Source organism: Narcine bancroftii, chromosome 4 (assembly GCF_036971445.1).
Source record: "Narcine bancroftii isolate sNarBan1 chromosome 4, sNarBan1.hap1, whole genome shotgun sequence".
Taxonomy (NCBI): Eukaryota; Metazoa; Chordata; class Chondrichthyes; order Torpediniformes; family Narcinidae; genus Narcine; species Narcine bancroftii.
The window spans coordinates 272155859-272277754 of record NC_091472.1 but is presented as its reverse complement, the minus strand read 5'-3'; the positions used below and the strand labels follow the sequence as shown (position 1 = coordinate 272277754).

Genomic DNA, 121896 nt, shown 5'->3' with positions numbered 1-121896 from the left:
CACACACACATTTGTGCATAGTGGAGTTAAGTGTAGAGTTAAGTAAGAAGTGTTAATTAAAAATAAAAAAAAATATTGTTTTGAAAATACCATTGATGCTGGTTTAGTTCATAACAATAGAAGTTATTCAGATTTGATGCTTGTGATCAGTGATGTGAAGCAGGGATAGATGGTGGGTCTACTATTGTTGTCATCTATTTTAACTGTCTGGGTGACAATGCAGTTATCAGTGTGGTTAATAAGTTCGTAGGTGATACCACATTTGGTTATATTGTGGATAGTAGAAAAGGTCATCTTGCATTGTAATATTATCTAGATCAACTGGAAAAGTGGGTCAAAGAAAGAGAGAAGAGATAAGTGTGAGGCATTGTATTTTGGTAAGTTAAATTAGGTCAGGACCAATATGAAAATTTTATGGCCTGGGAGAAGGCTGGAGAACAGGGAGACCAAGGGATGTTGGTCCATCAATACCAATCAATAGAAAGGATGGTGAAGTAGACATTTGGCAATATTAGAGAACTGAATACAGGAGTTGTGATGCATGTTACAACTATACAAGTGAAAACATGTTTAAAGTAGTTCTGGTCACTCATCTATTGGAAAGAAATCATTAAGCTGCAAATGATGCACAAGATGTTACTGGAACTGGTGGTCTTGAGTTATCAGGGAAGGCTGAATAGGCTGGGGATTTTCTTCCTTGAGCATAGAAGGCTGATGAGCGACTTTATAGCAGTGTTTAAAATTATGAGGGCCATAGATAAGTTAAATAATTACAGTCTTTTTTTTTTCATCTCTAAAACCAGAGATTTATGGTGAGATTTAAAGTGGACCTGAGGAGCAACTTTTCACACAGATGGTAGTAGGTCTCTGAAACAAGTTGCTAGAGGCAGTGATGAAGATAGTTTGAATTACAATGGTTAAAGGACATTCGGGCAGTTACATGGATAGAAAGGTTAAGATGGATATGGATCAAATAGAGGAAAGTTGGACTCACTCAGGTAGACAACTTCATTGGCGTGGACAATTTGGGCTGAAGAGCCCATTTCCATGTTGTAAAACTCTATGATTTCTGTGAAATAGCTGGTGGCATTGGTATTTCCCATGCATCTCCTGCATTTCAGATTCAATTTTATTTTCAGAGTTCAGACATGAAATCACATACAACACTAAGATTGTTTTTTTCAGTTGGCTACCACTTAATGGTAGTGGAAAAAAATAACTGTATACAGTTACCAAATAAAGAACTGTAAACAGATAACAAATGTAAACAAACTGTCTGTACAATACAGAGAGATTAAAATAAAACAATGAAGTGCACAAGTAAGAATCCCTGATTGAGTATGTAGTTGAGGAGTCTGATGGTGGAGGGGTAGCAGCTGTTCCTGAACCTGGTGGTGTGAGTCTTGTGGCACCTAGACCTCTTTCCTGATGGCAGCACTGAGAACAGAGAATGTGCTGGGTTGTCTGGATCCTTGATGATTGCTGCTGCTCTCTGACAGCAGCATTCCCTGTAGATGTACTCAACAGTGCTTATAATACTTGGGCTGTTCCAACTAACCTTTAGGCTTTTCGGCCAAGAATGTTGGTGCCTCCATACCAGATTGTGATGCAGACAGTCAGCACACTTTCCACCATACATCTTTATAAATTTGCCAGGGTTTTTGGTGTCATACCAAAGCTTTGCAAACTCCTGAAGAAGTAGAGGAAATTAAATGCTTTCTTCGCAATGACATTAGTGCATTGGGTCCAGGAAAGAACCTCAGAGATAATGACTCCACCTCTGATCCCACAATGATCACTGGATTGTCTGCCTCTGGTTTTCCTTTCTTGAAGTAAAAAAAAAATAAGCTCCTTCATTTTAGTGAAATTGAGTGCAAGGTTGTTGAAGCAAAGTTGTCAATCTCCCTCCTGTTTCCTAACTCATCACCCTTCTTTGCACAACTCACTACCATGGTAGTGTCAGCAGATATGTAGATGGTATTATTGTCGTACCAAGCCACTCAGTCGTAGGTGTAAAGTGAGTACAGCTGGGGTGAAGATTTGTTAATCCAGTACTGATGGTGATTGAGGAGGAGATGTTCTTACCAATCCTCACTGATTATTGTCTGAGGTGAGGAAATCCATTAGGGTGTTGAGTCCCAAGTCTTAGAGTTTGCTGATCAGTTTTGAGGGGTTGATAGTGTTAAATGCCAATCTATAGTTGATAAAGAGCACCCTGATGAAAGCATCTTTAATGTCCAGTGAGATGGCATCTGCCATAGACCTGTTGCTACAATAGGCAAACTGGAATGTATCCATGCCACCGCACAGACAGGAGCTGACATAATTCCTCATCAGCCTTCTAAAACACTTCATCACTGTTGATGTAAGTGCTACTGGTCGATAGTCATTAAGGCAGATTACTACACTCTTCTTGGGTACTGGTATAATTAATGCCTATTTGAAACAGGTGGTACCACACCATGCTGGAGAGAGTGAAGATATCCATAAATACATTGATAAGTTAGTCAGCACAGATTTTCAATACTTGGCCAGGTTCTCCATCCGGGCCCGATGCTTTTCTCAGATTTAACTCTCCTGAGGACACCATGTCAGACAGGATGGGATCATCAGGGGATGTGGGGATGTGGAGGGGTGGTTCTTTGATGTTACTGTCATCAAATTGGGCATAGAAGACATTGAATTCTCTGGGAGTGAAGCTTTGCCATCTGCTACTTCACTGGATTTGGTTTTGTAGCAGATTATGACCTTTAGGCCCTGCCACCGCTATCCCGTGTCCCTTGTGGTTTCCATTTTAATCCGGAATCTCCAATTCGGCAGGGAGATAGCTTTTTGCAGGTCACAACTGCTCCTTCTGTATTGATCTGGATCTCTGGACTTATTTGTTAATCTGCGTAGTTGTGTGAAGAAAGAATATTAAGCCAGTGGGTTCACAGAGAGACAAATCTGGACTCCAGGGTTTGTAATCACACATAACTTTTATTAAGACACAAAAATTTATAAAAGAGAATGGGAAATGTTAAATTGTGTGCAATTACTAATTCACACAGGCAATGCAGACATTTGTACCCTATAAGCAGAGGTTCTATACACCTTCCCGGATCCCTGATCATCGGGAGGCAGCTCTAGTACACACTATACGCAGAGGTGTACACACACTCCTGGACCCATGATCATCGAAAGGCATAGCTCTACTGCAACTATTTATCTAAAGCAATTTGATCTATAACAATACTATGGCTCAGCTTCAGTGCAGTGCACATATTACCTGCAAGCCTTCCAAGCGATATCCACAATAGTGACCTGGCATGGAGTGGTATCCAATGCTCGAACCAGGAGGCAGAGAGAGCGAAATGTGCTCTGTGCTGGTGCTAAATACAGTGCTAATTTGTGTGTCTAGTCAATAGTGACAATGAATGATTTGAATTAGCCAGTGGCAAGAAGTGCACTGGAGTCCAATTTTGACTGATAGGTGATATGATTTCTGAATAAATTTCAGATGGGGAGGGCACGTGACCACCCGCAAATCACACATTCCAGACAGGCAGGGAGGCCACATTTCCTCCACACACAGCAGTAGTATAGATGCTTGATTTGAAAAAATAACGTTGAAGAAATCTTGATCAGTTGGTGCAGTGCATGGTGCGGATCATACAAAATGCAGCCACGGTTTCTTCATTCATGAAATAATGAATGTTTACTGTGGTGGATGATAGCTCAAGCAAGTTGATTCTCTTGGATATTGTTGATTGTGGTTCGAACTGCAGTCACCCAGGCACAAGAACATTTCACCATACTTGCATAGTGGAAAGTGTTTGAATAATTGGGAAATAAATCATTTGCCACTCTGCCCCTAATCTACTCTTGTAGATTCAATTGTTGTGCAGTAATTAAATTATCATTTCCACTCTTCACAAATTGTCACCCTGGATTCATCCATCTGCAGTGTTAGTAGTTGGTAGCATTTGAAAAAATATAATTTAAATAAATGATCATAACTGTCAATGTCAGCAGAATAGAACAAAACATTTAGATTACAATCAGAGTGAAAACAAACTTGAACAGGGACTAAAACATTTGGTAGGCTTCAGAGAGAAAAAAATGTGGCAATCTGATTTTTGTTCAGATTTGAGTCGAATCAAATAATCTACTCATCATATATTGTGCTCATTTGCACAATTTTTCGTACATGCACAGTCTTTTGGTGAATATGAACCGAAGATTATGTTTCTTTAAGACATATCTGTGAAAGTTTATTGTTTTAGTATTTTATATTCAATGCCATTTGTCTTTCTTAATGTGAGTGGAAAATGGTTTAGATAGAAATATAGTGTAGATGCAACAGATGTAGCAGCAAACTCAGTAATACATAGGCAATTTTGAAAGGATATGTGAAACAGTACTGGTAAAAATCCTGATGTAGTCTTAAAAAGGTCCACTTAGTTGGCATCTGACAAAGCGTAGAATCCTGAAGATAACTCAGAAGTTCACTTATATTTCCACTTTCCTCAGCAGAGTTTAAGCTGGTTACATTTCTGACAAAGTGATGTAAACAGTGGGGCTCACTTAACTTTTCTAATAAGTCCTGCCTATTTTTTATTCTATTTGAAGTGTGATTTACTTTATTCACTATTTACTAATCTAAAATGACCAAAGTCATTAAATGTTCTCTAAAATTTTTACAGCCCTACAGCAGATATAGCTGTAGCTCAGTTTTAGAAGTAAAACGATTTTCAGCAAATAAAAACTTTTAAAAAAATCTTCTAGAAACAGCAGGGTCCTTCCTCGGGCCAATGGCCTATCACATAATTTATTTTGACTTCAATAAAATTTATTATACTGGGTCACACTGTCCCATTAAGTTAGTGGTGTGGTACTCCCTCCTGAATCTTATTTTTTTTCATAGAAACATTACAAATTAAAGTATAAAGAATAACAGACCTATGTCTTTCTTGCCTTATGATTCCATCATGAAACTCTGGATAATGAATCAATTCATTCAAGTGAAATTTTGACGAGGCAATATTTCATGTATCAGGGATCTAGAAATGCATTATGCTCTTCTTGAAAGATAAATCTATGCCCATCTTTCTTGAAACTCCATATTTGGTCCTCTTCAATCAGATTTTCAGTCCAGTCTCGACACAAACAGATATTTAAGATATATACTACTTCCCCTGGTGCACTTTATATCCTCATACTTCCCAAATGTCTGCTCTATTTTGTAGCTTGCAAACCTTCTAAATAATGTTTCCCTACTATCCTAAAAGAGCTAGACTACACTTAGCTGGCTCAGCTCTGCCCATACAGTCATGGTCAGATGATCGCCCATGCTGTTTTCACTGCTCACCCTTGTACTACTTCCACTGAATTAGTCAATGATCTGTCTTCGATGTCATTTTTTTTTCAAAGTAAACGCTTTGGACCCCGCAAGACACTCAGTCAAGAGCATCAAGGGAATGCCGTAAGGCAGGGGCTGGGACAGGCGGTAGCTCGCCTCGCGGCGGTCCGCCAGCCCGATCCCGAGATCCAACTACGAGCTTTTTAACTGCAGCAGCTTTAATATACGCTATTGGAGCTGGAATTACCGCGGCTGCTGGCACCAGACTTGCCCTCCAATGGATCCTCCGTAAAGGATTTAAAGTGTACCCATTCCAATTACAGGGCCTCGAAAGAGTCCTGTATTGTTATTTTTCGTCACTACCTCCCCGAGTCGGGAGTGGGTAAGTTTCGCGCCTGCTGCCTTCCTTGGATGTGGTAGCTGTTTCTCAGGCTCCCTCTCCGGAATCGAACCCTGATCCCCGTTACCCGTGGTAACCATGGTGGACACGAGCCGTACCATCGACAGTTGATAGGGCAGACACCTGAATGTGCTGTCGCTATCTCAGGGATGAACGATCGACCCTGTGTTATCTAGAGTCACCAAAGCTGCCGAGCGGGCCCACATTGGTTTTGGTCTGATAAATGCACGCATCACCACCGGTTGGGCTCAGCGCTCGTATGCATGTATTAGCTCTAGAATTGCCACAGTTATCCACTTAACAGCGAGCGATCAAAGGAACCATAACTGATTTAATGAGCCATTCGCAGTTTCACTGTACCGTCTGTGTGTACTTACACATGCATGGCTTAATCTTTGAGACAAGCATATGCTACTGGCAGGATCAACCAGGGTATCCTCTATTCATTATTACTCTTACTGTAATTTCACACCTGAATCAGATTTCTCCCTCTCTATTTTGCCATCTCTCTCTAGTCCTTCACTCTGTATTTGTTGAGATTTGTTTTCCAACAGCCTGGTTGCAACCTCTTCTTGCTGCTACCTTGGGGAAGAAGGTACAGAAGCCGGAAGACCAGCACCTCCAGGTTCAAGATCAGCTTCTTTCCAATGGTCATCAGGCTCTTGAACCTCTCCCTACTACCCAAATGATGAACTAGCACCACAAAATGTCTGTCTGCATTATTGTAATGTTGCTTATTTTTGCTTAAACTATGGACTATGAATATTTATTATCTATGGATCTTTTGTATTTAAAATCTTTTTCCATAGAAGAATTTAATGTAAATTATAGTAGTTGTTTTTTTCTACAAAGTACCTATTTGGCTGCAACAAGTAAGAATTTCCGTACAATCTATTATGTGTATGACAATAAATTCATTATCATTACAGTGTTCCCCCATTATAATGTGATCGTTTGAGTCCATAAAATCTCATTGCAAAAAAAGCAGGGTGGTGCTAAATTGGGGTTTCAATACATTGTTGTTTTTACAGTTGAAATTAAAATGCAAATTAATTTTTAGTAAACCAGAAATAACAATTTCTCTGGCATGAAACAAATAAAGTGTACGATGCTGAATGTTCACAACTTAACGCTGCTCAGCACCATGTTTAAAAGCGTTTTGAAGTAATAAGAACTACATTCGTGGAGAGATCACTTGCAACTCTGCCCTGTAGTTGGTCAGAGTAAAAAGTAGCAGATGATCCCAACTCCTGCTTGGGAGCTCGTTCCTGCTTGGAGTCCAAGGTCCCCGCTCCATCCTGGAAGCCCAAGGCCCTCCTTTCTGTGGGGAGCCCAACATCCCCACTCCTGCCAGGAGTCCAACATCCCCGCTCCTCCTGGGATCACTTACTTGCTTAATTTACTCCTGTATAATAATAGATTTTAGTATCCGTGGGGGGGTGGGGGGGGGTGGGAGTGTTTCAATGATTCATCGTGTTATATCCAAAAGTAAAATCAGGATTTCACTGTACCTCATTATTATTACCATCCTTCATGGATTGGGAAAACTCAATCTTCATTCAACAGTCCCATTGAGAACTGCTAACTGACTGCAGTGCATTGGTCAATTTGTTTCTGATTTTCTCATCTGAGCATTACAATGAGTAAGTCATAAATGTGAGCAAATCATGGGATGCTGGTGTATCAGATCTCCCACTTCATTGTTAGATTTGGCACTAAGGGCAGGTCTCAAATTAAGATGAAGGGCTGGATGGATTCATATACAGGGATGGTTGTTGAATGTAATGCTGAACTTTTGATTTGAAAGACATGGGCAGGTAAGTAATATGGTGCTTGCGTTTTACATAATTTAAAGTTTTTCTATTATTTAAAATGATCTTATGAATTAATAATCTAAATCCATTTGAACAGAATCTTCAGCTATGTTTACAAGCTGTTCAGAGATCTTGGATAGGAGAAAAAGGCTCTCAGAGTAGATGAAGGATGAAACCTCCAGATCCATTTCCTGAAGCAAAGTTGCTATTTGTGAATCCATGTTCCACTCTGATTGTCAGCTTTGGCAACCAGGCCTCAAATCGTATTGGTCCAAGAAAGTTAACTGCAGCTGTGTGGAAAGAAGACAAAACAAAGATGATGGATGAAATTGATCATAAACTTGACCAATGTTTTTGCCATTGCAATAAGTATCACTCCTTTACCCTGGATTCCATCCCTTGCCCTGATCACTCTAATACTGTTTTCACTTCAACTGTCCAATTTAGACCACATCTAACCCTCAATCTCTTCATCACAAAGGTTGCTTCCTTCCACCTCGCTAATATTTTCACTCACTTTTCTTGCTTTTCACACATTTTCCAATGCTAAAAACATTAATTAAATGCAAGTTACTCTTGCATGGACTACAGCTGGCTTGAAAGATATGCAAGGAACCCAACTAACAAAGTATTACAATTGACATGAACTTTTTAAATTTGAACAATACTTAAATGAAAAAAGCGCCCACACACATGTACAAGTCAAGTCAAGTTTATTATCATTTGATTGTACAAGTATAACCCAATGAAACAGCCATATCTGGTCCTCGCTCCAAAACATGCAGACACACAACCAGACATAGCACGCATACAGACAAATAATATATATGCAGGACAAGTATAACATCTATACAAATAAATAAATATTGTTTTGTACAAGTGAGAGTCTTGGATGTTTAGTGTCAGCATTCTGACACTGTTCCGCAGCCTGGTGTTGCTGACTCCGATACAGTCAGGGAGCTTCTGAAAGATGCTGTGTGCAGGGTGGAAGGGGTCCTCAATAATTTTGTGTGCTCTCTTCAGACAACAATTCTGGTAGATCACGTCGATGGTGGGGAAGGGAGATTCCAGTGATCCTCTTTGCCGCTCTTAATGTATTGACCTCTGATCAATTTCTCTGCAGCAACCATACCAGACTGCGATGCAGCCCGTAACTACAGCATCACTCACATGCACACATATTTAAATTAAAAAAGTATCATAAATTTGATATCGATAGTGAAAGAGGCTGGAAGAAGCAACGAAGTCTGACACACAGCTGAATTAACATCAGTAGAGATGCTTTTATTAGTCCAGAATGTTTCAAAGGTCATGTTGATTTAACTTTATCCATTAATTGAGCCCCTTCACAATCTCTGGCTCATTAACTCCCCTCAGCCAATTTCATCAGTGCTGTAAAAATAAAGTATTAATCTGATTCTTCTGAACCATAGGTTTTAGTTTCAAGCCCCATTTCAGAGAATTGAACACAAAATGCTTGTTTGACATTCAGCACAGTACTGAGGGAGTGCTACCTTTTAACAACATTTCCTTTCACATTTGATTCTAAACATTGGTCTCATTTGAACTCCAAAGCAAATGTAAAACAAAAAATTATGCTGGCAGAAATTTGAAAAAGAATAGCATGTTGGATGCTGATGTTCTGATCAATATTTATCCCTTATTAAACAACCTTAAGAAAGATTATTCAATCATTATCATATTGGTGTCTGTCAAAACATGCTGAATAAAAATAAGCTGTTGCATTTTTCCACATTGTAATTGTGAATGTCTAAGAAATATAGCTCATGAAACATTTTGAAGCTTGTTGAGATTTTGAAAATAATGCTATTTTTTTTCTCTCAGTTAACACTTGTGTTCTTCCTTGGCCAAATTCCTTTCCGCCATGCCCCAGCACCCCAGCGATTGTAAGCATTCTAGTAGGATTGCATCTGAAATAGCTTCTGAATCAAGTGCATATGTTCCGTTCCTGTACTAAGTTGTAGATTGACTCCTGGCAAATTCTTGCCAACTAGATGTTTTTTTCAGGAATACACCATTGAAGTGGGGTTTTCGTTGATGTATGAAGACTTGGGAATCACATTGCAATGGCAGTAATATTAATCACAAGCTTTTAATTGTATGATTTGTATTTCAATAATTTGAGTCTACTTATATGATATGGATAAGCACAATTTATTTTTTAAAATTTAATTTAGACATACATCACAGTAACAAGCCTTTTTGGGCCACGAGCCTGTGCCACCCAATTGACCTACACCCCAGGTACATTTTGAATGGTGGGAGGAAACCGAACACCTGGAGGAAACCCATGCAGAGAGGAGGAGAACATATAAACTCCTTATGGACAGCAATGGATTTGAACCCCAGTCACTGAGACCGTAACAGCATTGCTCCAACTGCTGTGCTAACCAGGCTGCTCCACTAATCTAACCATGACATTAAGTTGACTGTCAGTAATTATAACCAATATAAACTGAAGCCTGGTGACAACAGAGTAATTTGAGTTCTACATCTTCTATCTTTAGATCATAACTCAAAGTTAAGAAAACACCTTTCATATCCAAAGAAATTTCATTTCCAGTCTTCTCTTTAAAGTTAATATCATTTTAACATCTGATCATAATCATTGAGTTGCTAAAACTGGTATAAAATGTTGTGGGTATTCTCACCTCTGTATTACCCCTGGGATGGATATTTTTGATGATCTGAGCAAAGCTATTTTGGTTGCAATATTTTTCTGAGGAAGATCATAAAAATGCAGCCTTCAGCCAAGACTGATGACTTTGCTGAAATCTTCTTCATGCAGGAGTTGCACCATGTGCAAGAGTCATGACTGTTAAAACAGTCTCTTTGCACAAGAATTGTGATGTAAAGTCAAAAGTAGTAGTACTGTGTGATAGTACAGATCTATCACCAATGTATATAGTGTATATAGTTACAGTATCTAGACTGTGCTTATAGCGATTGGCTGAGAGCTTAGCCACGCCTACTGTCTGGGCCTTAAAGGGTTGTGTCCCTAGCCAGGTCGGATCATTCCGGACTGGTTGGCCACCTGTGAAGAGCTCCTGTCTTTTGCTAATAAAAGCCTTGGTTTGGATCAACAAGTCTTTGATTATTCCGACGAGCTCTACATACTGATATACCCCAACAGGAGAATCTTATAAGTGTTCTGACTCTTTGCGGTTATAAACTTAAATGATCAAGAAATACATTTAGGAACAAAACAAATAGATGTGGGTGTATATCATATGTCCTTTTGAGTCTGTTTTACAGTTCAATAAGGTCATCACTGATACTGAGACTCGTGCCTGTTTGGCCCAGTTGCATTTTCCTTCATTCTCTAATGTCCATTATCTATCAATCTTAGCCATGAGTGTGCACAATGACTACACATCCAAAGCTCTTTGAGTTAGAGAATTTCAAAGATTAGTAGAATGGAGAAAGGTTATTTAATGCTTGTGCTAAATTCCAAGTCCTTATGCCCTTAGATTTTAGAGTCATGGAATTTTAAAGGATGGATATAGGCTCTTTGGCCTGACTTGTACACGCTGACCAGTTTATTCAGTATATTTATCCTGTGTGCTTGTATTGGGCTCATATCCATCCAAATCTCTCCTATCCATGCACCATCTAAATGTATTTTGAACATTACAATTATAACCACTTCCTCTGGTAGCTCCATAGCCAAGAAAGCACAGCAGCACCTCTGTTTCCTGTGAAGGCTGAGGAAAGTTCATCTCCCACCCTCCATCCTCACACATTCTACAGAGGAATATATTGCAAGCATCCTGCGCAACTGCATCACTGCCTGGTTTGGAAGCTATGTCACCTTGGACCGCAAGGCCCTGCAGAGGATAGTGAAGTCAGTCGAAAAAATCATTGGGAGCTCTCTTCCTACCATGAAGAACATTTATAATACTTAATTCAGGTGAAAGGCAATAAGCATTGTGAAGGAATCCACACATCCCTCATTTAAACTGTTTTCCCTTCTGCCATCTGGTAGGAGGTATTGTAGCACTCAGGTCCTTATGTTTAAATTGGGCAACAGTTTTATATTTCTCCCAAGCCATTAGGCTCCTGAATTCCCAAAACATATGTGGATAGTGTACTGTGGACTTTTATTGGATACATCTTAATATTTTAATGTGTTTGACTTCTATTCTAACTTATATTTATGTAAATATGCTCCATGGTCCTAGGGAAACATTATTTTGTCTTTACCTTGTGAGCATGACATGAACAATAAATAAAGGTGACTTGACTTGACTATATTCACTGCCCAGTGTGAAAAAGGTGCTTCTTAGTTCCCTTTTAAATCTTTCCCCTCACACCTTAAATTTATGCTCTGTCATTTTAGATTTCCCTCCCCTGAAGAGAGCAAACTATAACTATTTACCTTCTCTTGGACGTCATGATATTATAAATTTCTATGAAGTCCCAAACTCAGCCTCTGTGTTCCAGGGATCAGAGCCCTAGCCTATCCATCTTATCCTTATAATTCAAGACCACTAATCCTGGTGATCTAAATCCATTCAGCACCATTTCCAGCTTAATGATATATTTATCATTGCTAGATGACCAGAATTGTGAAAAATGCTCCATGTTCCTGCTTCTTCATCTTGGGAAACAATCTCTCAGTATCTAATTCGTCTATCCCACCCAGAAACATCTATGCAGAAATGAGGAAGGGCATGGAGAGGAGTACAGGCTAACAGGTAAGACATCATAAGTGGAAATGGGTGGGAAGGTAGAAGAGAATAAAGCTAAAAAGTGATGGCGAAAGGGGTAGCTCTCTGAATGCCAATGGAAGGGAAGGGCGTGGGGAGCTGGAGGAAAGAAGATCAAGGGATAGAGAGAGAGACTTAACATAAACCAGAGAAGTTAATGTTAATACGTCTGGTTGGAGAATGCACAGATAGGGTATGAGCTGTTGTTTCTTCATTTTGCCAGCAGACTTGGTTTTCCAATCCAGGAGGCCATGGATGGACATGTCAGTGTGGGAATGGTATATGGAATTGAAATGGTTGACCACTGGGATCTCCCTGTTAGTGCACTGACAGTGCAAAGGAGCTCAACAAAACAATCTCCCAGTCAGTATCCAGTCTCTCTGATGTACAAGAGACAACAGCGGGAGCACTGAATGAATATGCACAAATGAAATGTGCTTCCAATGGAAGGACTGCTTGGGTTTCTGAATGGTGGAGAGGGAGGAGGTATGGGTGCAAGTGTAATATTTCTTGTGGTCACAGAGGTAGGTATCAAGAGGGTGATTAGTAGGAAATGATGCATGGACAAGGGAGTGCTAGAGAGAGAGAGAGAGAGAGGTCTCTGTGGAAAGCAGAGTGGAAAGGAGAGGGGAAGATGTGTATGGAGGTGGGATCACATTGTATATGGTGGAAATTGCAGAGCATAATATGTTGGATGCAGAGATTAGTGGGGTGATAGGTTATGACAAGGGGAACCTGCCTTCACTGCATCTTTGGGAAGAGGGGGCCAGGGCAGATAAGTGGGGAAAAGAGGAGATGCTGGAAAGGCCTGAGTGGATGGCAGTACAATGGGTGCCTTTACTCCGCCCATGCCCCTTCCTCTCTTCTCTTCTCCTTGCTCCTTTATATTTAGGTGTCTGCCTCCTTTAATAAAAAATAAAATTTTAGACATTCAGCATGGTTACAGGCTATTTTGGCCCACAAGTCTGTGGCACCCAATTCTGCTCATTCCTTGATGAAGGCTTCAGGCCCGAAATATTGGCTATCCTTTACCCCGAATTCTATGTGACCTGCTGAGTTTCTTCTGCACTTTTGTGTATTGTAGTTGGTTGGCAGCATATGCAGACTTTCCTGTTTATTACCTCAGTGAGATTGTCCCTCATTGTTCTAAACTCCAATGAGTGTCCACCAGAGTTATCAGACTCTCCTCAGGTTGCCATTTCCTCTTTTCACTATAATCATCTATTCTTTTTTTAGTGTGCAAGAGGAAAGATCTGTTTAAATGTTAAAATCTATAAAAGATTAAATAAAGTTGATTTCAATAAAATAATTTTATTTTGTAAATGTTTTGAAATGCAATCCAACTCTAATTCTCCAAGTTCTCAAAATATTGCCAGTTTTTTTTTTCTTTTTGCTTTGCAGCTGAGTTTGTTAATGTTAGATTTTCTACCATTTTGATGAATGATGAACTTAGACAAGGTTAAAAAAAATAAATCATTGAATAAAAAGCTAGCAGAATCAAATATCTCCAACTTGTGGCGAGAAGCAATCTTCTTTGGCTTGGCTTCGCGGACGAAGATTTATGGAGGGGGTAAGCAATAGTTATTGAAGAACAACAATGACAATTTGCATTCATATAGCACCTTTAACACGACAAAAACACCCCTCAAAGGCTTACAGGAGTGATATGAAACGAAACTTCACACCAGGTCACACAAGGAGATGCTCAGGCTGAAGACCCTGGTAGAAGCAATGAAATAAAAGGATGATTTAAGGTGAAAAGGGAAGCAGAATGGTTTGATAGTGATTTACAAAGCTCTGGTTATTCGTGGAGTGATTTAAAACAGTGATGATCAAGTGACCAGAATTATCGATGCACAGACACCTTGGAGTGTTGTATGGATGGAAGAAATTATAGAGATAAGTATAGGTGAGATATGTTAAATGTTTCATCCACTCTATTATTGCTGAGGTTATTCCTCATACAGTCAGTGGCCTTCTAGAGATAATAAGCAAACATCTTGCAATAAATATTGCAAATGCTACATAACTTGATGAGACAGCAGTGATTTTTCTTTCACTTTCTCCCAATATGAAAAGCCTGATATTGATCATCACCTTTCTCCTGATACTCCATCGAACAGGGAAATTAAAGGCTTTGTGCTGATACACTGACCTGCTACATAGTTTTAAAAACAGGCTAACATTTGTGTTTCATTTTCTTGCAATGTTATGAAGATTGTGATAAGCTCAAGATATCTGAACATCACTTTTAAGTTTGAATGCTGGTAGTTTTAATATCCAATTTATGAAGGTTTTAAAGAAAAAAGGCTAATGGATAGATGGGAGTGATTACAAGCCAGTTATCTAATCAAGAAGTTTGTATGGCATAAATCAAGTGATACTAGAGCACTTTCTAACTGTCATTGGAACTCCAGGATTGGATTACAGCCCCAAAATGCATTTCCTGATGTCTGTTACTATTTTAAAAATAAACTTTTCTATATACCTATGTTTTATATAAAATGTTCCTGCTATCTTATTCCATCTTTGATGTTCAACAAATGTAGGAAAAAAAATTGGTCTCCATCCATTTTTGCGGCTGATCTATCTTACCATTTTTGTAAGGGTGCTACTTAGATGTGTGCCATCTGACATTTTTTTATTCCATTAATGTTGCAGGAGTGATAGCTGATCAGCATTTAGATTTGCTTTAAGTAGAGGGAGGTCTCTGCATTCAAGGTAAATGCATTATATTCCTTAACATTGGAATTCAATATTTCCATCTTAAATTGGGAGCTCTGAGGTAGCAAATTGAATTTGTTTCTATGTGGCATCTGAAGCCTAATATAACTCATAAGAAATCAGAGCAGGAGTAGGCCATCTGGTCTGATAAGGCTCCTTTGCCATTTGATAAGATGTGGCCATGGAATAAGCTCCACTTACCTGTTTCCCCCCCACCCCCATACCCTTAATTTCCCCTACTATGAAAAAAAAAGATGTAGCTGTGACTTAAATATACATACTGAGATAGCCTCTATTGCTTCCTTGGGCAATGAATTCCACAGATTCACTACACTTCTCATCTCTGTCCTAAATCTACTTCCCCAAATCTTGAAGCTATGTTCCCGAGTTCCCACCAGCAGTGGAAATATCTTCCCTGCCTCTATCATAGCTGACTGTTTCATAATATTATCTGTTTCTATCAGATCCCTTCTCATTCTTCCAAATTTCAGCAAGTATAGACCCAGGTGAATCATTCTCTCCTCAAGTTAACTTCTTCAATCCAGAATCAACCTGGTGAACCTCATCAGCACCACCTCCAAACCCAGTATATCCTTTCTCAGTTAAACGGACCAGAGCAGCACACAGTACTCTGGGTGCAGCCTCAACAGTAACCTGTACAGTTGCAACAGAAACTCCCTGCACTTGAATTCAATCCCTGCAGCAACATTCAATTTTTCTTCTTGATTTCCTATTGCACTTGCAAACAAACCTCTGTGGTTCACGCAGAAGCACTCCCAAGTTCCTCTATACCAGTGATTCTCAACCTTTTCCTTTCTACTCATATTTCCTTTCTTTGGCTTGGCTTCGCGGATGAAGATTTATGGAGCGGTATGTCCACATCTGCTGTAGGCTCGTTGGTGACTGATAAGTCCGATGCGGGACAGGCAGGCACGGTTGCAGCGGTTGCAAGGGAAAATTGGTTGGTTGGGGTTGGGTGTTGAGTTTTTCCTCCTTTGTCATATAACACTTTAAGTAATCCCTATGCCATCAGTGCTCTGTGATTAGTAAGGGATTGCTTAAAGTGGTATGTGGGCGGGAAGGGAAGGTTGAGAATCACTGTTCTAGACCCAATTGTTACTGAAATATTTTGCTTGAGAAAAATTGTTATTGGCCCATTTCCTTTGGAGTTATGAAACCATGCATATAATGAGTCAATTAGGCACGATTAAAACAGTGGTTTTGAAACTTTTTCTTTCCACCCATATACCACCTTAAGCAATCCCACAGAGCACCTATGGCATAAGGAATACTTAAAATGGTATGTGATTGGAAAGTAAAGGATTGAGAACCACTACTCTATACAATCATCAGCTGACAAAAAATACACCAAGAACCAACCTATACTTTCAATGGAAAGAGTATACCAAATTGATTGTGAATGGTAATTTTGTTGTGTGAGATGTGGCTACCATTACTAGGCTTAAACTCCCCAGAGTTCAGCTGAATAAGAAGGATTGAAATACGCAAAACTCTTCAGGGACTTCACAGGATAGATGCATGGGATGATATTTCCCTTGTTTGGAGTGTTTTAAACCAAAGGTCACAATCTCAGAAAAAAAAATATCATTCATTCAGGAATGAGATGAGATTCAATTTTTTTTTCACATCAAGATAACAAATCTCGGAATTGGAGATTGTTTTATTCTTGTCTGAAGCATCTTTCTTTATATTAATCTATGTTCTAAATGAATCACCATTACACATTATAGCTAATGCAAGGAGATCTCTTAAGCTTAACAAAATAATTGGTGCAAGCAAAATTATGCCAACCATTTTCTCCAATAACCTATACAAAGAAACGATTTAACTTCAAGAGGCAGAGTGGATTTTTTAATGTTTACTCAGAAATGGAAGACAGCATCTAGAAGTAATTGACAATGAGTTTACAAAACAATATCTTCTCTTTGAATGTCAAGAAATGTTTACATTTTTAAGACTCAAGAAATAATTCCTTGGTTACATTTTTAATTCTCCAGGTATTTTTAGGGAGTATTGTTAAAGTAGCATTTTTTGCTTATGGATACAGTTCAGAGCAAGGTTTTCTGATCTGCAATGCTGACTGCATTCATAGAATGAGAAGCATTGAGTGTTTAAGATAGAGAGGAAGCCATTCTTTTTTTTTAGACATAAAGCACAGTAACAGGCCATTTGGGCCCATGAATCTGTGCCGCCCAATTTACACCCAATTAACCTACAGCCCCGGTACATTTTGAAGAGTGGGAGGAAACTGGAGTCCATGGGGAATACCCAGGCAGAAAAGGGAAGAACGTACATACTCCTCCTTACAGACAGCAGGGGATTTGACCCACAGTACCAATCGCTGGTGTTGTAAAGGGATTGCACTAACTTGCCAACCCAGCTGATCTCATCTACACTATGAACTCAGCTCTTCTTCCAACATCTATTCTCCTGCAAGTCTCAGTCTTTTGTGAACTTTTTTTTAAATTTAATGAGGTTTTCTGCCTCTGTCAGTCTTTTAGGAAGTAGATTCAAAAACTGCTAAATGGCTGTCCACTCACAAAAGTCCCCTGGCAATCATTTATCCTTTGCTTTTACCACATACAAATTTTACCAGAGGGTGGGAACTTGGTGCCCACTGAAGCAGTGGAGGCAACCTCAGTAAATGTATTTAAGAAAAGGTTGGATATACATAATAAGGGAATTAGGGATATGGGGAAAAGACTGATAGGTGGACATGAGCCTATCATCCGATCAGCCATGATCACATTGAATGTTGGATCAGGCTCGACAAGCTGGATGGACTACTGCTCTTATTTCTTATGTACTTATGTAGGCAATTTTAGATTCAATTTAACACTCTTTCATGAACCCAATGGACTTATACTTCTTTTTACTTGTCTCCCATCCAGGAGACCTTGTCAAAAGCATAACAATAATCTCCTTACTTTTCTTTCTGAAGGAACCACTGAGACTAAATAGCAGTATTGGCTACCACAAATAAATAAATAAAACATATGAACCAATCTGATACAAACTGAAAAAAAGTGATTATAATTGCAAGTAGTCAAGTCCAATTATGGAATGATATTGAAAATACAAATTTAGACTAAAAATTATAATGTTTCATATTGTCATTCAAGATGTACGAAGGTCATTCAGTTAATAATTTGACTTTAAAATTAGAAATGTGTGCATTAAATTGGCTGGGTTAGGTGGTGTCAATTACTGCCAGCCTCAACTAATGAAGCCTTGTTCCATAAAGAATCCTGCCTTGAAATTAAAGGGTTACATTGTCCTTTATAGAACACTGATTTAAGTGTGACCAAATGAAAGATAAAAAGCTAGAAGGTTTTCAAGTCTGTAATCATCCTGGTACTTCACAAAGCCATTTGTAACATAAAAATGACCCCCTTTCAAATGGAGTTCATTGCTAACATGCCAGGATAGCACTCAGGTTATTTTTTCCCCTTCTGTGTTGGGGGCAGCTTTGCATCAGAAGAATTCTTGGCAATTAATGCGCTACCTCTTGGGCTAATTAAATTAGAAAGGATAAAAAAAATACAGAGCTGCTTTTGTGGTGGACACAATGTTGTGCTTCATGCGTCTTGCTCAGGGAGGAATTTATGCCATTTAGCCCCAGCTCCACAGTTGCCTCTAGCAGAGCTCTGGACTCTCTTAACACAGTCAAGTTCCTAATTTGCTTCAATGAGAAAGAATTATTAACTGATGATAAGAAAGGAGCATTCAGAGCTCCAGGCTTAGTGTGTGAAAGAATGAACTAACTGGCACCTGAAGCGCATGCAATTTTTATTAATTCCTGCCTAAAACAACGCATTCAGGAGTAAAATTGCTGTGCAAATGACAAAAGAAATTATGTTTTAAATTCTTCAGCTATGTAAATGCTACTGCTTAATTTCTGCCCTAACTGAATCACAAGACTAAAAGGAATTGGGAAAAGAATACCATAGAATTAAATAAATAGGAATGTGCAAAAGCTAGGTCATCAAATCTGAAAATATGATTTATCTACTATAAATAGGTCATAATGGAATTTCAAAATTATTATTGTAAATAGCATAGAAATAAGAAAGATAGGTTATTTCTCCACGTTTGAAATTCTGAAGATCTATGTTAGGAAGAGATTTCAATTTTCACTCACGCACAATAATGCAATACATATTTGGAGATGCTTCAATTAAACTTTACATTTACTAAGGTCCAAAAGGACATGTACATAAAGTAAGTATGGCCAGCCAGAACATAAATCATATCCTGTAGAATTCTGGAACGTCATGAGCATACATTGCTCAAATTAAAGGATTTAATGGTAATCTTATTGAATTTACTGCCAGATTTGACCTTGGGAACCACAATATATTTTATAAAATTTAACCACATTCTGTCAAATATGTTTTTTGTTAAATGTTTTCAGATTTTTGCCTAGATTGCAATTGTGGACTTAATAATTAAGTGAGTTGCAGTATTAAGATTTATGAATTGGCAGCTTGAAATATATAGAAATCCGAATCCAAGCATGATACTCATTTGGTTCCAAAGATTCCTATCAAATTAATCTTGCATTTGTCAAGATTTAACGGTATGACTTTTAGTTAACAATGTTAACTCTGCCTATTATAACCCTTTAAGGTTTTATATTATTGCCAAAGCCTACATTTCAGATATTATTCATACTGATGAATACACTACCAGGATCTGAAGAGCTTAGCTAAAATATTAAAAAAAAACCTCATAAAAACTAATGCCATTAAGTTCTTTCAATCATGACGCTGTATAGAATGTCAAAAATATTTTTTTGCCATCCAGGCCTAATCAGACCATAGAGGACTACTGGCATAAAATAAGCTGCCAAGGAATTCGGTGGGTCAAGCAGCAACAGTTAGGGAAAAAGGAATTGTCAATGTTTCGGGTTGAAACCCTCCGTCAAGACTGATCTTGCAGAAGGGAGATAGACAATATAATGAGGAGAGTATAAAAGGAGTGAAACAGGGTCAAAAAATTGATTTGGGACCCAGGGAGCGATGAAGGATGATAGACAATTGGAGGATATGGAGCAGAATTGGGAGACCGAGGCAGATGATGGGTAGGTGAGAGAGCAAGGGAGAGGAAATCTAGGGTGCAGCAAGATATGAGCCAGGAGAAGGTGGAGGTGTGGGTAACAGATGGAATGTAATGAATGGGAACATGGGCCACTAGTGCTGGAATATGATACGTAAAGAAAGTATTAGGAGAGAAATGGGATCAAATGGAATAAGAGGTGGGAGAAGATCCAAGTGGGTGAACGATGTGAGTAGAGCTGGATAGACAGGATGGAGAGGAAACCACATGCCATTTTCTACCTGGGCAGTCTTCAGCCTAATGTTATGGTTAGAACATTGAATTTTACTATTCAGTGTTCTTCTGTGTTCCCTTCTCTTCTGATCCATTTCCAGTCATTTCATTCTCCTTTTCACTCAATTGTTTACTATCTCCCAGGCCCCCTACTTTCCATCCTGGATAGCTTTTATTCGCACTTACCACTCTCCAACTTCTGCCTCCACTTTGGATTTCCCCTAGCTTGTTTGGGTTATCAGTTGGAAGACTGCACCATGTTCAAGGACTCAATGGTGAATGAATGTGTCACATTTGTTATGAACTCCATCAGAAAATGCTACTGCAGCAACAGGGTAACAGCAGATGCCATCCCATTGGCTCTACACAAAACCCTAGAACACCTGGTCTGCAAAGTTGTGTACTTTAGGATGCCCTTTATCAACTATAGTTTGGCATTCAACATCATCATTCCCTCAGTAAACTCCAAGAGCTGGGCCTCAATACCCCACTCTATAATTGGATCCTGTATTTTGTCACCTCCAGAACACAATCAGTGAGAATTTGTAAGAACAAATCCTCCACAATCTTCATTGGTACCAAAGGGCTGCATAGTGAGACCACTGCTTTACACTTATGACTGTGTGCAACAACACCATCTACCAGTGTACTGACAATCCCATATTAGTGTGTATAAAAAGAGGTGAAGTGTCAGTATACAGGAGGGAAATTGAAAACTTGGCTGTATGGTGCATAGACAGTAATAATATGCTCAATGTCACCAAGACCAAGGAGACATTTGTAGAATTCAGAAAGGGAGGATTAGAGATGTACAATCCAGTGACCTTGGGGGATCAGAGGTGGAGAAAAAGAGCAAATTTAAATTCCTGGGAGTTAATATCTCGGATCACCTTTCCAGGACCCAACATACTAATGTCCTCAAGAAGAAAGAATGTCAATGCCTTTACTTCCTCAGGAGTTTGCCAAGGATCAGTATTACATCAGAAACCTTGGTAAACATCTACAGATGTGTAGTAGAATGTGTGCTGACTGGCTGCATCATGGCCTGGTATGGGGGGCACCAATAACTGTGAGTGGAAATCCCTGCAAAAGTTAATGGACACAGCCCAGATCGTCACAGGAAGAACTCTCCCCACCATCAAGATAATCAACATGAAACTCTGTTGTTGGAGAGCAGCAGCAATCATCAAGAATCTATGCCACCCAGTTTTCACTGCTGTTATCAGAAATGAGGTATAGATGTGTCAAGACTCATATCAACAGGTTCAGGAGGACTTGCTACCCCTCCAGCATCAGACTCTTAAACAACAAATTCAATCAGAGACTTATTTAAGGATTCTTACTTTGCACATGAATTATTACTGGACATTTTTTTTTCTCAAATCAAGTCAAGTTTATTGTCATGTGATTGTACAAGTACAATCTGAGAAAAAAAGCTTTCTCTGTTCCTCAGTGCAAACCATGCAGACATGCAACCAAACATAACACACATACAGACAAATAATACATAAGCAGGGAAAGTATTTGATCTATAAAAATAAACAAATAAATATTGTTTTGTACAAATGAGAGTTTTGGATGGTTCATGTGATCAGTTTGGTCATTCAGCATTCAAACTGCCCATAGGAAGAACCTGCTCCTCAGCCTACTCCTCTATCTCTTCCGCGATAGGAGCAACTGAAATATGCTGTGTTCAGGATGTAAGGGCTCCTCAATGATTTTGCGAACCCACTCCAGACAATGGTCCTGGTAGATCACATCAATAGGGGAGAGGGAGACTCCAGTGATCCTCTCTGCTGCACTTATGGTCCTGCGGATTGACCTCCATTCCATCTACTGCAGCAATCATACCACTCTGTGTTCAGCCAGGAAGGACACTCTTATAAAGCGCCTGTAGAAAGTTGAAATCATAGCAGCCTTCTGTTTTGCATAGTTTGTTTACATTTCTTTCTTAGTTTGCAATAAGTATTAATTCTGCCTAACCCGCAGGATAAAGAATCTCAGGGTTGTATGTAATGTCATGTATATACTCTGATAGTAAATCTGAAATCTGAGCAGATCAACTCCTGCCTTAGGACGGACCTGGTCCCACTTTAATTCATCCGCTGTCACAACAGGTCAACAAGAGATCAATGGATGTTTTCTCTCTGGTCCTTCACTCTATATTAGATTATCTGGACCACAAGATCACCTACATCAGACTGTTTTTCATGGACTACAGTTTCACACCATCACACCAGCAAAACTATGAATTAAATTCAAGGATATGGGACTCTATCCCTTTGGAAAATGATCTTCAGCTTCTTCAACAGTAATCTCACATTTCACATCGATTTTGGCATACAATTGCTTTTAACATGAGGAAAGTTTCTGTTATCATTGAATAGTTCACAAATTATAGACATGGTTTTAAATTTAAAAAAAATTAAATTTAAATATAATTTTTAATTTAAATTTCTCACAAACACAAAAAGTCAATTTATAAAAATTTAAAACGAATGGAGGTTTAGCCTTGCCAAACTTTAGGTTTTATTATTGGGCAGTCAATATACAAAACCTTACATTCTGGTAATACTATATTAACTATAAGGACTGTCAAATACGGGTGTCTTTGGAATCTAATTCTGTTACAAAATTTTCTGTAATTTCTCTTCTTGCATCTTCACTTCCTATATCTTTAAATAAATTCACTAATAATCTGGTGGTTAAATGTACATTGAGGATATGGATACAATTTTGAAAACATTTTAGTTTAATGAGATTTTCTCTTTCTAGATCTACTTTTTCTAGTTTTTTTATATCTTTCAATGATTGATGTAACTTTTAAAGAATGGTATAGATTGGACATTAAATGTTTTAAAGATTCATTTGTTGAGGGGAGCCTTGCTTCTTTTGAACAACTTTCAGTTAAATATAGTCAAAAAATACTCTTTTTTTTGTTATCTACAGATTAGAGATTTTAAAAAATGATCTCAATTATATACATTTCCTTAGAGGACTGATAAGTATTTAATTGATGTAATTTTTAATTCATAGCCTTTCTATAATAGTTCAATATCTAACATTTATGATATGTTGTTGGGAATAAGAGAGGCTTCCTCAGATAAAATTAAAAAAGCCTGGGAACAGGACCTACAGCTTTTAATTCCTGAGGAAAGTTAGAATGTGATTTTCAAATTGGTTAAAACATCCTCTTTATGTTTCCACCACTCTCTCCTACAATTAAAATTTATCTATAGGGCTCACATGTCCAAAATAAAACTAGCATGTTTTAATGCAGATTTATCTCCTCGTTATGATAAATGGAACAATGAAGATACGTCATTAATTCATATGTTATAGACATGCCAGAGTCTTGAGAAATATTGGAACAAAGTATTTCAAACTTTCTCTGCACTTTTTGATGTTAATTTTAAGACTAATCCCCTAACTGCATAATTTGGTATTGTTGGAGAGAGTGACATAATGTAAACGACATCTGAGCTACACGTATTAGCTTTTATTTCTCTTATGGTCAGGTGGGCGGTGTTGCTCAGATGGAAAAGTGTTACCCTGCCTAATCATGCTCAATGGCTGTGTGATGTCATGTTTAAACTTAGAGAACATTAGATGCTCAATTTATGATTTGAATGCAAAATTTAAAACACTGTGGGAACCATTTTTGAATTACTTTTATAATCTTTGATTTGTTATGAAAGTAGAAATGTTAATTAATGAGGTAATTTATCATTCTGTCTTTCTTTTCTTTTTTTTTGGCCAAACAGCTTCTTTCTTGGTGGTGGGTTTAGATTTTCCTTTTTCATAATAAAATAATAAAATATCAATACAGTATAATCTGTTTGATTAAAATGTAGGGTACCTTGGATGAAATTATATGATTTAAGTGTAATTTATCTTTTTAACATTTAACATATATCCGTATATACTCTGTATTTTTAGATGTGAAATTTCAATGTTAATAAAAATATTGAAAAATAACTTTTATTTTAAAAAATTTAGATATGCAGCAAATTTAGGACATTTGGCGCCCAATTTACACCCAATTAACCTACACCCTTGGTACTTTTCGAATGGTGGGAGGAAACTAGACCCCCCTGGGGAAATCCACGCAGACATGTGGAGAACTTATGAACTCCTTATAGACAGTGCGGGCTTCAAACCCAGTCCCGATCACTGGTGCTGTTAAGGCTCTTCATTTTTAAAAATGAATTATAGTTTTCATTCATTATGGATATAACTGAACTTATTGCATATATGATTTCAGATGTAAACTAAAAGAACTCAATGCCAAAATAACTGAACTGGATAACTGAAGTAGGATGGGGTCACAACAGGGAGTTGCAGCAACAAAAAAAAAATGCAGGGTTATTACGGACATAGAGAATATTGCTTTATAACATAAAAACATGAGGAAAAAATAGGACATTTGACCTCCTTGATTTTACTCTGCCATTCATTAAGATCTTGGCTGATCTTTTATCTCAACACCACTTCCCTTCCCTACCACTATTCCCTTGATTTCCAGAACACACAGAAATGTCTTGATCTCAACTTTGAATGTAATATAGAAAAGTCCAAGAACAAGAGCTGGAGTAGGCCAATTAACCTCTTGAGTTTGTTCTATCATTCAGTAAGATCCTGGTTGATTCAGTGTCATTCTCAATGTCACTTTATTATCCCCTCCTCATATCCGTTTTTGTTCAGCTGTATTGTAATGTTATGATCATGCAGGACCCATGTTCATGAACTGGTGAAGATTGACTGGAGAGATTAAAATGGGGATTAACCTTACAGATTTTGTAAATTACTACTCTTGTCATCAGCAAGGGTAGAGGAAGTAAGAACTCACTTAATCTGAGTACTTCAAGATGGAACTAATAAAGATTTGGCGATAATTTTTAAAAAAGATGTACAATGCCTAAAGAAAGGAACTTCTTCCATTACTAGGAAGCAAGAAAAAGAAAACAACACCAATGTATTTTTTAACCCTGTTAATCAAAAAGCCTTCATAGAGGAACATTTACAATCCCACAATGGAAAATCGACCAACCTTTTCTTGTCAACAAGTAGAGTTTTGTGGTTGGAAAAAAATTCAAGGCAACATACTCAGAGCTGTGGTTTCATCTCAGCAACTCTCAAGAAGAAGGGTACTTTCAATTTGGTAAGAACCACCAGTACTTCATTTTGTCCAACTATCTGATCGTATGTATGTCTATTTAATGGTGTCCAAGCACAGAGTGACATGTGCATAATTTTCTTTGTGATTTATCCAGATTTGAAACAAACATATAATTTGTAATTCAACATTTTGGATGTGAGTGCCACATTGCTACTAACAGAGCTAGACGTGATAATTGTCGAAAAGTCAGTACATTTTTGAACTGTGAAACATATGAATAAAAGAGAAAAATGGAAAATGGAGAGCAGGACAGGATCTTGGGCAACTAAGAGAATATTTTTTAATCATGAGAAATAAACAATACAACTCAAATAACATGTAAATGTTTGCTTTACATTACTTTAATTGACACACCTCACATCAATCACTCACTCCGTCAGATTATTTTAGTTTCAGAGAAATGACTTCAGTTTTAGCTGATATATTTATATAATAATGCATCCTGAGGGGACGGTATTAACCTCTTGTAGCCTCAAATGTACATCAACTTGTTGCATATTAGTTTATTTTATCCTCCTGAAAGCATATCGGATGAGGTGAGGATTGATAGAAGTCGGTAAGCTGCTGTATCTTCATGAAATGGATATATAAAACAAAAGCTGTGGTCATTTTGATGAATTGCACTCTTTGCTTTCGATTACTTGTAACAAAATAATGAACATGGTGTGTTTATCCATGATAGGCCTGTGGGGTTTGTCAGATTGTCCGAGAGTTTGCGTTTTTGTTAATATTGTCAGCTCTTTTTGCTCCTGGTGAAATTATTGCTGGTTGTCATTCTGCTAATCCATGGCTTGTTGTGAAAGACAGTGATCATAGCAGAGTAGTTTGCCAATATCTCTCTTGACTCTGTGTGTTAGACATTGGCATATTCAGCAACACAGCCTAATGAATAGCTGTGGTGTCGCACCAGAAGAAATTTTATGGGTAACCAACAGAATGAATATTGAAAACAGAATACAATATGATGTGCTGTCAATTTAGGCAATTCACTGCCAACAGGGGTTGGATTTCTAGTGAAAAGTTCCCAAGCATTCTGGAACTATAGACACAATTAGAAGCTATGGCTTTAAGGTAGCTGTGGTACAACTAATTACGCATACATTTTATGCTTCAGGATAGTCGAGTAAAGAGCATTTTGAAATTAGAGAGCCTGATAGCATGGAAAAGACTTTCAGCATGAAGGAAGCAAAATTAGGAACATACCAGGTAATTTGGCAAAGAGTTAACCAGCCTCAATTCAAGAACAAAAATATAATTTATTTTTCAATGAAAAGTTTGAATATAGGAATAAGGATACCTTACTACAGTTGTACAGAGCCTTGGTGAGACCCCACCTGGAGTATTGTGTGCAGATTTGGTCGCCTTATCTGAGGAAGGATGTTCTTGCAATGGAGGGAGTGCAGAGGCGATTCACCAGGCTGATACCTGGAATGGCAGGAATAACTTGTGAGGAAAGATTGCGCATATTGGGATTGTACTCGCTGGAGTTTAGAAGATTGAGAGGGGATCTCATAGAGACCTATAAAATTCTGGCAGGACTGGACAGAATGGATGCGGAAGGGATGTTTTCGATGGTGGAGGAGTCCAAAACCCGGGGCCATGGTTCGAGGATAATAGGCAAACCATTTAGAACCGAGATGAGGAGGAATTTCTTTGCCCAGAGGGTGGTGAATCTGTGGAATTCGTTGCCACAGAGAGCAGTAGAGGCAGGTTCATTGAATATATTTAAGAGGGAATCAGATATATTTCTTCAGTATAAGGGAATTAGGGGTTACGGAGAGAAGGCGGGGACGGGGTACTGAAATTTAAGATCAGCCATGATCTCGTTGAATGGCGGAGCAGGCACGAAGGGCCGAATGACCTACTCCTGCTCTTCTAGGTTTCTATGTTTCGAATGACAAATACAGTGGCACAGTTAGTATAGCGGTTAGCACCACGCTGTTACAGCGCCAGACACCGGGGTTCAAAGCCTGCGCTGTTTGTAAGGAATTTATATGTTCTCCCTGTGTCTGCTTGGATTTCCTTCTGGGTGCTCATGTTTCTTCCCACCCTTCAAAAACATATAGGGGTTCGAGGTCAATTGGGGGTAATTGGAGGGCATGGGCTCATAGGAAGGAAGGGCCTGTTATCGTGCTGTATGTCTAAATTAAAAAGAATGAAGAAACTTCCACTAACTCCCATCACTTTTTGACTGAGTGCACCAAATGTCCTCCTTCTGTGCAATAACAATTCAAATTCCAGGATTTTAAACTAAATTTTGGCTGCATGACCCCTTTAAAAACATCATAAATATATGGCCCTGGATTTATGGCTTTAAGGATTATCAAGACTATATTGATGGTAGCATTCATCCATTTAAAATAAAAGTTGAGAATTGAAAATGAATTTGATATAAGAACATAAGGCAATCATTACCTCAAAGTATGTATTTTTTTATTTTAAAATTTAGAAATATAGCATGATAACAGGCCATTTTGACCCACGAGTCCATGTTGCCCTATTACACTCAAATGTCCTTAAACCCCTGGTACATTTTTGAAGGGTGAGAGGAAACCCACAGCACCTGGAGGAAACCCATGCGAATATGCGGAGAACGTACAAAGTCCTTACATACTGTGCAGGATTCAAACCCAGTCCTGATCGCCGGTGCTTTAATAGTATTGTGCTAACCGCTATGCTAACCATGTCCCCATACTCTGTACTCAGCTGCCGACAAAGCCTCACCCATTTGTTGAGTAATCTAGCAGAGTGAATCCTTTACATGTCATGTAACCCACATGCATTTTTATTAAACTGAACTCAATGATGTGAAAGTTATATAGTTTTGATAATGTAAGTTATCTGTTCAATTACATTATTGCACATTTGGTTTGATTAAAGTTTACCCCTTCATTTCCAGGCTCTGAATATATCAGAAACAGTAGTTAGTCCAATATTTTTCAATTTTTTTTCCAAATCATTTTGGGCCATTTTTATTTGCCGTCAATAATAGTTAAATAATATTCTCTATCAAAATCATTCATACATTTTGTTTCCACCCTGTCAGCTGTGAGTTGGACATGTTAAACAGACCGTTGAATAAGTTGTACTCCACTGTCTCCATTCATTGAAAGCGGAGGAAGAATTGTCCCTTTGTATTAATTTCAAACCTAAACTGTATTTGTTGCTCACCCTTGTTCACTTGCAGATGCATCTTATCAGAATATCTTAACTCTCTCTGAGAAGTTCTTTGGCTCTGAAATATCCAAGGTGATAATTAGGGATGTGGAAAGTTGGAAACCACTTGATGCTTGTTGCAGAAGAAAGGCTAATGAGCCATTCAGCAAACTCAGAACACTGCATAAATCTACTTGTGTGGCATCACTTCCAACACATGTATGGTGAACACTGGCACACGGATAAGTGTGCTTGTGCATGCTGTATCTGATTTATTTTCACTTCATCTCAAAATCCATGCTAAACAAGCTAGCATATTCCTTCTAAAAATATAATGTTTAAATTAACTCTTTGAAACTATACATGAGCTCTTCCAATCACTTTAAAAATCACAGCTCATATCACATTTAGTGCATTGTTAAAAGCTAGATATAATACCTTGAACAGACACACTATTCTTCAGCAGACCACTGGAACTTAATGTCCTGCTGCTAATCAGTTAGACTATTACATTTCAATGTTCACGATTACTGGCTATTATACAGCAGGATTTGATCAAGATGGATGTACAAAACAGTTCCACCATTATTCATTTAACTAGTATAACTAGATGACTTTATCACAAATTTCTCTATTTTACTTTGCAGTTTTTTCTTTAGTTTATACATTGGATTCTGCAAATATCTTCCAATATCTGTAACCTTGTTATAATAGGCAAGGCTAATAGTTTACAGGAAATCATTTGTATAACATTAATTAGTAAAAAGTTTTAAAACTGCAGAGGCGTTTACTACTTTTTGGCACAACATTACGAGCAGGTCAGGCTCCTGTCAGTTCATCATTGCCCACACTGACATTTTCTGATAAGATGCAAAGTACTTAGAGGTTAATAACTCTTTAAAGGAATATATTATTTATCTGCAGAAAGATTAAGAATAACTAATTATTCAAGAATAAAGAATAAGATTTTAAACGGATGTTTGTGTGAATGTTCAGAAGATTAATGTTTTTGTATTTCTTTGTGTTTTATATATTTTATATGCTACTGGATAATGCTGTATATACATGCATCCTTAATGTGCTTATATGCGATTGAGTATAAGCTAGATATTTATAACAAGATATATACTTATAATCTATGTATGTGAATATTTTCCATATCTATTTTATTAATTGTGTGCATGTATGCATATATATGTTTGTGTGTGGAGTCCACAGCTATGAGTGAATGTGAACAATTGTATAAATAATTTTGAAAGAATTTACAGATTAAATCATTAATTTTACAAACTTTAATTTGACTTTTTTCCCATTTTCTGTAATGTTTAGACACTGAGGAAAAAAAAGAATCTCTGTTCAATTGTAGAAACCCACATGAAAAAGTCACACAGATTGGAAATAAAGGCTTTGTGCCTGTTTCTAATCTAAGTTCGTCTTTACGAATGCCACTTTGCCAGTATTTCACTTTGAGCACAGCTATGTTCTGAAAGTTAACTGTTTCATATTCACAATCTTCCCATGGATATGTTGGGTTTATTTGAATAAAAATAGGTACTTGCTGCTCTAATGAAGAATTAAATCAATTGTATTTTAAAAATTTGTTTTCATTTTTGCATTTCTCCAACATGCTCGTTCTTTATTACATAGTTTTCAAGCTTCTTTTTTTTAAAAAAAAGAGCATGTAGGAGTATTTGAATAGGGCAAAATAATATGTTTGCAGTAAACATGGTAAAACTGTTTAAAGTCAGGCTGCAGTGTGTAAATAGGGTGTAATTTGGAGGAAATAATCACTTCCTGGTCAGTCAATTTTTATTTTGATTAAATTGGTTTTGTGATGTTTGGTAGATGTTGGAACATGATAAACCCTAATAGCAGGTCAGGTTTGTTATCAGAAAGAACAAAAAGTGGGAGAGGTTTGCCTTTCTTGCAGGCAGTATAAACTGGGAGAAAATGCTGCTACTCTGATGGGACTGAAAACTCATTGTTGAATGTAAAAATAAACTTAAATGTGCTCTTCACTCAAGTGGAAGTTGTTGATTTAAGCTGCTTGGGTTTTCAGGTTTGTGAAATATGTCACTTACAACTGTTTTAAACTTAATTGAAGCGACAAAGGAGCCACAATGGGGGCCATGCCTTCTCACACAGGTGATGGAATAGACACAAAGAATCCCACTGATAATGGCTGCCCTTCCAAAGGACAGATGGTGATGGGCCTGTTGCTAGGATGAGGTTGAAGAATGTAGTCTTAATTCCAGATTATTTGCCTCAGTGCCATGAATATCCCTAGGTTTCCCGAGGCAAAAATAAAGAGTAAAAAAAATAAGCGGGGGGAAGAAAAAGGCTGGAGCTAGGTCAACAGTAGCTTCTGGGAAAGTGTCTGTTCAGCTGCCTCCAGTCACCTGGGGTTGAAATGAAGCAGGAAGGAAGATTGGTTTGGCAAGAAAACCAGCAGTCTTTGATGCACCAGATACTACAAAAGAAAAAAATACCCATTAGAAGGCTGTTGACTATCTTAATTAAGATAAACAGATTACTGAAAAGAGGCAGATTTCTCATTATATTTTGAAAATCATAGTTCTAGAAGTCCATTTTTTGGAAGGAATCTATCCTACTAACGATTTTTATCCAGCTGCAATTTTCTCTCAGGTCTTGGCTTCTCTCAAACTCCCACCCTTTCCACTTTCCCACTGTCAAATGAAGGTTCATCAGCACATATCCCTGCTGTATCTCTCTGTATACAGAACCTTGTCTGCCTGTTTCCTCTATTGCACTTTTTTGTTTGTACTACTGTAATCATTTTGCTGGCCTAGATCCGTGTGGGTGTGCTGGCAGCTTTACAACAAAGTTACATGGGAACCGAGTTAAGGTTGAATATTTATTAGAAGAAGCCATCTGGCGTCAGACTGTCTGTACATGGGGCTCTTTTATACTCTCTCTCTCTTTCTCTCTTCTCACTGCTTTGCCACTAATACATGTATATTATGTGGCAAGCACAAATATATAAAATAGACAATACTTCTATAAAATGTTCTTCCATGTACTTTACAAATATATAAATGATGCATCATCTAAATAAAGATATATACATACATAAATAAATACACACTGAGTAAACATAGGCACTCATAAATAGTTCACTGGCAGGCATGCGTTTATCTACTAAAATATATTTTAATTTAAAAAAAATCATAATATATGTAAAGGCAGATGTACGCATATACAAACACATACAACATAAAAACAGACAGGGATATGTTAAGCACATTCAAAGAAATAGATAGACAAATCAGACATGCATATAAATAAAACCATTTAACTTTAACTTAGTTCCCAATTAACTCTGGCAGAAATCTACCAGCAATGTCATATGGATACACATTTAATATCACACAAACTTAAATTGCTCCTTTGTTTTCAATGGCACCCACCACTTGAGGTAAATGTAACCACACTGCTGTAAGAGCAGGTGTGGTTTCAGATTTAGATTACCAACTGCAGGTTATCAGATCATTGGTTCCGATGGTGTCAAGATTGTAGCTCAGTAAATCTAAAATTCCGTTCAAGGATTTATCTGGCAGTTCAACAGAGAAGTACGGTATACTGCTATAAAAAGCACACTCGTTTACCTCAAATTACCAAAATCTTGAATCAGAGCCATTTTTAAAAAAGGCAACAAAACAAATTGATAAAAAGTGTTGAAGGAGAAGGTTATCATGCTACAAATTGAAAAAATGAACTATATGAAAGAAAAATCAATTTTGGATTGTCATGTTTCTAGAAAGCCATGAAATCTTATTGTGTTGACCTTAAAGAATGTCGTATTTCAATTTTTTTTTTAGCCAATGAGAGCTGTCGGGCAATTGTCAAGGTTTCCAAAAACAAAAACATGTACATCACAGATCTCTATATTTCAGAAGAGGTTCTATTCCTCTTTTGTGTTTCAAATCTGCCATTTTTTTTTATTGCTCCTTGCAGAATATTCAGCAGATTTTCTGATGTAACAGTGAAACAAAGCTGCTCTCATGGCAGCAACAAGTCTAGTTGAGAACTTTCAGATGACATCAATTGAATTTAAAAAAATAATTGACATGGCATTCTATTTCCCTCAAGGATTATGTCATAATTGGGAGAACTTTGCAGGGGGAATGATTCAGGCAAGATGACCTGATGAAATCAATTCTTCCCCTCCTGTTCCTCCAAGAGGACCATAACTTGATTCATCGATAACTTCATTCATAATTTAGTTCTTTATTTCTTTAAACCAATGGCTATTGATTGAGCACAACTAACTACAAGAAGATTCAGATATTAGAAGTCAAACTATTAATATCTGTGCTTCTACCTCAACCCAATCAGTATTTAAACTAGAGATGTGATATCTTATTCACGGACAAATGTAGCCATATTGAACGAGATTGTTTTTGAAATTCTGTTAGAGATGGATCAAAATTCATGGCACTTCAAACATGCATATGGAATATTAAGAAATTCATATAAATAATGTTGATAAGAGCTTTTATTTATTTTCCTTAAAGATAGATACAGGTATTTGACTCCCTTGCAGTCGGGTGTGATTTCTAAACCTAATGCCTGATCATGAAGTTCTAAAATTTCTGTACACACTGTTCCTTTGAATTTTTTATTAATTTGTATTTTTCTTGCACCTGAATCATAACCTTAGAGCTAAACATGCTCGATCAATGAGTCATTCTCACCAGTATATTTTTTGTGTCATTATATGTTACAAAAATGAGGTTAATGCTTTTACAAGTACCATTTGCTGAGTTATAAGTACACAAAAAAAAAATCTTTCAATCAATTAAGTACTTTTAGAATTATCCAGTTAATTTACCCAGAGCCAGGGTCACAAATAGTAAATAAAACATAAAATGCTATCAATACTCTACATGTCAGGCCACATCTAAGACCAGTGATTCTTAACATTTTTTTTTCATTCACATACCACCTTAAGTAATCACTGACTAGCCACAGAGCACATGCGGCATAGATGTTCTGTTTTTAATAAGGGATTACTTAAGGTGGTATGTGAGTGGAAAATAAAAGGGCTGAGAACCATTGACCTAGGTGGAAGAACAAAAATATTAATTTGAGTAGATTAAGTTTCACCAATTCTGTTGGAAGATCATTGACTAGAAATCATTTCTCCAAATCTTTCTCTTCAGATGCAGCTGAACTGTTGAGGATTTACAGCATTTCTCACTTTATTTCAGATTTCCAGGGTCAAAGGGTCAAATTTTAGGGGGAACATGAGGGAGAATTTCTTCACACAGAAAGTGGTGGGGGTGTGGAACAAGCTTCCAGCTGAAGTGGTGAATACTAGCTCAATTTTAACAATTAAGAAGAATTTCAACAGGTACATGAATGGGAGAGGTATGGAGGGCTATGGGCTGGCTGCAGGTCAATGGAACTAGGAAAAAAAATGGTTCCACCACAGACTATAAGGGCTGAAGAGTCCTGTTTCTGTGCTGTAATGTTCTATGGTTCTATAATTTATGTAATGAATAATAAGTTGTTATTCGTTCAAGGGAATCCACATCACCCAGCACACACACTGTTCTTGCTGCTTCTATCAGGAGTGAGGTCTAGGTGTCGCAAGACTCTCAACACCAGGTTTAGGAGCAGTTGCTACCCCTCACACCATCAGACCCCTCAACAACAAACTCAATCAGGTCTCATTTAAGGACTTACACTTTTAAACTTTTTTTTTCTTCTTTCTGTATTGCACAGTCAGTTTGTTTATTTTTCTTTATTTGTTTACATGTGTACATTGAGTAAAGTTTTTTTTGCACCACCAATAAGTGGTAATTCTGCCTTTTCCACAGGATAAAGAATCTCAGGGTTGTATGTGATGTAATGTACAGGATGTACTCTGACAATAAGTCTGAACTCTGTATATGTGCTCTGTTAGCTGAGTAAGCAATTAATTGCACATCCTAATTGCCCTTGACAACGTAGTGGTGAGCTGCTTTCCTGAACCACTGCATTCCTTGAGTTGAGGTGACACCCATAATATTTAGGAAAGAAGTTAAGGAAGATAGTTAAGGAATGGAGACAATAGTGTGGAGCTTGGAGCATCTGGTGATGCTTTAGCTCCCTTGTTTTTCTAGCTATTGGAGGTGTGGATTTGAAAGGAGTCTTGGTGAGTTGCTGCCATCGTGGACGGTACACTCTGATGCTACTGTGCATTGGTGTGAATACATAGTTTTATATGTGGTCTCTTCAAGTTGGATGCTATGTCCTGTGGTGTCAAGCATCTTGTCTGTTGTCAAAACTGCATTCATCCAGGAAATAGATAATATTCCCTCATCCTCCTGATTTGAGCCTTATCAATTGTGGACAGCTTGGCAAAGTTAGCAGATGAGTTAATCAACATAGAATTCCTAACCTCTGACCTGCTTTCGTTGTAACATTGTGTATGTGGCTAGTGTGACAGAATATATAAATATGTTTTTGGGAGATAAATTGGGAAAGGTTTGTTAGAGTAGGTCACATACAAACACTTTAAAACAGATCTTATTTGAAATTCTGGACCTCTGCTAATGCTAGACATATAAGCTCCACAGCCTTTGCAAGAGCTTTGGAGAGTGCCAAAGAAACTTCACTAATGGATTGTTGTTTATAAAAAGGCAAAAGATGAAAGATCCTGTCGGAGCCACAGATTATCTGGAGCTGTGGTTTTGTAAGCAGAGAGAGTCAAACAGGCTTTTTCTCTTTGAGTGAGAGAGACACACACAGAGAATACTCCTACACTGTTACAGCCAGCAACAGCAGCTGGGACTGGAACAGGACAAGCTCACAAGCTTGTGGAAAACCCCATTTGGAAGACAGGTTGTGAGTTCTTATTTCAGCCTGGTCAAAGCCCTTGTCATTCATGCAAGAGGAGAGGACTGGCTGTTTAATGTTTCGCTTGGAATAAGAGGGGAAAAAAAGGAACTCTGTGGTGAGAAAGAAAGAGGTTATCTTCTGGAGAACCCTGAGGGGACAAGTTTCATCAGCAAGACACTGAAGTGGCTGATGGAAGTAAATCAGTTGTGGATGTCCTCGAACAACAAATCTCTCTCTGAAAACTGACAAGAATCTTCCTGAACAGTAACCATTTACCTTTCAAGCACCAAAGCCTGGTGAACTTTATGAAGGTTAAATTCTGATCATAACTTGTAATGATTTGTACATTGGGCAAGAAGATAGCTTCAAAATTTGCTGGTGACCAGAAGCAATTACATGTATACAGAACAGTAAAGAGGATAGTGACATATTTCAAGAGGACATAAAAGAATATGTATTTTTAGAGAAGATTGTGGATTTAAAGAACATATTATTATTTGTCCAATTATATTAATCGCTGTTGAAATCCAAAAATAATTCCAGTAGCACATTCTATAAATGCTTCAACTACTCTCCAACTTTACCCTTAAAAGATCTGATAATCCAACCTTTAACCTTTGATTAAAATACGCAATACTCTATCTTAAGTAAACATTAACTAATTACTAAATCTTTTTGTGATAATTCTTTATTGATGATTTTTTTTTACACTGAGTCACCCAGCAGAGAAATCAGTCTTTCTCGATTAACTAAATTAAAGCATGATATAATCGAAGATCATTCAATAAATTTTCTCCCAACTTGCTCTTCTCCCTGGAAGTTAGTAATGCCAGTTTTGCAAGGTTCTCTCTGTATCCAGAATCTCTTAACACAAGAGAGTGACTGATGTTCAAGAGTTTTGCCTTAAGTTTTCCATTCAAAATGATCCTGAATTACCACCCTTCCCATACCCTTTGATTGTTGAATGGTTTCTTGAACAATCTTGGGGCTTTGAAAATCTGGAAATAGATCCTGTTTGAAATAAAATCTCCTATATTGTGTTTTGCTCAGATATAAAATTAAAAATTGACCAAAACCATATGAAACTATCACGAGCGTGAAAACTTATAATGTTAATATATTTGGCTCTACCTGAGCTATCACTGTCACATTATATATATCCTTAAGCATGCAATTGCCCAGAAACAGCTCTCACAACATGTTTTACATTTAAGTTATCGTTATGTGGCGAAAACCTAGAAGTAACAAGAGTCTTTGGAAACACAGCCTTGCCCAACTATTATAACATGAACACAAATGTCTGACACAAAATATACATCCAATCCTTCGAAAGCTAAATTTGCTTTTTTGATCTTTGCTCAAAGCTCCATTCTCACTTACTAAACATCAAGTATGTTACACCTCTCTATGACTCTCCATTGCTTCAATGTTTTGCTTACATGTTGTCAGTAAATTAATTATAAATGCAAAGCAGTGAAGGTAAGATGTGGAGAATATTTGTATACAGTGCATCTTTATCATTTGGAATGCACCACATTTAAGCTATGTTGAATAATTTGCTTGAGAGGGAAATAAATAAACACAGTAAAAATACATTGCCAAATACCAAGATTATTGAGGAATCCATTAGATGGAGACAAGACAATTGGACTAATTGAATAGTTCATTCAAAAAGCTAGCACATGCTTTTACACTTCTTTGGCTTGGCTTCACGGACGAAGATTTATGGAGGGGGAAAAGTCCACGTCAGCTGCAGGCTCGTTTGTGGCTGACAAGTCCGATGCGGGACAGGCAGACACGGTTGCAGCGGTTGCAGGGGAAAATTGGTTGGTTGGGGTTGGGTGTTGGGTTTTTCCTCCTTTGCCTTTTGTCAGTGAGGTGGGCTCTGCGGTCTTCTTCAAAGGAGGTTGCTGCCCGCCAAACTGTGAGGCGCCAAGATGCACGGTTTGAGGCGTTATCAGCCCACTGGCGGTGGTCAATGTGGCAGGCACCAAGAGATTTCTTTAGGCAGTCCTTGTACCTTTTCTTTGGTGCACCTCTGTCACGGTGGCCAGTGGAGAGCTCGCCATATAACACGATCTTGGGAAGGCGATGGTCCTCCATTCTGGAGACGTGACCCATACACTATATTACACTAATTCTACATCATTAGGTGTCCTGAAATACGTAGCAAGTACTACAGCATCATGAAGGTATGACTGAAGATGTTCTAAGGAATCTTTCAGGCTCAGATTTTGAGATGCTTTAACTTTTTATAATTCTTTATAATTCAACAACTTCTGAGTTGCAGAAGCAGTTGAAATCGCAGGTATTCCCAAAGAAGAATGGGAATGGAAATTGGAAGAAGGTTCTGGGAAGTGCAGAGATTCATTGAGATTGAAGGAGAAGATCAAGCTGTTGGTGGCATGGAGACTGTGGGCTGAATGTCTGAATTTTTTTTCTGAAATCTATTTTTTATGATATTTATAATGAAATATTAGCTAATGTGTACTCTCCACACCTCAGCTACCAGACAATTTTATAGCTGACACCTTGTGCAACCAAAATTTCCAACTTTAAAAACTTTTTTTCAAAACCATTTCTGACTAAATTTTTAATGAAACAACTTTTCTCTTTTTTTTTCTGGGATTCCAGGCTTTTTTCAACATTTCACATAGAACAGGAGTTCTATCTGCAGACAAGAGTCTGTAGATCGAGAAATCTGGAACAAATATAATCTACTGGAGGAAATCAGTGGGTCATGCAGCATTGGTGGGAGAAAAAAAATAGTCAACGTCTAGGGTTGGAACTCTTCATCAAGACTGCTTATTTAAGTTTATGAAGGGTTTTGACCTTTAACATTGATATTTCTTTTTCTCATTGATACTGCAATGCTGCTCAACTTCCTGAGTTCTACCAGTAGATCTTTCTTTTTTTGGTAGCCGTAGAATCTTGGACATGGGCTGGGTTTTTATACAGCTTATGTCACAGGGAAGTAAATCAATCAAATTATGCCCCCATATTTGTTTTTTTGCCTGGGGTTGAAAGTTAATATTCTCCTTGATCTGAGTAGACCTAAACTGTGTACAAATAATATTCTGCACCTCCTACTTAGAAAGCAAAAACAATACTTAAATTGAATGTACATATTCTCAAGAAATAAAGAACTGGAGAAATAAGAATAATCCTGCACAATGAAGATTTTGGTTCCTGAACACTTTTTGGTGTTGATCACAAAAATAAACTTAACATTTTCCTATAATGTACCTTTTTTTTAGATATAACATATATTTGTGATTTCCTTTTAATTAAATCCAGCAGATGGACAACCTTCTTCAAGGATACAAAACCGTGAAGTGAAACATGTCACTGAAAATTTGCTTTCGGCATTTGCACTTGAACGTCTTCCCTGCTGATCTTGGTGCCATCAGTGACAAACAAGGTGAAAGATTTCACCTGGACCATGGAAAATCGGTATTGGGGCAACTGGAATCAATTTATGCTAGCTGACTATTGATGGACATGGACACAAAAAGCATCAGATGTTGAGTACAAACAAAAATCACCAGAAAAACATTTTTGGGTCAGTTGAGCTAATGCAATGTGTCAGCTTCATCATGCAATTAAACATGCTAAATTCAATCAGTTACTTTAATGTGTCTCCAACTTCCTACATGATACAACAAATACAAAATGATTGTTGAGTTCAGTTTGAAGTTGTCTTTCTTAAACCCCAAAGGGTTTTCAGAAAGCAAACATTTTTTAAAAAATTGTTGTTCAGTGTAAGATTTGCTCCAAATTTAGCTGGTATTGGGCATCAGAAGGCAAAATCAAGGTACACTTAATTTTAATATTGTTGATAACAGACAAAATAAGAAAAATAAACCGACTTACAGGCTGAGATATAGATTTTATAGTAGTGTGAAAATCACATTACATTAATGATTGGCCTTATCACATGTATTAACACTTTAGTGACATTAGGAATGAATTCCCTTTTGAGATCATTCAGTAATGGAGAAATCCATTGAATTCCAGAATAGGAGAATCATGACTTCTCTGAAGGACTGAGGGTTGAGAAGTGAGGACATGGAAGGATTTCAAAAGGAAGATGGCATTTCCCAGAAGAGAACTTACTAAAATATGACCAATACAGGTAAGTAAGACTCATAGCTCTGGGTACAGAGATGATAAAAGTTCTAGTGACTGATGAAGAAAGAGTATGGATTGCTGGCCACTTAATATGGAACACAACGTTCCGTCAGGTAAAGGCTACCCCACAACAGTGCAAGTTCTGTTTGGATCGCAATTAGAATACCAAAGAAAATTCTGAGTGCATGACCATGGGATGAATGAGTTTATGCCCAGAATTCAGTCTTGATTTATCATATTGATGACTGAATTCCACATCCTAAATTATGAGATGAGATTACACAAACTGTATACCATTTAATTTTTAAGGTTGAGAATGATTTTGATAATGGGGACAAAATGGTGGATATTGAGAAACATTTTGTGAGTTAAGTAATCCTGACTCATTGGATGTAAGATATTATATTAGAACCAGACATTTCAAAATTAATTTTAGAAAACATCCATATAAATAGGGAGGTGCTGAAATCCCTTTCCACACATGACAAGACATAAATGGTATTACAGAACAACTGATAATCTGAAATGGTCAGGACCTGACCTATTTTGGATAAACTATATTTTTCGACAACTGGTCTTTTTTTTTTAAAAACAGCTCAGTAGCAACAGCAAATAAATTGTATCAATGTTTAAACAACAACAAACAACAAGGGAAGGGTCTTAAAGCATGAAATTATATTTAATTCTCACCAAAAAACAATCTGAACAAAATAAGATAAATCCAACACCTAAAACTTGAAATTCTACTCAGAGGATTTTCCAAAATTCCATTTTTTTTTTCAACCTGTGATGTCAATTCTGATTTTCCTGAAATCCTCAATTATCCAAATTTTTTTTGGAGCTGAACAGATGTCACTTAAAGGACCCCGCCAAAATTCAAATAACTGAGGATTTTGGATAGTCAGATTTTGGATCATTGGAGTTGTACTTTAGATCTGAGTACAACGGAACTTTATTAATCAGTGGTGCCAAGGAGTATACAGAGTAGATCATATTGAATGGTGATGGAATAATTTCAATAACTTTACTTCAACTGCTAATAATGAGCAGATATACTAACTGCCATTGTTAAGGTAGAGAGCCAGCAAATGGATTAATAGGACAATATAAAGCTACTGTCAGGTGTCTTTTTGTGGAATTTAAAAAAAAATTGACCTATTTCTCCTTTTGCAGGAAAATCACTGTAACTGGAGAGAGCAAGCCAGGCATAGCAAGAAAAAAATAATATTGTTGCTTGAACTCACGGGAATCTATGATCAACCAAATAAACAAGCTTGAAATTTAATTGTAGTAAGGTGAAATAATACATTGCTTCACGATTAAGATTGATGCAATGATAGAATGGCTGAAGAATCGCAAGGACCACAGATGTTATATACACTTTCTCCCGGGCTTTCAAGATAGTTTTATTCACAGATTTAAAGGTTTGTAGTTCAAAATGCCTCAGGTTAAATTCCTGGTCGATGGGTTCAACGCTGAGGTAGATTTCTTGAAGTCCCTGTTGGTTACTGATGAAACAGCTTCTCAGCTGGAGATGATTGAACTGCATAAAATGAACAGATTGAAGTCAAATGTAATAGCAGGGCACCTTATTTTCAGAAGGCTTGCCTTGTGATCAGTTCTTGAATATTACAACTCTTACCTTCATCTGGGTTTTATAGTCAGTATGTAAAACTCTCTTTCCTGTGTATTAATGGTTTATGTACCCAAACTGTACATTGTACCACAGAAGCATATTTTTTGAGACTTTTCATTGACCCCATACCTTTATTATTAGAATGGCTTTGATTACTGAGGTTCACTGAACCAGAAAATATGAAACTTCATTTCTTGTTGAGCCTGACCTGAAAGAGACCGATTGACTAATATGCAAATTCTATTCAGCAAAACATAGCTCCACCACAAAATCTATAGTGACATTAAACCAGCCACCTATTAATTTGTCACTTTTAGTGTTACAAAGAACATAGAATACAAGATTATGATGGATGTCACTGAATATAAATGATTCCCCTGAACAAAAGTTGTTTGTCATCTAAAGACATCCTGGTAGTGGGTTGTATAAAAAGGGCCAATGAGTCAGCATACAGGAGGAAGATTGAAAACTTGTCCGAATGGTGCACCAACAACAGCCTCACATTCAATTTCACCAAAACCAAGGAGCCGATTACTGACTTCAGGAGGAAAAATACAGAGGTGTTCGATCCAGTGATCAGTGGGGCAATCAGTGGTAGAGAGGGTGAGCAAATTTAAGTTTTTGGGAGTTACTATCTCAGATGATCTTTCCTGGATCCAATACACTAATGGCATCATGAAGAAAGCAGGTCAGCACCTCTACTTCCTCAGGAGTTTGAGGAGGTTTGGTATGACATCAGAAACCCTGGCAAATTTCTACAGAGGTGTGGTGGAAAGTGTGTTGATGGGCTGCATCATGGTCTGCATTAATACTTCTGAGTGGAAAGCCCTGCAAAAGGTAGTGGAGGCAGCCCAGAACATCACAGGCAAAACTCTCCCCACCATCGAGAACATCACAGGGAACGCTGCCTTCAGAGAGCAGCGGCAATCATCAAGAATCCACATCATCCAGCGCATGCTTTATTCTCACTGTTACCATCAGAAAATAGGTGACACAAGACTCATATCACCAGGTTCAGGACCAGCTGCTACTCCCTCCACCATCAGACTCCTAAACAGGGACTCAGTTAAGGAATCTAATTTTTGCAATTTATTGTTTTTTTTTTCATTTGTATTGTGCAGACTGTTTGTTTACATTTCTTTATTTGTTTAAATGTATACATTGAGTACAGTTTTTTTTGCATGATCAATAAGTAGTAATTCTGCCATGCCCACAAGAAAAAAAAATAATCTCAGGGATGTATGTGATGCCACGTATGTACTCTGACAGACCTCTGGCAGAGGTCGACAGCATCGAGTCCACGCTGCTGAAGATCCAGCTGCGCTGGATGGGTCACGTCTCCAGAATGGAGGACCATCGCCTTCCCAAGATCGTATTATATGGCGAGCTCTCCACTGGCCACCGTGACAGAGGTGCACCAAAGAAAAGGTACAAGGACTGCCTAAAGAAATCTCTTGGTGCCTGCCACATTGACCACCGCCAGTGGGCTGATAATGCCTCAAACCGTGCATCTTGGTGCCTCACAGTTTGGCGGGCAGCAGCCTCCTTTGAAGAAGACCGCAGAGCCCACCTCACTGACAAAAGGCAAAGGAGGAAAAACCCAACACCCAACCCCAACCAACCAATTTTCCCTTGCAACCGCTGCAATCGTGTCTGCCTGTCCCGCATCGGACTGGTCAGCCACAAACGAGCCTGCAGCTGACGTGGACTTTTTACCCCCTCCATAAATCTTCGTCCGCGAAGCCAAGCCAAAGAGAGAAGAAGAAGACTCTGACAATACATCTGAAATCTGATCTCTCACAGATGATGACTGAAGTAATATCCTATGGATCTTTATCGATGATGGAGACAATGGAAAGCATCTCTGGAAAAAACTCAGGTCAACAGGGATGAAAAATTAATCTCTCCTTGAGGTAGTGTGGGACCTGATGTAAAGGAAGATGGTTAATTATTACAGGCCATTTGTTGCTCTCATTAGATTTCCACGTCACCAGTCCAATCATTTTCAACAACTTCAAAATGATAATGGAGTCAGGTGTATATTTACAACTCAACAGCCTGCATAGTTTATAATCAAACATCTTCCAGTAGCAGGAGCACACTCTTATGTGCAGAGGAATCAAGGACCAAAGGAGACACAGATTTGAAATGTTGCCCTGCGATGTAGAGTGGATGTGGAAATGAAGTTTGTTTTAATTCAGAGAGGAACCATGATCTGGACTTCTATGATAGTTAGGCCAAAAGATAAAGAAACAATCAGTCCATTCAAAAGCACTTCATCAGGAATAATTTGCAGGTCTGTGGGGGTAGAGTTGATGAGTATTACTGATGGTATCATTCTACCAAGTGTTTCCAAAGATTTTATGAGTCAGTTCTACAATAATAATTTCATAGTTTTGTGATTCTAATATTCATTCATATATCTGGGGTGTAAGATAAATGGAAAATGATGAACTACTCACAAAATTGATTCAAGTTATGTATCCTGCAATAGATGGCTTCTCAATATCTTTGTAATGAATAAGGCTTACATTAGTTGTATGATATTGAATGGGTAAACACAAGAAGATTATTGTGATCCACAAGATTAAAGCTTATTTGATTTGTTTTCATGTCACTGACATCAGAATTCATCCTCTTTACTACTGATATACTATTGATGCAACATGTATTATCTATTGGATATTCTGCAGAAAATTACCAACTTTGTTTCAAACATTTACATTTTCATTCATACCTTAATTGTTGATTGATGTGATAGAATTGTGTTATTATTAATCTTTAATTATTATATATATTTCTTAGTAAAGTTCTTTTGTGGGTAAGATTCAGGGACACAGACACTTACATACAGAAACCATTTTGAGAGATGAAATATTGACTGCTTCATTGATGGTTGAAGATATGTACACAGCCATAAAACCTGGAGTGATTATCCATTGAAATGTTGAAGCAAATGCTGTTTACTCAGAGAAACACCTGTATAATCAGTTCATACAGGCTAGTTTTTGTTTCAATTATCTGTGTACACAAAGCCATCTGCTTGTGACATGAGCACACAAATCAGAGCCATCAACTCATACTTTTGGAAGAGAGGATCTTCAAACAAAATCGGCGGTGATTTCATGTCATGTGATTATGAAGGCAGGAAAGCATCCTTAATATTGCCCAGTTGGATCTGAAGTCAGAGAAAATGCTGATACATACTCTGGAGAGGGTCTCCAATGGTGTTCTCCTTATCATGGGAGATGCACAAAATCAGTGGGAGTGAAAGAGCCACTTGTAGACAATACACAATAGTCAATAGGTTCTGGAGTAGGCCATTCAACTATTCACTGTCTCTTTGTCAAGAGAGGACAGTTCTCTCATATCCATTTTTTAAAAAATGGTCCTTCATGTAATCCTTGCCTGGGTTTGTTAAAATCAACGTATAAAACAAGTTCCTCAATCTCCATGCAAGAGTGGGGGACTTGTGGGAAATCATTCTTGGGAAGAAACAATTCTCTGAAAACAAATCTACAAAGAATTCATGAGTTTGAGAACTTTTGAATGGAAGTTTTAAATACTCTGAGTTTCAACACAAAAGTTTTCTGAGACTGAATTTTAAAATAATCTCTTCAGAATTATGCCTGAACTCCCTCCCCCTCCCCCACACACAGAAGCACACATCCACATACATCCACATGCACACACACATGCACGTGCGCGCACACACACGCACACACACACACACACACACACACACACACACACACACACACATTTGCGCATAGTGGAATTAAATTGAGAGTTAAGTAAGATTTTATAGTTTAATAGTTATTAATAAAAATTATTGTTTTAAAGATAGCATTGCTACTGGTCTATGTCTGGATAACAGGTTAAAATCTATCATCTGCAATATTTTAGAAACATGGTCATAGCACATTGAATAAATCAATTCAATTTTGTCTAGACGGACAGCTAGCAACAGCACATTGTTTTAATTTGACATAATTCTGCATTAATTTGGCCACATGTACTTCTCTATATCAATTTCACCAGGTACATTAGCTTTCACCTGCCCAAAATCTAGTTGAAGTTTTGATATTCCTTGCTTTTCTCACATAATTCATATTTTTTTAACTGTCCAAAAGTAAACACTGTGATTTGTCGATACAAACCTTTCACAATGACCCTGACTCATCATATTTCATCTTGTTTCAAATGAACAGTTAAATCAGATTTGGCAAAGAATGCTTGAAGCAAATTTGAATACCTGCTTTATGTAGCAGATTGTGTAATTTGACTCAAGACTCAAGAGCCATGACGGGTTCTTCAAAAACACAGTTTAATAGAAGAATCCTCAGGGTAAAATTCACCTGTGCTCAATAGAAGAGAATGAAATTAAAAAAAATTAGTTGCCATCTGATAGTCTCCACCCTGAGTCATATCATTTCACCATTGCATTAAGAGTTCTCCCTCTATCTTCCTTTCAACAATAAAAAAAAATCATCATTCACTCTGTGTAATACTTATTTGCAAGTTTATTTGTCTTTATTTTTCTTCATTGAATTCATTGTCGAATCTTTGAAAGCAACAATTACATACAGGAAGTATCATGTCAAGACAGTTTTGAAAATTAATGCTTCCTGGAAAGTGATGTTATGTAGAATTAGGGATGGTCATTTTAATTAACTTTAAACAGCACAAATAATGCTTTTCTTTAACTCTGCTGGTAATTTCACTTCATCTCCCTGGAGCCTATGTGTCGTGGATGTTTCAATACTATATATGTTTTCTACCCTGGCCACAACCTTCAATATTACACAATCTTGGCGCTGCACTTTTTCACTAAAATAATTAATTGTCCTTTGTAGCAAGAACCCAAAGGCAGGAGTGTGCCTTATGATACTTTCAGCAAATTCATGGCTGATCCTACACCTCATCCATTTTCCTGTTTGATTCAAATGTCTTAATAGTTCTGAAGATTTATAGGTCACTGAGCAAAGAATGCTCATTGCTTCACCACTGAACCTTTCTCTCCCTGTTGTGCATGAGTTCTAAGAGCACTGTAATGAGGCATGTAGCTCTCTGACCCTTTAAGTCCTGCAACGTGTACTCTATTCCCTGCATCTGCTGACAGAACCTTACCAGCAATAATAGATTTAGAAAGAGGCTGAAGTAGAGGAGGAAGGACAGTCCCCTTCATTTGCAGTTGGTACAAGAACAATATCGGACATTTTGTTGCCCATGATTCTGTTTGAACAAAAAAAACCTAATCTTTATTTAGGAATGTAGATCTCCATGATGTTGGTTCCTGGCCAGAAATTTAGTCAGGCTAAAATAGCTGTAAGTTAAGGGTAAATCCTTCGGCATGACTATTTACAAATCCATTCAATGAAGAAATTATCTTTATCTTGTGCTTAACTCTGAAATGAAAGCACAGGTCTTTTAGCATCTCAATGAACTACTCACAAAATTGATTAATACTTATTAATAAGTATTAATTGTTTAATACTTAACATAAGAATCACATCTTTCATCAAAAGGTATGTACCTTTGCAAAATTGTGCTTGGAGTGCAAAATTTCCTTCATTATTGGTGAGTTTTTACTCACCAATTTCTTTTTTTTTAGCCTAATCAAAGATCTCATTAGTCAACAGTACACTCAAAATAATACTTTATATGCTGTGGAAAGATTAACCGTCCAATGTCAATTAAAAAAAAAGAAGATCCATTGACTTTTTTTTAGTTCCAATACTGTAAAACAGAATATGTTTATAAATAAATGATTGACTGTGATAGTGTACTGGTCTGGGATCTAAGGTACATCAGGTCATGGCATAATTATAATGTTCGTTAGAATCCTGATTTGTCCTGGCTTTAAAAATCACTGTAATTGACAACTTATTATTCCTCTGCATTTGAAGTTCTGCTTGCTAAACTTTCCAGATTTGGTTGAGAAATATGTGAAGTATTATCAACTGGAAATGTAATGTTAAATTAATGATGCTGTTTTAGTATTGTCTTACAAGATATTTCTGTAATTAACTAAAATATTTATATGGCATATCAAACAAAGCTCGTTATTCAGATGAAAGCAAGCTTGTTATTTATTTAGTTACTTTATCTAAAATGGAATATGGTTTATGTGTAAAATACATTTTTAAAGGCCGGAATAAAAATAATCCTCCAAAATGAACCTTTATTCTTGGACCAGTGAAATATATTCCAGACTGTTCATATATCTGTGAGATAACAACTGAACAAAATCATATTGTTGGTAAAATTCTTACAGAGCTATTAAAAAATATGGGCCAGTATATCCTTTCTTGAGTAAGGAGACCAAAACAGCATGCAATCAATTGAATAATGTAAATGGTGAAAAAACACTTGATGCCAATGTATTAATTGTGACCATAACATCCGTGAAGCACACCTGAGGATGGGAAGTCTCGAAGCCCCACACTACACTGAGCTGAAAGTTTCTGCCTAAATGTTCAGATTTAAAATTTAGATTTCATATTTATTATCAGAGAACATACATAATATCACATACATCCCAGAGATTCTTTTTCCTGCAGACTAGGCAGACTTTTTACTTATTGCCAACTGTAAACTGTAGTCAAGGAAAAGATACGTATGCAAAATAGAAAAATGTAAACAGAGAAAGAAATGTAAACAAATTCACAAATACAGAAAAAAATAAATATTCAGTGATAAATAATGAGCAAAGTAAGAGTTCTTAAATGAGTCTCTGATTGAGTCTATTGGTGGAGAGATAGCAACTGTTCATGAATCTGGTGGTACAAGTTTTGTGGCACCTACAGCGCTTTCCTGATTGAAGCAGCGAGAACAGAGCATGTCCTGGGTGGTGTGAAACCTTGATGATTGCTGCTAGTCTCTGATGGCAGTGTTCTGCAGGTATGTCCAATTCAGGGTTATGCCCAGTATCTAACAGTGGACTTTGGTTATTTGGATGGACAGAAGAAACATAAGGGCTTCCATAAACCATATCTAAAGCCATTTTCAGGAAGTGACCCTTTAAGCATACACTGGTTAGGATGCTATGGCCATGGTGACTCACTCTCTCGACTTGCGTTTGAAATTGTAATTGTCTGTGCCGCAACCAAAATCAAGCTTAAATAAATTCCTGCTAGTCTGAGAAATGATAGCTGATTGTCTATTTATGGGTCTCTTCTTTGGCTTGGCTTCATGGATGAAGATTTATGGAGGGGGTAAGTGTCCACGTCAGCTGCAGGCTCGTTTGTGGCTGACAAGTCCGATGCCGGACAGACAGACACGGTTGCAGCGGTTGCAGGGGAAAATTGGTTGGTTGGGGTTGGGTGTTGGGTTTTTCCTCCTTTGCCTTTTGTCAGTGAGGTGGGCTCTGCGATCTTCTTCAAAGGAGGTTGCTGCCCGCCAAACTGTGAGGCGCCAAGATGCACGGTTTGAGGCGATATCAGCCCACTGGCGGTGGTCAATGTGGCAGGCACCAAGAGATTTCTTTAGGCAGTCCTTGTACCTTTTCTTTGGTGCACCTCTGTCACGGTGGCCAGTGGAGAGCTCGCCATATAACACGATCTTGGGAAGGCGATGGTCCTCCATTCTGGAAACGTGACCCACCCAGCACAGCTGGATCTTCAGCAGCGTGGACTCGATGCTGTCGACCTCTGCCATCTCGAGTACTTCAACGTTAGGGATGAAAGCGCTCCAATGAATGTTGAGGATGGAGCGGAGACAACGCTGGTGGAAGCATTCTAGGAGCCGTAGGTGATGCTGGTAGAGGACCCATGAATCGGAGCCGAACAGGAGTGTGGGTATGACAACGGCTCTGTATACGCTTATCTTTGTGAGGTTTTTCAGTTGGTTGTTTTTCTAGACTCTTTTGTGTAGTCTTCCAAAGGCGCTATTTGCCTTGGCGAGTCTGTTGTCTATCTCGTTGTCGATCCTTGCATCTGATGAAATGGTGCAGCCGAGATAGGTAAACTGGTTGACCGTTTTGAGTTTTGTGTGCCCGATGGAGATGTGGGGGTGCTGGTAGTCATGGTGGGGAGCTGGCTGATGGAGGACCTCAGTTTTCTTCAGGCTGACTTCCAGGCCAAACATTTTGGCAGTTTCCGCAAAACAGGACGTCAAGCGCTGAAGAGCTGGCTCTGAATGGGCAACTAAAGCGGCATCGTCTGCAAAGAGTAGTTCACGGACAAGTTTCTCTTGTGTCTTGGTGTGTGCTTGCAGGCGCCTCAGATTGAAGAGACTGCCATCCGTGTGGTACCGGATGTAAACAGCGTCATCATTGTTGAGGTCTTTGTTCAGCATTGTTGATGCATCATGCTGAAGAAGATTGAAAAGAGGGTTGGTGCGAGAACACAGCCTTGCTTCACGCCATTGTTAATGGAGAAGGGTTCAGAGAGCTCATTGCTGTATCTGACCCGACCTTGTTGGGTCTAATGAATATTTAATCATCAAGACATTGTAAGTCTAGGTGGCACCTGTTATTTTCAGTATATGAATACCTAACGAAGAGGACACACGAAAATTAAAATTCATTGTCAAATTCACCACTTAGTCACTAAATAGATGTTCAAAGATGTATGATTGCATTTTCATCTTTGGTATGTTTACTTTATTTTCCCGCACTGTCTGTAAGAAGTTTCTAAATTCTCCCCATGTTTGTGTGGCTTTTACCCAGGGGCTCCGGTTTCCTTCCACCATTTGAAACATTCCAGGATTGTAGGATAATTAGGTGTATATTGGACAGCATGGACCAAAATGGTCTGTTAGTGTGTTGTATGTATAAATTTTAAAAAATGTTATTCCATTAAACATGTGGAATCCAATTATACAACTAAACTTCTACGTATTGTTCATTTAAAACAAAGTTAAAAAATTGTTCATCATGATTGGAGTCATTTTGTATTTTGCATGTCAAATATTAGGAGAATATTCACATCATTTGTATTAAAATAATCTAAATCAGTGGTTCTCAACTTTTTTCTTTCCACTCACATACCACTTTAAATATTCCCTATGCCATAGGTGCTCTGTGATTAGTAAGGGATTGCTTAAGGTGATATGTGGGTGGAAAGAAAAAAGTTTCAAAACCTTTGTTTTAATTGAACCTAATTGACTCGTTATGTGCACGGTTTCATAACTCCAAAGGAAATGGGCCAATGACAATTTTTCTCAAGCAAAATATTTCAGTAACAATTGGGTCTAGAGCAGTGATTCTCAACCTTCCCTTCCTACTCACATACCCCATCTTAAGCAATCCTTTACTAATCATAAAGCAACAATGGCATAGGGATTACTTAAAGTGGTATGTGAGTGGAAATAAATCATTCACAACTTCTAACAATTGTGACTACTTGTAATTGAAACGAATTGCATTCTAATTTATTATTATGCTTTAAGGAGTACCATAAATAAAATAATCAAATAGTGCTAAATTAATAATATTCAAAAAACTTACCTAGAAACTATATTTTGCTTAATGTAAGGGTTTTGAAAAATATGTCTGCTATAAAATATGCATGGGATGTGCAATACTGCTAGTATATAAGATGGGCTGAAATGTTTGCTTCCTATGTACAAGAATGCCTCAATTGTCCATCAGATATCAGATATAATCTGTGAGCCCAATGATTAGAATTAGGGTGATAGGACTGTTCAGCATAAAATTAATTCTTTTCATTTAATGTTATTTCTGCTTTGTTTTATACTTTTATTTTTTTTTAAAAATAATTGGAAGTGCATTAAATTCTTAAAAGTTTATGTTTTATTTAAAAATATATTTTTATATTTTTTAAGTTTAGATACTTTGAAGATAGAAACATCTAAAATCTCTAGCGCAGCAATCAAACAAAGCGGACATGGGCTTTTATATCTGTCAGTCTTTCAGAGATGTTTTGAGGCAGATCTTCAACAATTTGTAGCCCTCCCATTGTTCAGTATTAATTGATCCTTTATTTGTGCTGTTTATGCCATTAGGTGAAGGTTTAATTTGAATATGGCAAAATTATGGAATCATAAAAGTGTTGTGTAGTATTCATAGATCTAGAAATGCCTAAGTCAATTATATTGCTGGCCTCCACAAATGCTGTGCCCATCAAAACTTTCTATGATGTGCAAACATTTCATTGACTGCAAGCAGCCTTATTGGAATTAGACAAGGTGTTGAATATATCCTCTGATTTCTCGCAAGATATACAAATATTTATAGCACAAAATGGCATTTTTAAGAACAATTTTCCTCATTGGCAAGAATGTGAACATACCTTGCATTATCTCTTGCAGTATATTGTAGCACATTGTGTAAATTACCACATGCTGATTTATTCAATGGACAATTCATCAATTTTTTGAAATTGTTTTCACAACATTAAAACACCATTTGTAGGGGAACATACCACTTGATCGTCAGCAGAGTCAAGATTCAAGATCTCTTTATTGTCATGTGGTAGTACAGATCATGTAATATGACATGAAGTTGGCTACTGATTGCCCTAAGGCAGACAAAGAATCATAATTAGTGTCGCCCCCTAACAGTAGGAAGGAAACAGTAGCAAATGAGAGTCCCTACAGGCAGTGGTGGATTAACTGAGCTTTAGTAAGGACTCCCTGACCTTTCCTGCCTTCCCCATGACCCCCACCCTTCGCTGAACAGAATAAAATGAAATTGCTCCATTTTTTAGCCTTTGAGTGTGATGCCCTCACATATTTTAAATTTATCTGCTGGGCATGTGCTGGGAATACACCAGTTGATGTTTGGTTGCAGGAGAGGATTTCAACTTCATTAAAATCAAACAAAACGTTACCTTACAGAAGTTGTCTGCTATCCATGAATAATTTGAAAAGTCTGTTAATTATAAAAGGATAAATAAAAGCAGTTATATAACAAAAAGTCTCGATACCAAATAACACAGAAGGGAGAGTCTTCTTTAAAAAAAGTAAACCTCCCGTGAGCGATGCTGCATGAGTCAAGCTCTGCTGCAAGAGGCAGACCTCAGACTCGCACGCACGAACAAGCACAGGTAGTATTGGGACCAGCAGAGCCCAAATTGATAGATGGGACCGAGACCCCGCTACTGATTGACAGGTTAACGTGGTACTTGTGCGAACCTTGATTGACGGATGGACCCATGACTAACGCAAGCTCATATTGACAAATGGTTACATCGGTTGTCCAATGATAGTGACGGGGTCCCTTACCTTTTGGGCCCTAGGCTTTAGCCTACTCATCCTAATGATTAATCCACCCCTGCCTGCAGAGTCACAGAACGTCTGTGGATTTGCCTTAAGTGCTACCACAGCCTCTGCTGCCACACAGATTCCTGTACAATTTATTGACAACCTAAGCTCCAGATCCAAACCTCCAACACCATTAGGAAGCCTTCAGAGGCTGAGGCTCTTCAGGAGTCCTTCTCACCCTCAGCACTCTCTTGAATCTCAGCTCTGATACTTGGTCCCCATGAGCCAGTTTCCAGCAGCCCACAGCCTGTGCAAGTCCCCTAATCTCAAATCACCCAAAGCCTATGTGGGACCCTCAGCAGCTGAGCCCCTCGCTGGATTGCTGCCATGGTCTCTGACCTGTAGAGTCCTTCAGATGCTGAGATCCTCAATGGTTGGCCGCTGTGGTCACCATCTTGTAGAGTCATCTCCCATGCTTTCTCTTCTCAATAGGGCATGTTCTCCCTCTTTCTGAGCCCTACACCGGTCCACTGCTCATGGACGCGACTGAGTGCAGGCCCTGCTATCTTGGGCATAGACCCCGCAGTTGCAGGATTTTACTTACCAACACTGATGGCTACTTTAAGAGGTTGTTTAAAGCCTGTATGGAGCATTCAGCATTAGGACCAGGTGGTTGAACCCTTTGGAGCAGCGCTGTCTCACTCTCCCAGGTCGGCACTTGTCATTACAGCAGGACCAATTTTTTTTTGCACAGAGAAAACAGCTCTATTTTATAATTCGATTGTATTCTGTTATCATTGATTTGTTTTTAAGACAGTCTTCTACCTGTCAATAAATTGTTCAGTTGTTCATGCTGCAGTCATAGGTTGAGGAAGAAAGGTGAAACTTGAGTGTATGTAAAAAAAGACTGCTGTACAAACAGATTTACAAATAAACATATACAAGAAATTTATGACTGCAGGCAGCACAATGTTCAGTGATCAGCTGCACCAACTAATAATTGGGCATTTTTCAAAGTGGCAAAATATAATCTAACATTATTTATTGATTACTTCATAAAAAAGTTAATGAATTTTAACATAAGACTCCATTTTTTTTCATGTGAGCAGTTGGAATAGATTTGGTTTGAAAAAAAATCATAGGATGAAAGAGGTGATTTGAGATCACAAATAAATGGAATTAATTTTCAATTGGACTGTGATGTTAATGGAATTAAAATAGCAACTCAGCAGGTCAAACAGTGTATTTTATAGAACAAAGATAAAGATACATAAGCAATGCTTCAGGATTGAAACATTGGTTATGTATCTTTATCTTAGCTCTATAAAGTACACTGTTTGACCTGCTGAATTTCTCCAGCATTGTGTTTTTATTTTTGTCGACTTTTGTGTTTTACTCATGTTAAATGAATTTCCATGTTATCTTTGTCAGATCTTTCCTTTTAAGCAATCAATTCAACCATACACTTGGCACTCGCTGGGACTTTAGAGGTGCTCAACTGCAATCGTTTAGTTAACTGAAGCAGGGTTACATATAACATGTAAATAATGCATTTAGCCCACTGCCTTCATAAACAATCAGCATTATTCACATTATTTTCATTCATTCTCCTCACATTTCCAATAATATCTGCCAGGGGAAAGTTAAAGAGGCCAGTTAAACTACCAAAGCACGTGTCCTTGCACTAAGGTTGGATGAGCTGTTTCACTGTACCAGCCACAGATTCCCCCATCAAAATTCAGTCACAATAATCGTCAAGGTTCTTAAAAGGAATAAATAAATGGAACTTGTTTGTTACTGTTCAATTGTTTCAAAAAGCATCAGAAAAAAAGATCTCGTGAAACATAAAAGTCTGCAGAAACTGTGATTGTAGTAAAAACACAGAAATACTGGAGGAACTCAGCAGGTCTCACAATATACATATGAGCTGTAAATGTTTCTGGCCTGAGCCCTTCTTCAAAGTTTGAGTGAAAAGCAGGCAGGTGCCTGCATTAAAAGGCTGGGGAGAAGGGAAAAATGATCTCACCCCATTCACTACAGCAAACCCCACCTATCATTAGAAATGCAGGATATGGAAATACACTTGAAAATCTGAATTCTATTCACACCTAATATATACTCAAAGACAAGGATGCTTCAAAAATACATTTTGATTTATTCCACCAATGTTCATAGTTTCAATCATTTAGAATGATTTGCTTTATATAAAAACATTGTGGGAATAACTTAACTATTTTAAAAGGACTCTTACCATTCCAGTTAAGTCAATTTAATAGCCAAGTGAAAGATTTCTTCAGGGCTTGGTGTAATTTGAAAAGAGAAGGTCTGTTTTGTTTCTCTCAACATTATATTCTAGCACATTGACTCTTCTCCCAGAGGGAGAGGTTCCACACTGTACAGGATCACACATAAAACTAGCACCAATATTATCGATTTCATCACAGTTGTTGAAGATGTAAGAAATATATTTTCTGCAACATCAATGGGATGTTGGAATGATAGCAAGAGAAACACTGCACAAATTTAAAACTGATTCATGCCTTCTTAAAGACTGCAGCCCTGACACTTTTGCAGAGTTTGTTTTGACATAAATGGGCTTTCCTTCAACGAACACTGGGAGAGATACCGGCCATGTGTATTCATGATGCATACATCCGAAATTATGATTTTTGAGCCTGTTGTGAAATGTTTCAAAGTACTTCATTACTTGGTAACCTGTTAAAATAAAATCAGGGTGTATTCTCCCAATTAAATTAACTTCAGAAAATTTCTCCCCATGCTCCCTGCTACTCTGCATCCGCACCATCAATGTAGTCTGCACAATCGAGTTGGTAATTATTTTTTTCTCTGAACTGTAGAATGAGACAAACATTGTGAAGAGGAATCTTCAAAGTAGTTCAGAAGTAAAAGTGTGTCTTGGGGGGATTGCTACATTGATTTCCAAAATTCACTTCTTAGTTGTCTCTAATCCATTTCCATCTCTCCATATTACTCCATCCCCCTAAAGATAGTTATAAACCTGAATGGGGTCATAAGTTGAATAAGTTCAAGTTTATTATCATCTGTCTGTACATATTGGACCTGACAAAAGTGTTTTTCCAGACTACAGTGCACACACATACACACATGATACATTTCACATAATAATCACACATATATAAATATATATTTAAATATGATATGAAATAAATATGTATAAATATTCTGGGATCATTTAATCAATTTCATTACGAAGAGACCCAAGGTTACGGGATACTGTTCATCAATCACACAGCCTGTGGGAAGAAACTATTTCCCAGCCTTGCAGCCCTGATTTTGATTTATTTATTTATTTTTTATTCTCTACCCCTACCTGATGGAAGTGTATGAAATTAAATTGCGAATCCCATCTAGTTCAGCAAACACAGTGGCTTCGATACAGTCAAGTTATTTATTTGATTTTGAGGACACTGGTATGAAAACCAGTTTATTAGGTACAAAACCCATAGAAAATGAGGTAAAGCACCATAGGACCCAGAATCACCAATCTGATGTACCATTTCATGAGGTTAAAATAAAAGGACTGGTTGCATAAATCCTGATTTAGAACTTTGACAGGCAATGCAATTAAGATTTTAGAAATAATTTAAAAAATTTTAATTGAGATTACATAAGGAAATGCAGAAAAGATGTGAAGTGGACACAAGGGGGATACCAAAGAATGTACAGAGGTTTATTGAGAGGCAAGATCTGGCTAAAGTAGTAAAATGTTAAACAGTCTATCTTGGCAGGAAAAGTAAAGAAGTATATTGTCAAAATCATGAGAGATTGCAGAGTTTTGCAATGCAGAGGAAACCGGTGTCCAAGAGAATGATTTGCAAAAGTCGAGGATGAAGAGATTGAGAAGGCTAACAGAATGCTATTGTTTATTCCTCAAATAATTGAACATAAAGATATGAATTTATACTTTGGTTATATGGGACATTAGTGAGGCCATATTTGGAGTGTTGTCTGCAGAGGAGGTCTCTCAATTCAAGGAAAGTTGTTAATTTAATTGAAGGCAGATCAGAGAAAGTTGACTGAAGCAATAATAGGAATGAGCAGATTTTATTATGAGGAAAAGTCAGATTGGACAAAAATTGGGCTTGTCTCCCCTGGAAGAGTGAAAGAAAACTTGATCAAAATATATGAGGTTCTGAGATACCTTAACAAAAAGCACTGATGAAGTTATTTGTTCTCTTTCTGTCAGGTTCATGAGACTTTGGACCTATTTGGTTGACAAGGCAATGGAAATGGTCTTAGATTCTTTTCAAAACAGAGATACAATAAATGATAAAATGGAAGGTGAAAAGCTATCACAGGTAGATGAGAATGTGGATGTTGTGTTACTATTGGGCAGCCAAGTGACCTAATAACTCTTCCTAATTCATATGTTCAGGTGGTGGAATCTACAATAAGGGAGCTCAGTTGTTTAGGATCGTTATCAGGAAGAAATGCTATTGTCTGAAAGGCCATGGATTCCAGTTCTGTGGGAGATGGTAAGACTGGGATTGACAATTTGTTCTTAGAGGGTCAGGATATTGACAATATCAATCAGACTCAAAGAAATTTACTTTTAGGTGTATAATGATCAAGGTTAATTGGAAAGCAGAGCAGGAATGAATGGATGATCGCTAATACCTGTCCCTGTCTTCCTCTTGTGATGACAGTATCTAAATAGTTAAAGGTGCACTTTGATGACTTACTAAAATTTCACATAATGCCTATCACTTCTATACCAAATGAATAAAGCTTATAATCCGCTTTTTCAGCAACTGCTGCTTTATCACATCATTATATTATAACTACAATTTCTTTAGATCAGAGAAATACAGCAGGCAACATATAAAAACAAACCCTCCAGCAAGGAACAAAATTCAAATACTTATAGGACAGAAAAAGACATAGGCCCAGCTCCCTCACACAGAACAAAGTCCCCTCTGCCTTTAGTTCCACTTGTCCGCATTAAGCATACACTTTCCCAATTCCATCCTATCTATTTAATTATCCAAGTGTTTCTTGAAGGAAGCTAACATACCACCACCACTTTGTCTGGCAGTCTATTCCATCTGACCATTATCCTCTGTGAAAACTGTTCCCTCATATCCCTTTGAAATCCAAACACCCTCACCATATACAACCATAAACCATAGGACATGATAGCACAGATACAGGCCCTTAGGCCCTTCTAGTTTGTGCCAAATTATTATTCTGCCTAGCGCCACTGACTTCAACCTAGTCCATAGCCCTCTATACCCCTCCTATTCATGTTACTACCCAAATTCTTTTTAAATGTTAAAATTGACCCCACATTTACAACTTCAGCTGGCATCTTGTTCCTCATGCTCTGTTTGAAGAAGTTTCCCCTGATGTTTCCACTGAGCCTTTCCCCTTTATCGTTACCCCATGTCCTCTAGGTTTTTTTAAATCTCACCTATCCTCAATGGCAAACCCAACTTACATTTGCACTATCTAGATCCACTTCACACTTATCTGCATTAAGTTCCATCTGCAGTTTCTCAGCCCATTTTTCCAGCTGGTCCAGATCTCTCTGCAACTTTGAAAACTTACTGTGCTGTCCATAATACCTCCAATCTTTGCAAACTTTATCTGTAAACTTGCCGATCCAATTTACCATATAATTATCCAGATTATTGATAAAGTTGTGCCCTCTCATCTTAGATTCTCCTACTCAAGGGAACTGATGATTGGTCTTCAAATTTTGGCTATGTAAGAAGTGCCCTCATTGACAGAGGGGTCTGGGGACTAGGGGACTAGGGGATGAAAGTGATAGGGAAATACACAAAAGTGACAGAATAGAATAGGTTGCATCAAAGAGTTATGGTCTGGAATGAATTAGCAGAAGAACTTGTGGTGCAGATACATTTGTAATATTTAAAAGGAACTCATTTAATTATCTGAAAGGAAAGAATTAGCAAAGCTTTATGAAGAGGATAAGGAATAGGATGAAATGCATCAAGATCAAGGTTGGGGGGAGAAAATGATAAAAAATCATGTATTGATTTTGATATATAGAATTTCTGGCTCTGTATGCAATTTTCTTACATGTGCCAGTAAAATAAAATTTGAAAAAAAGTAAAGTTGATCAAGGTTGAAGATTCCTTTTATTGTTATGTAATAATATAAAACATGTAATATTCACGATATACATTATTTTTTTCCTGCCATAAATGCAAACAAAGAGTCACGATTAGCATTGCCCAGCACCCCCAATTATAATAGAAAGCGAAGTAAAGGAGAGGCCCCTCAAAAGCACTGACCATCCGTGGATTTACTCTTGCAACCTCTGCAGATTCTAGCTCAATTTATTGGCAACTTGAGCTTCAGATCCAAACTTCCAATATTACCAAATGAGATGTGATATGATAGAATATGATATACTGTATCTGCAACATTGACAACTACATTGGTGTTGCCTCATGCATCCATAATGAGTTTGTACAAACGTAACCAACTCCTTCGCCTATACTCCTTCATATCCAGTGATCTTTCAGGATAATATTCGTTTTTCTCAATTCCTATGTCTTCATCACATATGCTCCTCAAATGAGGTACTCAATTTCAGATCATCCACGATGTCCACGTCTTTCAAAAAAATGTGGATTCCCCTCTACCACACTCTACTCAGCCCTGATCTGCATCTCCTCCATTACCTGCACATCTGTCCTGGCCCCTCTACCACAAGTACAACAACAACAACAGGATTCTCCTTGTCTTTTTAACCATCTCACCAGCCTCTGCATTCACCATATTATCCTCTGCAATTTCACCATATTATCCTCTGCAATTTCTGTCACCTACAACATGATACAACAACAGACACCCTCCTCTCTCATTTGCTCTCCACCTCCCATAGGGATCAATCGCTCCATGACTTTCCACTAATCTCTCCCTTGATACCTTCCTCTGTGACTGCAGGACGAGCCTTTCTTGCATTAGCACCTCCATCCTCACCACCATATGGGCACCAAACAGACTTTTTCAAGTGAAGCAACAGTTCACTTGTGAATCTGCAGGAGTTATCCTCTGCATTCAGTGCTCCCATTGTGGCCTTCTCTACATCAGAGAGACTGTGTGCAGACTGGGAGATTGCATCACTGAGCATCTTTGCTCTGTCTCCATCAATGATAGTGATCTTCAAGTGGACAACCATTTGAATTTTATGTCCCACTCCCCCGCCGACATATATGTCCATGGCTGCATGCACTGCCATACTAGGGCCACATGTAAATTGGAGGAGCAACACCTAATATTCCATCTGTGTGCTCTCCAATTGGATGGCATTAGCATTGACTTCTCTGATTTCCGCTAGACCGCTCCCTATTCTCCCTCCCTTTCCTATCCCTCTGCCTCCTTTCCTCCAGCTCTTCATCCCCTTCCCTTTCCATTCACAGAGCTATCCTCTTCTCCCCATTTTTTCTTGTGCTGCCCATCCCTTATCCACATGACCTCATGCCTGTGAGCCTGTGCTCCTCCCCCTGCCCCTCCTAGACATAATTTTATTCAGGCACCTACCTAAGTTTTACTCATACCTTAATGAAGAGCTCAAGCCAGTTGGTTATGTATCTTTGCTATATAAAGCACATTGTTTACCTGCTGAGTTTCTCAAGCATTGTGTTTTTACTTCATTGACTTTTGTGTTTCACTCCTTCCAATATGATCAGAAAGCTTTCAGCATCTAAGGCCTTTCAAGAGCCCTTGCCCTGAGCACCCTCTTGAATCCCAGTTTCGATACGTGGTTCTCAAGCCACTGCCTGATGTGAGATCTTCAAGTACAAGTAGCCAGCAGCTCACAGCCTGTGTGATTTCTTCGACTGCAAGTGGCCAACAGACTGTTGACTGTGTGGGCCTTTCAGGTGCTGAGCTCCTCTCTGGTCACTGCTAAGGTTACCTTCCTGTAGGATCATGTCCCATGCTTCTCCCTCTCAATGGAGTACGTTCCTCCATTTCTGGTACCCTGTGCAGGTCTGCGGCTCCCCAGAGTCTGCAACCCCTCGAGGTCCACTGACAAGCATAGACCTCTGTGTTTGCAGGAGGACTATTTGTTTTTGATTGACAATCTAAACATTCTTTCCCTCTCGTACTAAAACACAGTGGGTATCATCAACACCATACACAACACCACCTCTCAAACCCACAATGTCTTTCACAAAGAAGAACAAAGGTGAGAAGTGCAGAGGAACATCAAAACATCATACAAATTCTTCCAAGTGCACACCAACCTGATTAGGAAATATTTTGTTTGTCCTTTATTGTTATTGAGTCTAAATCCTGAACTCCCTACTCAACAGAGACGTAGAAGCACCCTGATCAAAAGGACTGCACCAGTTCAAGACAAGAATTCACCACCACTTTCTCAAGGGCAATAAATGGTGATCTTACCCAGATACCAGAAAATGTATAAATAAGAAATAAAGAGTGGATCACTCATGAATCTTCACCATGGACCAATCAAGAAGGTGATGGAACAATCCCCATTTCCTGAGATGAGTGAAAGGTCATGAAGTTCAACAGCACAGATAAAAGACTTTCAATCCTCTATCTCCATGCTGATAATCAAACACCCATTTATACCAATCCCATATATCATCAACTTGATCTGCAACTTTCCATGCCTTGGTGGTTTAAATGCTTGAGTGGACACTCATTTAAATATTGTGAGGCTTTCTGCCTACTCCATGCTGAGCTGTAATTCAACGTAACTATTTTGAAATTGTAACCTAAAACAGTTCATCCAAACAATGGCATCTGTAAATTACACATAATCCTAACTTGAAAATATATGTTCTTCCAGTGGTCTTAGATCTAATAGCCCAGCATTTATTTCCCAGCCCTAATTTGCTATGACAAAGCAGACTTCTTGAAACAATGCAGTTTGAGAAGGTAAAGATACCCCCTTAAATGACTTTGAATAGGGAATTTCAGATTAAGACTGGGTTAACATCCTCAGATTTCCTATCTAACCGCAGAGAATCTTGAGCACAAGATCTGCAGCAGTCAAAGAGTGTAGTAACCCACTACCTTCACAGGTGCAGGCAGAGAAGACCATTAAATATTCGTCTTGTTAATGTCATGTAACACATAAAATAATTATATGAACAATTTCACTTGGGCTCACCTCTTTTGATGATCATTTCCATATTAGGTAACCTGCTGGTAAAACCATATCAAATCTAAAGTTCAAATTATAGCTATCAATATCAAGACAAAAAAGGATGATAAATACCTTTGTGTCTTCCCTAATTTCCATCTTTCACTGCAGCATTGTTAGTTTTATTGTTCCTTGCTACAAATATGGCTGGTGAAGCCGCTGCAGATGTCTCTGAAGGATAACTCCAAACAGCTCTGGACTTGGACAGCTTGGATTCAGACTGAATATCTCTCATGAGTGGCAGCATCAATGAAGTTCCAGAAAAAGAACAGTAAATACAAAGTGCCAGGATCATAAATCCTGTCAACTTTAGGCAGCAAAACCTACTCATTCTCCACTCCACCAGACACTTCAGTTTATCTGCTAAAGCATGGATTGCTGGAGAGCAGCTAAAGTTTCAAAGACTAAAGACAGCTGAGGTATGGGTATAATTGGCAGCAAAATGAGGTGCAGACTTCTATTATAGAGCTGAGACTTTGCCCATGGTCTCTGGAAGGTAAGATACAGAAAGGTAAGATACAGGAAGGTAAGCAAGTCATTATATCCTGGATAATTTCTGGGTCTGGAGATGTTAAAATGGAGCTGGCAACCACTTCCATGCTGGAAAGAACGAGCTCCAGACGTTTGTGCAAGCCACATGAAAGATTTGAGCTGGAAACCTTCATGAAATGCAGCATCACACGCAAGCATGCAGGCAGGCCAAGCTTTGTGAGTTTACATCATTTGCAGCCTGTAAATCGGAGGAGATTGTGGAATAAGAAGATGGAAGTGAGAAGAGGGATTAGGTATGATCACTGTATTTATCGGACTCTGTGTCCTTGCTGGCCATGAATTTTGTGGATATTTTGGAGGTGAGTTAACTTTACAGGTGAAAGCTTCATTGACAGAGATCTGATGAAGGATCTTTGATATGAAATGCTAATTTGGCTACTGTATCGACAGATACCGGCTGATCTACTGAGAGTTACCAGCATTTTCTGCTTTAAAACATCTTCAAACTGAAAGAAAGGCAGTACATTGGAGCTTGCAAATTTTTACACAAATTTAATTTAATTTACAGATTCATATGACTATTCACAGCTTATTTCAGTTCAAGGCATTTGTTTTCTGATATTTACTTTTGACACTGTCCTTTTTCTTCAGGAATTCTGTTTTTCAATTTTAGCTCAAGTAGCACTTTCAATGAGTACAAAATTGCTATGAACATGTCTAAAATTAATTCTTCTTTTCCACAAAATTTCAATGAGCATCTTTCCATAACAAATTTTTTTTTCATTTAAAAATTGGTTGAAAAACAAACTTTGGGCTTATCTGTTGAATTTGACATATTCAACTTGAAGTTTTATGGAGACGTCATTGACATGAAATGTTAACTCTGTTTCCTTCCACAGATGCTGCCTGACCTGCTGAAGGTTTCCACTATTTTCTATTTTAATTGACTTCAGGGGTAGTTAGGTCAAACAAGGTTTGTGCATTTTTTATATATAGAAATAGCATTTTGTCACTAGAATTTATAGCATCTGTTACAATTATTACTTACTAGGAAACTAGGAGTTTTAAGAAGCCCTGCCACACAAAGGAGTCTTCAGCTTTATGCAGCTTAGAGCTTTGAATTGCAAATAGTTTACAATTTAACGAATGTCCCTTAGCTCCTCTAATGGCTGAAACACAGATCAAGAATGAACCAGACTAATGACTAACTGAGAAGGTGTGGTTGTTACACACTGAATAAACTCCTTCTTAAAAGTATAGTTTCTGCAGGTTTCTTTCTTGTTTCTATGACAGATTTTTTTTTTGCTCACAGAGAACAGCAGGGAAACATCAACCAGTTAAGAGAAGCTGTCTCTTCTGCATGGAAGGAATTACTCAGAAAGATTCTGACAGAACGTTTTGTTTTTCATAGTTTCTTGCATTCCATCATGTATCGTCTGACAAGGTTACCGTCCTTTCAAAAATAAAACAAATTGATTGCTGGGACTGTGTGTTGTCATGTCTTGCAATTTCCTTTTACTGAAAAAAGATGATAAAGAAAATCACAGAACTCAAGCTATATATTCATGCTGTGAGTTATTACAGAAAAAAGCAAGCCCACATATTTCTGCTGCACATTCTTCTTCTAGCTTTCTTTGGTGCAAGCATTATACAACTACCAACATCCGTTGGAAAGTGCAGACCGGTTTGTTTCAAGATGTGATAATCAACAAGACTGTTAGAGCCACTGTTTTATTCAACAGTCAAAAACATGTGCCACAAAATCACTTGTAACAAATTCAGAGTTATGTATTATACATGTACAAAGTGTACAATGTAAAAACTTTTGAGGGAAAATAAGTCCACGGTGCATTTTGAATTATTACTCTTTCAAAGGAACTTGCTAAATGTAAAATCACCTTCCCAGTTCTTTAAAAAAAATGATGTCAGTGACTGGCTAAATTGTTTGGTTCTCACAAGGAGCTTCTCCTTCCTCCAAACATGAAATAATTGCTTGATTTTTATTCAATGTAATGATGGTGACTCTTAGAAACCAGGCAGAAAGTTTTTTTTTCAAAACCTTCCTCTGCCCCTTCAGGTTTAAAGTTATGCATAAAAGGATTAATAATATTTAAATTTGTGTAAACCACACCAAAATGATATGAGATTATTGCAACATTTGTCATTTGTGGCACTGTATCATATGTGTAATCTCATGTTTTGATTAATTGCTTGCAAAAACTGCCTGCTGGAAAGGAGTAAAAGACTTTACAGATTTTGAGCATGAACCTAAAGTCTATTTCAGTGTTGGATGCCAGAAGGTAATGTTTAATTCCTCACGCAAATACTCTGAAGACGAGACCCTCTTAAACACTTGATTAATAATCATCAGGAGTAGTAAGATTGCTGTAAGTGTAACTCTTTTAATAACTAGAATAACTTGCCTGTATCGTTTAAAAATGTACATCAATTACATTTTCACTTTGTTATACAGTGTTAATGACCATAAGGCAGTTTTACTAATTCTGAATTATATTTTTCATTGCTACACTCCACAGATGACAGGGGAAGGCTTGATATGCATTTTAAGTTGAATAAAATTTGTACTTGAAGTCCAACAAAATACATTTGCTTTATACAATGATTTTGATTTTAATGTTTTTTTACATTTTCTCAGCGTTATTTAATTTTTCCCAGCCAAGATTATTTGGAATGTTCAAGCATTTAAAATATCTCTGAGAAATCAATATTAAAAAATTACAGCAGATGTGAAGGAGTTAATCCCAGTTAAACAGAATAATAATCAAGGGCCAAGTATCATGAATGTTAAGTAATTATGTCCAGATGAATCCCAGATATTTAATTCTTTTCTTTAAAAGAAAATCAAAGAATTCCCATATACAGAGCTCTTCTGTGAAACTGAACAGGGTGCCACTAAGTAAGGGGATTCAATTTTGATCACTTGGAGCTAAATATAGAAAATATTCACTGTAGGCAGAAAGAAGAAATGTTGTGTGATGATGATCCTTGAAACAGACTGGTCAGGCTGACACCAATAATGAGACATGTTCTAAGGGGAACATGCCTGTTTGTCCTGCATTGCTCTGTTCCTTTTTAGTTGGTGTGGCAAATTGAAAATAAGTCTTGTCTGTCAGAATATTAGGGAGACATTTTTTTTTTAAATGTAGTTTTCTTAACATTTATACTGCCTTATAATACTCTTCCAGCAATGAAACCGTGAAAGTTTTTGCGAATAAGTCCAAGACCATCATTGATCAATCTTATCTTCAGATCTTTAATGTGAAAAGCTTTTCCTCCATTATTACCATTTTAATTTATTCATTCATTCACTTTCTGAGGCATGGCGAGAATTTGTTGCCCATCCTCACTTTCTTTTGGGAAATTGGGGGTGGGGGGGGTGGCGGGTGTCAGCTGCCACCTTGGAGATCTGCAGTGAGTTCCACAACACATTTAGGCTGGGGATTCCAGGATTTGCTTCTCCAATAATGGAAGGACTAAAATCAAATTTCACTACAGGAAATCCTATAATTTGGTGAGGCACTTGCATTTGGAAGCGTTTCACACATATACTACACCTGAAAGATCACGGGTTTGGGAGCTATTGTCATTGATGAGCTGCAACTTACTGTTAGTATGTAGTTGTGAGGAGGATGGAGGTTCAGATTGATTTACTTTATTTTTAATAATCAAACTCAGAATTTTATGTTGATCCACAGAAGAAAATAGTACTGCAGATGACCAAAAATATTGGCCAAACATTTGGCTGTCTCAAAGGTTGAAAGAGAAGTAGATTGAAGGAAGATAATGGAAAATAATTTTGGAGTTTGCCTTGGTGACTATAGGAATATAAAACATAAAACATTACAGCATAGTGTAGGCTCTTCAGCCCTCAATGTTGGGCCGATCTACAAATTTTTACCAAAAATATCTGAACCCTTCCTACCTCCTAACCCTCTATTTTTCTTTCATCTTTGTGCCAGTCTAAGAATCTCCTAAATGCCCCTAACATTTCAACCTCCACCATCACCCCTGGGAAGGCATTCCAACCTGCCCCTGATATCTCCCCAAAACTTTCCTCCCTTCACTTTGTACAGATGTGTACCAAAAGCCGAGGAATGGCTACCAAAAGTGAAAGCAGTTAAATATGAGGATCAACTGGAGGAACACAACAATGGAGGTGAGTTAGGGACAAGGAGTCCATTGAAAACAAGGACTGAACCAAGAACTAATGCCATAAATTAGTTTCAGTTAAGTTTTGAACAATCTCAGGTTGATCAATTTCCTTTGAGAGCTTGGTGGCCAAGGCAAATAATGAGGGAGGCAATTCAGAGATCAATTAAATAAGTCAATAATATTTCAGCAGAAAATGAACAGAGGCAGAACAGACTTGGGTACTTTTACTGAAATGGAAATCAACACCTCAATTCAAAAGTAGGCTTCTTTGGGCTGGATTTGGATGAGTTTACATTTTAAATATAAATTTCAAAATTTTTAAATTTAGACATACAGCATGGTAACAGCCCACGAGTCGGTGCTACCCAATTTACAACCAATTAACCTACAGCCCCGGTATGTTTTGAAGAGTGGGAAGAAACCAGATTCCAGAAGTAAACCCACACAGACACAGGGGGAATGTACAAACTCCTTACAGACTGTGCGGGATTCGAACCCAACTCCCAATCAGTGGAGTTGTAAAGGGCTTTGCGCTAACCACTACGTCAACCATATTGCCCCGTTTCTTAAATGTTATCAGAGACTCATTGTGAATATTCCATCACACTTTTGACATGTGATCTGCATAGAATGGAAAACTATGGAAAATCAGGTAGTTAATTCCTCATTGCAGAATGCCAAACCTAACAGTTAATCTTTAGAATTTGTCACCGTCCAGAAAATGGAGTCTTATTTTCACAAATCTATGAAAACTTAAAGGCAATAAAACTCCCAAGCATATAGTAAATTCAAAGTGTACCAGAAAGCTTAAAAAAACTTGCAAATTAATTAAGAAGCTTGGATATCAAAGTGAAGCAACTGAGTAGAACATGACTAAATAAATGTTTGTGTTATTGATATCACAAATTGGATTACCAGTTATTTAGAGTTAGAGTTATCTAAGACCCACTTTTATTCCCCAAAAATTGGCTCAAAAATATCTCCCGGGTCTTATATGTAAAGTTAAAATTAGAGTGAACCCCTGATCTTCCGCTGACCACTCAGCATTGCCGCAATGGCTGCTGAGCAGGTTGTTGGGTACTCGCTGTCCTGCTTCATTAAGCCCAGAGAGGCGACACGGCTGATTAGGAAGCAGGTCCGCAGCTTCGCTGGATACCTTCCCTCGGGTGGCCCATGCTTTCTACTGCTCACTTCCTCTGGTGAGAAGGCCAACCATTGTGTCCCCTGCCAGTAGCGAAAGTGGTGCAGGAGAAGCCTATTCGCCAACATCGCCAACACCTGTGGGTTTCCAGTGGGGACCCCAGGCCCTGGGACTCAACAGCCTGCCAAGGAGAAGCCGCACTGCAAAGTGAGTGAGAACTGAATTAAAAACATGCTGCCTGCTCATAACTACCCTAAAAAATTCTTAATATTCCTGGCTGAAATGGAGGGGGATATGTTATATGCCCACGGGCCTTGAATGCTGTCAAATATGGTAAATAAACACCTTAGCTCAATAAATGTTGGAGCTGGATATGACCAGGGGGTTATTGAGTTTCTCCAGCTTTGTGTTTTTACATTATCCAGTATTTTACTTGCAACAGCTTGGTCCAGGAACTGCTCTGCCTTAAGACTGCATTAAGGGACACGTCTCATCCCAGTCGCACTCTATCTACCCACAGCCCGCCCCCCTCCTGCAACACAAAAGAGACATGAGGTTGAAAGGCTCATCTCCACATTCAAGGGTAGTTTTTTTTGCTGTTGTTATTAGATTACTTAAAGGGTTTCTCATTAGTAACAAATGATGCCTTACACTATTCTTTTTAAAATTTTTTAATTTTTCACACTATGAACCATATTAACCAAAATACACACAAACATTTCCCTCTAGAATATACACAGTGTCATTTTTTCCCCTTTTCCTCCCTCCCTTCCCTCCCTCCTTCCCACCCCTTCCTACCCACTAAACGTTCAACATATACAATAAACCCATTAAACAATGTCATCACACAATGAAAATAAACAAGAAAATTGTGTCATCTACTTTTACATACTGGGTCAGTTCATTTCGTCTTCTTCTCATTCTATCATTTTAGGGGGTGGAGGTCCACGGTAGGCCCTCTCTGTTGTGTTCCATGTACGGTTCCCAAATTTATTCGAATACTGTGACTTTATATTTTAAATTATATGTTATTTTTTCCAATGGAATACATTTATTCATTTCTGTGTGTCGATGCTGTACTCTCAGGCTCTCTTCTGATTTCCAGGTTGACATTATACATTTTTTTTGCTACAGCTAAGGCTATCATAATAAATCTTTTTTGTGCTTCATCCAAATTGAGGCCTAGTTCTTTACTTTTTATATTATTTAGAAGAAAGATCTCTGGATTTTTTGGTATGTTGCTTTTTGTGATTTTATTTAGTACCTGATTTAGATCTTCCCAAAACTTTTCCACATTCTCACATGCCCAAATTGCATGTACTGTTGTTCTCATTTCCTTCTTACAGCGAAAACATCTATCTGATACTGTTGGGTCCCATTTATTTAACTTTTGGAGCGTGATATATAGCCTGTGTAACCAATTACATTGTATCATGTGTAACCTCATGTTTATTGTATTTCTCATAGCTTTTCCCATTTTTCATTTTTTATCTTTATGTTTAGATCTTATTCCCTTAACAGAGAAATTCTTCAATGAGCTAAAGAAAATAATAAGGAAATTCTTATGGAAAGGGGGGGGGGGGGGGGAACCGAGGATAGCACTAGATAAATTAACAGAATGTTACAAACAAGGGGGCTTACAGCTACCAAACTTTAAGAATTATTATAGAGCAGCACAATTAAGATATCTATCACATTTTTATCAAACAAGGGAAAAACCAGATTGGACCAGGTTAGAGCTAAATAAAATAGGGGAGAATGTACCAGAACATATACTTTACAAGTGGGATGAAAAACTGGTGCAACATAGAAGTTCACCAGTACTGCACCATCTGCTCAACATTTGGAAGAAGATTCATTTAGAAAGGAAAAAAAATTATCAACTACCAAAATTAATATTGACGCAAAATCAACTAATCCCTTTCACAATAGATAACCTTTCCTTTAGAGAATGGGAGAGAAAAGGGATCAAAAGAATAGAAAATAGTTTTTTGGGAAATAATTTATTATCTTTTGAACAAATGAAGTACAAATATGGAATAACTCACGGTACAATGTTTGCATACCACCAACTGAAAACCTACTTGGAGGACAAACTGGGAAGCAGACTGAGGTTACCAGAAGGAAAGAGCTTTGAATATGTGATTACAGACAGAATGATAATTAAAAGATTTATAACAAACAAGTACATCAAGCTGCAAGAGAAAGAGAACGGTGAAATAAGATGTAACCTCAAACAAAAATGCCTTACACTATTCAACTGCTCTTTTCTCTTTAACACTATTTCTTATTTTATGTGACACTATAACTGCATTTTAGTTTCTATCCTTGCACTACCTGTTGCACTTATGTTGAGAGTAACTTGCCTGGATTAACACACAGAGCAAATTTTTTCAATGTATCTCAGCAGACGTGTCAATAAACAAGTCAAGTGATTTCAAAACTTTTACAGCACAGGCATAAGTTAATTAACTTGTTCATTATATATCAACAAGTATGAACTTGCAACCACAGCTAATCCTATTAATTGGGCAAAATTCTGCAAAGAAATTGATATATATTTATATACAATGAAAAATAGATCACCTCAAGAATTGCTTCACACATCTGTCCTGATAAGTGATAGTATGCATGTCCTATGTAATATTTTCAGCTTTGAAATTTTCAAGAGTACATCACAAACCATGTATCTTGATATACATTAATAGCAAATAACAAAATTCCAGTGAAGTCACGAAGTTATAAATCATAATCTTTGAATATTGCAACCTTACTGTTCAACTGGGAAATAATCCAAAAGTGTTTCACTGCAGACTAACAGAGAGCATTCCTTCCTTCTTTAAAACCCACATCAATAATAGCCTCTAAAAGAACGAACTAAGCCCAAGAAAGTCAACCTTAAAAACAGACGAAACTCTACCTTAAAAAGTTGACACGAACAAAATCGACATTTTGTCTCTGATTTGGAAATGGTTTTATCCAGTTTTGAAAGAGTCTTATGCTGTACATAATTTGAATGAATGGGCTATGTTGTTTAAAACACTTCCAGAAGCGAGTTCACTCAATGCACGAATACAATGTGTACATGTCACAGAAATAGCATGGTTTTCACATGGGAATTTTTCTGCTTGTTTTTCTCCTGAAAAAAAAGTTTTAGTTCTTAGTACTGACAATGTTCTCAGGCACAAAGTACCACAACTGGAATGGTTTAATCTCAAATCCATTTTCTTTTTTCTCTAGTTAGAATTCAAGTCTTCCCTTTCTGTTTTCCTTCTTGTATTTTAAATTGCATCCCCCTTCACAATAAAAACCAGTACATATTATAGACTTGAAGAGTAATGATTGCAAGCTTTATAATTAGCACAGATTAAACTACTTGAGTAACTTTACCTGGTAAGTCTATAGTTTTATTAAATAAAAGGATGTGGAACTTGTAGGCAGTTATAGTGTATGCATCCATCAAGCTGGAAGTCACTGCTATTTTGTATTTGTTGTTTTGTGCATTTCATCTATGTTAATAATTAAACAGAGCCTTGCTTTTTTTCTTATAAATAGCACAAACTATTATTATATTGCATTAAATCCTTTGAAAATTATGTTCAATTATACTTACATAAGAGAAAAAAAAACATATAAAGCAATAAATGAGAAATATTTTACTTGGAGTTCTTGATGTGAAAAGAAAAATGTTGAACAAGTAAAATATGAGTGAGCAGGAATTGAGTGCCATCCAATCTTATTCTTTAATTATTCTTTCCTTTAATTAAGCAAAGGTTGCAATTTTGCTGCTGAATTGCATTTGGCTTCTGAGATTTGTGATAAATTTAAAAAAGGAATAGTTTGAATTAAATTAACACTTCCAAGAAAAAAAAATAATTGTCTTCTATTCTACTATTTTATATGAGGGTAGGGGGATGCAATGAAGTATTCAAAGTTGAGATATCCTTAAAATAAATTTCTATTTTTCATTGTAAATTCAAAATGATTTTTTAGCTTTTTTCTTGCCTTTGAATATGAAATGGAAGCAAAGAGGAAAGGGTTTTCATTTCTGAAAATCTGAAATAAAATACAGAGAGGGCTGCAGCCTATCAAAAGATTTGATATTTGAACAAGAAATTTTATTAGATTTCTGCATGTATTCCCTCCAGCCTGCTATAAGAAGGTGACTGGAAATATGTCTGAAGCCTCTAATCTTCCATTTGTGCTTTTTGGAAGCTATATGATTGCAATAATATGTACTCCATAACTACAGAGATAGATTTGGAGACAACCCGTTTGAAGGGCTGTTCCCTGTGTGTATAGCTCTTGTTTGTATGAAAAAAAGAAATTGTCTTGGACAGTAACAAGTCTTTCTATATAAAAGAACAGATAATGAGAAGGAAGTGGATTGTGGTATATTAATCCATAAATCTTTCTTTCGTGAATACTATCATTCATGAAGTTAGAGATTAGAACTTGGGCACTGAACAGCAGCAATATCAAACTTTCCAGCCGTTCATTATTGCTTGGCCAGCTAGCTGTTAAATTTGTGTAACATTTACAACATTTATTATGTTCATTTTAACATTTTCATTTGCTAAATGTTCTCGACGAGTCCTTGAAATATGTTGTTTGTGATACAGTGAGAACCTGATAAGGGAACAGCTTGTTTGCCTCAAAACTATATTTGCTTGTCAGGAATTTACAATTAAATATTGGTAAAATTATTTTGTTCATTTATTTTTACAAACTGAGGCAGAATAGCTTCCAAAATGTAAACCATTTCATAGTGTTATTGTTTCTGCTTTGCCATATTGGCTACAAACCTAGCAATATATTCAATCTTGAGGGAAAAAAATGCTTCACAGGAATTTACAACTACAGCAGCAAATAAAACACATGCCATTAGAGAACAGTACAAAATGAATTTCAAGCTTTTTTTCATTAAATACTAAAATATTATTTGCATGGAATGAACAGTATCAATGCTACAAATTAATTGCATTTTGTAGGATTTACCTCTTAAAATACTTGATGCCAACAGACAGAAAGGACATTGTCAAGGTATAGTTTAATTACATTTGAATTAAAAGTAAAAATCACAGCAATGATTGGCAAAAGTTTGTATCATTTCAGACTTGTTTGTACAGATTTATATTATGAGCAAACTGCTCAGTGTTGTTTATACTCGAGCTTTGGTAAGACATGTAAGTGTTGACCAGTGGTAATTAAGTTACAGTGACTTCCATAATGGTGTTGTGATTGGCTCTCATTGTTCATATTTGGCTAAGAATGTATTGTTTAGAGCATTGAATAGTGTCCTCCACATGTGTCTGGGTAAACAATCAATGACAAATGGTCTTTGCAGATTTAAAGTTTGTTTACATCAGTTTGATTTTATTTAAAGCTTGTTCTATTTCATCTTTGTTTAAATCTTGGTCAAAATGAAAAGGTTAATTTTCCTCCCCCAGGAAATAATGAGAATTTATAACTAGAATGTTCTTTTCTGTCTGAGGACTCCAACTCTTTTGTCCAGTTGGTATGAGAGAAATGCTATTCATTGGTGGCTTAATGCTTCCTTGATACTTCATTTTACTTGCCAAGATCATTGCTAATCATATGAACCTAAAAATAAAACTAATTACATTTAAATTCAAATCAAATGTTTATCTGAATCTAATTTTGCATAATAAATTTAGGCATTTAATTTCATAATACTGCAAACATTCTTTTTATATTTTTCACAAATTATCTCAATTGATTTCATGAATGTGCATGCTACAGAAAATTAGTCAGAGAGCCTTATATGACCCATAGTGCATTGCTAACTTCACTGATACCCTGATGCTAGAATTTGAGGACCTTCAGCTCAACAAAAAAGAGACTTAACAATTAGCCTCTTCTCTCCAACATAGAAAGCTGTGTATTCACCCCTTGTTTCACAAACCTGAATGTTTAATCTGGATTAACATTTAAGTGCCACTCGGAGAGTGGGTTGCAATATTGGAGGTGCTGCTTTTCAGATGAGATATGAACCGAGACCCTACTTGCCTGCTCAGGTATTGTTGAAAACAATGAAAGGATTTGGAAACAAGATTTATCCCTCTACTAACTTCATAGACAATTATAATGCTAGATTTTGTATATGTTACCATGTATCTGTTGACTGCTGCTTAAGCATGAATTCACTTCAATGTGATTAAATGGCTGTGGATCAAAGTTCCGCCTGTCAGTACAAGCATTGGAGAAAGGTTCAGAACAACTTAATAATTTTGGGTGATATCAATTTTCAATATTGAATCCATCAGCAATATTTGGATATAACATATGAATTGATTATTGTCATGTGATCTGTTCATTGTAAATTTGAATTGCATTTAATGGCTTTAAATTCAAAATTAACTTTGGATTAAGAGATCATAATTTGTTAAATCTGACTAAACTACTTTCAAAGAGTCCAGAAGATATTGAGAGTCAATAAATTCAACCAGTTCAAAAGATATTTGGACAGATTTCTGAATAGAAAGGGTTTGGAAAGGATATAAACCAAATGTGGCAAATTGGACTAGCCCAGAATGTCAAACTGGTCAGCAAGCACTGATTCCATTTAGCAAGACTTTAAACTCCTTGACTTTCAAAATATTTATTTTTTATTCATTGTCTTTCAGTATTATTTTGTCCTTTGCTCAGTACACCTCCAAAAGACTTTCTCTGTAAAAACCACACTTGCTCATTTGTTATACAATTGTGAATGCATAATAAGCAGATACTTTATATAACAATCCCCCATGTCAATGCTTCGGCAAAGAAAATGCATGGGATGTAAATGAAAGAATCGTTAATCTTTTAATTCTTTTAGCTTTTGAAAACAATATTTTTAATATGAGGGATTTCTATTCAAACAACAAGTAATCAATAATCATAATTTTACTCATAAAGCATAAAAATAGTTAGCTATAATTCAATATGAACTTAAAAGAAGTTACACAAATAGCCTAGCAAGAAAATAATTAAGGCTGAAATTGTTAAAAGGTAAGCTTTGTGATAACAAAAATAGAATGAAAGATAAAAGTAAATATATTAACTGTTGTTTTGTAGTGTTTCCAGTAGAATCCAATATCTTTCTACATTGTAATGTTTTTTCATGAATTCAAAAAGCTGTAGAATTGAATTTGAATTCTCATTATTGTGAGTTAGTATCCTCCTCAATTTTCATCTTCTAGTCACAGTAGTCACACTGCTCACCTTGCATGAAAATTCATTTAGCAGTAGTTAGTTCATAAAGTACCAGCAGATGCTTTAGTGCAGCAGTTACTAAATCTCCTTAATGCAATTACAGATGAGGCATCTATCTACTCAATTAGTTTTAGAGATACACATCAAATATGAATTTGGAATCTTAAATGCAAACCAAATTTAGTAGAAAGATTGTTTGGAAATAATCATAAACTTCAAAACTAGAATAAAATAAATTTACACAAGCATTTTGCCATGATCCATTGTCTCATCAACTCACCTACAGTAAAGAAATAACTTATATTTACTGTGTGTTCATTCAATGAATGCGTCATACTGTAATCATTTGTTTTGAAAACTTAAACATGATTCTCAAACAATGTAACCCACTAAAAGCAACACAATACAATGATCATTTCATTTGTTTATGGCAATGTTGGTTCTTCTTCACATGGTGCTAGAGAATTATCTATTGATGGAGCAGGGCAGATGAGCATTTCAATGTAATGTCATCTGAAAGACCAACTCAAACAACAATAAGTGTATCAGCCCAGATTAAATGCCAGTTCTTGAATTGTGCCTGGTTCTGCTAACCAAAAGCCAAAACGAGGTGTCTAAATCTCAATTCTTTACTATATAACAGGTACCTTGTCAAAACGTGCTTTGTTTTCTCCCTGTATAATCACTCCTTGTATAATCACAGAACAAAACAGAGAACACAGACAGAATGACACAAGAACAGGTCCATCTGCACTGAACATGATGCTCGCATCAAATGAAAACTCTACTACATGCATACAATTCATATCCTTCTATCACCTGCATCTTTATCCAAAAATCACTTAAATGCTACTATAATTTGCCCATTCCAGGCTCCGATCACTACTCACAATAAAAATGTCTCCTTTAAGGTCTTCTCCCTTCATCTTAAAGCTATGTCTTCCACCATTTGGCATTTTTATTCTGGGATAAAGAACCTGACTTCCTATCTTATCATTACCCCTTTTACACAGTGATCCCATTTAATTGCCGTGTGAAGGATCCATGTTTAAAGCCGGTTTGGGTCATTCACACTGAACCAAGAAAAGCCAGTTCAGTGCGACCTGTTACGTAGGAACCTGGCATTCTGGTGCAAAAGAAAGTGGGACCTGCAGCATTATAGCATCGGTGTCCTGGGAAGGCAGGTAAGCCTTTTACATAGGTGCAAAACACATCAGCTCCGATACTACCTACCTTGACAGGTAAGTACCAGGATGAAAAATACCACCCATCCTACGGTCATCGCGTTCAAAGGTAAGTTAAGTTGTTAAAAGGTAGATAATTGCCATCTTTTAAGAGCAGTGTCAAATGGACAAAATTTTATGAACTTCTATCAGCTCCAATATTCGGGAGAAAGCAATCTAACTTTATTAAACTTCTTCCTGTAGCTCATACCCTCTAATGCATTCTGATAAACCTTTTCTGTACCCTTTCAAAAGGTTTCACATTCTTCTTACAATGGGGTGCTCAGAATTGCACACAATACTCCAAGAGTGACCTAGCCTGTTTTATAATAATGCAACTTGACTTGCTTACTTTTATGCTCAGTGCCCCACCCAATGAAGGAAATTATAAATGATACCTTCCTTATCATCTTATCTACTGGCATGACCACTTTCAAGGAGCTGTGGATCAGATCCCTCTGCACAACAGTGCTTTGAAGAATCCTGCTATTAACTATATACTTCCACTTACATTTGACCCCCCGCCCCCCCCTCAGCGACAACACTGCACAATTTTCTGGATTAAACTCCATCTGCCAATTCTCTGACAATATCTGTTACTGATCAAATCCTATTGTATTTTTCAAAAGTCTGCGACACTGACCACCAATCTGCACACTTATGAACCCACCCACCTAGTTTTGTTATACAATTCATGCATAGATATCAGAAACAACACTGATCTCTGTAGAATACCATAGGTAAAGATAAAGGTTCCATTATTGTCATGTAATACTACATTTAGAATGTAATCTGCATGAAATTCTTTAACTTTGTGTACCGTAAGGAACACAATGAGTCACCACTTTGTCAAGTGACCCTCACAGAAATGAGGCCCCATCTAGGAATAAACTGTGACCTTTGGTTTACAAACCACTGCTCTAACCATTGAATTATTGGAGTCTCTGGTCACAGACCTCCACCCAGAATAACATTTTTCCATCTCAGATTCAGATTTCAGATTTATTGTTAGAGTACATACATATCATCACATACAACCCTGAGATTCCTTTTTTTCTTGCGGGCTGGGCAGAATTGCAACTTGTTGACAGTACAAAAAAAAATTACACAATGTATTCATGTAAATAAATAAACAAATGTAAACACATCTCTGTGCAATAAAGAGAGGAGACAAAAACAAACAATAAAGTGCAAAAGTAAGAATCCTTAAATGATTGAGTTTTGTGTTGAGGAGCCTGATGGTGGAGGGGTAGCAGCTGTTTCTAAACCTGGTGCTGCAAGTTTTGTGGCACTTATATCCCTTTCCTGATGGTGGCAGCGAGAAGGATGTGTGCAGGGTGATGTGGATCCTTGATGATTGCTGCTGCTCTCTGACAGCAGTGTTCTATGTAGATGTGAAGTGCCAGTTGATGAAGTAGACAAAGACAATGTGGTCAAACAATAATCATGGCTTTTATTAGCAGAAACTCATGGTATAATAATGAAAGACAATAGATATATACACAGTTATTCCAAAGGGGAGTGTCCTTAACAGTAGAGATAATGCACAGCCAATGTTAGTACAGCAAGGTTCGCCAGAGGGGGAGACAGGCAGCTTGGCACCCCCGGCAGAAGAAGGGTTAAAATCAAAAGAACAGCTGCTAGGAAAACTGAAGCAAGCGATACATGGATGCCATGTTTGGCATTGAGAATACTCTAACAGCCAAAATACGCCAGTATCTAGCAAGCAATCGAAATATAATGAGATGTTTTATGAATATGTCAGCCTATCAGGTTGTTTACAAATTTTGGTGCTTCTTCTCAAAACAGGTGGCTCCTTTGCAACCTTGGGAACTGGTACAGTTCCTGGGTCTGTAGTGTGGGAAGGACTGACTTCTGGACCCACTCCAGAATCGCCAGCATGAGGCAATGGAGCCTCAGCAAGGCCATCTGAAAGCTTACTAGGGGTCACAAGCTGGAGGGGTGAGCCCAATTTCTCAGGCTCACTCAGAGTAGGAGTGTGAGATAGGGGCAAACCAGGCGAGGCCAGATCTCTTAGGGGTACAGTGTCAGTACTCCCATCTGGGAATTTAACATGAATGTAGTTGGGGTTGGTATGCAGTAGCTAAACTGGTTGGACTAGGGCGTCTGTTTTACGTGCCCGAGCATGGCTCTTCAGCTGCATGGTTCCAGGCTCAGATAAACAGGATGGCCAGTCCATCACAGTTCCTGATTTCCTAGGAAAGGCAAACATACATTCATGAGGTGTTTGATTTGTTGCAGTACACAATAATGACCGAATAGAATGTAGTGCCTCAGGCAGCACCTCCTGCCACCGGGTAACAGGGTAACCATGTGTTTTTTAAGCAAGATTAACAGTCTTCCAGATTGTAGCATTAGCCCTTTTGACCTGCCCATTGCCCTGCGGGTTGTAGCTCATGGTATAGGTGGTGACAATCCCCTTTCGTAGGAGGGCTCACCGCAGTTCAGCGCTCATGAATGCTGAGCCTCTATTGGTATGAATGTAATTGGGAAAACCAAAAATGCTGAAAATTCTGTCAAGTGACTTAATGACAGACACTGACGAGACATCAGGGCAGGGTATTGCAAAGGGAAACCTGGGATATTCATCAATTACACTAAAGAAATATACATTTTTGCTGTTGGAAGGTAACGGTCCTTTAAAATCTAAGCTAATCCTCTCAAAAGGTCAGGTTGCCTTGATGAGAGTGGCCTCTGGAGCTTTGAAGTATTGCGGTTTGCATTCTGTGCAAATGGGACAGGCTTTTAGTCAGTTTCCTGACTTCTTCTAGAGAGTATGGAAGGTTGTCAGCCCTTATGTAGTGGAAGAATCCTGTGACTCCTGGGTGGCACAGACTGGTATGGATCTCTTTTAGCCCCTCCAGCTGATCACCAGCAGCAGATCGTGACAATGCGTCAGAGGGATCATTTAACCTGCCTGGTCTGTACTGGATCTCATAATTATAAGTTGAGGGTTGTATTCGCCAGCGTGCCATCTTATCATTCTTGATTTTACTTTTGTGTTTAGTACTGAACATGTAGGCTACAGATTCCTGATCAGTGACAAGGGTAAATTTTCTGGTGGCTACCTGCTTCAATAATAGCCTGGGCTTATTTTTCAATGGCAGGATGTTTAAGTTCAGGTCGATGTAATGTGCTGGAGAAGAATGCCACAGGTCTGTACTTTTGATTAAGGGTTCCTGCCAAGGCACAATCTGAGGTATCAGTTTCCACTTGGAACGGGACATCCTCGTCAATGGATGAGAGTGCAGCTTTGGCAATATCAGCTTTAATTCTCTCAAAAGCCTTCGAGGCCATTGGAGAGAGAGAGGAAAAGATTTAGTGTCAAACAGAGGGCATGCCTTCATGGTGTAGACCCGAACCGATTTGCAGTAGTAGGAAAAGAATCCCATGCACCTTTTAAGGGCTTTTGCTGGGTCTGGGGGTGGTAACTTCTTAAGGGGGGCCATTCTTTCCGTGTCGGGGAGGATTTCACCCTTTCAGACAATGTAGCCCGAATGGGTAGCTCTGTCGCATTGAACAGATATTTGCCTTCATTAAATTTAAGGTTGAGTTCTTTAGCTGTTGCTAAAAATTTCTTTAAGTTGTTGTCGTGCTCAGCCTGTGTTTTCCCACAGATAGTGACATTATCCAGATAGGGAAACGTACACTGTAACTCTTACGTCCTAACAATCTTATTCATTTCCCTCTGAAACACACACACGATTAGTGACCCCAAAAGGTACCCTTTTAAACTGGTATAACCCCCCCCCTCCCCATCAGCCTCAAAAGCCATATAGGCCCGTTCCCTTTTCTTAATGGGGATTTGGTGATAAGCTGCTTTGAGGTCGATAGTGGAATACACTTTGTATTGTGCTATCTGATTAATCATTTCATTGATGCACGGCGGGGGTAGGCATCCAGGTTAGTGTAACGGTTGATTGTCTGGCTGTAGTCAATAGCCAGTCGTCTCTTAGTGTGATTTTTCATGACTACCACTTGGGCCCACCACGGACTCTTACTAGGTTCAATTACTCCTTTTTAAGCAGTCTCTGGGTCTCCGCTTTGATAAACTAACGATCCTCTTTGCTGTAAGAATGGCTCTTAGTGGCAATCGGCTGACACTTGGGGGATAAATCACTGAAAAGTAAAGGAGCTTTGATCTTTAATGCGGACAGACCACAGTAACTAGCGCGGGGGATGGTAAGTGTGGATAGTGGCCCACCGAAATTTAACACTACACTGTTCATCTGAGATTGAATATCTAACCCCAGTAACACAGGGGCGCAGAGCTCCGGCATTACAAAAAGCAGACATCAGCAAGGCAATGTTCCTGCAAATTTAAAATAACTTTACAGTTGTCCCATACAGCTTTTGTAAGTTCACTATGAGCCATCGATATTTTCCGGTTCGCTGGATATCTCCGCAAATTTAAGGCTCTCGCAACTTTCTTGTGGATGTAGTTGTCAGTTTTTCTTTGGCTTGGCTTCGCGGACAAAGATTTATGGAGGGGTATGTCCACGTCTGCTGCAGGCTCGTTGGTGACTGACAAGTCCGTTGCGGGTCAGGCAGGCACGGTTGCAGCGGTTGCAAGGGAAAATTGGTTGGTTGAGGTTGGGTGTTGGGTTTTTCCTTCTTTGTCTTTTGTCAGTGAGGTGGGCTCTGCAGTCTTCTTCAAAGGAGGTTGCTGCCCGCTGAACTGTGAGGTGCAAAGATGCATGGTTGGAGGCGATATCAGCCCACTGGCGGTGGACCATGTGGCAGACACCAAGAGATTTCTTTAAGCAGTCCTTGTACCTCTTCTTTGGTGCACCTCTGTCTCGGTGGCCAATGGAGAGCTTGCCATAGAACACGATCTTGGGAAGGCGATGGTCCTCCATTCTGGAGTCGTGACCCATCCAGCGCAGTTGGGTCTTCAGCAGCATGGATTCGATGCTTGCGGACTCTGCCAGCTCGAGTACTTCGATGTTGGTGATGAAGTCATTCCAATGAATGTTGAGGATGGAGTGGAGACAGTGCTGATGGAAGTGTTCTAGGAGCCATAGGTGATGGCGGTAGAGGACCCATGATTCGGAGCCGAACAGGAGCGTGGGTATGACAACAGCTCTGTACACGCTGATCTTTGGAGTGTTTCTTCAGGTGGTTGTTTTTCCAGACTCTTTTGTGTAGTCTTCCAAAGGCGCTATTTGCCTTGGCGAGTCTGTTGTCTATCTCTTTGTCGATCCTTGCATCAGATGAAATGGTGCAGCCGAGGTAGGTAAACTGGTTGACTGTTTTGAGTTCAGTGTGCCCGATGGAGATGTGAGGGGGCTGGTGGTCATGGTTGGGAGCTGGCTGATGGAGGACCTCAGTTTTCTTCAGGCTGACTTCCAGGCCAAACATTTTGGCAGTTTCCGCAAAACAGGACATCAAGCGCTGGAGAGCTGGCTCTGAATGGGCAACTAAAGCGGTATCGTCTGCAAAGAGTAGTTCAGGGACAAGTTGCTCTTGTGTCTTGGTGTGAGTTTGCAGGCGCCTCAGATTGAAGAGACTGCCATCCGTGCAGTACCGGATATAAACAGCGTCTTCATTGTTGAGGTTTTTATTGACTTGTTTCACATCATGCTGAAGAAGATAGTAAAGAGGGTTGGTGCGAGGACGCTGCCTTGCTTCACGCTGTTGTCAATGGAGAAGAGTTCGGAGAGCTCATTGCTGTATCTGACCCGACCTCAGTACTGCCAAGTCTATTAGACAACAGAGTCTCACTATTCACCTCACCCTTCATAGTCGACCGTTCCAGTCCGTAACATCCCCCAAGCTTTACAGTAAATTGAGCTATCACAGGGGATCTCATCTCGCTGTCACTTGAAGTTTTTTCAGCCTGCTCGTCTGAAGATTCCCCCTTTTCACTGTTGTCTTCCATTCCTGCAGCTCCAGGACGCATTTTCTTGGTGCTTCTCTTCTTCTTAACAGTGGGAGTACTTTTCGCCTTATACGCTTTAGCGAAGTGGCTGAGTTTCCCACAATAGCTGCAGGTAGCAAAGCAAGCTGCGCACTTCTGTCTGGGGTGCCAGCTCTTATCACAGAAGTAGCATTTTTCAGGAGTTTGCCCTTTACTTTCCTTTAGGGTTCCAGCACTCCTGGATGTTTCCTTTTCGGTTTCTAGCATTTCACTGGACCGCATGACACTTCTCAGTGTTTTGGCTAGAGTGACTGCCCGGTCATAGGTTAAGGGCTCCGTCTCCAGCAGCCTCTGTCGGATGTAACTGGAGTCAATTCCATTGACAAAAGCATCCAGCTTCAAGGCATTGCGGTGTCGATTCACATTGACTGCCCTGACATCACATTAGTTTGCCAGCGAGTCGAGGGCCAGGGCATAGGCAGGAACTCTTTCCCTGGGTTTCTGGTGTCTAGTCAGCAACTGGTGCTGAGCAAGCACCACATTCCGTGGCACCGCATAGTAAGCAGTCAGACGTTCCCGGGCTATAGCCAGAGTGGTGGCTCCTTGCGTTACGGTGCTCACCCAGCAGAGAGTTCAGGTGGCCTCATCGACCACGTTGTTTCGAGTCATGTAGTAATTGAAACAAGCAATCCAGTGGTTGAAAATTTCTCTGGCCCTCAGGGCAGACTGGTCGATTATCAGCTGCTCTGGCTTGAGTGCTGCATCCATTTCTGCTAATAAAATTGAAGTGCCAGTTGATGAAGTAGACAAATACAATGTGGTCAAACAATAATCATGGCTTTTATTAGGAGAAACTCATGGTACAATAATGAAAGACAATAGATGCATACACAGTTATACCGAAGGGGAGTGTCCTTAACAGTAGAGATAATGCACAGTCAATGTTAGTACAGCAAGGCTCGCCAGAGGGGAGATAGACCGCTTGGCAGACATTCACCACAAGATGTTCTCGATGGTGTCCTGGCCTATGTCCATTATCTTTTGTAGGGCTTTAAGCTCAGAGTATTGGTGCCTCCATGCCAGACTGTGATGCAGCTGGTCAGCATACTTTCCACCACAGATCTGTATAAATTTGCCTGTGTTTCCGATGTCATACCAGACCTCTGAAAACTCCTGAGGACATAGAGGAACTGGTGGGATTTCATTATAATGCTATTAGTGTGTTGATTCCCAAGAACTTAAATTTTCTCATCACTGGATCATATATATCTGTTTTCCCTTCCGGAAGTCAACAATCAGCTCTTAGGCTTTCATGACATTGAGTGTGAGGTTATTGTTGATGTACCATCCAGTCAAGTTTTCAATCTCCCTCCTGCATGCTGACTCGTCACCTCTTTGTATACAACCCACTACCATGGTCTGGTCAGCGAATTTGTAGATGGTGTTGTTGTTGTAATGAGCCATACAATCATAGGTATAAAATGAGTAAGAACACAGCCCTGTGGTGTTCTGGTACTGATGGAGATGTTTGAGGAGATGCTCTTACCAATCCTTATTAATTGTAGTCTGTGGGTGAGGAAATCAAAGATTGAATTACACAGTGGGTGTTGAGACCCAGGTTTTGGAATTTGCTGATAAATTATGAGGGGATGATGATGTTAAATGCCAAACTGTAGCTGATAAAGAACATCCTGATGTATGCATCTTTTCTGTTCAGGTGTTCCAGGGCTATGTCTAGAGTCAGTGAGATGGCATCTGCTGTAGACCTTTTGCTACAATATGTGAATTGAAATGGTTCCATGTAATCGTTCAGATAGGACCTGATCTGCTTCAACTCCACCCTTTCAAATGACTTCATAACTGTTAATGTGAGTGCCACTGGTCGATAGTCATTTAGGCAGGTTACCACTCTCTTCTTGGGCACTGTTTGAAACAGGTGGGTACCACACCCTGCCAGAGTTATATGTTGAAGATATCTATGAATATGTTGGTAAGTTGGTCAGAACAGAGTTTTAAAACTTGGCCGAGTACTCTGTCCTGACTGGATGCTTTCTTTGGATTCACTCTCTGGAGGGCAGCCCACACATTATCCTGAGATCATCAAGGGACATGGGGGTACGCAATGATGGTTCTTTCTTGTTCTTGTGGTTGAATCGAGCATAGAGACATTAAGTTTGTCAGGGAGTGAAGCTTTGCTTTCTTCTACTGCACCAGATTTTGTTTTGTAGCAGGTTATGTCACTCACTGTTCTGTCTTCTCTGGGGCTAGCCAATTCTGAAACTAATTCACCAAAAGTCCTATGCACCTACACGTTCTAGATCAGTGACCGAAGATCCCATGCACCTCACCTTCTTGATCATTGCTATACAATGGCAATATTGTATTCAATATGGGAAACTCAGTCAGTGGAAATTACAAGTGCAACCTGTGCTCCGGCAATCTAAAAAACACATCAGAAATCAGCTGCCCTGTAGAATAATTTTTTCATTGTTTGTTTTCTCAAATGGACATTAGCTTCTCTGGCCAGACCCATCACCACATTAGAAGATTGTGTTTGAAAGAATACTTAAAGAGAAAAATAGTTTCTCATGTTTTTCTTATTATAGTATATTTAAGCAGCTAAGCAACTTGTAAATAGATGACGTGACTAACAGACAAAATTCTTGGAGCATTATGTTGCTTTTAATGGTTGTTGTTTCTTAATAGAGACAACACATTTCAACCTGCTTTGATCATTTGTTGCAAAATTCTGAAAAATCATTAAGATACAACATTTTAATTTTACTTTCATTGTTTTTAAATTATTTTGTAAGATTAGAAAAGTTTTACGAAGTGCCATGTTGAACATTGATAAAAGTTTGTTGCAAAATCATTTCTTGCAAATTGTTTTAACAGTTTTGGCATCTGGCATTAGCATATCACTCCTTTCAGATCTGTAAAGATTTCTTGAAAAGTCAATAACCTTTAAGGGCTGTGAATAGTCGTCGGATGATCTGCAAGTTCCTAACAGACTGTCACATCTGTCACCACACCTTATAACCAGTTCATCAAAATGCCCTTCTCAGAAGTACAGGCTGAGGTGTTAAGCGCAATCAGTGCACTTAACACATTCATTTGATTAATTTAATTTGGAAATATTCAACCAGAAAATGAAATTATTAGCATGTTGGTGCATTTAGTATAACAGCATTGCAGAATAGCAGGCAGGAGTATGACATGTAATAACACTAGGTATATGAGTAATGTTAAATTATGACAGCCTTAATCTCCAAGTCTATTAAGAAACTGAGTTAAAACCAAAATCTCCAGATGCTGGGATTGAGTACAATACACAAATGTGATGGAGTAACTCAGCAAGTCATGCAGCATCCATAGGAAGGAAAGGGTCATCAATGGTCGAGCCTGAGCCCTTAGTCAGACATAAGCAAAAAAAAGGCAGGCACCTGAATAAAAAAAGTTGGGGAAAATAAAAGGAAAAGAAGGAGGAAGGGGCAGGGGGAAGGAGCACAGGTTAATAAGCAAAAAGTGATAAGTGAATACAGGTCAGAGGGTAGAAGGAAAAAAAAGCTGCGGAGATAGTGGGAGGGAGTAGTTCTCTGATAGGAGAGAAAAGGGGAGGGAGCAGTGAACTGGAGGAAAAGAGGCAGGGGAGGGGGTAACAGAATTTGGAGATTGAGGTTAATGCCATTTAGTTAAAGAATGTCCAAACAGAATATTAAGCATTGTTCCTGTTAAGAAATTGATACCTGAGAAGATGGCGAATTATGTCAATTTGAGAATTCTTTCCTATATCACTCCTCTAAGAACGTTCCAGAAATAGCCAGTAATAAATGTAATTGTTAGCCTTGATGGGTACCGTTAAAATCTTTAATCCACACTCATCTCATATCTTTATATATTTACATGGTAACTGCCCATTACATTTAAACAGCATTTCTTGTTTTTGTGATTGAAGTGTAGCAGTGTCATGAAGATAATTTTCAAAATTCAGCAACAGTACATTTAGTAACTCTTTGAGGCATCTTACTTGAGGAACAATTATAATAATTCACTGGTTGCAGAGGAGAATTATTGATTTGTGCCTAGGACAAGATCAGCTGTGTGGAGATCCAGTGAAAATGGAATTGTTTCCCTCAGAGCATCGAAGGAGTTTGACAGAGGTAGAACATAACAGGAAACACACATTACCAATGGGTGGTTTTGTAACTAACAGAGGGATTTTTGTTTGGGTCATAAAACCTACAGTTAACAATCTGAACAAAGATGTAAGAGTTGGATAACATATCAGGAATGAAGAGACGGAAGTAGAATAACGTTAGGACATCATTTTATCCACGTGATAAAAGTTGAATCGTTCAAACAAACTGCACGATTCAGAGAGTAAGTTGAATCTTATTTGCACACTGCTTGGTTGAGATAATGAGAATAATAAAAGTCACAGGGTCTAAACAGATAAGCATGGATTACTGTAATTGGACCAAATGTTCATTCACCTGTGCTAATCTTATGTAATCAGGAAGTCCAAAACATCAAAGCAAATTAGTTTCAAAATTGTCAATTTGTATAGCACCAATTTTTAGATATAGGACACTAAAATATTGTTGTCACAAAGACACCAAAATATAATGATATATATCATTACTTTTAATATATCAGGATAATAAGTTGCTATGGTATGATAGTGTAATTGCTCCAGCAAGTAGAAACTGAGGTACCAAAGCAAGTCACAGGAGCAATGAAGCACAAATAATACAAGAGCTCATAGAGAGATTAAGGGATAATGTTGGACCAGTTACATTTGATTCAGGATATAATTTGGTAACACCACTGTAATGAGCAAGTAGCAAGTTAACCTATCACCAAATCTTGTTTATTTAACATTTGTTGTAACTGAAGGTTGGTACTATAGGAAAATAATTTGAATAAGATTAATAGAACATTAATATCTTTATTTAGAGATACAGCACAGGAACTGGCCCTTCTAGCCCAAGAGCCCAGGCCACCCAATACACCCATTTGATCAAACTGTACCATATCTTAATACCAGAAAATGGTCATTTTCATCTGAAATTCCTAATTAATCATTCACTTAATTTAAAATATATTAGTTGGCATAAATTGAACATTCCACCCCGCCCCCCACCGAATGTAAAAATGAAGTTTGGAACAATGTTCAGAACTTATTGGTCCACTTGCATCAGGCAGGATGGCTTGCCTCATAATTGTATCCAAACAAAAATTTGTAAAGTAAATCTCACACTTACGATGAACTTTTCCCAGATAGTCATAAATTTGTGAAATTCTCTGCCCAATGAATTACTAGAGGTTGCCTCATTAAATGTATTTAATAGTTTTGAATATTCAGGGAATTAAAGGGTATGGGAAACAGGCTTATAAATTGAGTCAAGTCCATGGGCAAATAGGCCATGATTAAATAGAATGGCAGAGCAAACTCAAAGGATCTCTTAACTATTTTAATTCCAGCTTTAAGACTGTGGCCCCATGTTCTCGAAACACTGCCAGAAGAAATTATTGCTTCAAGTTCCCTATATTGTAAAATCTAAAAAAACATGATCTAATCTCAAGGAATAATATCTAACTTTATTCCATTATTATTCCTAATTTTAAGGTCAGGCATTTTTATGTTGAAATTTGCAAAACGCTCTGATGTGTTCAATAATAGTACATCCTTCCAGAGATATGAAGACCAATCTTGAAAATAGCACTCCAGCTGGGATTTGAATAAGAAATATTTTTTTATTCTTCTGGCCCACAAACCTTATGCCGCCTTAAATACACTAATTAATCTACAAATCCCATATGTTTTTGAAGGGTGGGAGGAAATTGGAGCACCTGAAGGAAGCTCACGCAGACACAGGGAGAACATACAAACTCTTTTCAGACAACAGCAGAGGATCAACTGATTTTATTAAATAATGTGATTTGAAATACATACAGTCAATCTCAACAGTGAGTTTAATATGACAAGGATCTCACAAACAGGAAATGAGGGAAATGACCAACTCATCTGTTTCGGAAAGAAAATTATTGGCCATAACACTCGCAGGACTTTCTGTTCTTGTTGAGGTGTCAGTAATCAGCCCTGTGACTATTCAGAAAAAGACCAAGTATTGTTTTAACTGATGCATGGAATGATGGAATTCTCAACATTATCACAGCATTGCTAAGAAATGATAACCAAGATAATGCACTTGGACCTTGGATAGGGCTCGAACACTTAAGCTTCAGGTTTTGGGAGTGGTATTGACTGGGCAAACCAAGCATCCATTCAGTAATCCATAAAATGTTCAGTGATGATTGATCTTTGGTGCATTGCTATGCAAGGTCAAAAATGATGATTAGGAAAAAACAAAGCCAACAAAAGATGGCAGGTATGTAGGTGTCAAAAACATTCATTTGAAGTTGATTGGTAATTGCCCGGTAACTAAATGTAAAAACCATGTGCCAAATAACTCAAACTGTAAAAATACTAATCACATTGATCTCTTCATTGCAGGAGATGCAAATAACTTAGTAAATCACCTATGACTGACTGACAATTGTTTGATGTCTCTACATGCTAGAACCTTTTTTCAGTAGTTAGTTTTTCAAATACATCAATGACAGATTCATCAGTGCCTCACCATATTGTGTCATTGGCCTAATGCATAAAGATTAAAACAGTTTGTCACCTTAGTTATGACTCCTGCTACAATAATTTGTAATATCTGAATTCCACCAAAGTGTTCTTCCATTAAAAATTATACAGCATTAGTCACAGGGATTGAAGCATTGGATATCTTTGGCTTGGCTTCGCGGACGAAGATTTATGGAGGGGGTAAAAAGTCCACGTCAGCTGCAGGCTCGTTTGTGGCTGACCAGTCCGATGCGGGACAGGCAGACACGATTGCAGCGGTTGCAAGGGAAAATTGGTTGGTTGGGGTTGGGTGTTGGGTATACCCAGCATTGGATATACTGCCTTGTCTATTTACCTAGAGGGAATTAGGAATACTGAGCACAAAATAAGTTGTAGTAAAAACAACTTTTAAAAGATCCCATCACTCATGCATTTAATTATTTCATTAAAGAGAGTTAGAATTTTCTGAGGGCTAACTTTGACCTTTTTCAAATATTTCTCTGAATGCGAGCAAAATAGATTACAGGTACATAAGTCCCCATTTGAGACAAATGCACAGTTTTTTACACTCATGTAGGGTCTTATGGAGACACAGGATGTTCACATAGATTGCCATGAAAGCATTTTCACTGAAGAATTCAAGGGCATCACTGATTCTATTTATTTATTTATTGATTTTAAAATATAGACATTCAGCATGGTACTTCGGCCCACAAGCTCCTAATGCCCAGCAACACCCAAATGACCTACATCTCTGTTTTTGATGTTATTGTTTCTTACAGAATGCCATTTTATATAAATATAATCTTTTGGATAAATTATTTTATTTTGTTATTTAGTTCAGACATATTTTGTTGTTATTTACCACTAATTAGCTCATTTCTAGGTGACATTTCCCCGTAATACTACCACCTTAGCTTTTCCTCATCATCCCAAGCAGAAATAATTATTTGCAACTCCTTCTAAGTGAAGAACACCATCCTTGTTCTGGAGAATTGTAATAGAATTCACCTCAGAATACTTAGCTACATGCTTAATTTTTTGCAGGATACTTCATCCTGAATAATTTACGAAGGTAAATTACATTAATGTAGAATTAAACCTTGGAATTGCCATCCTAGACTTCCTGGTAACTTTGTGCTTGTTCAGGGGCTGCTGGAATTAAAGAAAAAGTGCTTGTCCAACGATTCACACCAGGCTTTGCCCTGCTGGAGACTAACTCAAAACTGGCTGAAGGAGTGCCAGGTATTGGAACAGGGATGCAAGAGAGTGCCGTTGGTGCTGAAGGTTTCTTAATTGTGTTAGACGTAATGATTTGAAGCTGAGTTTGCTGATGGTGTGGCTGTGGAGGCTATGGGAGTGCTGGAGGTGAATCCATGGACACTCAATTCCTCTGTAGGGAATCTCTTTTGCTTCTCTTTCTCTAGCTTGAGAAACTGCCTAGCAATTTTTGCTGATGGTGAATCTGTCTCTTATGGCAGACTAAAGGCAATTTTGTGTAATATTACACTGTTTTTATTACACGACAATAAATGAATCTTGAATCAACACTCAGAGTTCACTCTCAGGGCAATGACTATTCCCTAATTCTCCACTAGCCTTCAACAATCTCAAGAATATAAAGCAAGGTATGAAACCCTATTCCAAAAGTATAAAGCACTCTAGTTTAGTGTTCTAATTTCTTGATGTTGGCAGTGATGCAGCATAATACTGTTGTATATTCAAGGCACAAAGTCATCCCATGGATTATCTAAAGGCTGGAAACTGTAAAGAAAGTTGAGGTTTTGAAGCTCTTTGAGGGCAAGCTCATTTCTGAGAACTGTGAAGAACAGCTTGTACTTGATTCATTTGATTGTATTTATTCTGCTGCATCTTTCTTTTTAAAAAGACATTGAACATTTAGCTTCATCACTCTTTTTTCCCATTGTTAGATTACTGAGTCCTTCCCTGGCTCATAAAATAAGTTGTTGGCTGACAACAATAGTATCAATAGCCATTGAGAAATAAAGAATTGAAACCTCTGTAAATGTAAAGCTATGAAGAGAAAGAGAGAGAGAGAGAGAGAGAGAGAGAGAGAGAGAGATTTGTCAAGTTTAATTATGTCTTCGTCCATGACCCCCGCATCCCTTCAGTTTTTGAAAATTCACAATGTTAGAATAATATAACCAATGCAGTAATACATAGGGCATAGGGCTCTAAATGTTTTCTTTCATACACAACACTTTTGAAAATATTAATAATCAAGCTTCTAAATTAAATTCCCTAAGAGCACTTCAATTATAAGCAAAATAATTAGTCTGTGTACATGTCAAATATGTTATTTTTTTCTATTTCAACAAAAAATATTACATGGGTCTTGATTTTTGTATACTTTCCAGTTGAAATTTACTCCCATAAATTTGCAACTCCATTGAAACTAACTTCCATTTGAAATGAAAATCCACAGTGAATGCAGAACCATTGTAACAATTTAAATTGTGTTTGACCATCTGGAATGCAATTCAACATTGTGATTTTGTTAACATATTAAACTTGTATCAAACAACTGATGCAAATACAAGGCAGGAAGGGGAGAAAAATCTCATCCCTGTTTGCTCAAAACAGCAGACAAAGGGGAGTATGAAATTAAGTCTCATCTTAACAAAGAACTATAATCAACTATTGAACGTGGTTGTTGGTGTTTTACCTGAAGATTAGGACATATCAGTCATAAAGACATTGAAACAATGACAGGATGACCTGGTTAGTTGAAAGCAGATGTCAGAAGGTGGATTGCTGGGGCAGAGGTCATGATCTGGGAAGGTTGACTTGGTCAGTGACTAGAAATAGTGTTTTATTGATCTTCAGTAGATTACCCTTAGACAGTAATGAGCATAAACAATGTAATACATTGCACTGAACAGTAAAGAAAAATAAAAGGGTATTGTGAGATCAGTTATCCTATTAAGATCATTGTAATTAGGCACAGTGCCAAAACCTCACAGGACCAAAGACCTTGGTTCAGTCCTGACCTTGGAAGTTCTCTGCATGTGCCGTTTGCATGATCCTGTGACCGAATAGGTTATCTCTGTGTATTTTAGTTTCCTTCTATATCCCAAAGATTTGTCAGTTGGCAGGTTAACTGGCCTTCTACAGTTCTGTTTAAGTGTACTGTAAAAATTGTATCCTATCGATTTAGTGTAAATGGGCAGATGATGGTTGGTGCAGGCTCATTGGGTTGAAAGGCCCATTTCTTTGACTTTGTACTTTTGTACTTTTGAAGTAAAGGCATTACAGGTATTAAATTCCTAGTCAGGACCTCTACCCTAAGAATGGTAATTACCAGCCCACTCAATGACTGAGTAGGAAGGGAAAGAAAACAATTCTGCAACATGGTCAATAATTTGTCATTTGATAACTTTAATAAGTCAGGTTTAATAGTTAGAACAGAGTGAGACACTAAGGTCTGCAGGCACTGTGATTGTAGTAAAAACACAGAAATTCTGGAGGAACCCAACGAGTCCTGCAGAGTCCTCCTATAGGAGGTAAAGATATTTTACTGATGTTTTATCAGATAGATTTTGTAGGATGAATGCTTTCAGTGATAATCTTTTATTTATCTGCCTTTATTTAGTAATCTTGCTTTTTATCTCCGAGAACTGGAAAAGGACTGGGACAGGGTGATCAGCTGACTCTTTTTTTTATTTATTCATTCACAGGATGCAGATTCTGCTGGCATTCATCTCCACTTAGAGCTGTCCCTGAACTGAGGAGGCACTTACAAGTCAACCACATTGTTTGTATAACTTTCAAAATGGATGGGGGCAGTGAGAAGGGGTAAATCAACAAATTAAATTTAAAAAAAAATCCCTAGTGGCAGTTTTCTTTCAAAATGTTCTTGTCAGGTATTTGGAAAGTTATTGAAATATCATTAATTGGTGCTGAGCAATTGCATGCATGAACAGGATCATACTTTTCACTTAAGCAAATGTTTTCTGCATTATTCAGGTTACTAGCTGGTGTCCAAGTGGCTGTGTTTTCCTTGCTCTGCAGATTAATAGTTCTGACCTGCTGCAAGAAGGCTGTGAACACTGGCAAGAGAACTGATATTTAGTTAACCATTTTGCTGCTTGTGTTCTAAGTAGAGAAAAGTAAGCCACTGGATGTAATAGCCTGACATGAATACTAAATATTGGACATTTGTATGGCGTACACCTGGGAAAAGTAATGAAAATCTTTTCAGGTCATAAGATAACCTCTGAAATGAAAAAAAAACCCACACTGTGTTGGGAGGTTCATTTGGAGAACTCTCGCTGAGTAGTGTGAGGATGGACCTATTTGAGGAACAGATGGTCGATAATTATGCTCAGTTGCAGCAAATATGAAGAAAACATTTCACTTCAACCTTTTTTCTGTTAAGGTTTGCATACTGATCCATGACCATATAAGCAAAGCAGTCAACAGAGTTTGCGCCTACTTGACAAACATTGCATAAGCTCTTGACAAAAATGACCCATAGGGCTTACATCAGAAAATGCATTCCATATGCAGTGCAGGTTGTATTGTTTAATGGATAATCTGTTTTCTGGCAGAAAATGGACCAATAACTGGGTTTGAATGTGAACTTTATAACACTCATTTTGATGATTATATTTCCACTCACCATGCCAATTGTTGAAAATATTCTCACCTCCATGAGTTTTGGATGCTGTTCGGTTCTTGTATATATAAGGGAGTTTTGATAGCCTGGTTTAATTCTGCCTTTATTAATAAAGCCCCAACAATTCAGAAAGGAGCCACTATTTTTTGAATCTGATCAGGTTGAACAGCTCAATCTTTTCCATTAAGAATGTGAAATGGTAGTAATATTTAGAACTGGAGAGTAAGTTCTGTCCCTCTGTAAAAGATAATATGACTCAATGCATCACATTGAACAAACTATGGAGATGATTCTTAAGCACGGGATATACCAGCATTTAGAGAAGCATAGTCTTCTCAGGGATAGTCAGCAAGGCTTTGTGAGGGGCAGGATGTGCCTCACGAGCTTAAATGATTTTGAGGAAGTGACAAAAGAAATTGATGAAGATAGGGCAGTAGATGTGGTGTATCTGAATATTAGTAAGACATTTGACAAGAGCCCCCCATGGTAGACATATAGAAAGTTGTGAGGTATGGGATCCATGTAACCTTGGCTACATGGATTCAGTATTGACTTGACTGCAGAAAGCAGAGGGTAGTAGAAGATGGAAAACGTATTCTGCCTGGAATTCAATGAAAAGTGGAGCTCCGTTGGGTTCTGCTCGGTGACCCCTGTTCATTTTAGATTTTTAATAATGACCTGGATGATTAAGTCGAAGGATAGATCAGTAATTTTCAGATGACATGAAGATTTGAGGTGTTGTGTATCATGCAGAAGGCTGTCATAGGTTACAATAGGATATAGACAGGATGAAGAGTTCAGCGTAAAAGTGGCAGATGTAATTTAATCCAGAAAAGTGTGAAGTGATGCATTTTAGAACTTGAATATGCAGTACATGTTAATGACAGGATTCTTAACGGTATGGAAGAACAGATGGACCTTGAGGTCCAAATCCATTGAACTCTCAATGTTGACATGCAGGTTGATAGGCTAGTTAAGAAGGCTTATGGTATGCTGGCCTTCATGTGTCGGGGGATTGAGTTCAAGAGTTATGACATGATGCTTCAATTTGATAAAAGTCTAATTAGGCCACCTTTGAAATATTGTGTTCGGTTCTGGTTGTCTGATTGCAGAAAGGATGTGAAATCTTTGGAGAGCATGCAGAGAAGATTAACCAAGATGTTGGCTGAATTGGACAATATGTCCTGTGAGGCAAAGTTAACAGAGCTGAGGCTTTTTTCTTTGAAGTGAAGAAGGATGACAGATGACTTAATAGAGGTTTACAAGATTTTGAGATGCACAGATAGGGTTGACAGCCAACACCTTTTTCTTGGGGTGACAGTACCAGAGGACATATGCTTAAGGCGAGGGGAGAAAAGTTTAAGGGAAAAGTCAGGAGTTAGTTTTGTTTTTACACAGAGTAGTGGGATCCTGGATTGCATTGTCAGTGGTGGGTCATTGAGGCTGGTACAATAGAGACATTTAAAAGACTCTTAGACTGAATGTGAGAAAAATTGAAGATTATGGGTGTAAGGTAGGAAAGGTTTAGATTGTTGAGTAGGTTTATGTAGGTCACACAACATCATGGGTTGAAGGTGCTGTTCTGGCCATCCATCCCACAGGATGATGATGATTCCTTCCGTCAGTTTGTGGGGTTTATACCCCACTCCTCAGAAAGGAGCAGCGTGTGCATCAATGAATTTTAGGTGAGTAGGGAGCTGCACAGGTCCGGACCACTCTCTCAACATCCCATCCCAGATCCAGCAGCATGGTGAGGTCCAAGAGAGCTGGGGGAAGTTCTGTTGCAGTGAATGGCCAGACAAAGCTTCGATGCAAGAGATTCCCTTTCCATGCTTCTCAACAAGTGCTTGTTAGATGGACGTTGACCTTATGAGAGGGTTTGCCTGCCTTTTGACAGGTCTTGTTTTTCATCCTGCAGGGTGTCTAGCCACCCTCCGCACCATTCAAGCCTGGTGGTGGAGCCAGTTTGAACGCCGACCATCTGACTGGTAGTACTGGGTTACATGGGGTACCAGTAGCTCTCAGATGAGTGATCTGTACTGTGCTGTAATGTACTTTCTTTGGCTTGGCTTCACGGATGAAGATTTATGGAGGGGTATCTCCACGTCTGCTGCAGGCTCGTTGGTGACTGACAAGTCCGATGCGGGACAGGCAGGCACAGTTGCAGCAGTTGCAAGGGAAAATTGGTTGGTTGGGGTTGGGTGTTGGGTTTTTTCTCCTTTGTCTTTTGTCAGTGAGGTGGGCTCTGTGGTTTTCTTCAAAGGAGGTTGCTGCCCGCCGAACTGTGAGGCGCCAAGATGCACGGTTGGAGGCGATATCAGCCCACTGGCAGTGGTCAATGTGGCAGGCATCAAGAGATTTCTTTAAGCAGTCCTTGTACATCTTCTTTGGTGCACCTCTGTCTCGGTGGCCAGTGGAGAGCTTGCCATAGAACACGATCTTGGGAAGGCGATGGACCTCCATTCTGGAGACGGGACCCACCCAGCGCAGTTGGGTCTTCAGCAGCATGGATTCGATGCTTGCGGACTCTGCCAGCTTGAGTACTTCGATGGTGATGAAGTCATTCCAATGAATGTTGAGGATGGAGCGGAGACAGCGCTGATGGAAGCACTCTAGGAGCCGTAGGTGATGCCGGTAATGTACTATACTTCTATTAATCCCCTGCCTTCCTCATTTCACCCAACTCTTTTGTCAGACTCTTGTAGATAGCAGTTCTAGCCACCCATAGTATACCCCTGATGTATAAATAGCACTGCCAGGTAAAATAAAAATAACGTAAAGGCAGAATGCTCATAATTAATCTGTTACTTTCACTGCACAACTAAATCCAACAGCAGGCCAGATACAGTGCAAATTATTCTTATGAAGTCACATTTTACAGGGGAGTTTCCTTGTCAGCTTACAGCTTTGTCATAGCTGGAACTAGAGGATGAAACAATGATGACCAATTAGTTTGTGTAACTGATTTAATTATGATTAATATGACCTACAAACTGCAGCTTTCAAACACTCAGCAGCAGAAGGCTTTCAAGATATTTGATCAAAGGCATGCTTAAGTTATTTCACTTCATTCCAAAATGGACTGAGATTGAAATTAATTTATGTTCTTGTGTTAATACTACTCCCAGAAGGTTTGCTTTCTTTGGGTAACAAATGACACCCTGTTGAAAAGGGATTGCTTTCAACTGTTCAATTTTCAGGGCACAAATTTTCATGAGTTCTTCACATAAGATCAAATCTTGCTCGTATTTCAAAATCAGTTTTTATACAATTTCAAAGGTACTTGTGTGTTTGCTAAAATTCTGTTTGGACACTGTGTGATAACCATTTATTTCCTGAAATCCCACAGAATAAAATGGCAATAGCTAACTCAGTAACTGAAGGGTTATCTATTCAACATTAAATATAAGTTTTTTAGGAGACAGAAATTTTGAAAAAAAAATGGAGCCTTATCCTTAGCTGCAGTGTGAAAATCAGTTGGGTCTTCTGAGGTAAAAACAGAATGCTGGAGAAGTTCAGCAGGTCAAAAAGTGTACTTTATGTAGCAAAGGTAAAGGTACATAACCAACATTTCAGGGTTGAACCCTTCTTCAGAGTAAGAGCATGTCTTGATGAAGGGCTCAAGTTTGAAATGTTGGCTTTTTACCTTCATCTTTGCTATATAAAGTGCACTCTTTAACCTTATGAGTTTCTCCATTCTGTGTGCTTACTTCCACTATCATGTCTGCAGACTTTCCTGTTTTACTTAGGTCTTCTGAGGTTACATGATGAGGCATTAAACACTCTTTTCCAAATACAGACACTCCCTGACTTACAAGCGTAATTGGGACCGAGGGGTTGGTCGTATATCGAAATTGGCGTAAGTCAGAATTTTGCCCATGTGCGTGGAGTACGTAAGTCTTAAAGCAAACTTTTAAATCAAAATTTTCTTCATCTGAACTTGTTGGTCGGCATCCCAGAGTCCATAGGTTTGGCGCAGCCATCTTGATTCCTGTGGGTCTTCGGTTGGCACAAGCGTGGTGGGTTCGTGTATTGGAGTTTGGTTGGTGCATGTGTGGAGGGTTTGCGTATTGGAGTTCGGTTAGTAAACGCGTGACAATTAAGCACCCTAACAATATTGAATTTGCGCCCTTAGCTCTCACACATCTGCCAACCAAACGCCAATACGCGAACCCACTGTGCTTGTGCCAACCAAGGACTCGTGCATATGCACAGGAATCAAGATGGCCACACCCAGCCTAAGGACTCTGGGATGCAGACTAACAAGGTAAGTATGTACATTTTGGCTCTTACTTGCCCTGTATCCCTGTTATAGTTTGTCAAATACAACATAAGCCACGTAAATTTTATCTGTTTTCTTATATATTTTTTAAAAATGTGGTCATATGTGCAGAGGGTCGCATTGGTCGCAATTCAGTAAACATTAAATAGGAATGTGTACTTTGTCAAACACAATGTCACTCATCCAGAGCAAATGTTGTGATATCAGCATGACAGACACAACATTCCTGAACATTACTATTAATAGTTAATTATTTTAATTTATCACAATATTTGATCTTCTTTATTCTGCTCCTGGATTATCCTGTGTGTTCACCGCACTGACTTATCCTGAATCAGTGTTATTTTAATGTTTCAGCCAAGTACCCTGATAATTAAAGTTTCTGCAGTTGGTTGGGATCTCATCTTAATAAGAGGCTAGAAAATATTCTTCTTAATGAATGAACATTGAAGGACTCCAAAATGCAAAATTTTTCATGCCACTGCAAGAACATTTATGAAATAATTTTGCTTTTTGCTTGATTCCTATGCCTTTTCATACAGGCAGATATATTAATATATTAATATCTGTAGTCCTGTCTTGTTCATTAAATTACTGATGGAGTTTTACACACCACTCTCAATGCAATTTATTTTTTGCTTCTATCATGCCTTCTTCTTCTTTGGCTTGGCTTCGCGGACGAAGATTTATGGAGGGGGTAAAAGTCCACATCAGCTGCAGGCTCGTTTGTGGCTGACAAGTCCGATGCGGGACAGGCAGACACGGTTGCAGCGGCTGCAGGGGAAAATTGGTTGGTTGGGGTTGGGTGTTGGGTTTTTCCTCCTTTGCCTTTTGTCAGTGAGGTGGGCTCTGCGGTCTTCTTCAAAGGAGGTTGCTGCCCGCCAAACTGTGAGGCGCCAAGATGCACGGTTTGAGGCGATATCAGCCCACTGGCGGTGGTCAATGTGGCAGGCACCAAGAGATTTCTTTAGGCATTCCTTGTACCTTTTCTTTGGTGCACCTCTGTCACGGTGGCCAGTGGAGAGCTCGCCATATAACACGATCTTGGGAAGGCGATTGTCCTCCATTCTGGAGACGTGACCCACCCAGCACAGCTGGATCTTCAGCAGCGTGGACTCGATGCTGTCGACCTCTGCCATCTCGAGTACTTCGACGTTAGGGATGAAAGCGCTCCAATGGATGTTGAGGATGGAGCGGAGACAACGCTGGTGGAAGCGTTCTAGGAGCCGTAGGTGATGCCGGTAGAGGACCCATGATTCGGAGCCGAACAGGATTACTGAAACACATAGCCTTATGCCATTCATATAAGATAAATGTTCATCTCTACAGTATTTTATTTCCCACATCCTAAACTTGCCAAAAGCTTATGATATTATTCAATAAACTGTCTGTAAGCCTTAGCGAGTGACTTCAGTTGCAGATAACAAAATAAAAGTAGTTAAGAGAAAAAGCAGGGAATTTGCTGTTGGAAATATATAAAAAAATCTATCAGGGAGTAACGCTGAAATTTTGTTTATTGATGTTAGTTCGCAAAATCAAAGTTTTTTTTCTTCCGTCAACTATTTCATGATGCCTGCTATGTGTAGAAGCAGTTTAAGCATTGGCTACTGAGACTATTAGTTGTTCCTCTATCTTGTCTTAGATATCTTATGTACCTGTTCTCATGCCTCAGATCTCCTGGCATTAAAAATCCAAAGTTTATCCATTTGATACTGAGGGAAAGTTTAAAAATGCTGATCCCCTGCAATGTAAAGATCAGTAAGTTTGACTGAGGTTATATGACATCAACAGTCTTCTGCAAATATTATTAAGAGTTAGAGGGCATAGTGCACTTTGTCACTCAATACACAATGCCAGCTAACCAAAGCAAATCATTCACTATCAACATTACAAGCATAATGTTCCTACCCATCATTATTATTACTTTACCTTGTCCATGTTTTCTTAGGCAGGATTATTGTTCCAGGAAGATATTAAATGTTATATGAGGCAGAATTTGTTCCCATTCGTATGGAGAGTAAGCAAAGACCTGGAAATTGATTCATGGATGGAAGAAGAGAGAAAAGTGGAACGATAAAAGGAATAGTAGGAATGGAGAGAGGGTGAAGAGGGAATTTGTCAATTCATTTCAATGAAAATGCAAAATATGAACTTTTACTGAGCATGAAAGGAATCAATAGTGATTGACTTTGCTACCACTGCACAAGTGAAGAAAATGTCATCCTTGGCTATTGTAACAAAAATAATTTCTTTTGTTGGTTGATCGCTTGATTGCCAATATGATACTGGTGATGGACTTCAATCCACATAGATCAGCAATATAACTTATCAGTTCCAGCAGGGTTAGTCAAGGTTATCATAACATTTAATGGGTAGATTATTCAGTTGCTTGTTGGAATACAGGTCTAGAAACTTACTTGAATGAATTTGAATTCAAATAGTTATATTAATAAGGAATAAAAACAGTGGCCATGAAATACAATATTGGTGTAAAATATGACCACAGGCAAGGAAATTAGCCATTCTTATTTGGCCTGACCTGTGCTTGTCTGCAGGGCGATCAAATTGGTTGCCACCTAATTATTGTCAGAAACACCCCACAAGTTATTCAATCCAATGGAAATTTGGGAATAAATGCTGACCTTGTCATCAATATTAAATCCTCATACACAGAATTAAGGCCTCACCAATCTGTGCTTTCTGCAATGAAGGTTTACAAAATTGTGCATATCATCTGTTCTCCAGGCTAAATGAAAATCAAAATTTTTTTTTCCAGAAAACATAGGTAATGGATGGGATGGAAAGGGTGGTCTTCCATTGTATTGGCACAATGCAAAATCTTACCTGTGCTGTTCAAAAGTGAAGGAGGCTGGGTGGCTAAATATTTCCTTCCAGTGATGAACGGCAAAGCAGTTCAGAATGCTTTTGCCTGCATGTAGAAAACTGGTGGCGGCATCGAATTTGTTTCCAGGTTAGTTCTGGCAATAGTTCTGGCCTAATCTTTTAGATGTCTGAAAGCAAACCAATTTACCAGTTGAGGCACAAGAGAAAAAAAAACCAAACTACTGCAGTCCTGATGCAGGCTCAAAATATTGACAATTCCTTTCCCCCCCTTGGATGCTGCTCAACCTGCTGAGTTTCTCCAGCAGTTTGTTTTTACTTTAATTAAGAAGTAGAATTGGAGTGAGCTCGACAGTAAGTTATGGGAATTGTGGTTTGTACCTCAGGAAACAAGAGTTGAATTCAGTATTAATGGTTGGATGGAAGTTTTGTTTGCTGAGATTTAGGTATTTTAACTGAAATTAATTTGGACATTCTGAAATAATCATGAAGCCACGCGATTGCTCTAAAAGTTCATTAATGGCACATTTTATTTATGTCATAGTAAGTTAAAAAATATTTAAACAAAATAAATATTGCTTTTTTCTACCTAATTGATGTTTGGTTGTCACAATAAATTAAATCCTAATGGTGCCTTGATAGCAATCCCGCAGTTTGGAAATGTTTTCAATTTGCTGAGTCCCAGAAGCAGACAATTGAACTGTAGAATAATGTGTCCCAATGTTCCACATGAGATGCTCGTAGATTAAAATATGTTGGTTTGAACGTTATACTTAAAAAACAGTTATATTACACTTTTTCAGCATGTCTTTAGAGATATTATTCTGCAATAATATGATTATTTATTCTTTTGTATCTAACATTTAATTTTTTACCAGTTCTGGCCAGCACTGGACCTCTTGAATTTGGTCTGGATACTTTCTTTCACCATCAGAAGGGCCCTTTCATTCTCAACATCTGCTGGTCTTCTAGAGTTTGTTTTAAATTAAACAGAATATCTGAATCCAGAGCATGTAGCAAAGGGTTGTATCTCCAACTGAAGAGAAGAAGCCTGCTGCAAAACAAAGTTTAAAAGCATATGGGTCATTTTTTTTTTCCTGAATTTCAACTAGTTGCTTCAAAAGTTAAATGAAAAAGAAAAGTTTGGATTAATTTAGCATCTGTCATGAGCTCAGAATGTTCCAAAACATTTTAACAAGCAATGAGTTAATTTTGAAATGTACTTACTTATGTTATTTAGTCAAATTAAGCCAGACATGGGTAGGAGAAAGAAGAACTCTGAATAATACCGGGGCAGGCAAAGACAATGAATGTTCAACTGGTTCTTCACTCAACATGGCAATTGGCGGTCTCAAGAAAAAGTTAGATTTTCTGAAATGAATTTCCTTGTTAAGCTGGTTCTATGCTGGACCAACATAAACAGCTATAATGTTCTGAAGGGAACATTTGGCTACTGCACATTCTCCCAGAAATTTTGCACATACCTTTGCATGGATTTGAAACAGTAAAAATGTACAAGATTATCACAAATTAGAAAAAAAAAAAAATTCTCTTTTAGCTGACCATCTCCACTCTCTCATTTCTCCAGTTCATTGTATAGCAATCCATTTAAGAGTCAGAAAGTCAGAAATGAGTTCAAGTCCCACCCAAGAGCATGTTCTCATTTCAAATTTCTTGATGTCAGCATTGATTAAGATGCAGATTCCACTGGATTTTTTTGGAATGGTTTATGCCTGCTCTTATCACATTTCTGAAAGTATAGAAAGGGGCCATTGACCCTAGTTACACTGGCTCTCAACAACCTAGTTCTCTCTAATCTACTGGCTCCAACATGCCCAATAACTCCAATCTTATTCACCAACACTTATACTCAGGTAATTTACAATAGCAATTAACCTAAGGCTAATTGGAGGAGGAAACTGGGATATGGAAAGGAAACCCATTTGGTCATAGGAAAATGTGCAAGTGCCAGACAAGTTGGACTGAGCAGCATTACCTGCTGCAGCACTGTGAACAATACCCTCCCCGCCCTACACTGAACATTAAGATCTAAGGTTTCAATGGAGGGTGAAGTTAGATCTACATCACGTGTGTATAGTGTTCTAGGTTCCGATGTTTCCTTCCTGGAGTGGAGGCATGGACCACATTCTCCCAGAAATTTTGCACATACTTAAGTCACAAGTTGGTTTTAAGTAACATAGAGTTGGACAAGTGACAATTAGGTAGGACACAGACCATAGGTAGGTGTCATGAAATCTGCACATGGCCACATCAGAATGGACAGGTTTACTATCTAGCATGTTCACATAAATCATGTGGCTGTTTTTGGATTTAATGGTTTGCCATAACAGCTGCTTCAGCACAATGGTAATTGTGCCCTTGTGGATGTGTGGTAGTCTCAGTGGGAGTTTGGCCTCAAGAAATGAACTGTAGAGACATTGAGCTAGAGCTGGGTGGAACGAAGAAGTCAAAGAAAGGTATCATTGTTTAATGACATAGATTTGTAACAAGGGTATCAATTACAGGACAATTGAAGATATCAAATTATTTTTCAGTGGTTATTAAAGTGATAATTAAAGTCATAGACATACACTGTGGAAATAAGCTCATGAACCTACTCACATGAGTTCCAGCTTCCCTAATTTGGCCAATATACTTTGAAATCTATCCTCTCCTTGTGTCTGTCCATTTTCTTCATAAACTGGCTGCTGCCAGAGGTAGTTGAGTACCTGCCTCAACCACCTCATTTAGCAGCCTTTTCCAAGCATTTACCACCTTCATTGTAAAAAAAATGTTATCCCTCAGGTTCCTGTTAAATCTGTCCCACCTTAACTTAAACCTATGTTCTCTGGTGACTGATTCCCCTACTCTGGGCAAAAGTTTCTCTGCATTCGCCTAATTTGTTCCTCTCATGATTTAGTATTTGAGATCATCCACCTGCACTGCAAGGAATAAAGCCCAAGCCAGCTCAGCCTCTTCCTGCAGGTCAGGACCCAAAGTTTAGGCATCATCCTTGCAATTCTTCTCAGCACCTTCTTCAGCTTCATAACATCTTTTCTATAGCACTGTGGCCACAACTGAAGACAATACTCCAAATGGACTGAGCAGCACTACCTGCTGCAGCACTGTGTGCAACACCCTCCCCACCCTACACTGAACATTAAGATCTAAGGTTTTAGTGGAGGGAGAAGTTAGATCTGCATCACGTGTGTATAGTGTTCTAGGTTCCAATGTTGCCCTCCTGGAGTGGAGGCATGGACCACATTCTCCCAGAAATTTTGCACATACTTAAGTCACAAGTTGGTTTTGAGTAACATAGAGTTGGACAAATGACAATTAGGTAGGACACAGACCATAGGTAGGTGTCGTGAAATCTGCACATGGCCAAGACTTTATACTTAATATTATGAATATTAACCACCCTATGTATATGTGATGACACATTCAAGGTCCTATGTATTTATATTCCTCAATCCTTCTATTCTACAACACCCATCAGATCCCTACCATTCACCATGTAGGCCTTATTAGATCTCCTAAAATGCACTACCTTACATTTCTCAGTATTAAATTCCATCAACCTTCTCTCTGTCCTACCATGGACCTCCACCACCTAAAATGACAGAAGGGGAAGACAATGAAATGAACTGACTCAGTATATAAAAGTAAAAGACAAAAATTTCTTGTTTATTTTTATTAAGTGACGACATTTTTTAATGGGTTGAATGTATCTTATAGATTGAACTTTGAATAAATGGGAAGGGGGGAGAGGGAGGGAGGGAAGGGAGGGGGGAAAAAATGAGAGAAAATGACACTGTATATATTCAAGAGAAAAATGTTTGCATGTATTTTGGTCAGTATGGTTTATAGTGTGAAAAAAAAATTTAAAAAAATCCTTCCCTCTGTCCATCTGTGTGACTGATTAAGGTCCTCTGCAACCTTTGGCAATCATCTTCACTATCTATAATTCCTGGCACTATAGTGTCCTCCACAAAGTTGCAAATCATGTCATGAACATTTTCATTGAAATCATCGATATAGATGCAACAGAAATGGGCCCAGTACTGAACCCTGAAGCATACCCTTAGTTGCATGCCTCCAGTCCAAAAAAAAAGACCTTCCATATCATCCGTTGCTTTCTTCCAAGAGGCCACTTTTCCATACAATCTGTGAGCTCATATTGGATCCCATTCAATCTAACCTTCCAGCGCAGCCAATTGTGCAGAATCTGAGAGAAGGCCTTGCTGAAATCTGTCTATAAAACATCTACTTCTCTGCCCTCGACAACCATCTTGGTCACATATTCAACAAAATCAGATTGGTGAGAAATGATCTTCCACTTAAAAAATTGTGCTGCAGATTCCTAATCACCCCTTGTTTATCCAAGTGCATGTATATTTTCTCCTTAGAATACTCTAGTAACTTATCAACCACAGATGTCAGGCTCATGCCTGTATTCCCAGGCTTTTCCCTGCAGCCTTTGTTGAAGAGTGGCAGAACATTTTCCATCCTCCAGTCTTTAGGCACCTCACTCGTAATAATGACAACTCAAAAATCTCTGCCAGGACACCTGCAATTTCTTCTCTAGCTTCCCACATTGTCCGTGGATATATCTGATCAGGCCTGGGAGATTTGATTACCTTCATATGCTTCAGGTCCTTCATCACCTCCTCAGTGGTAAAACAAAGAGACTTTTCTCAAGATACAACCATTTGCAGCCCCAAGTTCCCCAGTATTCATGTCCTTCTCCACAGTAAAAACAGCGGAAGAATAATCATTGAGGACCTCACACATCTGTTCTGGCTCCACACAGACCCATGGATTTTTTTTTAATACTACTGTATGAAAATATTATGTGATTAAATTTTCTTTGTTATGAAGTACAGGGAGTGTTTTGAGAGTTGAAAACAGGACCTTTAGTCCTAAAGCTCAATGCCAAAAATTATCTATCTGAAGTAGTCTAATTTTCCTGCATTTGGCCCATAATCCCCGGTACCTTTCCTATCGATTATAGATTTAGGAAGTATTAAAAAAGATGGAGCATGACACATGCTATATTACCAACAGAGTAAAAAAAAGATAATTTACATTATCGTGCACGTAGGAAGATCTGAACTGATCTAAACAGTGGAAAGGAGAAAAGCCAATCAAAATCCACACAGACATTCCACCAGAGGGTCCTCAGTAGTAAGGTATTCTGGTTCATAGACCAATAAACTGAAAGTATCACCTTGAAACCTACCAAATGCTGCTTGTGTGAGGCACCTATATGAAACACACCTTTTTTGCATCCAAGAACCAATTGTCCACATGATACTGGCTTAAAGGATTTCCAATGATTCAAAACTCCAGCTTGCTTTTCACAGCCTTGTTACCATATAATACATTTGTTGCATACCTCTTATCCTGCATCATGCCTTTTACACGCAGTAAAAATAAAAAAAAGCAAATTAAGTGTTAAAGTTCATGGAATCCATTTAAAAAGCCAGAATTTTATGTTTATTTGTATGTGGGAAAAGTGTGTCCTTTACTTTCAGTCATGTTTGACAAATTCCAGTTATCCATATGTTTTAGTATCTGGGATTCTGGAGCGGAGGAGAGCTTCCTCTTGGATGCTCGCTGTTTTCTTTCGAGGAGATGACATTCCAAAGCTGTTTCAGTTTCTTACAGGAAGTGGATCTTTGCCAAAAATGATTAACACTAAAGTAGCATAACAGTTCCAGAGCTAAGGCAATTCCACAGGAGTCCTGGACTTGACATTATTTCAAACACATGTGAAATATTGTTTAATAAATTTGAAAAATAGAAGGATAGGATGAATGTTTCTTGGCTTGAGGTAATGGTGCTTTGCAAACATAAGAGAGTCTCTTGTACTAATGACTGGAAACATCTTTGTAAATAAACTTGTGTACACTTTATTTGAATGGTTTATTTTGCAAAGTCAACAACTGTTGAGTATTTTTGATTTAATGTAACCAAAACCCATCAGTGAAACCAATTATGACTACACCCACTTGGCATTCCAAAGCAAAATACCAGAACTGTAAAATCTGCAAGCAGAAAATGTACCTAAGGTTGGTGATGTCTTTATTTGCCAAATGATTCTTTGTTTATTTTTATTAAAATTAAACAGTGATTTGGATCTTTTTAAAAAAAAAATGATTTAGTTAGGCACAGACCTATCTGAAGGAACCAATCTTTGCAGTCAAAGCTTCTATTTTAAATGGCTTATTTTTGTTAACAATCAATGAAAAGGAATATTTAATGTGAAATATTTCCTAAATATATATAGATTAACATAAAAATTAAAAATCATTGATTGTTAAGTTTAGATCAAAACAGTGGCAAATATATTTGGTTTAAATCTCCAGGTTTATTCTGTTCTTACTCATGTTTAGCTAAAATTATTTAAAAAATATTATTGTTTGCTTTTTATGCTCTAACATACATTTTCATTTCAAAGGCTGACAGACCTTCAGTTTTCCTTTTTATTTTTTAAAGTTAGCTTTATACTTTTTCTTATGCCATTTATTGATGCTCCAAGCCAGTTCCCTACAATATGGGAACATGCAAAAGCATTAAAATATATACATAGTTACTTAGTGACTGTTACCCTTCCAAAAATTGATAGACCAACAGAGATCTTTGTCCATAATTTCACTGTTTCATCAACCAAGTAATGCCATTCAATGATGCTTATAAATTGAGTAATGATTGACTTGGAAAAAAAAGTGAATTTCTTTAGCTGATGGTCTCCTTATGAGTTTGTACATGTACTAATATCTCAAAGAAGAAAATAAAAATCAGAACTTTGCAGATCCATTTTTAAATGTAATTTACTGTTAATCATCACTTAATACATACAGTGATTATGGCTGTATCACGATCACTTGTAATTTAACTAGGACAATAATTGTTTTTTGCTCAGTTGGGTGGCTTCCTATGGGACAGATTTAATATAACTCTACCCCTGAATGTAGAACAAAAGATATAGAAAAGTGAAAATTACAATTTCAATTTACAATTCCACCAAACACTGTAAATATCTGATGAACAGATTTACTTCATTTATTTTTTGTTTATTTAATTTTTAAAAAAAATTAGTCATACAGCATGGCCCACGAGTCCATGCCACCCAATTTACATCGAATTAACCTACACCCTTGGCACTTTTTGAAGGATAAGACGAAATCAAAGCCTTCTAGTAAAACCCATGCAGACACGGGGAGAATGTACAAACTCCTCACAGGAAGCATGGGATTCAAACCCTGGTCCCGATTGTTGGGGCTGTATAAGCATTGTGCTAAGCGCTTCACCAACTGTGCCACCCATTATGACATTAATTCAATATTTACTAATATTCACTATTTCAAAAACCTTCTAATTAATCATTAGAATAATTCATAATTATAAACAGGTGATATTTATGTCACAACCCATTCAAGTAAATGATTATCTCCAACAATAGAGAGTCAAACTCTCTGTCTCTGGTATTCAATGCAATATCCTTGCTGGGTCGTCTACTATCAGTATCCCAGGTGTCTGCATTGACAAGAAACTCAACTGGGCCAACCACAAAAATACCAGACTAAACTAAAAATGGAGGAGGTTGGAATGTCCAATGAATATGGAGCAGTTGGAGAGATTCAATGGGTTAGGCAGAATCCATGGATGGAAATAGTCAGTTAGAGATGGTCACTCTCAATAAAGGGTCCCAATGCAAAATGTGGAGTGAATCATTTTATCCATGAATGCTGCCTGACCTGCTGAGCTCCTTCAACTTCTTTTTATTCACACAGAATTAGCAGAACTGCAAAAATAGATGAGAGGCTGGGTATCATGTGGTGAGTAACTCAGCTCTTGATTCAAGAAAGTCGTTCCACAATAATGCGTGATGGGACCATAATAGGAAAGCAGGATTGTTGCTGCTTCAATATCTCTCAAGCAGTTTGTCACTCTACAGGATTAAGGAACCTACTTAATTAGCACTCATCCACCATGAATACCAAAAGAAATTAAATGATGCAAAAGATGGTGCTGCCAGTTGAAAGAGGTTGGAGGTTAATTGCAGCTGATCTGTCTGGAGGATAAGCACATAGAAGAGGACAAATATAGCTGGAAGAGAAAGGGAAATATAGTAAAATTCCTGTTATCTGGAATTCAAGCAACCAGCAACCTCAAGCAAACAGAAAAAGATAATGGAATAGGTAAAAAATGCTGAAGTTTAAAATTGGCATGCCTCACCATTAGTCATGAATCACACAATACACAATCTCAAGCATCCAGAAAATTCACTTATATAGCATCTAACAATCCCAATAGGTGCCAGATACAAGGATTTTTACTGTAAAACAATCCTACAATCATGAAATACAAAACAATGGATTTGCTGGAAATTAGAAAATGAAAGAAAATTCTGCAAATACTCAGCTCGTCAGACAGCATCTGTAGAGAGGGGAAACATTTCACCAAGATTGCTGGGTGATTTTGATTTGTACATACAAGGCTAATTATCTGAAAATGTTGAATTCAAAGTTGGGTCCAGAGATTTGTAGAATATATTATCATAAAGGGAGATCCTATGCTTCAAATGTACATTGTGTTTTGATGGTCTAAATGGAAGTGAATTGGAGAATTCATGTCACAGGCAATCTGAACTGAAGTTCTGTAAAGTTGGTCATTAATGTATTTCAGGAAAGAAAACACCATTCTTACCCATTTTAGTCCATTTGTGACTCCAGACCCACCTGTGTGGCTGAATTTTAATTGCCTCCTCAGTTCTGAGGTAGAAAGGAGTGAAATTGCATCACCTCCTCAGTACAGAATTGCGAATGCAAGCATGCAGTTTACAATTAGGTCTGAGAACAGAAGGAAGGTTTGACAATGCTTTTGCATAACAAGTAGTAGACTTGCAAAATAAACTATCAGGGAAAACCACTGAACAGACAATGCAACAATATCAGATCTATTTCTGATAAGGTTGCAGATGGTGGGATATGGAGATCTTGGGCTTGGTGGGGCTGAGAGTTACCAAAAGGTTTTTTTTCCCCTTTTCAAGTTTCTTCAAATTTCAGCTGTGATAAATAGTGAGAACTATATCCATGATTTTAAAAAAAATTGTTATGTGTTCAACATTTTCAGTGGAAATTGGTGGGAGATTGTCAATGAATTCTATTTGTTGTAACCAAATCATTGTCTTTGCAGGATCAGAAAATGGTGACAAACAGCACATTTTAAACAAGCAGTGACTACCGGTTCACTACACTGTGACAGACACCACAGCCGGCATGTAAACCCACCTTCTGTCAAAGTGCGCACTGCGGAAATCTCAATGTATGCCGGTGTATCTGTAATTTACTCAGCCCCCTGCTTGAGAATGGTTAAAGTTTAATCCTTCTGTGTTGATTAGTGCTTCCAGAATTGTGGGCATAAAAGTTAGATGTGTTATTGTAAAGCAATGCTAGTCTTTGTTTAAAAAAAGAGAGATTTTAATGTTCCAAAACTGAGATATTACAAAATGACAAGAGTAGAGGAACAGGCTATTCAATCCATCTCATCCTGACTGGTATTTATGCTCCACTCAAAGCACCCTCGTCTATCTGCATAAACCAGATTCCTTTTTCCCTTGTGTGTTTATCAAGTTTCCCTTAAACTCATCTGCATTCTTCACACTAAATTATTGCTTCTGGAACTAAGTTTCTATAAGGGGTTTTCCCCAGATTTTTAATACTGCATTTTGATAGCACTGCATTCCAATAATAATTACACAGATTGATCAATGTTATGAAATTTTCCTTGTTGTAAAATTGTTTATTTTACCAGTTCCATGAAATTCAATACTTCAACATTTACAGATATTAATAGACTTAATACACCTAACACATATGCATGACATTCGTCCGTTAGCTAATTTGAAATAAACAGGTTAACATTGGTGTTAGAACAACAGATGGAAGAATCTTACAACAACGTGACTCTGTCTTGGCCCATCTGCTACAGAAACCCTCAGCAATGCCTTTGTCATCTCCAGATAACTATTCCAATGCTATCTTTATCTGCTTCCAATCACCCATCTTCTGTCAATCTCAACATGCGCACAACTCATTCCAATAAGCTTCATAAACTAATGTCATACAGTATTACTCCTGTTCTTGCTGACCTACATTGTCTCTACTAGTCCTCCAGTGAATGATTTTTTTCACTTGTATTTTTAAATCTCTTTGTGGGCTTTCATTTCCTTAGCTCTGTCACTTCTGCCAAACCTACACTCCAGCTTTTCTCAAACTCATCAGTATTTTGCCTCCAGCTCTTTATGTATTCCACACCGGAGGTTTATACATTCTACTTTCTGGGTTCTGGGAATTCACAACCTTTATCACTTTATTTATCTCTCTATTTATATACTTACTTTAATAGACTTCCTCTGCCAGGAACATCCCCCTCTTCAGTTCAAAGTCTTTTGATTTCAAACTATGCCTCAATGAATAATTTGTGGATGGAAAACTTTCCTATAGAATATACACGTTTTATAGGCAGTTTGCTTACTAATATCACCAATCATGTTTCTTATACATGGTATAATAAATATAAATATAATAAAGTTCACAATTATTACAAGCAATTATCCAAAGTTTAAAGCAGTCTGGAGTACACATTCTTTAATATACCTACTGGATATGCAGTATATCAGCAAATGTACATTGGCATCTGCTCTGAAATTTTGTGCCATTAAAGACTACACATCAGTTTAGATTCTGATGAGAAGTGATTGAATTGAGACAACTCTACTTCTTATTCCATGAATGTTGCTTTATCTACTGCATATTTCCAGAATTTTATATATTTTTTAATGTAGTGCAGTCTATCAGTATTCTGAGTGTCTTGATAAAGGTAGATGCAAAAAGATATTGAACAAAGGGCCTTACCTTCAAAACAAGTGATTGTCCTTCAAGATGGAGATGAGATGGACTTCCTAACTTTATGCAGTTGTAGTCTTTGGAGTTGTGGAGGCTAAATCAGTGACCATATTGAGTAAAGATATTTGAACTGCAGGGGAGTCAATATTTATTTGGAAACAAGCAAGATAGCTTTGAAGTCACCTTGAAAACAGACATGTCCATATTGAAGGACAGAACAGGCTCAAGGGGCCACAAGATTCATTCCTGTTCCCATTTCTTATTCTTGTGGATATCTCTTCTGCCTCGCCACTAATTGATGACCTTTCAAAAACAGCCATTTCCCTTTCTTTCTTTTGATGAGAGGACAAATGCGATACAGGAGCAAATAAATTCTATTTTCTCCACTCACTCAAATAATTAGAGTAGATGAGCAGAGTAGAAGGGAATGCTGATATTGTCAATTATTATGTGATGGCATTCAACGAATCATGGATAATCTCAACAAGAATCTCAGTTGTAATTTGGAATGAGTATTTCACCTGCTAATAGCTTGCTTCAGAATTTAATTTGCTTAATTTTTGAAGAAAGGTCTATGAAATTAAACTCTATTTCTGTGCCGAATGATATTGCCTGATCTGTTGAGTGGTTCCAATGTTTTCAGTGCCCGTTTCTACTTTATTTTAAATTGATTTATCTCTAATTCCTTGATTTGACTTGTAAGAGTATTTGGGGTAGGTTTGTAATCCTACTACGATAAGTTTCTAGGGTTTATTTGTAATAATAGTGTTTATTGCAATATTAGTGATCTTATCACCAATAGTTATTCAAAGGAGATAATTGGATTTTATATATTTGGGATGTGGACGTAACAGTGAAGACCAGAATTTCATGGCCATCCTGAAATGCCTTTCATAATATGATGATGAGCCCTCTTTCTTGAACCACTGCAGCTCTCCAGGTGTAGCTGCTTCCCTATACCATTGGTTATTGGTTTCCAGCAATTATAATGGACCTGTGATATATTTAGTCATGGAGTAAAGTAGAAGGCAAACTTGTTGGTGGTGGCAAGCACATGTGCTTCTTGACTTTTGTGGTGGTAGAAATTGTAGGTTTGAAAAAGTTGTCAGGGTACCCTGGATAAGTAACTGCAGAGCATTTTGTCGATAGTTCATGCTGAAATCACTTTAAATACTTTTTTTAAAGCTAGGTAGTGAATGGAAAAGCTCATCACTATAAACCAAAGCTCTTGAGCTTTATTTCCCAACAGCCTTATCCTCTGGCACTAAAATAACACCAACCCAAAATAATTGGGAAGGTCTTTACTCATGTAGGATTCATTTATCCTCTGTGACTCATTAAAGCTCAAGATCGGCTTGGAGTAAACAGTTAAAAAAAAAAATTTAGACATACAGTATGAAAACAGGCCATTTCAGCCCACGAACCCATGCCACTCAATTATGCTGTGACAGTTGGAAAAAATAGGTGATACCACAGGAATGTGGATATTTTGATTGAGAAGTCCCTGGGACTGGGCACGATATACCCCAGGCTGCTGTGGGAAGTGTGAGAAGAGATAGCTAGGCAGTAGCAATGGTCTGTGAATCCTCTTTGGCCACAGGAGTGATGCTGGAGGATTGGAGAATGGCAAATATTGTCCCCTTGATTTTTAAAAAAAGTAATAGGGAGAATCCTGGGGAATTATAGACCGGTGAATCTTATGTCAGTGGTGTGAAAACTATTGGAGAGGATTCTTAAGGATAGGATCTATGAACATTTGGAAAAGTATAGACTACTCAAGAATAATCAGCATGGCTTTGTGAAGGGAAGATTATGTGTCACAGGGTTAATTCAGATTTTTGAAGAGGTAACAAACAAAATTGATGAAGGTAGGAAAGTAGATGTGGTCTACATGGATTTTAGCAAGGCATTTGACAAGGTCCCCCATGAAAGACTTGTTCAGAATGTCATGAGGCATGGGATCCATGGAACCTTGTCAGGGTGGATAAAGAAAATTGGCTTGCAGATAAAGAGAATCATCCAGAAAGTCATGAGTCACAGGATCAGTGAAAAATTAGCTTTATGGATAAAAAATAGCTGGTAGAAAGAAGGCAGAGAATAGTAGTGGAAGGAAAATATTCTGCCTGGAGGTCAGTGACTAGTGGAGTGCTGCAGGGATCAGTTCTGCGCCCTTCGCTCTTTGAGATATTTATAAATGTCCTGGATGAAGAGATGGGTGGATGGGTCAGTAGGTTTGTAGAAGACACAAAAGTTGGAGGAGCTGTGGATGGGGCTGAAGGTTGTCGGAGGTTACGAGATGATATAGACAGGATGCAGAGTTGGGTAGAAAAGTGGCAGATGGATTTCAATTCAGATGTGTGTTGCATTTTGGAAGGACTAACTAGAAGGATGAGTACAGCATTAAAGGTCGGTTAATTAAAAGTATAGATGAACAGAGGGACCTTGGGGGTTCAAATCCATACATCCCTCAAGGTTTCCTCTCAGGTTGATAGGATAGTTAAGAAGGCCTATGGGATGCTGGGATTCATTAATAGGGAGATTGAGTTCAGGAATAGAGAGGTCATGTTACAACTCTACAAATCTCTGGTAAGACCACACTTAGAGCATTGTGTTCAATTCTGGTCACCTTGTTATAGGAAGGATGTGGAAGCAATGGAGTGGGTACAGAGGAGATTTACCAGTTGCCTGGATTGAAAAACAAGTCTTATGAGGCAATTAGAAGAGCTGGGACTTTTCACTTAGAAGGATGTGAGGAGATTTGATAGAGGTCTACAAGAGTATGAGAGGCATAGAAAGAGTGGACAGCCAGGACCTGTTCCCTCAGACAGAATCAACAAAAACCAGAGGAGATACGTACAAAGTTAAGGAGGGAAGTTTAGTGGAGACATCAGGGGTATGTTTTTTTTTCAGAGAGAGTTGTGGGTACTTGGAATGCCCTGCTGGGGATGGTGGTGGAAGCTGAAACATTGAGGGGATTTAAGAGACTCTTAAACAGGTACATGGATTTTAACAAAAAAGAGGATTATGGGGTAGGGAGGGCTTAGTACTTTTGTTTAAAGGAAGAGATATATGGGTTGGCTCAACATTGAGGGCCAAAGGGCCTGTACTGTGCTGCATATGTTCTATGTTCTATTACAACTGTGATTATGAAGGTGTATCTCTATCTAGACTTCCGTGACATTGATTTTGAATAGTTATAAAGGAATTAACATCAACTAGATCTCTCTGATTTTCATGAGATAATTTTTCAGAAGCATTTTTGGCTGAATGTCCATGTGGGATTATTGAGCCTAACAGAGAAAGAAAAATAAATTTACATGTACAGTTGGAATGGCTCAAATGCCTTGTTTATAAGGAAGTCCCAACTCTTTCGTCAAGGAGTTTTCAGGCAGGCTCAATTATTGGAAGGATTAAGATCAACTTGAAAAATGTCTCCAAGATTGTTCTTTCTCTGTCAAATGAAATCGATTTGCAACAGATGTAAAATGTTTAACATTTTGTAGGACTGGTCTAGAAACTGCTCAATGCCATACATAACCATGTAACAATTAGAGAATGGAAACAGGCCACCTCAGCCCCTCTAGTCCACAGCAATTTTAAGAGATCTCCACTAGTTCCACCTACCCGCTCCCTGTCCATAACTCTCCAGTCCCCTCACATCCATGCACTCACCTAACTTTCTCTTAAATGACAAAATTGACCCTGCTACAACCACCTCTTCCAGAAGGTTATTCCACTCAGCCACCACTCTCTGAGTGAAGATGTTTCACTCTGAGTGAAGATGTTTCCCCTCATGTTACTTTTAAACTTTTGCTGCCTAATCCTTAACTTATGACCCCTCATTCCAATCTCACCTACCCTCAAGGGGAAAAACCTATTCACATCTACTCTGTCTATCCCCCTTATAGTTTTATATACCTCTATCAAATCCCCCCTCAACCTTCTATGCTCCAATGAATAAAGACCTAGACTACTCTTTGTATTCTAGATTCTGCAATCCAGGCAATGTTTTAGTAAATCTTCTCTGCACCCTCTCTACCTTGTTGATATCCTTCCTATAATTTGGGAACCAGAACTGCACATAGTATCCAAATTTGGCCTCACCAATGCCTTGAACAGTCTCAACAACATTTAACAGCTCCTATATTCTATGCTTTGGTTTATAAAGGCCAGCAGACCAAAAGACTTCTTTACCACCCTATCTACATGAGGATCCATTTTCAAAGAACAATGAACCATTATTGAAGATTTCTCTGTTCCTCTGCATTCCTCAATGCCCTCTCCTTCACTGCATATGTTCTGTTTTGATTATTCTTCCCAAAATGAAGAACCTTACACTTATTGATATTAAACTCCATCTGCCATCTTTCAACCCACTCATCTAAGCAGTCCAAATTCTTCTGCAATCCCTGAAAATCATCTTCGCTATCCACAACGCCCCTTATTTTTGTATTGTCCACATATTTACTCACCCAATTTACCACTCCATCATCCAAATCATTAATGTAAATGACAAACAACAAGGGACCCAACACCGATCCCTGAGGCACACCGCTCGTCACCAGCCTCCATCCTGATGGACAGTTATCCACCAAGCTAATTTAATAGAACATGATAATAATGGTGGTGATATTCTTTATTATCATTATACTGGTTTACCAGCCAATGAAACATGATTAGTATTGACCAGAATATAAAATATACAATACAATAAACATAAACAATAAAAAAACACAATAAACCATACATAATTAGACTGCAATATTCTAAAATATTTTTTTTTTAAAAAGATGACTGATTCTGAAATATAAGTGCAGCACCACTCAACGCTGTGAATTGATATTTAATACTATCACAGCTTCATGAATAAAGCTCTTTTTAAGTCTGGTAGTTCTCAAGCAAAGGCTCCTACAATGCCTGCCCAATGGTGGAGAGTAAATAGTTCATGGTTAGGGTGTGTTGCATCTTTAATGATATTCCTCACCCTGTCCAAACATTGTCCCCCATAGATTTGATGGTAGGCAATTGCATTCCAACAATCCGTCGGGAAGTTTTCACTACCCGCTGGAGTGCCTTCCTATCTTGTGCGGAACAATTTCCATACCATACCAAAATACTGCAAGTCAACACACTCTCAAACATATGTCTGATATAGGCAGGGGTCCCACTAGTTCATGGACTGGTATATATTTGAAGCCTGCTTTGTAAAACTGGTTGTTGTGGAACATACCTGTGGTAAACCACTGTTTTGCTATGATTACCTACTGCTGGCTGGACATGCCTCCCAAGACCAATCCTATCCATAGCCCTTTGCATGTGCCCCATTCCACTCTGCCTTGATCAGTCAAAAGTTAATAAAAGTCTATCAGTTTCACAACTTCAGTCTTTTGTGATTATTGATGGTGCATCAAAATCCAAAGATGAACTGATTACATTTAGGAAAATGTGATCAATATGCCTAACAAAATCATCTTGGATGCTACAAACAAAAAGGCATATCTATTGAAAAATGTTCAGTATGCTCTACATTGGAAAAACCAAGTGCAGATTAGGTGACTGGTTTCTCTCCACAGGCGTGCCCCTGAGTTTTCAGTTGCCTGTTAATTTAATTCTCTATTCCATTTCTACACTGACTGTCAGCCTGTGAATTTCTGCACTGATAATAATGTGAATCAACTTAATTGAGGAATATCACATCATCTACCATCTTTGAAAGTTAGTTGCAAGGCTCCAGATTTAATAAGAATAACAACATTCAAAGGACATTTGGATGGATTTATGTAGAGGAGGAGCCCAGAGGGATAGTGACCAAATGCTGGCAAATGGGATTAGCCCATAATGCCATATTGTTTGGCATGGACTTGTTGGGTTGAAGGGTCTGTTCTGGGCTATAAGATTCTCTATTCTATGTCTCCATCAAATTAATTGATTTCAGATAATTACTCTCTGTTTATTTCAAGAGAGTATGTAATCTATCTGGAATATTAACTCTTGATTAGCATGACCTGACCTGCTCAGCGTTTCCAACAGCTCTGCATTTCATGGATTTTCCATGTTCCTTCATTTGTTTGTGTTTTCTCTATCTCTAAATCTCTCAAGGCTTTGGTGAGGTCAACAAAGGTGATGTAGAGTTCTTTGTTTTGTTCTCTGCACTTTTCTTGGAGCTGACTGAAGGCAAAGACCATGTCAGTAGTTCCTCTGTTTGCGCGAAAGCCGCACTGTGATTCTGGGAGAATATTCTCGGCGACACTTGGTATTATTCTATTTAGGAGAATCCTAGCGAAGATTTTGCCTGCAATGGAGAGCAGCGTGATTCCCCTGTAGTTTGAGCAGTCTGATTTCTCGCCTTTGTTTTTGTACAGGGTGATGATGATGGCATCACGAAGGTCCTGAGGCAGTTTTCCTTGGTCCCAACAAAGCTTGAAAAACTCATGCAGTTTGACATGCAGAGTTTTGCCGCCAGCCTTCCAGACCTCTGGCGGGATTCCATACATACCTGCTGCTTTGCCACTTTTCAGTTGTTCAATTGCCTTATATGTCTCATCCTGGGTGAGGACCTCATCCAGCTCTAGCCTTAGGGGCTGTTGAGGGAGCTGGAGCAGGGCGGAATCTTGGACTGAGCGGTTGGCACTGAAAAGAGATTGGAAGTGTTCTGACCATCGCTTGAGGATGGAGATCTTGTCGCTGAGGAGGACTTTGCCGTCTGAGCTGCGCAGCGGGCTTTGGACTTGGGGTGAGGGGCCGTAAACAGCCTTTAGAGCCTCGTAGACAGCTCCAAGAAAAGTGCAGAGAACAAAACAAAGGACTCTACATCACCTTTGTTGACCTCACCAAAGCCTTCGACACCGTGAGCAGGAAAGGGCTTTGGCAAATACTAGAGCGCATCGGATGCCCCCCAAAGTTCCTCAACATGGTTATCCAACTGCATGAAAACCAACAAGGTCGGGTCAGATACAGCAATGAGCTCTCTGAACCCTTCTCCATTAACAATGGCGTGAAGCAAGGCTGTGTTTTCGCACCAACCCTCTTTTCAATCTTCTTCAGCATGATGCTGAACCAAGCCATGAAAGACCTCAACAATGAAGACGCTGTTTACATCCGGTACCGCACGGATGGCAGTCTCTTCAATCTGAGGCGCCTGCAAGCTCACACCAAGACACAAGAGAAACTTGTCCGTGAACTACTCTTTGCAGACGATGCCGCTTTAGTTGCCCATTCAGATCCAGCTCTTCAGCGCTTGATGTCCTGTTTTGCGGAAACTGCCAAAATGTTTGGCCTGGAAGTCAGCCTGAAGAAAACTGAGGTCCTCCATCAGCCAGCTCCCCACCATGACTACCAGCCCCCCACATCTCCATCGGGCACACAAAACTCAAAACGGTCAACCAGTTTACCTATCTTGGCTGCACCATTTCATCAGATGCAAGGATCGACTACAAGATAGACAATAGACTCGCCAAGGCAAATAGCGCCTTTGGAAGACTACAAAAGAGTCTGGAAAAACAACCAACTGAAAAACCTCACAAAAATAAGCGTATACAGAGCCGTTGTCATACCCACACTCCTGTTCGGCTCCGAATCATGGGTCCTCTACCAGCATCACCTACCGCTCCTAGAACGCTTCCACCAGCATTGTCTTCGTTCCATCCTCAACATTCATTGGAGCGACTTATCCCTAACATCGAAGTACTCAAGATGGCAGAGGCCGACAGCATCGAGTCCACGCTGCTGAAGATCCAGCTGCGCTGGGTGGGTCACGTCTCTAGAATGGAGGACCATCGCCTTCCCAAGATCGTGTTATATGGCGAGCTCTCCACTGGCCACCGAGACAGAGGTGCACCAAAGAAGAGGTACAAGGACTGCCTAAAGAAATCTCTTGGTGCCTGCCACATTGACCACCGCCAGTGGGCTGATATCGCCTCAAACCGTGCATCTTGGCGCCTCACAGTTTGGCGGGCAGCAACCTCCTTTGAAGAAGACCGCAGAGCCCACCTCACTGACAAAAGACACCCAACCCCAACCAACAAATTTTCCCTTGCAACCGCTGCAACCATGTCTGCCTGTCCCACATCAAACTTGTCAGCCACAAATGAGCCTGCAGCTGACGTGGACATTTACCCCTCCATAAATCTTCGTCCGCAAAGCCAAGCCAAAGAAGCCAAAGAAGAAATCTCTCAAACAGTCAACCAGATGGTTTCATCGATATCTTATCAGCATGGCAACATTGACTTCACCAAATCAGCTATTTCTTTTTGTCCTTTCCATTTTCTTCCTCAAGCTTTGCATTTTGAAACCGTTTCCAGATTCTGACCAGAGTCCTCAACCTGAAACATTTGCACTATTTGTCTTTCCACAGATACTGCCTGACCTGCTGAGTCTTTTTCACTTCCTGTATGTATTTCACACAAAGCATGCCAACTCGCAGTCACAAGAAGCCTTTAATCATAGAAAACCTCTACAAAGGGAGAACAAACCACAGTCATCTCAGTGTAGAGGCTCGCTTGTCATTGATTAATATATATAATATGCCCTGGAAATCTTTCCTCTTGACAGCCTCCAACACCTTAGCCCTCCCAACAACTTCTCCATCCTCTCCAAGACTGGACATTGTCTGATGATCCTTTCATTTATATTGCTTGTTCACACAGTACACATTTCTTCCATCTTGACTTTATTCATTCTCCCATCATTCACTCTCTTGTTCACTTTCATATGCAACTTTTCTGATACCTTCTTCAAACTGAACAGTTCCGAGTTATGATCACTTTGGTAAATGTTCATCACTCATGCCCAATCCTCTACAGTTCTACCCTGGGCTAGAATAGCCTGAGATTTCTTCACTTTCTCTTTGAAAACAAGTTCCAACCATCTCCCATCACCCACATTGACTTGATGGAAGTTGAACAACTTTTAACCCCTGCTATTCCCTCCATGTCAAAGCCATGGGAGACTAGACAGGTCTGAACAATGAGTTTTGTGGAATACTTGGAATTGTCCTTGATTTAGCACTTCTCTGACCCTCATCTTTTCACCTCTTTTTTTGCTGCATTGATGACTTTACATGTGCCACTTTCTGTCAAATGTGGCTTTCCTCCCAATTTTCAGCTTGCTCTTTTTCAGACAATCTACCTTTAAATTTTCCTGCTCTTTTCAGATAAAATTATGTACATATGCTCTAAAATTCTTACAGGTGTTTTGTAAAGAAAAATCACTATAATATATACATTAAAGTAAATAAATTAAAAATAAAGTTAATAAATATTCACAGTTAGCCTAGTGGAAAAATAAAAGTGGCGTTACAGTAGTGCGGTCGGATTTTTATTTTGTCAGCGAAGTCCTTAATAAATGTAACATGAGGAGGTTAAAGTGCCAGTTAATCATTGGGAAGAAACTGCTCCTATACCTGAACGTGATGGTCTTCAGGCTTTTGTACCTTCTATCTGAAGGTAGAAGATTGTGACCAAGGTGATGGGGGTCCTTTATGATGTCAGCTGCTATCCTGAGACAATACCTCAGATGGAATTTGTGACCAGGGTGATGAATTATTCTTAATTTCAAAAGGGAGAACAATAACCAGAATCAGCCATCATTCTCCAGGATATCTCTTTTAAAGACACTGTCTTCCAATCCAATTTCAGTGGGTTCAGTTTATCTTGTTTTATGGTTTCCCCTCCAGCATTGATGACAGGACTGGAAACTGCACTTGTCCAGCATCTTGCACTTATGTTTTCACCCCTTTTCCCTTCAGGATCTAAGCTTCAGTTGCTCTGATATCACATTCACCAGATCCTCCTCTGAAACTTCCAGTGACTTCTTGGATATGGCTCAGAGATACAAGTAAAACTCCAGCAACCAGAGTTCAATTTTCACCCCCAGTTCTGTCTATGAGGAGTTTGTTTGTTCTTTGTATAACAGTGTGGGTTTCCTTCAGGTGCTCTAGTTCCCTCCCACATTCTAAAGACATGGATTGGTAGGTCATTTGGCCACTCCAACTAGTTCCTATTATAAAGGTGAGTGGTAGAATCTGGGGAGAGGAGGAGATTGATAGGAGAAAGGGAAGAATAAAATGGGATTTGTGTATGATTACTATTAATGGGTGGTTGGTGGTCTAAGAGCCAAAGGACCCAAATCCATGCTGCAAGATTCTCTAACATTAATGCGATGACACAATCAGGTGATCTCCCCCCCCCCCCACCCGATGTGCTATCAATAACTCAAAAGACTAAAATTTGTATTGGGAAGGCATTTCCCCCTACCTAGTCAGTGGACACACCAGCTGCCAATCAAGGATTGTTTCCACCGCACTCATTAGTGAGCATCTTGCTGTTGTACTCATGTAAATTTCTTGGACTGGACTCTCCAGCCTGGCTGTACTTGGCCTTGGGCCATTGCTGTTGTAATTGGATTAACCCTCCTGGCACTGAGCCATTTAACTCTGCTGACAACCTGGGCTGGACCCTCCAGCACTATAAAGGTGCCATGTATTCTATGTTCTCCCTCTTTGTCAACTTGGGACCACCCTGTTTCACCCCAGCCCTAGAAATGTGGAAGGGCGCTGGAGAAACTGTTGGTAAGATGTGTACTGTTAAAAGGATTGGGAGCATTTAATTAGTGTCCCTTGTAGCATTGAGCCATACCTGCATTGAGTCAAGGGGTGGTGGGGTATCATAGTGATTTTTCCTTGATCATTGTATGTACGAATTCATTGTATGTGTGAGTGTGTATTTTGTTCCCACACTATTTTCCCCACATTCATTATTAATTGTCCATGAGGAAATACCCGTTGGGGTT

General features: G+C 38.3%; 1 long non-coding RNA gene across 6 annotated transcripts; it reads right to left on the bottom strand.

Moving 5' to 3' along the window:
* Positions 1-2959: 2959 nt before the first annotated feature.
* LOC138761970 (uncharacterized) lies at positions 2960-120552 on the bottom strand. 6 transcript variants are annotated; one of them, XR_011356668.1, is made up of 8 exons: positions 120509-120552; positions 110601-110700; positions 101068-101246; positions 100196-100362; positions 99281-99380; positions 99007-99092; positions 70395-70613; positions 2960-7845 (listed from the first exon to the last, which is right to left on the bottom strand). It is a non-coding gene; the product is annotated as an uncharacterized lncRNA (long non-coding RNA). The 6 variants fall into 6 exon arrangements; XR_011356667.1 differs by lacking the exons at positions 2960-7845; positions 70395-70613 and adding an exon at positions 29966-31166; XR_011356669.1 differs by lacking the exons at positions 2960-7845; positions 70395-70613 and adding an exon at positions 103748-103805 and having other exon boundaries at positions 98848-99092.
* Positions 120553-121896: the final 1344 nt, after the last annotated feature.